The sequence below is a fragment of the Aplidium turbinatum genome, chromosome 1 (genome assembly GCF_918807975.1).
Source record: "Aplidium turbinatum chromosome 1, kaAplTurb1.1, whole genome shotgun sequence".
Classification (NCBI taxonomy): domain Eukaryota; kingdom Metazoa; phylum Chordata; class Ascidiacea; order Aplousobranchia; family Polyclinidae; genus Aplidium; species Aplidium turbinatum.
In genome coordinates, this window is record NC_137472.1 from 21,908,739 (window position 1) to 22,052,917 (window position 144,179).

The following is a 144,179-nucleotide window of genomic DNA, read 5'->3' on the forward strand; positions in this document are numbered from 1 at the left end:
AACCATGGAATATCTCAAAAATTAGAGCCAATGCGTAAAAACTAAGGTCATTTTCGAATTCAGCGGCATCAAAATACCCCAAAACCGTTAAAACTTTCTTGGCACCAAAATGTGTGTTGACCAGTGATCTCAGTAGACCTATTATTAAGGAAGCGGGAGATTGCATTGGAAAGTAGCGTGAAAATTTCCAACGTATGGAGTATGGCTCATAGCTCAGTACTTTTGAAGAAGCCTCAAAGACTATATTTGCGGAACTCTAGTCGACTAAAGCTTCAGTGTTCAGACAAAATTATATTTTGCTCGTTTGCTGAAGTTGCTTTTATTACTTGTTGCAGCAACACGTCAAACGGTAAATAAAGAAATGCACACACGCTATTCTGAGCATTCACCTGCGTTCCAGCAAGCTGGTTACACAATAAACTCTGGGCGCGACACGGCATTTGCAGGTTTTTGCAGAAATCACAGTGGCTGTAAGTGTAAGCAAAGCGGTGGGGATTGAAATGTGTTAGGTACAACTTACTGTAGGCAATAGGACACGGGACGAATGAAACCGTTGGAATGCATCAAGCTGTTTGGACAGTGATTTCAAAATGTTAATCACTGCGTTAAAAATATTTTTTTTCGTAGCATAACGGTTTTGAGACCGGATGCTTGATATGATCAGCAATCACTATCATTCAAGCTTAAAATAATCAGCAACGATGAGGATTAAAAACAGACGATGTGTAAAAATCTCTGTTCACAAGAAATGAGTGGATCTTATGCTACGGCTCATAGTGATTGCTACCTACAGCCTAGCCTACAGGCTACAGCCAAGATTTTCGGCAATCCAAATTTTAAAAAGTTGGCTGACATTCAGTTACTTGGGTTACTTCAAATGCAGATTGCGGATAGCTTCTCAACGTAAAAGCTTTGAAATCAATAAGCTGAAAATGATAGTCACTAATTCCTTTGTATTTTAAGATTTCTAGCAGGCACTCTTTTAGGCGTTTGGCTTTTTTTTCAACTTTTTAGCTGGAGGAAGGGCAGTTAGGATTTTTTATTTTTAAGGTTTGATAGCTTGAATAAAGACAGTTTGGCCCTTGAATGATTTTTTCCCTTCACGTCACTTATGCCTGTTATTCCACTTAAAACATTTCATTCAGAGGTCGCACAGCGCAGCCAGTTCCCATGAGCCTCTACACGTCAACAATAGAATTGCCAGTTCCTCGGTTTTTCCGCAGAATGAGACATGTAACGAACAATTAACAAGATAGAATTTAACATCAGCCCGAGTAGCGATCAAGACTTAGAGCAGGGCTACTCAACTGGCGGACCGCGGTCCGAATCCGGACCTTCTGGGTGTTGGTGGTGGACCTTGAGCTTTTGAAAAAATAATCTCATTGCCACGTTTCAAGGCTTCTTTAAACAGATTTCTACTGTAAAGAAGCAACTTTTACTGTGATTATCCTAGTTGCTGGAGGGCTTCGACTCTCAGACTCACCAACACCTTCTCAAAAAATCCAATTCGAGTTACATTTTACCTAAAAAATGGTGGTGTACAGATAGTTTAACTTTCGTGGTTGCGTGTAAAATAACTTATTAACCTGAACGTTAAAAATATTCAATTTGTCAAACTGGACCTTTGTAGTTGAGTAACCCTGACCTAGAGTCACCCTTGGCATACACAATACATTTAAGTGCTTAAATCGTAACCCAGAAACATTGCTCTATGACAAACTAGCTTCAAAGTACACAATTGTAGTAATATTTTATTGTTTCTTTTATGTTATGAAATGTAATCATTGTCAATAAACTGTCAGCTGTAAACTGTGGAATTTGAATTGTCGGCTGTGAGTTAATGACCACTAAATCAAAAGCCTTCGAAAGTATATTTGCTTCAAAACCGAAAACCGGAACGAATTATTATGCAAACCTGATTGGTGTAAACTTCAAAGAGGCTTTCTTGTCGTATCACACTTATTCGAAACTGTAAATTAATGATATAATTTATCTTTACCAGTTTTGTATGGTGTAACAAATTTGGCTGTGGTTTCTGTTCACGAATATAAAAATACAAGTGCAAGAACACCTACTGCATTTATAATAATGCTTGATAAAGGAGAGCAAGATACCGGTCAAGCCAGCAAATCGGATGACAACATGTCAAAGAAAAAAATGATTACTGAGGCAAGTAGTCTGCATGTGTGATACTGCATGTAGTCAACTGTAGTTATCTGTTTGTGTTCTAACGCAGCCCTGATCCTACTGTATTTGATCTGCAGAGTGCAGACCGATAGGTTTACAATGTGGGCTACTTTAAAAAATAGAGAAAAAATTTAAAATAATTAAAAAAATAATAAAAAATTTAAAAAATAATATATCAATTCACGTTTTTTAAACCCTTTGGCGCCATAAGGCATCTAGCAGAACTCAATGAAAGTCACGGAAACCAACTCATTGCTTTTTTAGAGGGAAGACTGTTCATGAATTACGATAGAAAAGTTTTTTCTTTGATTTCCACAAGCGTTTGCTTCATGGTGCCTGGTTTCATTTTCCCTGTTATTGGAGCCTATTTTTCGCTGATATGTTTCAGGTCACTATTGTTGCCTGTATTACGATGTGTTTAAAGATATTCCTTGTTTAAAGATATCTTTTGTGAAGCGAAGTGACAACACCACTCTTGCTTGGCGATGAATATTCTGATGAAACCGCTCGCTTCGCTCTAACTAAGACTAAGTGCACAAAGCAAGTGGCCTCGTTAGGCATTGTTAAAAAAGTCAAAAGTAGTGTAAAAGGAGCTTGGCCTGGCAGTAACGTTGTTCAATTAATTTTGTTACTGCGGTATTCTAACATAAATATGAACATTGAACAACATGTAACGCTGGATACTGGGTACGAAATGCGTTTTTTTCTATCATAAGAGTCAACCTACCTAACATTTTATTAGTGCTGCCCGCCACAGCTCTCCTTAGTGCCAAAGCGGCCCGCATGCAAAAAAGGTTGGTGACCCCTGATGTAGAGGCACTTGACGCAGGACCGGTTACCGAGATTGGCAGAGTGAAGTTTTTCGATTGTTAAAGTGTTGTTGCCGAGGAATTATTCGATTGATTAAGTGCCGCTGAATGGAGAGCAGTCCTGAAATGCGTTGCTCAAGCGCACACCCCGAGAGCCAAACCAGCGGCGCGTGATCTTGAACAGGGCGCGTAACCACTGAGCTAACGAGGCGGACGGTTTCTTTTCTATACAATGTGTAAGACGGAGTTGACAGTAGGTAATTTTGGTAGTCAATGCCTTGTTATTTTAACAACTTGACATTTAATGAAATTAAGTTGTAAATGAAATTGAAGTTTTAAATTAAATTGCAGCTTTTAAACTCATGTTCAGCAAACGTTTCGAAAACTAGACTGTTATCATCTTCAGTGCTATATTTCATTATTCTTCAGCTTTTCCTTATCTTTACTTCTCAAATGTTTTGCTTCTCCTTCCTACAAAAAAAACATTCCAACCTTGATATTGGCTAAACCTTCGGCTTTTGTGAAATAGACGTATACTAACACAAATTATTATGACCAGATCCTATATTAACTTCTACAACTTTTTTAACAGGCACCCACTCCTGGATGTTATTTGAAAGCACGTTATGTCTTAGCTTTTATGGGATTTTTTGGAATGTTTAACGTTTACTCTCTCCGTACCAACTTAAGTGTTTCTATCGTGGCCATGGTTAATTCGACAAGTGACGTCACAGACAATGCTTCAGATACATGCCCAGATAAAGGAAGCAACCAAGCATCCGATGTCAGCTCGGTAAGTAGGAAAATTGCAAAAGTTGGAATGGACATGACGTTTAGTTTTCTTGCTTGACGTCAAATATCCTATTTCACTGTAACAATCAAATTGTAGCTATTTTTCGTCTGTTCTGTGGTAAAGCACTACTATACCACAGTAAACTAGAGCAGGACTTCTTAAAGAGAAAAGCCGCTTCAAGACAGTAGAAGAGATACGGACCTCGTCCGGTCGGGAACCATCTTCGACAAAAGGTTTTCCGCAGACAATAGTTAAATTTAAAGTTAAATTTTTATACTGTGGTCAATGTTAGTGTTTATACACTGCAATTTAAAAACCTTTACAAGAAAAGTTAAAACTTGTTATCTTAAAACTAACTTAAAACTTAAAACTTAAAACTAATGTAGCGGTTCCTAAATTATCAAGGTGTTGCAAAGGGCGCCAAGTAAATGTGCGAAAGCTGTTGCATTTATGAATTATTATTCGCAAAAACAAGAATGTGTATCTAAATATAATTTGATCACAAGGTTAATTTTTCACAAAACGAGTAATTCAAACAGTGCGTAGAAAAATGCTTTGTAAGAGATTGACGTTCTCCCTTGGTGTTGCAAAAAAAAACGGCTGCACATTCATTAGCCAGATCATAGTTAATAAATATACCTTAAGTATATTTATTAACTATGGCCAGATGTATGCTTATTTCGTAACATACACAACAGGTCAACAGCTATGTTTTCAAAATATAATTTCAGAGTTGCTGGTTTCACGATTTAACCGCAGAATTAGGCTAGTTTTGTTTCCAAATCAAGGGAAAATTTTAGCAATCACGATTTATTGGTCGGTTGATTTGTTTTGGTTTTATTTAATTTTGAACTAACTTTCATAAAAAAGGCCAAAAAACATCATTTGTAAGAAGAAATTTTCCCTTTCGATAACTTAACTTTGCCAATGGATCAGTTATAATAGAATTTTATCCCGTCATGCCAGAACTGCTACCACTCATCATCGATGGGGCTATCAAAACACACTAATTTTACCAAATAGCGAAAAAGTCAGGCAAACTGTTGATGATTGGATTTATAGACTGTCCAATATCCATCCAGGGCTTCTCAAACTTTTTTGTTCTGCGACCCCATTTTGAAAAATATATTTCTATGCGACCCCGTTATGGGAACATCCACGTTAATGACATTAAAACGGGGTTAGTTCTTTTGTCTCAATTTGTTTCGGTTCTTTTTGGCTTACTTTATAATTCTCTTACTGAAGTAGTAAAACAATATCGAAAGGAGCATGAAAACAACAATGAAACATGAAAAAAAGCAACGAATGAAAACAAGAAATAACAAACGAATAATCCGACCCTAATTAAGACTATAACAAAACAATACAAATGCACCCAATTCACGAATCACAAAAAAATCCGCTAACATGATGAAAAGTGAACAAAAACAAATCATTTAATGGGATGGATGCGCTTGATGTTTCTTGCACAAGTGATCCATTCGTGGAATGATACAAGACAAAGCAGAGCGAAGAGCATCTTCAACAGTTTCCAGAGAGGATCGGTTTTTACACTTCATGGTGGTGAGTTTTGAGAATACTGCTTCACATAGCCTAAATATGTTGTGCAAAAGAGCAAGAGTTTGTCAAGGGCTAGGTCAGAAAGGTTTGGGTATTCATTCCTTGTGCTTATCCAAATACCACATGAAGTATGTTTTGAAAATATATATTAAGACTACAACCTACCGGCACTAGACTAAATTAAATTATTTCATTACGACCCCAAAATTTCATTACTCGACCCCATTTGAGGTCGCGACCCATAGTTTGAGAAGCCCTGGATTCTACCCTGTGGTTTCAACAAGTTTCAATCCACACGGTTTACCGATGCGGAAGTATAATTAAAATCTAGTTTAAAGACAATGAGCTTGAAGAGTGAAAACGCCAAACGAAACTATTACTAACTTTGCTCGAAAGTTCCAATGGTGGGTTTGTTTCAATTTGTAACAATAGGCCTACTTTTGAGCGGATGTTTGATGAAATGTATTTGGTGGAGCAAGCTCATAGTTCGCATTAAATATATTTAATGACTTCAAATTTCAAAACTCTGCCATTATTTTGTGCATTGAACATAATTTCTTGTTTAATTGAAATACTTGCAAATTTTTGGCTTAACTAGGGCGCCCAAGAGTGTTTATGTTACGGGGCCGTCAGCATTAAAAGTTTGAGAACGACCGATCTAACGAAAATTTGACGATGACAGTTCCTATTGGCTTAATATTGACGGATGTTTTGCAAATTGTTGAAATTGAACAGTGTTCTTGCTTAAACGTCTAAAACGTTCAGTGTGAAGTCTGAACCTTCGTCAGGCGCGGATTTATGGGGGGCTTAGAGGGCCCGCCCCCCCCCTCCCCCGAAATTTTGTGAGGAATTGTTAAAATTGTATGTTTCCGCATCAAATGGTTTGATATGCTTCTAAACAGCTGATATTAGTCTCACGGCGGACTTAAATTATCCCAGGAGGGGGGGAATTTTTTTGGTATTATTGTGGTTGAAATTATCCATCGATCAGACTCCGTTATTTTCTTTCATACAACTTCAAATACATTTTAATAGCATCATTTGTTGGAGCTGACTCAGCTGAAGCCAACGCTGAACCAAATGACGTCAGTTGAAACAATCTGAAACCTTGAATAGATGTTTTATAGTTTTTAGTCTTCATTATAATTTCAATCAACTACCGTATATGCCTGCAAACATGCAAATATTCAATTGGTCATGGACACTACATACAGGGTTTTAAACCAGATTTCAAGCTTAATTTGCATGCTTAGTAATTTTTATTCAAGCAAAATTTAGTTTCATTTACAATTGATGAAAATGGCTGTTTTAGTGGTTTTCAACCGGGAGTCCGCGAAGCGATTTCAGGGGGTCCGTGAAAGTTTCCGAGTTTGCAGCATGATTGATAAATTACAAAATTTAAAAATTGGTTGGTTGTGCTTTATTTGTGTATTACCGTGATTTTCAAACTGTACTTCCCAACGAACTGGTGCGATGTCCTTTGCAAGTTCAAAGGTTTGGTTTCTTAACTAAAAAAATATCATATATTTGAATTAATTTTTTAATAAGACTTTGTTCAAATTAATTCTTGAGACAGCAGGTTGTTGATCAATGTTCAACTTAGACTGCTGACTAACGTTTGCATTTCTATCGCCACTCACAGTTAGTCAGCAGTCAATAACCACTCACAGTTTTGCAATGACAAAAATTATAACGAATTAATATTGATTAGAAATGAAAAGGGGAGAAAGGGATTGTAACGGTCAGGCCCGGATTTAGGGGGGGCAGAGGGTGCAGGTGCCCCGAGCCCCCGACTTTTGAAGGGCCCCCTACGTGGAAAAAATGGGATTTTGTGTTATTAAGCTATTATTTTTTCAGCCTTTGAAGTTTCTGCAAAAGCTGTTGCAGTGCTGGATTAATGCTATTGTAGACGTAGAGGTGGTTTTTGAGCGCCTTAAGCGCGAAAGATTTTTTGCACGGGGGCCCCCCATCTAAAAGTGCCCCGGGCCCCCCATCAGCTAAATACGGCCCTGGCAACGGTCGCAAAATTCTATTCATTTTTGATAAAAATTATTGAAAAACAACAAATCAACGCATAGATTACTTATTTTTGATGCTGTGTGCCAACATAAAGACCATAACATTAACTTTGTCAATGTCATCAGTTGTCATAAGTGCGTTGTGAGTTCAACAAATTTTTCTAAGTGTGTCGCTGCAGAACTTATGAAACATTTGATTCTGTTATAGGAGAAGCGATATACCAAAATTTCAGATAAAATTTTTTTAACTGTCCGCGACTGCTTCAAAGGGATTAAAGGGGTCCGCCAAAACAAAAAGGTTGAGAACCACTGGACTCTATTTTATGGCATATCGTATATGTCGTAGTATCATTGTTCATATCTGTTATCTTTTTCTTTCTTTTTAATTGATTTTCAAATTTTCTGGCCCCCCAAGAAAAAAACTCCTAGATCCGCGCCTGTCCGGCGGCATAGGTACAATTGTAAATTTTGCGTTTTTAGATTGTGATAAATTTTTTACCGGAAGCCATATTGACCTGAAATTTCTTGGCATCTCTATATTTTTGAGTTCCTGACGTCATCTGCCTCGGGGTGACATTAGACAGATCGCTTCCGTATTGCCACTTGATGTCGCTGCACAAGAAACTGTCATCGCGGGCTAAGCTACTCAAGCTTTTGGCAGGCCCCAGCTAGGAAGCGAAGGCTGACACTTGGCATATCGCAGCCCTAGCCCCTGTTTATTTCTCAGCAGAGTACTGTGCACTTGTTTGGCGGCGCAGTGCTCACTGCCATCAACAGCTCTATGCGCACAGTGACCCGATGCCTGTGTCCCACACCATTGGATATAATCTTCCCATTCTTGCTGGCATCCAACCTGCTGAGTTTCGTCTCGAAGAAGCCACTCTGTCTCTCAGTCGACGGGCATTGGAGCTCAACTATCTTCTCCGCTCCAAAATCTCTGCTTCTCCAAACGAGCACCTCCATCGACTGACATCAAAACACCCATTCGTGAGTCAACTTCTGATCAACGAATCTGATGAACAAGACATCTTTATGGCTAATTGGGCAGACAATAAAGGAAACCCTCAATGGAAGTCATCAAGCACCACCAGGTGTAGTAGAGTTTTAGAAATTACCGGGGAGCAGTTATATCAAAATATCACACACATAACCATCAAATACCGTATATAGTATTATCAGTGGCGTATTTAGAAAGTTTGTTAGGGGGGGGGGCCAAGACATTGTGTCAGTCAGCCGCGTAGCGGCTGACTCGGCGGTGGAGGCCAATGGGGGTCTGGGGGTAGTACACACCGGGTAGTCTCAACGGTAGTATACACAGAAAGCTCAAATTTGGTGAAAAGGGCTGTTGATTGGTTCAAATGTTTTCTACTTGGGTTAAAAGTAGACTTGTTTGACCCTTTAAAAAGAATGGGGTATACTAAAATGTCATATAATGCGTCAGAACGGAGGGATGGGGTTAGCTGAAACAGTCAGATAAAGGGAGGGGGTCCAAAATTAAGAGCGAATCCAGAGAAGTAAGTTACTGTTCCAATTAATGAACCAACAAAAGATATCAAACACTTCAGAATATAAACAATAAGTTAGTCTTTCCAACCTCGAATACCTTTTGAACATTCTCGGCGATTCACAATGACAATTTACAGTTTAGTGCGATGGCTGTGCTTGGCAAATATATCAATGACTGCGTCATACTCGAGTACAATATCCTTGCTTAAATACATCTGAGCTAGACCATCCAAACGTGGCTCGGTCATGGTCGTGCGGTAATAATTTTTCAGGTAGCCTGATTTTTCAAATTAGTGAACTGAAACATCGCTCATTGGAGGCAGTTGTAACTGGAAGCGTAGCAAAGATTCGAAGTAGCCTAATTTATGGTTGATCGGATAAGTGCGGAGTTGTTCAGGAAGTTGACACGCATCCACAAGAGTTGCAGGTCGTTTATCCGCAGAAACTGCAAGCCAATTCGCTCTCCATCTTTGCAATTCAACAGTGGCTGCAAAGTAATTGCTTGGTTCAACATCCAGCATTTCATGGTAGAAGTCGAAAATCTCGTCGATCAGGCAGTCCATATCTTCATGAATCAATTAAGGCAGAAATGTGCTGACTTTAAAAACTAGCGAGCAGTACTCATTGAATCTCTTGTGAATTTGTGCCATGCAATTGTCTAGAAAAGGAAGAAAAACTGTTCGTTTGAAATAGACCTCCGCAGTTTCAGCTGAAATTTTAGGTCGGTGTTGTGGTTAAGATTCTCTCCGGGGCATTCGGATTTCTTCGCCAAAAACTGAGCAAGCCTTTGCTAAAACGTTGGTGAAAAAGCCTATTATCGCCCCTTAGGTCTTGCAACACAGTTGCGCAGCTTCTAACATTCATCATTGCAGAATTCAACGTATGTGTAGGTCCTTGTAGGAGCTTAGAAAGAGGCTTAGTAACCTAGAAGAATATTATTTAGAAAATTTTGTGGTGCTGCAGCACCACAGCACCATTAGACGAGCCGCCACTCTATATGCAGTGTATACTAGTGATTGCTTGCTTAATTAAATATTTTTAACTTACTGTACAACTGACGTACAACAACGTACAACTGACGCCATCTTCATCATCCGTCAACTTCAAGAAAAACACCTTGCCGTAAACAAGACTCTCTATATGGCCTTTGTAGACCTAGAAAAAGCCTTTGATCGAGTGCCAAGGAAGGTGATCTGGTGGGCCATGCGAAAGCTGAGTGTTGAGGAATGGCTAGTACGGATAGTACAATCAATGTACCTGAATGCTAGGAGCTGTGTGCGTGTAGGGGATGGGCACAGTAACACTTTCAAAGTAGGCGTAGGTGTGCATCAGGGTTCTGTATTGAGCCCACTGCTCTTCATCATTGTCCTGGAGGCCCTGTCACTCGAACTGCGCACAGGCTGCCCTTGGGAGCTGTTGTATGCGGATGACCTTGCCATTATCGACACCTCATTGGAGTCACTAGTTGACAGAATCGCCGCCTGGAAGAAGGGAATGGAAGCAAAGGGCCTAAGAGTGAACATGGGTAAGACCAAAATAATGATCTCTGGCATCAACCAGAACTCCCTAAGAAGATCAGGAAAGCACCCTTGCCCGGTATGCCTAAGTGGAACCGGTAGCAACTCTATCTTCTGCACCAATTGCTCCCACTGGGTCCACAAAAAGTGTAGTGGAATTAAAGGGTCACTCAGACCGGACCCACACTACTCATGCCCACGCTGTCAGGGCACAGCAAGACCAATAGATGGCAGGCCGGTAAGCGAGGTTGAGATTGAAGGTGGCACACTTGACGTGGTAGCTGACTTTTGCTACCTTGGTGATACCATGTCTTCTGGAGGGGGGTGTGAGCATGCGGCTATAACTCGGTGCAAGTCAGCCTGGAAAAAGTTTAGAGAATTTCTCCCTATCCTCACAAGCAAGCAACTTCCTGCTGCAACCAGAGGACAAGTTTACTCCAGTTGTGTGAGGAGTGTCATGCTCTATGGCTCTGAAACGTGGGCTACTTTAGCAAGCACCGTCAAGCGCCTACAACGTAATGACAGAGCGATGGTAAGATGGACCTGCCTGGTCGGGCCTGAGGACAACATCCGGTTTGAGACTCTGCTATCAAAGCTCAAATTAAAAGACATCGGTGAAGTTCTCCAATTAGGCAGACTGAGATGGCTTGGTCACGTTGAGCGCAGCTCAAGCTGGATCTCACAGGTCAGATGTGTCAACATCGCAGCACAGCGGGGTCAAGGTAGACCAAAACTTTCTTGGGAAGAACTTGTAAAACGTGACCTTGTAGCCCTGAACATGGACTCTGCCAACCCAATAAATCGCGAAGTGTGGAGGGGAAGACTTCGTTCTCGACAGACAGACAGGCCACACCCTCGACATGAGGATTAATTCATGGCCTGTATAATCTAAATTGGTTGATGATGATGATGATGATGTAATCAAGATTAAAGTAGAACTTGATTTGGAAACTCAGAATATTATTGAAAAATTACATTGCAAAAAGTATACCCCCGGCGCTAGGGTGAATCATTCAAGCAATTATGTCTTGCGCTAGCCTAGAACTTTTTTCTTTGCAAAATTTTTTTTTTTTTGAAAACAAAATTTTATCTGATCATTAGGGGGAGGCCATCGCCCCTTATCCTCCCCCCTAAATACGCTATTATATATCCGAGTAAAGGTCGAGATTTTCGCAAGTGATTTTCACCTTAAAAAAATAGGTTTGACTTACACACAGGACAAGCCGTTGTCTCCAGCTTGGCAGCCTTCAAAATTAACGCATTTTTGCTGCAGCAAAATCATTGCCAACGTAGATTACGGATTGTGGTATGGCGTCGTCGAAGTAAAAGTTTTGCATACGTTTATTTGCAGTGACTCAAACTTTAATGTATTTTCAAATTTAATGATTTCTTGTCAATTCTAAACTTTAGCCTATACACTTGTTAATCGATCAATTTTTTATTTTTGCGTGTAGGATATAATTGTTCTTATTACGTAACAGTCCATGATCGTTGAAGTCGATGTCAAACCTTAGCGGCCGCATAAAACAATTAGGCATATGTCAGGTTGGCTAGGTGATAATGGCGGTAAGAGACGTCGGCAGGCAATATCTGCGACCAAGACCATTTAACATCGTTACTTTTATCGGTTTTCGATTTAATTCTCACACATTGCGAACTATCTTTGCTTCAAGAACATCGTGGGGAGTCATAATAGCACATTTTCCTGGCCTAGTTTTGTTTGAGTTCAACCGCTCAGGTCAGAAGTTACAGTTTTTCCATTGCACTACTGAATAAGCTTTTTCGTCCTAGATAAACAATTGGTGGCGCTGGCGGGCATTAGCCATTTTTTTCATTGATTCAATGTCTGCCAGTGTTGAATATTCATGTGTTAATGAGCGGATTTCGATTCTGTGCGTCTGATAACAAAACAATGCGTTCTGTTGAATCATAATTGATTTCACAGCGGGAAGACCTTGTTGAAAATAGCGCGTCTAATTTAGCTGGTTTACTTATTATTGCCGTGAATATTGTTACGTGACTATGTTACAGCAGCGTAAGTTACTCTACGCTCTACTTTGAAATTTCCTCACCGATGTCAATAATGATAAGAGCAGGGGGTGCGCCGTACCCCCTTAATCTACGCCATAGCCGTACGAGCCAGGGGGGCAGCTGCCCCCCTGTTGTTTCAAAACGTCGCAAATTCGGGCAAAATCTTGCAATTATTAGGGCAAAAATTGCTATATGAAAAGCTACAAAAGTGCATAAATTAAGAAAAACTATAAATTAATATATTTTACCTATCAAACTAAGTACAGCCTCTTATTTGCACAAGAAATGTGCCGCAAAATTTTCATTTGGCACACCCGTATTGATGTATTGTAAGCGTATTGCATGGTGATCAATCTGTAGTACGAAATGCATTTAACCAACTGCATCATGCCAATTTGGGCAGCCACCAAAATATCTCTCTAATACTTCTGTGAAACTGCCCAAATCAAAACGCAAAATTTGCTATATAGTTAATTTTATTAATTTTCATAAATACATCGTGTTGATTTGGGCAGCTGAAAACATGAAATTATCTGATGAAACTGATTAGTCTGTTTATGCATTATGCAACTGCCCAAATTAGCGTGAGGCAGTTTCCCCAAAATGAACAAATTCATTAATTTTTCCCATTTACATAACTGAATCGTTTAGATTTGGGCAACAAAAAAATATGAAATTATCTGATCATAGTCTATTTATAAAACTGCCCAAATTGGCATGATGCAGTTGCCTCGGCATCAAAATTTACAAAGTCTTTAATTTTTTCATAATATCCATAAATGCATCATCTTGATTTGGGCAACTACAAAATATGAATTTATATAAATCTGGTGAATACTTTTATAAAACAGTTCGGGTGGAGAGGTTACAGTACTTTTTCAACCATAAACGGACATAGCTAACAACACCACAACATTTAACAAAAAAATGTTATACCTGATGTAATGTTGTGGTGTTGCTTATTAGCTTTGTTAGGTCACTTTTATAAAACTACCCAAAATAAAAGATGCAGTTCCGCCCCAAAATAAAAATAAAATATTTAGTTTGTTTATGCAACTGTGTCATGTTAATTTCACCAACATTTAAAATGCTACTGCTGAAATATACAATCTCAAACCAATCATAATATTCATTTATTTCAAAGCTTTCCAAACTCAAAACCTGCCATGCAAGCTGGCAAAATATTTGCTTTGCAAGATCTTGTGTGAAACATGGCAGCTTCACATTTTTCATTAATATCTTGAATCTTGACTTCTGTTCTGTGGAGACAGATCCAGTTGTTTGCATTAACTTGACCTGCTTTTTCTAGTTGCAAAAAAAATGTTGGCAAGCTGCATGCATAGAAAGTGTTTCTTGTGATGTAGAAAGCATATTTTTATAGTTTTTAGCTCAAGCATTCAACAGTTACTGCTGCACGACGGCATGCATTGGTTATGTGTACCGTACTACAGTATAGTTTACTGCAGATGTATAGCCCTTGGTTTTGATGTCAGCAGTTAGCAAGCGCTTGCAATACTGCAGAAATTTGACTATGAGAGCAACATATCTAAAACATTATATCTGGATGTGCAATGTGCTGTGCATGTCTATCTTAATTTTGATATTACTTCATTGGTATAGATATTATACAATAGAGAATTAATTAAAGCACTTGAATGCATACTCAATGAGGTGTTTTAACACAGATAAGTTATTTTTAAGATAAGCAATGGATTCTAGAAAAACATTGTACAGATATAAGGTAGATTGTAGAATGTAGGCTACAGTGTGCAAAAAAAGGTTTTACTCTGATTACAAAAAATAACACCTGAAGAGGATACACAGTGAGGATAGTAACATTAAATTTATAAAAGTCAATGAAGATCCAAATACTTTTTATACAAAATATTTAAGTGGACGTCGTTTTTTTAGTTGTGGGGTGTAAAACAATATTTGTTACTGCTACCTCCCATGCAGAAGCACGAAAGATAAATTCAGTTGTTCTATCTTGATTTCTTTAGTAAGAAATTCCAGCTAGCTGGTGATCTTGTTATGTTAGTTTTTCACTGTTATCATGCACCGCATATATTATATTTGGGCAATTTCTATAAAAGCGTGCAGATTTGAGCAAATTTAAGTTCTGCCCCCCCAAAATGGTTTGGTCTCGTACGGCTATGCTCTACGCCTATGACCCCACCAGATTCCATTCATTCATCCCCGACACCGATACCCGTTCCATCGGCTTAAACTACAGAGACGAGCGAAGGTGAGCCTCAACCATCTCCGTACTCGCGTCGGGCTTTTCCGCTTAACCATGCACCCATGGGGAATGGCCTCTTCCTACTCTTGTGAATGCGGTGCTGAGGAACAAACTGCAGACCCCATCATCAACGGTTGTACCACCTTCAAGCCACCTAATGGCATGGAAGGTCTTGGATGATGAAACCAAAGACTGGCTGCTTTCTAGTAGCCTTCCATCACAGTTCGGGAACATCGTGAATCTGAGGTGGTAAAAGAATAAACTTTTAGCCCCAGAGGCTCACATGACGACGACGACGATCATCATGTGCCATCCGAGCTGAAGGTTGGCTGTCATTTGCTACCACACGTCATGTTCCTATCATAGCAAAAAGTAAACAGGAACTCGATTGAAAAAAAATTAACCTACCCCCTTACTATCTTACAAAAATCTTTACCTTTGCTGCTTATTATGAACTACTAAAGCGATACCCAACACTAAACATTTAACATTTAAAGGCTTGCATACAGGCACCAGAAAAAAGTTTCCAAATTCACACTGTTACCGATTTTGAATATAAAGTAACAACCCCTAATAGTAAAAATTATCAATTCATAATCAAATTTATTCAAAAATTTTTTTTTTGTTTCATCAGAATGGAATATTTGCCTGGAACTCCGCTCAGCAAGGACTTGCGCTCGGGTGTTACTTTTATGGATACATATTCAGCAATATACCGGGAGCATGGTTGGCTAAAAAATATGGGTTCAAAATTGTTCTTGCCACTTCAATGATATTTTCTTCAATCATTACACTCTGCTCTCCCGTAGCTGCTTACAGTAGTTTTGCACTGTTTGTCACCTTGAGGATAATTCTTGGATTTTTTCAGGTAAATAATTGTATGAGTGTAAGGTAGCTATTACTGACAAAAAATTGTACCAAAAACGCAAGAATTAAAAGCTGTTTTAGATAATGAGTTGTAAGGTTGTATTTTGAAGAAAAGTATTCAAATTTGCTGATTTAAGTGTTTCTGATACACTTCTTTTTAAATGTTTTATTGCTAATGGGTTAATTTGTTAAATTGGTGTCGTTTTAATTACATTCGAAGCTGTCTAGATCAACCCATGGCCACCTGGAGATGCGGCCTGATTTGTCACATTTTGCAGATTTTGATTACAGCTACTGTTAGTGCATGACAGACATTTTTTGAGATGTTTTTACTTTTTGCGGTTTTCTAATGACATAAAACTTTTTGTTGCCTTGGGGAAGCAGTAGCAAATGAGAAAAAGTAAGTTGAAAAACGCAAAATCAGACTGTTATTGAAAATTAACACTCTAATCCAGTACTTCTCAAACTGTGCGTCGCGACGCCCTGGTGCGTCGTTTCACTTTTCCAAGGGTGTCGCAGAATAGTTCCGTTTCTTGGCTGAACTCAGTTTAAGATTATAAAAATGAGGTTAACCCTTTGAGGACCGCTGGGATTGGACCACATGTGTCCCATGCACTTAACCGATTACACCGCAATTAACTAAAAAATTTGCCACTGCTAATACCCCCACTGCTAACCCCCTAATACCTAGTACTGGATGTTTATCCTTCCAAAAAAAAATTGGAAACTCTGAATCATTTTTCTTGGTGTTATTTCAGTTTGAAAACAGTGAAGAGTTGAGGTTACAAGTGCGTTTTTTCCCTTCAAGCTTGCAAAGCATATTTATTTACATTTGTCCAAGCTCGAGTCGAAATTTGCAAAATACTTTCCGGAAAATTTTTCAAACTACGAATGGATTCGTGATCCTTTCATAGTAGCAAATCCGGCAAAATTTTGGATTCAATGAATGACGATTATCCAGGTTTGGTGAAGAAAGCACTACGAATTATTATCCCATTCGCTACGTCGTATTTATGTGAAGCAAAATTTTCTGCCTTGGCTGTGATAAAACCAAATATCGATCACGAATAAACAGTGAAAGAAAAATGCGGGTTGCAATTTCAAAAATTTTCCCAAGATTCAATAAACTTTGTGAAAACAAACAAGCCCACACGTCACATTAAATAATATGCATCGCTTTTTGTTGTTGTATCAATAAACAAAACTTTAATCATAAGTTTCTTCATTTACTTTTATTTGCTGGTGCGTCGCAAGTCCAGAAAACTTTTCCAGAGGCGTCGCAACAAAAAAAAGTTTGAGAACCACTGAATTTAGTAATCAGACTGTTATTGAAAATTAACAATTTGACTAAAATCTTCGAAATCAAATTTTCTTTGTTTTTCAACATGTGAGGATGTTGTAAAGAAAAGAGTAAAAGAAAAGTAGAAGAAAGAGTAAAAATCTAATGTTTAGAAAAATTTATTCAAACGTTCGCCTAAAGTTAGAAAAACCTGGAAATTTCTGCAAAATGTGACAAATCAGGCCGTATCTTTAGGTGGCCATGATCTACCAATTGCTAAATTTTTATATTTTTAGTTGCCTAAAGCGGTTTCAAATGAAAATGGGCGATTATTTTCACTGGTACCAGTAATATAAAAGTTCGCTTTGTACGCAATAACCTTGATGACATGCCACGATTTCACGGTTGACATTGATGCAGAAAAACCTATGATGTGAGATAACAGACCAGTGCCAACACTGCTGTTGCTGTTATGCTCAATTAGCGGCTAATTACCAGCCGACTGGATGAAACAATTAAACTTATAGCGAGATGCCTTCCATTGTGTTGCAATAGTAGGCCTACGTGCAGTTATATATTAATGTTAAATACTGGTAGGCTACTTGTGAATTCATAGCATCTTTTCACAAATTGGGACTAGATGAGCAAATTTTCAAAAAAGGGCACTTTTAGCGCGCGAATAATGTTAAAAAGGACAATTTTCGAGTAAATGATGGGAAAAAAAGCATTTTTTTTAGCGTAAAAATGTAGACTTCGCAGGAAAAATGTGGGTAAAAAGACATATTATACTTAGGCTAAACTTTTGAGACCTAGGCTATATTTGATTCCTATATTCACCTCCGCCCACAATATTTTATAAATAATAATGTAGCCGAATAAAATTTAGTCTAGTAACATTTAGTTGCAGAGGTCTCTTATATTAAAGTAAAAAGAAACAACTATGATAATAATTTATGCAGCTTGTCCTGTCACTCTTTTCTTGTTCTTTTGTCATTGATGACTAAGGTTTGGGTACCTGGCTGTTGTTTAGTCTTGCAAATCATTTTCCATGTCTTTTGGAAATTTAGAAGATCATGCTGCAGTTTTGTCAAACTGCAGAGCAGTTCGCACATGTTATACAATAACGATAATGAATAACTAGCAGCGAGACATCAACAAGCTGATAAAACATTATTGCTCAGTCCGGCATAACCTGCTAATTCTAATGCATCATTTCTAGGGCCCGCAAATGTCAATAAAACCAACAATTTTGAAGGACCTCGTCTGTCTACGAATCAAAAAATAAAGTTATTTTCAGCACGTAGGGGACTGGTTCTAAGAAGTTTAGGCTATAGGATAAAATAAAGTCAAAGTTGACAATTAAGTCAAAATTTGTCAAATTATGGCTTTTGACAAACTTTTTTGTGTTTCTTGAAAGTAATTTTTGTCAAAATTCTCGGAGAAGTATTGTAACTCAGAAACTGCGACACAATTAAACCATATTAACCCATAAAAGCAGAAAATATGTCACAATGCCCACTTGGGTAACTTTTATCGCAAATTGTCCACTGTTTATTCGTTGTTACGTATTTAATTATTCTTATGAAACACTTCCTCTTCACAAACGTGGTCCTTTCGAAGATCAACAGTTTAAATTTTGGGAATAGCCTACTGACATTCTGTAATACAAAAATGCCTAAGCAAGCTAAATCGTGTTCAGCAAAAGTTAGACAGATTTGTCGAGATTTTCCTGATGAATTTAATGCAATCCCGGGGGTGATTTACAGGGTGCAATTTTTGCGAGTGTATGGTGAAGTGCGATAAAAAGTATTTTGTTGAAAGCTACAGGAAAAGTAAACGCCATCAAGCTGGATTGGAGCGACAACAAGCATGGCAATCAAGGCAAACTTTTATTGAACAAGCCCCTTTTATTGATCACGTTTGGGTTGAAAAAAAAATTTTTTTTTAGGTCAAAATAAAAATAGCCCTAATCATTACACATACCGTACCCAGAAAGAACAAGAAAATTCAGTTTCTTTAAGCCAGAAAGAAGTAAATGAACAGAGTTACAAAACGAAATAAATCTACTTAAAGGGAAACTGTAGGCCTAAGCTTACTCAATTTTAGCCCTAGCCAGTTAAAATATAAAAATACGATGATTCCTGGGTCTATGAGTCATTAATGGTAAAAGCTGTGAGAATCTCGAAGTAGTTGCGTTGGCAGGCAGGTTTCGTTCCTAAGAAATGATTTAGGCATCTACTGTAGTGATGCCACCCTATGTTGTTATAATTTTAGCATAAACATATAAAAATAACTGCAATGAAATACAACAAATTCCCACGTACGTTCGGTAGCGCTGATAGATCGCAAAAGTTACGTGTTCCACGAGAATGTAGAAAAACTACAAATTTGCTGTTTTAAGATAAAACTAAGATCAAACTTAAACAAAAATTAAAGCTTAAAAATTGCCCACCTAGTTTCAAACTGGGGGGGGGGGGGGGGCAAAGAAAGAGCTAGGGGGCAAGCGAAGGGACTAGGTGGGCAATTGCCCACCTAGCTTATATGTGAAAAGATGCTATGGTGAATTTATCTTTTCGTTTTACAAAGTATTGCCCATTCACTGAAATTACTGTATATCAGTTGCACAAGTTGATAATTTGGCGACCCATATATTTTCCAGTTGGATGTAACTTTTGGAACGTTATGACGTTTTTTATGCTTGCGGTCAACCTCGTGCCCAATAAGCTACTGAGACAAAAAAACTCTCTCGACCATTGAAGCAGTTTTACGATGTAGCTTTGTACCAAAGGAAAATTTCATAAACCATCCTACGCTTTGCAATGGTTCATTTCCAATTAATACAAATAGAATTTCAAGAAATACCGTCCTATGCGTAACGATACTTTTGTAAAATAGATCAAATCATACACAAAACTTTATTTTTCATAGGGTGTTTCTTTTCCAGCCATGCAAGGTGCTTGGTCAAAATGGGCTCCTCCGATGGAGCGTAGTATTTTGGTATCAATTCATATATCTGGTGCAAGTTTTGGAACATGTGTGACATTGCCTTTGGCTGGCCTAATTGCTGATGAGTTGGGTTGGGAAGCTGTATTTTACTTTACAGGTAGGCTATGCTTGAAGCATACAAAATTCGTATTATGGTACTTTTTGATGTATTTGTAAAGCATGATCGTGGTCAAAACAAATAAATACCGTCGATGCGTCTGTTAATGCTTTGAAATTTAAATGTCCAAAAGAAATAGCCTTTTGTTAATTTGTGTGGGCCAACACAGACTGCACAACAAGGACAGTTGGAAAGCCAAGTATGTTTCTTTGCTTATAGCACCTGAACTTTCCTGCCCGACAACGTCATGTATTCAATTTTAGTGAATTTTAACAGTAAACAACAAACTTTATTTTATACGAAAAATTATTGTAGCCTGTAACAACATGGAATGTTGTGACACCAAAATAAATAAGCGTCAAGGCTGGCCTTATTGGTTTCATAGGGCTGTTGATGCAGCGCCAAATACCTCTGCAATCAGGGCATGGGATGAAGTGGAAGACGTTTTTTCCTACTTTCATGCAGAAATTTTCTTTAATTCTGTCATAGAATTTCTCCATTTCATCACAAAAATTTCTTTCATCTTCCATCTGCAAATTTTGTAGCTGAATTTAAGCTAAACATCCAACGTATCGTTTGGTGTCAAAAGTTAGAACTATCAAACTTTAGAAGAAAGCCTGTATCTGTGACTTTGTTTCGATGCAACTCAATGTTGTTACACGTTGGGATTTATTCTTACGGTAGGGATTTTGGAACATCTGTAAGGAGTAGGGAATCCCTACGGGATTTTTCACAATTGCTGCGCTTTACATCGTGACACACACAATTAGCAAATCAAAAATTAACATTAAAAAAATAATCACAATTATTCACCATTTTCCTCTTTAAATCTATAGGCCTACATACAATAGACGTAGGGGCGTAGTTTGGGAGAGCAAAGGTGAGAAATTGCTTCACCCGCCTCCCGGTAACATTTTGATTCGAAATTTAACACTCTGTTATAGCAGCATTTAACAAAGTTTTATTATTGATTTAGGCTGAAAATACTGTTAGAATGCGCAATTTTGTGGTATTTTTTTGTAAAATTTTCTGGGGAAGGGCACCCAGATTCCTCTGTGGGTGTTCCGCCTTTGGTAACGCGTTTTCTAGGCTCACTTACATGTGCAAAAACACTCATTTGACTCCACATCGAATTTTTTTGCCGAATTTGATTTCCACTTTATAGCTGTAATCTACTGCTCTCTGTTTTATTACTTATGTCGACTCGTAAATATTGTTTTTTGTCGTTTAAGTAGGTGGTACTATTAAACGTGGCCGATTATGCGGAGTTAACTAATCACTGCCAAGTTTGCATAGGGACATGTAAGGATTTTTGAATGGCGCTTGTTGAGATTTAGCGATTTTTTGCATGGCAACATTGGACTGCAACCACTTATCAAGAAAGCGCAGCAAGGTGTAATGCATTAAAGTGGCTGTATTTCGTGTAGGCCTACTGTCAATTCATGTGAAACATTAGGGGCCTGACTAGATAACTGTTTTTTTTCGACTGCTCAAAGTGTATCGTCAACAAGCTTTTGCGGGTTGTGGAAGCGTCGGAGTGGCTGGTTTAGTTTGTTTTGCTTTCGCGGCGACTTTTGTCTGGTGTGTGTTTCGAGGTTGTAGTGGGACGCGAATTTTTTTCCACGAACTTTCTGTCTCATTTGCATATTTCTGTAAATGTAGCTATTACTGGTTCTGTTACTTCGCATAGAGTTTGTGTTAACACCGTGGGAAAGCAAACATGTTTTCGTTTGCGTGTTTAGATCAGTGGTTTCATTTTGTGCCTTATGTTCGTAAGGTCAACGGTTCGATGCCCAATTTTTTTTCTTTAAATTAATTTTTGCGGGGCACAAAAGCTTTTCAAAAAAAGTAGGGTTAGGGTCAGGGATGGAGGAACCATTTTAAAAGTAGCTGGGCCCAGAGGCGCAGCAGTCAAAGTCAATCCAACTTCTGGGGGGCGAAGCCTCCCAGACCCCCCATAGCAATGCTGATTCCTAATATTTGATATCGTTTACACCAGGGATCACCAAACTTTTTTCTTTGAGGGCCGGATTACTGCGAGATTAACAGCTGCAGGCCGGATGCAAATTGCGAAAAGATAAGCTATTTAGAATCTCCATTGACTTGAATTGAGCACAATAAATAACAAAGTCAGCGGTGGAACAGCAAAGTTCTGATGGAAATCGAAAGGTTGCTGGAAAAGTTATCCCCTGCTGTGATACCCTACAGGGCATCGTGCTCTTGAAAAAACATTAGGCCCTACATCTTTCCAAATTTGGCCTAGGTTGTTCCGTGTTCCCATTTGTGGTGGCCTAATGATAAACAGCAACGTCAGTCCTTTACAAAAAGTTTGGTAACTTTTTTCCTTAACAGTTGTAGTGAAGCTGTTATTTCCGCAGCACGTGGCGGGCCCGATGAAATCAGTTCGCGGGCCGGTTCTGGCTCGCGGGCCGTAGTTTGGTGACCCCTGGTTTACACCAGGAGTCGGCATCTACGGCCCGCCAAGAAAAATCATCCGGCCCGCTGTTCCTTTACAAATTATAATATGTGGCCAGGCCAGTGGTTTATTACAGTATAATCGAATGGAAGAACAAGTACTTTTCATTAATCATTTTAGTTGGCTCACGTCTTTGATTTGCAGCATTTCTGTTTGTTTAAACAAAGAACTCAACATAAAGCACCATTATGATACAAAACATATTATTTTTTCCAAGTTACTGTAATGGGTCAAACAAGGAACGGCGAAGTTAATCTACTCAAAAATAGCTTTAAAACAGCAAATTTCTCTGTTACAAAGGAAAGGAAAACCAATGAATCAGAAAATTATTTTGCTAGCTATAAGGTATCACAATCAATTGAAAAAGACAAGAAATCGTATAGTGATGGAGAATTTGGGAAAAGGTGTGAGATAGATGTTATTGAAAACATTTGTCCAGAGAAAAAAAAACAAACTAAGTTACTTTTCAGATATAAGCCTAAGTCTTTCAACAAGAACCGTAACTAGACGAAAAAAAAGAGATATCGGAGAACGTAACATCTAGCAAAAAGTTATTGTAATGTTGTATATCTACAGTTCTTTGCAATGGCAATAGATGAAAGCACAGACGCGACAGATAAGCCTACAGCTGAGCTGGCAGTATTTGTGCGTGCAGTAAATAAAGATTTTGATGTTTAAGAACTTGTTCAGCTGATTCCCGTCAAGGATATTACTAGCCGATACTCTGAAGGCATCAGGCTGCTTCAACGCCTTGAAATGATGCCCCTGAATCTATCAAAACTGGTATTAATAGGCTACGGCCCGCCAAGACCATGTAAAGTTTGGCTTTGGCCCGCTGTTAGAAAAAGTTCCGACCCCTGGTTTACACATTGCGTTTTCATAATTGCCTTTCGTGCCAACAGGCAAAATGTTCCATTTCTGGGCCGGATTTGGTTAAAAAAATTACAAAATTGTTGAATTGCTCGTTGTACAAAATGTGGCGATGTAGGCTACAAATAAAAAGGCAACAATACACACACAGTTAGAATACCACCTGGGAGTAATAATATGCAGCATTATACAGTAGGCTACGTGCATATGTAATGATATCACTGTTCAGACCATAGAGAGCATAGAGAATAATTATATTGATTGATAGATTGCTCCACCAGTCACACGCAACCACATCCATACGTGCTGCACATCAATAATGGACTCAACAGAAGTTTGAAGATTGGATTTCATCATTGAGCTATCAAAGATAATCAAACTAGTGTGTATCAAATGAGTGAAGAACTTTTTTTGGAACTCCCTCTCTGATTTTCCGTTTTCGCTAAGGGAAATTTGGCTTTCAAAAGTGGGTGGGCCAGGCCCACCCAGAAAATAAAGTAGGTGGGCCCAGGCCCACGTGGTTCCTCCATCCCTGGTTAGGGTTAATTCTTAATCTACGTAGTCGGCAGCAGTGGCCGAGTGGTTAGCGCGTTGGGCTCGCAGTCGAGAGCCTGCATGTTTGACTCCAGCCACCCGCACTTGCTGTTGTTTCTCTGGGCAAGAAACTTTACGATAATTGCCTCATCTACCCAGTGATCGATTTCGAGTAATGGGTAGTACCAAATTTAAGTCATAAGTAGAGTAGACAACCGGAAACAGACATTGCCGTCGGCTGCAGCGTGGGTCAGGTGTACGTCGGAAGGCGTACACCGATGCATAGCGCTCAAGTCCGCTTTCCCGCAATGCAGGATAAAGATAAACCAAACCAATTCGGAAAATCTTACTTTTTAGAGTAACCAGAACCCAATTTCTTTTCTCAACTTTTTTAAACTTGGCTAGACTAGGTGCTGTGTCTCCAGGCTACGTTTTTTTTTTCAATGCATTTATAGTGCATCATAGTCAGATTTTTCTTATAATTTTCATTTTATGTGTATTGCGGATTTAAGTAATTTTTGATGAGGACACACGCACGTGTCGAAAACGTTTGAGTTGATTTTTTTTACTTCTGTTATATCTCTTTGCACTAAAACATGTTACACCCGCTAAAGTTACTTTGTTTTGTCTGTCAATTATTTATTTGAATACAACCTACATCAAGACCACACGTAACACGTTGCCAAACGCACTTTGAGCGAATTATAAACAGAATACATCTTTGAGCGAATTAACATAATCAGAAAAACTATCGCCCCCGCCGCTCTTCTCTCTACCAAGAGACTTGGTCTTGGTCCAAGACTAAAACGAAGAAGAAAGTCTCCTGATGCGACAGGCCAAAGTCAAAAATTTATATTGTGACATAATCTTCTGTTTGGCAATGGGTTGCTTTGACACTAATAGCCATGCAAGATGGCTGAGTACACAAATGACACGATACCATGCACGATACATATTGCTGAAACTACACATCACTAAAGAACACAATGTAACAGGGAGAACAAACCATTACAGTGCGATAAAAAGACTATAATTTATCTTTACCGAGATGATTTATATGAAGAAAAAGTTTAATTAAGTCATTGCGGTAATTAAAATTTTCATGCAATTCTATTATTACAGTAGCCTATTATTATTATATAATTGCTTCAGGCTTTCGCGGCCGCACAGAAAATTGTCTCGGGCCGTATTTTTCCCACCTTTAAACTACACAATATGCAGCTTTATAAAATCTTTTTTTTTTGCATATGAGCAGGGTTGCCATACCGTCCTTATTTCTAAGATTTGTCCTTATTTTAAAGGGCAATATCTTCGAAAAATTAATTGTGCTCATTTCTAAGAAATGTCCTTGTTTTTGACTTGAGTCCTTATTTTGTTTTATATTCAACAATTACAAATCTTCTATCTTTTTTTGAGAATATATCAATGAGTGGTATCGATTTGAGAAGCATCCAACATTCCAACACACATCAACTGGACCCCGCTAAGAGATCAAACAATTGAGTATGAGAAAGTTAAGGGGTTAGCGAAACAAATTGATCCGCCAATGGCAATGAAGCATGAGTTCTTCGATGAGGTCTCAGCTTTCATTGCTCTGCTCAAGAAGGTTTCAGATGTTGTGTTCCGCAAGGATGAAGATCTTTACTAGAGACGATTTTTTTCTGTTGCTCTACAAGCTGGTTAGTGTCATCGTCTCTCTTTCGGTCAGTAATGCGTTTGTGGAGCAGGTGTTCTTTCTTGTTTCGGCTCAGTGAACCAAGAAAAGAAACAGACGTAGTGAAATAACAATTAAATCTTCCTTGCATGTAAAAGTATCCTAATCCTAGACTTGAGCTGTCATGAGATGCAGAAAGCATTTTCTACGAACAAAGAGTTGCTGAAACAGATCGTTTCTGGCAAAAACTATCGCCTTGGATATATCATAGCTCGTATAAGTGCAAAAATTTGCTCAAAAACGTTTGTTTTGTTTCGTATGAAAATTTAATTTTAGGTTGTCCTTATTTTGGGGTCTATGTCGATGGCAACTCTGCATATGAGACATCTAATCCTTATTGCAAGCGATGTGCAATGTGCATATATCAGCGACGTCGTTTCAGTGTCGTCTGTAGTGTGAATGCACGCATCATAGTATTTATCAAGTTGAATTAAGAACAGCCTAAATTGCAATTTTTATGTTTAAAACTACCTGTTGTTTCTCACGGCCATCCAAATGAGCACTTTATTCTTCATTTTATAATATCTTTTGAAATATCTATACAGTTGTTTTAGTTTGCTTTCACTTTCATAACTAAATTTAGTTTTAGCCATTTGTGCACAGGGTTTAACTTGTCTAATCGTGTTTTGTCTATTGTCTACGATTTGCGTTACATTGAGATCATAAATTTATGATTTCCATAGCAATTGTCTTGGATTTGATCATTCGGGTGAGATATACATTTCATTGGAACCAGTTAAACGTGCTGCTATGTTTCAATATATTTTTCATAGCCGTATCTCTGTCGTTCACTTGCAAATTCGCTATGGTTCACCAGTGAACCATGGCCCGTGCTACAGGTTGAAAAACCGTGGTCTAGTGCAGTGCTACTCAGAGGTAGAGGTATTGTCATTCGGGTATCACATTTCAAAAAAAAAAAAAAAAATACAATAATGAGTCCAATTTGGTTTTGCAACTTTACACGGTGCAAATCGAACATTTGGTGAGCGCACTCAGTAGGCTACGTTCGCAATGTAAATTCACAAACAGTCTTTCAATAAAGGTGTGTGGTTTTCGAGCTTTTGCAATCCTTTACATTACTTCATGTAGAATGCACGTGAAGCTTTTATATCGGTGTAGATTGAATCACTATAAATCATCAAAGTAAACTTTACTGTTTGAATAAGCACCTTCTGACGATCCCGCAAAGGGTAAAACAGGTTGTAAAGGTTACTTTGATAATAGTGATTCAATCTATTTGAATTAGCTCTGCTTAAAGTGCCCCTGACAGGTTGGACCCAAGTATAGTAACTTTTCTAAGCATTTCTTAGCGCAGAATTATGCTTAGCGAACTTTTTAATCTTAACCTCGAAGCTTGACTGGTTAAGGCGAAATTTATACAAAACGACAGTTCCGCAGCGCCACCACAGGCGAAACTCCATATTTCACTGCTCTGGGACGACTTTGGTGGTGTTACGTCATCCTGGGTGGGCGTCGTTAGCGACGGATGAAACAAATGCTTTTGAGATGTAATCGGTGGATCACGGTTTGGTTGGAGTTGGTACAAGCGGTTGCTTTTTTCAAAGATTTATTGTTTTTTGCAGTTTAATAAAACTGTACTGGATACGTTCTTACAAAACCTAAAATATGCTTGAAGTAAAAAATGAAGAAATCGTACGAATCATCATTCATATTTAATTCATCATCATTCATCACTATTCATAAATAAATAAAAGTTCTCTCCCTTTCTCTCTCATAATGTGCCTTCAGTTGGCCATTGAAATCCGGTGTAACAGCCATCTGGACTTGAAAATTGTTTCGGATTCGCCAAACAATGCATGACGGCAGCATAATCCGATTGTTGCTTCCGAGAGCACCACCTTGTAGTATCCACTCCAAGTCCAATACATGCCTGTAAGCGACTAATTACCGATACTGCCTGCAAGGAAATAAAATCACTTCGTTTAGTGTGCATTCTTTAGCGTTTAGGGTATTTTTAGCCTAATGTAGCATCCTTACTTTTTTGATAGGTCTCCGTTTTCTCCTTTCGGTTTATTGCTTTTTCTCCAGTTCTTCCTGCTCCTGATAAAAAAGGTCCTCAGAACCGCAGGATGTAAGTGTGCCTCAAAATCGGTCAAATTAGTAAAACAAATAGATGCGTCTTTCTTCAAAAGTTCTTTCGTCTGTGGCACTTCATGGCAACATACACATTCATTGGGCTGGGCCATAGACTCGCACTTGTGGCAAACGCACCACATACAGCAGTTCCCAGCACGCCACTCATTGCTGAGATTTGAGAAGATCCAAACCGGGTTGGTGGTGTTAACAAAATCATCTCCAGTGAAGTGAAGAGAACATATACAACTAGTTTTGTATGGTCCATCCCACTTTCGAACACTTGAAGAAAACTTTGACTATTTTCATCTCAGCACCTTGTTTTGTTTGACAGCATGAAAAGATAGCACACGTCTTTGTCACTTACTCTGTCACATAAACAGCAATTTCCAGGCATTACCTCAACCATAAATTAAGGGTACTGTTTGTGAGATACTGCTGTTACACTGCAAATGGCAATAGCCAGATTAGGACAAATAAAAAATTATCCAAATTGTAGCCCTACAAGAGTTTAGAAAAACTGCAATTTTAATTGAATTGAGATGCTGTTTGATAAAAATAAACTCAATCTATTTGATCTAAACCTGATAGTAATAATAAGTTGACTTTTTCATTTCGGTAATTCTCATTTTGCACATGCTTTAAACCAATAGACAGTGTTGTACGCGTCATGGAAATAAATTGACGGCGTCAGCGTCAGCGCGAATTGCCTAAAAACTTTACGGCGTAAAGTACTGCGTAAGCTCTTAAAGAAATTGACGGCGTCAGCGTCAGCGCTAATTTCTAGCGCTATTTTTTGCCAGCGTCTCATAAAACGGAAATATTTCAACCAAGTTTAGGCTAACAATAGCTAAAAATAAAGAGCAGATATTATGTTTTGAGACTGTATTGTAATTAGCTGCTTAGCCTATTAGTTATTTCCTTACAGAAAAAGCAAGCATTTCAAAACGTTTGTCTGACAATTTGCTGCGTTTGGGACGCATAGCCTAGGCTATTGTCCTTTCCAAGTGAAAACATGCGTTCCACAGCAGCGCTGGTTGGTATTGGTGTGTTGTATTTCAAAAATAAATTGAAAACGTTTACTCGGAAAGGTATCACTGTTCCTAACGTGCTGTGATAGTTTAGCATGTATAAATCTTTTAACCAGGTTCACTGCACCAACATCGCTCTTTTCAGAGGCATAAAGCTCTTGAAATAAAGTATCTTCAACGTTCCGCGAAGCCGATCATGGATTTTTCGCTTTCTGTCTCTGATCTCTCGTTCTCAATACATGTGGGTGATCACTAGGGCCCGCAAAAGTCAATAAAGTCAAAAATTTTTAAGGACCTCGTCTATCCACGAATCCAAGAATAAAGTTATTTTTAGCACCTAGGGGACTGTTTCTAAGAAGTTTATAGGTCAAAATAAAGTCAAAATTGACAATAAAGTCAAAATTTTCAATAAAGTCAAAGTTTGTCAAATTATGGCTTTTGACAAACTTTTTGTGTTTCTTGATAGTAATTGTTGTCAAAATCCTCGTGGAAGCATTGCAAATCAGGAACTGCGACACAATTAAACCATATTAACCCATGAAAGCAGGAAATATGTCACAATGCTGACGGATCAGCAGTACCTTTTATCGCAAATTGCCCATTGTTTATTCATTGTTACGTATTTAAATATTTTTTATAAAAAGCTCCATCTTCACAAACGTAGTCTTTTCGAAAATCAACAGTTTGGATTTTAGGAATAGCCAAGCTAAATCGTCTTCAGCAAAAGTTAGACAGATTTGTGGAGATTTTCCTATCGCCGAAAAACACGACGCACTTTTTATAATCCATAAAAACCTTGACTTTTCGACAAAATATTACGTTTGGGTCTGAAATCGACAAAATATTATGTTTGAGTAACTGGTATCAATTCAAGGAAGAAATGTGACCTTTACAAATAAGCAATTTCGTTAAGTCAAAATAAAGTCAAAATTTGATAAAAATAAAGTCAAAAAATTTTTTTTTAGGTTAAAATAAAAATGGCCCTAGACTGATCACCATTTGGCGAACTTCTTCCGCGTGTATTCCAGGGAGCCATTCCAACCAACGCAAAAGCCGGTAATTCGGATGAGTCGCGCTGGCCAGAATACATTGTGAAACCATAGGTGAAACTCTAATTGTGAAACAAGATTTTTCATTTTTTTCCCATGAAAATAAAAAATGACGCATAGCGCTTGACGCTTAAAATCGGCAAAATAGTTGACGGCGCTATCACTTCCGTCAACTGAAAAATAAATTGACGGCGCTAGCCTCAGCGTCAATAAAAAGTTGTCGCCGTCAAATGACGCCGTCAAATTGACGGCGTCAACGTACAACACTGCCAATAGAGCCCCAAACATTGACGTTTTGAAGCAGTCGTACCATACCTTACCAACTCACCACAGAGAAAGAATGTATCCCTCCCACCCATGGTGACGTCATAGCGGTGTTGCCGTTTTTATTTTCGCAATTGAATGAGTGCCAGATTCGCCGAAAGTGAACGAAAGTTTGCAAGCGTGTAACTTAGTAGCCAGTTGATATTTTTTACGATTTGCTGGTCAGAGAAGTTTATTAGTGTCATCTCTTCGGTATGTTAGGTAAATTTAGCAAATTTATTTTCCTGTCAGAGGCACTTTAATATTGCGCTTGGCATTGAGTAATAAGCATGATTCTGCTGGTTGAAAATTCACCAAAAGATGTCCTTCCTAGCTGCTTGTTCGTAAATCCCATACGCTGAGCAACTCGTGATGATTTTGAAAAATTGATTGGTGGTCCAAAACTTACAAATAGCTAGTACGTACCTGGTAGAGATGCAGCAAACCCAAAATTTTTATCCGCACACCGCACCGCAACTGACTCATCTATCCGCGCACCGCACCGCACACCGCAATTTATCTGGAACTTTGACACTGCACCGCACACCGCAAATTACAAAATTTTCAAAAAATATTTTAACGCGTTATTTTTTAGAAAGTCAATTGTGGCAAAAAGCACCCAAGGCATATAACTGGTAACCTACCAGTACAGTTGTGCACTAATTGACTAGGCTAACCAGATCATATTCTCTTATCAGCAATGCATCTAAGTTCTAAGACATAATACAAACTAAGACAAATAGAATGTTCCTGGATCCAGTATCAGGACTTTTGAACACTTTTTGTAAGCAATAATGCAATTTTAATGTCAGTGGCTATATGAACTACACACACAAGAGTAAAACTTATAGCCTGAACTCACTGGGCTAACTGTTATAGTAACTAATGCGGTAGTTGCGTTAGGCCTATAGCCTGGTAACTGGAAGCTGAGCTTATCAGCTAGGCTATTAACCAAAAACATTCGTACAGCTTCCCTCACAAGCCAGCCCCAAAACCCTGTCAACTGCACGCCATTTGCAATTTGCATAGCTTTCCAGCTTAGGGTTTCCGAAGGAAAAAAAACTGATCCGTGTTTCCAATTTAAATTTGAAGTTTCATAACTGATTTTCTTGAAAAGTTGAAAGTTTGCGTTTACGAAAGTTTAATTTCTTGAAAGTTTACGTTTACGAAAGTTTAATTTTTTGAAAGTTTACGCGGCAAGCGGCGCGGCGCGGCTTTGTCATTTCAACCTTCCACGCGGCGCGGCGCGTCACGCGGCGAAAAAGTCAAAAGCGGCCGCGTACGCGGCGCGGCTTACATCACTAGTACCTGGAAGGTTGGTCAAAGCTCGAAGCTGCAGGCTTTTTTTTAACTTTCTTCAGGAGCTGTAGTCAGAATAAAATAAACCGAATGTGGTGAAATATTCGTGGTGGATAGAAAAAGAAAAACGAAATGTAAATTTGGCTGATCAAAGTAATTCGAATTAACGAAGGAGCTTTAGGGTATACCATGCCTTGAAGCTCCTTTGTTTGATTTGAATTACTTTAGTGCAATGCAGCCTACTAATTTTTCCGTCTTGTCTGACAGAATAATGAGCTAATCTCTTGCCCTTTAAGTAATCATTATAGCGTCACTTTGACGTGATCGTCAAAATTAAATCTGAGGTCTGTTTTCTGTCAGACTAGAGTCCCATTGAGAAATTTCAAAAAGAGGTGTGTCTTTTAACCACTAGTGGCGCTAAGAGTAATCTTCTTATTTCCCCCCACACTTCTCAAAATGATGCCAAATATCCAAAACTTGATTTTCACTTGTGAGCTATCAGTAAGGCATTATATGAAAGTGTTTTCGGTTGAAATAAATACTTCCACCTTCAGAATCATGGCTTAACCGGTCAAAAATGGGTGATTTTGGCAATACTGATAATATTTGGGCTTCTTGAGTTAGGGTATTCCATTATCTTGGAGTAGAAGGGTTGTCATTTTCGGATTTGAGACTTCGGATTTTGAAAAATCATGGGAAACACTGCAAGAAGCTTAAAAATTTGAAATTTTTTGATTTTTGAACAGGTCTATATATGGTCTAACCATTCATCCACTTTTCTAAAAGCTGCTTGTACCTTGAATTTGATAATTTCGTTGCAACTTAAATGTTTAAATATTACTATCAAATTAAAAAAATGTTCACAGGAGGATTAGCGCTTTTGTGGTCATTCGCTTGGATAGCTATCATTTATAATTCACCAGAAGAACACCCAAGGATATCTGAGCAGGAAAAAACATACATTGTCAATAGTATTGGTTTGAACAGGGAAAAACACAAGGTAATGTGGAAAAGCTTTATTTGAAGTTGCTTGATTATTTACCAACAAATGTTTCACCTATACTATGGTTTAACCCAATGTTTCTCAACCTTTTTTGAGTCGTTACCCAAATAAACATAGCGATTACAGCAGATTACCTTATTTCGCTTCGTAAAAGAACTTAACGATTATGCTTATAGTTATATCGTTTTATTCAGCACTTTTCAGTAAGTTTTTAGAAAAAAAATATCGTTTTTAGTGTGTTCTACTAGCCCAATTCCGCAGGAAAACCGCAGAACTGGCAGCTTTGGTAACTAGGCACTAGCCTAGCCCTAGTGGAATTCAATATGCCCCAAAAATGCATTGCGATGTCACAAACAAAAGCCTTTGCAGCCTTTTGTATGAGCTGCCACTGGTGGCAACCATTGTTTGTTGAGCTTAAGCTGAAAAAAAATTTGCAGTGATAGCTTGTAACGGAGAACAACATCTATTTTTAGCATGATAGTGGTGCCACGTTACTCTTCAAAGTATTGCATATTACCCCCCGAAGATAATTACCCCTAGGTTGGGAACCACTGACCTAAGCATAACATATAAACCAGGGGTTCCCAATCTTTTTTACACTGTGGCCCCCTTTAAAAATTTTGAAAAATCAATGGCCCTCTATTTTTTTCAACTTTATGAAAAAATGAAGAAACATCATCTTATATTATTTTTGAACAACCGGAAATTAAAGACCATTTCATGAAGATTTGGGCAAAACTTACTAGCGTTTTTATGAAGTTTTAATTTATTTTTTTGTTATATAGTGTTGGAGTGGACTTAGAGATGATAAATTTAAAAAAAAATATTATTTTTCAAATTTTCCATGGCCCTCTTGAAAAAGGCTCATGGCCCACTAGGAAGCCATGGCCCCCAGGTTGGGAACCCCTGATATAAACTAACAAATCTCATGTCAAACTTCACAATGCAACAATACAACAGGTTTAATTTGAGAAATTGTGTTATTGCGTTCTACCTGTACCTGCTCCGAGGATTGGCAACTGACTGTAGTAAAATAAAAACTTTTGTACTCTATCTTTAATTTATGTTTCATATGCAATTGTTGCAATAAGATATTTTTCAGTTGCATGAAGGACTTTTTCGATTTTATTCTTATTTATTGTTGTTAATTTTTAGTACAGTGCAAACAAACTTCTTTTGAGATTAGTTTGGGTTAATAATTGCGATAGCTGTGAACTCGTAATTTAAAGGGATCAAATAATTAGCTAATCTTTTTATCGAGTTTATCAGATTAACCCAAAAACTGGATTCCTATTGGCATCAGCATGCTTGGAACTCTTCTTTATGCAGTTTAATCTGACGATAGGAAGAAGATGGGTTAAGCAAAATCGTTGTTTCCACATTTAAATAAGCTTTACTGTAGAAGTGGGCTTGCTTATGCTGTTGTGATAAAATATTTTGGACCACAGATTTCCTCAATCTGTTTGTTAAACTAATTTATTTTCAGTTAACTCAATCAGATTTAGCTTAAAATCCATTTGGATTTATGACTCCATCTCCGTCCAACTGAAAACAAATATGTTTTTTCTGAGTTGTCAAATAACTATGATAACAAGACAGATTTTTTTCAATTGCTTACATCTACTTTTTACAATTTATTTCATTCAGTAATTTACCGCTGTCAAATAAACAAATGATTTGTCTGAATTAGAGCTTACTCTCATGAACTGAACTCTTGAGAGGACCCAACAGACTGTACAAAACAAACTCTCGCCTTAAACTTTTCCACTTTCGATAAAAGCAGAGCCGCGTTTTCAGTCCATCTCTATGAAGCAGTCTATGACCCAACTTTAGAGCATGCTAGTTTATTGGTTGATGCTGATTTATACACCATTTGTTATTGTCAACCAAATGCCTCGTGATCATTTTGCGCTTTTGCTTTCAACCTGGGTATCTCGCTATTTTATTTGATGTGATGCTTTGCAACTACAGGTAGATTTCATACGTTCTAGAATTTTTGCTATGTCAGTCTTGTTGATTGACAAAAGTAAAGCTGATTATATCATCATCAACATTTCGCAGAAATTAGCCTGCAATCATTGGAAGAATACAGGAAATTTTGTTACTATGTAATTGCTAGCAATCCTCATTTACGAAATTCTTAGGTTTACCGTACTGATAAAGTTAATATTTCATAATAATTACATTTTTAATAAACATTAAACGTTACTGAAGAAAAAGAAACCGAAAAAAATAGCTTTTGTTATCAATTTGTTTTTAACCACTTTCGATATTTTAGAAGTGGTATTCATAAAACTTTAACTAGGGTAATTACCCAAAACAAAAATCCGATTTCGCTGAACATAAAACAGGTTTTCATAAATTCGGTTTTCGTCTGACTCTCTTCAGGAGCTGTGGTCAGAATAAAATTAGCCCAAAAATTGGTGAAGTAAAGAAAAACGAAATGGAAGTTTGGCAGATTAGAATAATTCAAAATTAACAAAGAAACTTTAAAGCATAACCGAATTCTTTTTTGGTGGTATAAGATTGGATTGAGAGTTTTTATGAAGATTGCTTCCAGTGCTGCGAGGTGGAACGAAGAACGGCCTTTAGCAAGAATTGAAAACATTTCTAGAAAATTCAGATAATATGAAACCAAGGAACTTTCAGAAATAATTAATTAAACTACCATTCAACGTTTTATAGGCAGAGAAAACTTTTTCTCGAACCGTAGAAAATTTCATTATCAGATCACCGCTTCAATGCGTGATGGAAATCTACAGATAAATCTGCATCAGGCATTGCAGAGTGCAAAAAACAGTGTTGCAGAACGCGTTTTCGAATATTAAATTCTCATCAGTGCAACTACGTTTATGAACGCAATAACAACGGTTAAATTTAAACTCAATACAATACATTGCAAACATTATAAGGACATATTCTCAGTGTTCAATTGAATATTAATAAATCCAGAGACTCTGTCAAGGAAACAAGCAAAGATGGTCCTGTAACCGGTGGTGAAATCTTCTAAAATGACTGAGACTTTTGATAAATTCTTATTTCTGTTCAAATTAACGTGTACTTTAAAAGGTCGTCGCTAATTAATTGGATACGCTACTGTATTACATTGTATTATAATCACTGAAATCATATTGAATTGATATTAATAACAATACCGTCTATTAATTTTCAGTGCTTATCTAAGTACTGTAAATTAGTATACTTCGGTAGATGTTCATTGCGATGGCTTTTTTGCTTTGAACATTAAGTTTGTTTTAACGGGAAGTGATTTTCTGATGTCTCTGGATTTATTAATATTCAATTGAACACTGAGAATATGTCCTTATAATGTTTGTAATGTATTGTATTGAGTTTAAATTTAACCGTTGTTATTGCGTTCATAAACGTAGTTGCACTGATGAGAATTTAATATTCGAAAACGCGTTCTGCAACACTGTTTTTTGCACTCTGCAATGCCTGATGCAGATTTATCTGTAGATTTCCATCACGCATTGAAGCGGTGATCTGATAATGAAATTTTCTACGGTTCGAGAAAAAGTTTTCTCTGCCTATAAAACGTTGAATGGTAGTTTAATTAATTATTTCTAGAAAACACAAAGAAGGCAAAAAGCCCAGCATTTTATCAAATTGATTACCTCCGCAGAGAGAACAAAACTTGCACGACGAAACAATCTCACGTGACTGCCTTTGAACATAATAAAACGAAACGGCAATAACACATTTATTTTCTTCGTAATTTGTTCATAAAAAACTTGTATGCAATATTTAACTTAACTTGTTGAAAAGGGCGCACATTTAAACTTTGCCATGGGCGCCATTTTGCATAGGCACCCCACTGCAACCATAACTTGTTTTGTTTTAGTGCTCACTCTTCAATTTGTTTCACTGTAGGCATGGAACTTGTGTTGTGGTTTAAACATACAGTAGGTTGTGAATTGAATTAAAATCATCCTAGTTTGATCCCACAACCTTTTAGGACTCCACACCGTCTTTGACCCCACAACAATGAAAATTGTAAAAAGGTATGCAATTTAACTAAAAAAAAAAAAAAACACACTTATGTTTAGAATTTTCCAAAAATCTTTTCGATAATCGATTCAACAGCCTTTGCAGTGCGGGTCTACAACAAAAAGTTAAACACGCACAATTATTGAGTTTGTATTTTCAAATACCCGAAACTCAATTTTAAAATTTTGTCCCAATATTTTACTGTTATTTTACATTGAAGTGTGTTGCCCTGTCTACGTCTTTCATAAAAATACATTATTATTACAGTATTATTTAAGAAAAGTATGGAACTACCAACGAGTCTCAGCTGACGTGGAATGATTTATCGTAGTCTATGTTCAAGACCAGGGGTCACCAAACTACGCGCCAGAACCGGCCAGTAGTTTGGTGACCCCTGGTCTTGAACATAGACTACATAGACTTAAACATAGTTGTAGCCCGCGGGCCAGAACCGGCCCGCGAACTGATTTCATCCGGCCCGCCACGTGCTGCGGAAATAACAGCTGTAGCCTACTGCAACTGGGAAAAAAGTTTGCTTTGCCTTTTTGTGTAATAGAGACTTCTTTGTTAAAATTGTTGGTTATTAGGCTATTATAGTTCGTTGTTGTATGTTGAATTTGTACATTTTTTCACCAGGCAGCCTACATGTTGGTGTTCTGTTTTTATCATTAAGCCACCACAAATGGGGACACGGGACAGCCTAGGCCAAATTTGGAAAGATGTAATATTTTGTCAAGAGCACGATGCCCTGTAGTGTATCACAGCAGGGGATAACTTTTCCAGCAACCTTTCGATTTTGGTTTGGTTTTGAATCTTTATCCTAGGACTGACAAAGCCTTGATAGAATTCCTGGTAGTTTCGCATTCTTGTAGAGGCTCTTGACGCAGGGCCGATCTCCGAGATTGACAGAGTGAAGTTTTCCGACTGTTGAAGTAGGAAAATTGTTGCCTGGTATTGTTGCCGTTTCATCACAACTTTGCTATTCCACCGCTGACTTTGTTATTTATTGTGCTCAATTCAAGTCAATGGAGATTCTAAATAGTTGTATATCTTTTCGCAATTTGCATCCGGCCCGCAGCTGTTAATCTCGCAGCAATCCGGCCCTCAGAGAAAAAAGTTTGGTGACCCCTGTTCAAGACTAACCAGCATTCGAACAACTGGTACCGAAAACATTTATTAATTAACTATTTTCAGTGAAATACGTTTCAGACGGAAAAAGTTCGGACTCCATGGAAGTCTATGTTCACTTCGTTGCCATTGCTCAGTATTATGTTTGGTCACTTTGCAAGTAACTGGGGAAACTACACTCTACTTACGATGTTACCAACTTACTTATCAACCATCCTGAAATTTGATCTATCCGCAGTAAGTATAGTCGAACTGATATATAATATATATGAGTATATTTAAAGAAGACTCTGCTTTCTTGTATTTATATGTAATATAATGTTAAATATAGAGTATTGCTAAACTAAACAAAAAATTACTTTTGCTCATGAATATAAGGCATTTTTGAGCGTTTTTACATTTCAAAGTAATTGCACTAACATTAACATATATGGCTCGATGGCGATGGCGATGGCTCGCCTGTGGCTCATCGTTCCTCTTGTGTGTGTTGTAATTGTTTGTCAAATGCCTGTAGTTTACACCTCATGTGATCTGTTTCCACCGTATAATTTACTTGTAATCATTCCTGTGTCACTCGTTCAGTTTGTGCTTTTCAGTCTGGAGTGTCGTTAGTATACAGTTACAGTTAGGCTATAATGCAGTCAAATTTACCTTACAATTTTTCATTTTATTTATATTGCAGATATGTAATTCCTGATGAGGACACATGTACGTGTCGAAAACGTTTGAGTTTGTTTTAATTATGTTATATTTGTGTATGTAATACATCATGTTAAACCCGCTGAAGCTACTTTGTTTTATTTCTCTATGGTTCAACAAAGCAAACTCTCTACCAAAGCTTTATAATGTTAAATATAGAGCATTGCTAAACTAAACAAAAAATTACTTTTGCTCATGAATATAAGGCATTTTTAAGCGTTTTTACATTTCAAAGTAATTGCACTAACATTAACATATATATAACTAGCATTGCACGAAAATGTCTAGCCGCCTAAGACGAAATGCTTATTGTGAAGGACAGGAAGGTAGAAAAATGAATAGTATAGGTTTAGAAAATCATTATCAGGAATCTTTTTGAGCAGAGCATTGAGCGTCAAAATCTCATTAAATAACTCATCTCTCATTGTCTACCGCTATTTCTCCCGCTACTTTTGTCTGAACTTAAATTGACACAAGAAACACCATATAACGTCAAAATAACCTTGAAATCGAGTAAAATCATTTGTTTGCACTGCAACTTCAACGTCGTCATAGTAAACACGTTCTACAGTAGGTGAAATTTATTGTTACGCATCTTTCAATAACACGAGCATTTTAAAACGCGAGTCGCTAAGTTCTGCCCGTTTAGTGTAGTCATATTAGGGTTTGACCCGGAAAAAATTCGTAACTTAACAAATTTGGTACCAAAAGAAGCGAAATTTTATGTAGGTCATCATATCCAAAATCCTCTTCAATCGGCTTTGAGCAAATGGAATGGGGGGCATTTGAAATTTGCGTCTAACGCCCCATAACGGAAATGAACTATAATCATCTTTTCTAATACTTCCATACTGATTTCTGATTTGTTTTTTCAAATATCGCAATCTGTAGCTTTGTGAGAACATTTTGGTAAAAAATTCTGGATGTGACGTCATGATGACGTCACAAGAATAATTGGAATATCGTAATTACTCTTCAATACTAGGGGATGAATGGAATGCAAGAATACTCCCAGTAAAGCCACTTTTTCTTTTCGTTTTTTACTTTGTTGATACAATAAGTTTAATGGGGAGTGATGGGCTACTTAAAACACATGTTGCGCCATCTAGTGCAGAAAATGTAAATGTTGAGAATCGAGAATTTCCAGTGAATGCAATCGTTGGTTTGTGCATATTGTTTTGTGTTCACTTACTTGAGTAAACCTTTCAAAGCATTTAGAAAATCAATGAAAAATTGTAATACTTGCAGTAGCAATGGCGTCATAATGCACTGGTTAAAAGGAATGTTTTATGAACGATCACGAATATCACAGTTATAAGGTAAATAGTAAAATTCAATATCAATCTTTGCAAATACTTATGAACAATAATCTACATGTCAAACCAAACATATCATATCAGTAAAAGGCGTTTGAAATTAATTAAAACTGTTTCAAAAGTTTTGTTTTCATGATTTTTTTTCCTGACTTGTAAATCGCTTTTTTTTTTGCAACTAACACTTCAAAAAAGCTAGATTTTGAATAATTTTGACTAAATTTTAATCTGATCCTTGTCATAATTTTCACAATCCACTCCATTGCAATTACCACACGCAGAAACACATGGTAGCCTGTGCCGCCTGCAGCTGCAAACGTTGGTACTGCAAGGATTTTTCTTAGTGACATTACAGTTACATCGTACAAAGCGAAGAATGTTATCAGGAGCCGCACACAAATCTGTCAGAATAGGATCGTAACTCCCATTGGATAATTTCCAGCCCCAATCGAGCGGATTTAGTTCAACGCTCATCGGTGTTTTCCATTCAATCACCTGCAGATGGATTCGAAGAAAATGATACTTTGCAGCATTTTTGGTTGGAGCGAGAGACTGTGGCTTGATTGTCGTTTTAGATGTTGCTGCTGCCTTCATAAACTGATGGTAGCGCAAATCTTCCATCGCCCAGTTTTCTTTCCCACTATAGCTAAAGATAAAAATTGTATATTAAAACTGAACACACTTCTTAAACTTTTATTGATGATTTGGTGGTAGGAACTTGACATTATCGTTATAATACTAATGTAACTTTTTAAGTTACCTAAACATTAACAATTTAAGTCCTTTTTGTTCTACTTCCTCTGCAGTGGCTGTTTCGTCTTCGAATACTTTAGCAGTTTCTTGGAACACCTCCCTTGTCCCAAACTTCTTCAGGGTACTCGTTTTTCCTGACATAAAAGATTATAGATATAAGTAGCCTGTGCAGTGTGCATAGCTTAACCGAAAAATTAGTAAAGAACGAAGGCAATTCCGAATATGTTCATCGTGTACAATTATATTAAAAAGAATACGATAAGGCTTATCTAAATACAATATTTCGTAAAGTAACATTTACATCATTCAAACAAGTAAAACCAAGTTTATCATGAAAATTCCTAGTTGCCAAAAACAAATTGTAGGTTACCTTGTCCAAACAATGCACACGTAGTATCGCAACCCGACCAAGCATGGATGAACAAAATATGACTTGTAATGACATCTCCAGTTGATTTGACCAAATCTTCAATTTTCCAGATTTCTATGTCACCTTTGTTGCTAGCATCAGAAAGCATGTAGAGATGCATACCATTTTTCCAGTGAAACATCAACAACACTAGAATATCAGTGTCAGCCGCTACTACAACCACATCTTTGTTGTTATCTTCTGCATACTCCAATGCTGCTGAAACGATTTGAGTGTCCGCATCTCCCAAACTGTTTCGAACATCATGACCTTCTCTTCGCAGCTCGTCTGATAGGAAAGATATGAACTGTGACTTATTCTGCTCGTTCTTCAAAAATACTTCTTGGTTGAATGTTGGGATCATTTCTAAGTTATCCAAACTTACAAAGGCACTCATTTTCCCTGTTCTTCGTTTGTGTTTATGATCTTTTAAGTAGGGACCATTATCATATCCATCAAAAACTATACACGATCGTCCATACTTCTTGTTTACATACTTTGTGTATTGATCCAAAATTGATCGATATGGACGATTTTTGAGCCACTTTACTTTATGCAGCAGAGCACCTCCATCCAGTATATGAAATGATTGATCCCATATGTAGGTGGAGGATGTGACATCTTTCTTTAAAGCCTGTCCCAGTTTTGCTTTGCTTGATTTTCGCATCATCGAATTCTGAAACAGCGAGGTAGGAACGGCTGTCAGCTCATACTGGAAATAGCTGTGTATATCCTCTTCTCTCTCAATCAACACAAGCAACCTGGAAAATAGGAGCAATGGGTCGACATGCACTTTCTCCTTGTCGATTCTTACACCAATCTCTAGTGCTTCCAGCGTCTTGATCTGATCTCTCTTCTTAATTTTTGCTTCTGAATACGAAACACCGTCTAGTTGATGCTGGATTGCTTCACCAACACTTTCTGCATCATCACAATTGATTCCATCTCCTTCTGTTGCTAACAATGCTAAAGTAACCCAGTTTTACATAGAAAAGAGATTTCTGGTCGTTACAATTATATAAGAAGACTTTGCATTGCATTACACATACAAATTGCTGTTTATTAATTTTATTTTTTTCTGTCGTCACTACAGTAGGCTATATAAATCCGAAATTTTGTTTTTGTACATCATTCGCTCTGAAGATCCGCATTGCCATGATGCGCGAAACGTCAGTGAAGCAATAAACAACGTATCTGTTTCTGCTTTTCCTTTCGCATTCATCAGATGAACGCTGCAATTATTGCTAGAAAAGATACGTAATATTCCTGGTAAATATCCAAACTTCTCAGTATTTACTTTATTTGAAAATCGAAAAAGTGAGTTTTGACAAAACTAGATAGAAATACCTACCTTTACTAAATTTGCTATCAAATTCTTTGCTCAAAGCCGATTAAGGAGGATTTTGGATATGTTAATCTACATAAAATTACGCTTCTTTTGGTACCAAATTTGTTAAGTTACGAATTTTTTCCGGGTTGGCCCTTTTTTTGAGCTTAGATGACTACACTAGTTTTGGCTTCAGCACGTCTTTTACAAGAAAAATATCTCTCCACGTTCGTACTGCATGAAAAGGGGATGTATTTAATGAAGAGACGTTTTAAATCGGCATTAGGAAAGTTGAAGAACTTGCTTCTGTCTGTAAAAAGTTCTCCACAATTGACTTTTCTTTCCGTACCGATGTTTGATGCGGTGGCGCCAACACATCAAAAAATCATCCTCAGAATTGTGACTGGTGTTAGTGTCACTCTTGTCGGTATCAACGTGGCTTGATGTTTCCCGCAACAATCGAATGATTTCTGCCTTGATTTTTTCACGCAGTGTTTCCATAAAAATCTCCAAAACGAGTTGCGGGACATTGGTAATGGTAGGCTACATTGGAACGATAAAAAGCATTGATTTGTTTCCTCTGATCTGCGCCTCCAAAATTCACCAGCATATTGCCGGCGGAAAACGATTTCGACTGCTGAAGGTCCAAATCGCTTCTTCTATTCACGAGAAAATACAGCTCATAATCTGTTGTGGGGTCTCCATTGGCATCGATCGCTGGTCTAGATTCTCGAACACGCAAAATCCAATATTACTGACGGTGTCCTATACAGTAGTGATAACTTTGGTTATAGAAAATCTTAATGTTATTAATGTATTACTGTATTTGTTGGTAAGCTATTTTCCTTTGAACTAACTTCAAGATTTGGTTTGTAACAATTTGTAAAGAGTTTTTTTTATTGACAGAGTGGCGTCATTTCCTCTATTCCATACATATTGCAGTGGTGCTTCACTGTTGGCGGCGGTTTGGTTACAGACTTTATCAGAAAGCGAGCTCTTGTCTCGACAACGGCTATTCGGAAAATTAACACCACTCTTGGATTGGCTGTACCTGGATTGTTCATAATTTTGGCCGGATACATTGGTTGTGACGCAACTGCAGCCATTTCGTTTTTCACTTTATCTGTCGCGTTTAATGCTCTGACAGGTAAGCGGTTTTCACGTAAAACAAATTGATCTTTTAGCGCTCAAAATCGCAAGTCAGCTAATGGAAAAATTGGATTAAAATATCTTGATGGTAAAAGTATCAAGGGAATCAGGCCTGAGAACTAAATACGGTACCAAACCTTTAGATTTGGAAGCATCTGAACCAGAAGGCATAAGTTCGATCCTCTGTTTGGTTATAGGCTACCAAAGACTTTTTAAAAACGGCACTGAAACTTACAAGAACAATGAGATTGTCGAATGCAGTGGAACATAAGAATCTGGTCATGTGCATGGCACCGTTAATGATGTTTTTGATATCATACTGAAATAATGTAGTAACCATAATATACCAACTCATATGAGACATTAGTCTAGTTTCAAAAACATAAAAAACGCCAGACAGCAATGGCACTATTAAGGCAGATTTTTTGGCTTTTTTTGTTGTTTCTTTTTCAAACTTAAAATTAAAAAATCTTTTAGTTTTTATGTCAATCGTATTCTTATTGTAAATTTGAGAAGTATTTGCTTGGAAAGCACACAAAATTGGGGTATTCTGCATTGATAGACCCTTTTCATCCCGTAGCCTACTGGAGTTACTGCTTGGCTCCAGCGGCTACACAAAAAAAAATTTGTATTATGTTTTTGGCTGTCTCCTGTATTGGTTTCTTGATATTGCTTTGTCCGTAAAAATGTACATTGTGGACATAATGCAAAAATGTCAATTGTAGGTCAGTCTGTTCATCCTTCACTGGCCCTACTACATATATCTAAAAACTTTGTAGATTTTACCAATCTCACTTACTTACCTCATAGGCTACTTACTTACCTGAAATTAATACTTATGCAATTTGTGATGACAAACTTGTGGCTGGTCAATGGAAATTTGTGTAATTAACCTATAAGTTGTAGCTTTTTAAAGATGAAAGATTTTATTTAGTTCCTGGATGTAAATCCAACACACTGGATATTGCACCTAAGTATGGAGGAATAATTTACGGAATATCGAATACTTTTGCAAACGTTTCGGGCTTTCTGGCACCACAAGTTGTTGGTTTGCTATTACTGGATGGTGTAAGTCAAAAATTTGTAATAATTTATAAGAAAAATTCATCGCATATCTAGTGGCATATCGAGGGGTAGCCCTTGTTATATTACGTTGATGTTGCCGGTCAACGAAAACAGTAAATTAAGTAGGTTACAACGCCTTAAAATGGCGTCTCAAATATCTGTCTTGGCTCTTCTGCTGTTGAACAAATACACCCACTACACCCTACATTCCTGACAATTGCGCCGATGACTTGTCGAATGATTGCGAATCATTAGAAGGGACCTAAAACATGGAAAAATCAATGTCAACTCAACAATTGGTTTAAAGTTCAAGATACAACCTAACTGTTAGTACTGTTGCCGAATCCGTTTTAGTTTTAGTGCAGTTAGCTAAATGTAGCCCAGTTCTTGCGTGCTAAAATTACAAAATATGAGCATAAAAACCAAACTTGCACAAAATATAACTAACGATTATCCGCTATAGCCAACATATCCCTTTATACTAGTCAGATAAACAATCCATACTAGCATTTCTGTCAAATTTCAGTAAGTCCGCCTCTACTGAAATTCGAAACCTTGCGCGACATCTTGGCCTGCCAATAGAGTTCATAGCGTACAGGGCCAAAACATGTTGAGAGGTGGAACAAAAATGTTCCAAAATCAAAATCCAAAATTTACTGCAGAAACACTCACTGATGTTTATTTTTTAACATTTATTTTCAGTTTATCAAAAAACTAAAAATCACACCAAATGTGATCAATTGAGAGTGGATGTTTGATATAAATTCATGTTTAGTGGCTTGCTAGAGCAACATTGTACACTGTACAGTGGTATAAATAGGCTAAACGACATTAATAAGATTTAGTTGCTTATTTTAAAAGACCCCAATAAATAACAAAATCATGTTGATTGGGGCAATTTAAAAAAAGAATAAATCAGATTCAAATCGTTTCGTGTTTAGTAGCTTCGCAAATCAACATCGTACGGTATAGCGGTACAAATAGGCTAAACAAAATCTTTTTGGTTTTGTTTTAAAAGATTTCAAATTAATAACAAGATTTTGAGGCAACTGTATGATGTTCATCAGGATTGTTTCAAAAAAGGTTCAGATTCAAGTTTTTTCATATTTTAAAGATTCCCAAATCAACATGGTATTATAGTAGCCTACTTTATATGAATAAACACAGCTAATTAGATTTTGTTAGTTTTGGGGCAACTGCATGAGCATTTAATTAAAAAATTTATTCAGATTCAAATAAATTTATACAGGGTGTTTCAAAAAGTTTAATAGCATTGTACAATGTACAGTCTTGTAACTTTATGTACAGAACTACAAATACAGTACAACATAAAATTTTATCATTTAACTTTCAGACGTTTTCTCTTTTAGATGTAGAAATGCCATACAATAGCGTAGAAAAAGCATTTTGTGTACTGGAGTATGCTAGACTGTGCGCAAACGGGCTACTTCTTTTCTTTGTTCTAAGTTTTGACGCTATAAAATATTTAGAAACAATCGTACAACTTTTGTTTTATTTCTTCCTGTTCTCATAAAAAACTCTATTGACCAGCAAACAAATGACCAACCTTTTCTCAACCAAACTAAAAACTATTGATTGATTGATTGATTGATTGTTATGATTTGTTTTATGTCACTTTACAACATCTAAGGTCTTTTAGCGACAGTCATTTTTAAAATAGCCATTTAGCAGTTAGAACACAACAGGGCATAGTGAAGGGTGCAATACGACACAACACAACATAATACGATACAGTAGTTTAAACACATCATTAGTGGAAACGAAAGTCTTGTGCGAGGTTAGGCCTACTACGAAAGTCAGATAGGTACTTCTTTGGAATTGCACGTTTGGTGTAGTAGTCAGGTAGTGCTGACGCCAGGAAGATCGCTCCTTTTCAAAAGGAAACAAAATAAGGAAAGCCCAGCCAGCAAATCAATCACCTTCCACACCGAATCAATGTCTGTAGACGTTGAATCAATGCAAAAGGCGATCGATCTCTGGCTGGGAGCAGACAAGACGCGGGTGCACTACAGTATAACATGGTTGATTACAGTGATTAGAATAATAATTTAAATGAGCTTATTGCAGGAGTTTATAAAAGTCAGCAGATGTTTAATAGTTGGACGATTTACAGCAAAATTTTTCAACGATATATTTATTCCATACGTGCTAAGATTTTGTTCAAGACACTTTCTTTGAGTTGTATATTTACTGCAATGAAATAGAAAATGATTCACAGTCTCAGGGGTCATACATGTATCGCATAGTCCAGAAGTATGGCATCCGATCTTGAATAGGTGTTGGTTTAAACGGCAGTGGCCGGTGATGAGTTTAAAGACGGTTGGATGGTCAGGTACTTTGTTGGTTCCTGCACTTTTGGTGTCAGGATATATAGCTTTGTACAGTTGGCTTGTGGTACTGTTTATATAATGATTATTCCATTTTTGCGGAGCTAGATCTTTGGTGAGGTTTTTGACTTCACTTAGGCTGAGTTTTGTGTTTGCGGAGATGGGGGTAATGGCTGATGTTGGTATTGCTGGTATGGCTCCTGAAGCAAGTTTTGCTAAGAAATCAGCAGTTTCATTTCCAGGAATGCCTACATGACTAGGAACCCATAGAAACTTTACTTTTGTTGTATTTGATATGATGCTGGAGTGAAGCAGAAGTATGTCATTGATTAAGCTGTGTTTTGTCCAAGTTGGATTTGAAATCGTTCGTAGTGCACTTAAGCAGTCGCTAATGATGACAGACTTACTTGGTTTGGTCTCTTTTATCCATATAAGTGCAGCTTTTATTGCAAACAGTTCGGCACTGAACAGTGAACACAGATGCGGATCTATTAATGGTGAAACAGCGTTTTATTGCATGGCGGCTTACAAAAAAATAAGATCCGGTTTTCGTGTTGGTCTTGGATCCGTCTGTATATATGTTGAGAAATTCTGAGTAATTTGTTGTGAGGTGCTCAGCGACTATTCCAGAGATGGCATTTGGATGGTCAAGCCGGGAGGTTTCAGTTACAAGGGTGTAGTCAGTTATGGGTATATAGACTTCACAGGGTGGGATAATTCGTTCTTGGATGAGGTTTACGGTAATATTCTTATCTATTGTCTCGGTGAGGCAATGGAATGGTTGGTAGTTACTTGTGTTGATCAAATTTCTTGGCAAACTTTCCTCAAGGATGTCATGTGCTGGGTGGCGTAAAAATGTCAGAATGTGGGTTTTGTAGTTTAGACAAAGTTGCTCGTATCTAAGTGACAAGGGTAATTCATTGCAATAGTGTTGTAGGTTTGAAGTTGGGGTGCTTTTCATTGCTCTGGAGCATATTCTTAGAGCTTCATTTTGTAATGTCAGAATCGGTTGGAGTGTGGTTTTGTTTGTGGCAAAATATGCTTCCATACCATATTCAATAACCGATCGTATTATGACTCTGTACATGCAAAGCATTGCTGATTTTCCTGCTCCCCAGTTTGTACCCTTCAGTACACGAAGAACGTTTAGTCTTGATTTGGATTTTTCTGCAACATGTTTAGCATGGATGCTATACTTTCCATTTGACTGAAATGTGATTCCAAGGTATTTGTAGTCTTTATTGATGGGGATTAACGAATTTTTTGTTTCGAGTGTACACGGATCATGTTCTCTTTACAAACAAACGTAAATATGTTCTCTTTACAAACAAACGTAAATAACTGCTGATTTGTTTGCGGAGATCTTGAAGCCACATTTATCACACCAGTCTTTGGTTTTTGAAAAGTCAGATTTGATTATATTAGACAGAGTTGAGATGTCTTTTCCTGTTTTCCAAAAACAGAAGTCATCTGCAAAAAGTGCTGTAGAAGAGGCAATTGAGTTTGGTAAATCGTTAATCGCTACGTTGAATAGTAATGGACTAATAACGCTGCCTTGAGGAATTCCGTTTTTTAGTTTTCTTGTGGTAGATAAAGCTTTAACAACTTTGACTTGAAAAGTACGATTTGACGGGAAAGATTTGATCCAAGATAACATGGCTCCTTTGATCCCTAAGTCATATAGTTTTAGGAGGACTGTGTCGTGATAGACCATATCATAAGCTTTCTTAAGGTCAAGAAATACTGTTTGTACTGATTCGCCGCAAGATAAGGATTTTTGGATGGTGTCGTGGAGTCTGATAATATGGTCTGTCGTTCGACGTCTTTTTCTGAATCCAGACTGTTGCAGATGAAGTAGATTCTTCTGTTCAAGATACCATCTGAGGCGATTAGTTACTATTTTCTCCATAGTTTTGCAAAGGGTGCTGGTTAAAGAAATTGGTCTGTAGGAGGAGGGTATACCCGTTGGTTTGTTTGGCTTATGAATTGGGATGATGATTGAATGTTTTCATTTGAGTGGCAGTGTACCACCTGTTGACCAGACATAGTTAAAGAAGTCGAGGAGGATATTCAGACTGCAAGGGGGTAGATGACATAACATTTGGTAATAATTATGCCATCCGCTCCGGCGGCAGTGTTTTTATTACCTTTAAGGGCCGTCTTCAACTCGTTGATTTGCAGGGGTGAATTGTATGATTTATTGTAGAAATGGGTTGCAAGTTTTGATTGAAGATTATTTGAAATTGAAAGACTGGCAATTTCACGGAATGTTTTTGAATAGTTAGTTGAGCTGCTAACTGAGAGAAATTGATCTGCAAGGATGTTGGCTTTGTTGGTATCACTTTCTGCTTTAGTGGCAAGAGTGGGAATTCTTTTGGTTTCCTTTATACCTGAAATTTTTTTAATAATTTTCCAAACTTTATCAAGCTTTGTTTTACTATCGAGGGAACAGCAGAAATTGTTCCAGCTTTCTTTTTTTGCTTGGATGATGGTTTTTCTGGCAATTGCCCGGAGGCGTTTAAAGGCTTGGATGTCTGTTGGGTGTCTGGTATGATGAAGGCGTTGTAGTGCTATTTTTTTGTTCCTTACTGCTCGTTTACAATCGTCATTCCACCATGGTACACCATTTAATTTGGAAGGTTTAGTTTTAGGAATTGCTATAGACGCGCAGAGTTGGATAGTTTCGGAGAGGTTTTGGTTAAATGTGTTTATATCATTTGAGACAATAGAAGAATTTACATTTTCTTGGCATAATTTGGAATACTTTGCCCAATCGGCTCTTTGGAATGCCCATGATGGTACAAACTCTGCAGTATCTGGGGAAGAAACATTGACTGTAGTAGCAACTATGCAATGGTCACTACCCAAAAATTCATTGGTGACGTTGGTGATGCATTTGTGACCAAGGGAAGTGGAAGTAATAGTGAGGTCTAAAGTGTTCCATCGGTTTTCCGGTTTATTTAAAGACATGTGGGTGGGAACAGTGGTGTTGAGGATCACTGCGTCATGATTTTCAACTATTTCAAGTAGAGCATACTCTCTATTGTTATTGTAGTTGCACCCCCACATGACATGGTGGGCATTAAAATCACCGCAAATTAATACTTTATCATGGTTAGAGAAGATACAGTTTATTTGGTCTCCTTCAAATGAGTTTGTGGTTGGGTTATATATACTGCATACCGTCAGGTGTTCGATTTTAATTCCAATGATTTCCAGCCTTTGGTCTGCATCCGGGATGAGTAGCTGTGTAAAGGAGATATTTCTTTTAATGCAGATTCCGACACCACCTCCTTTTCCAAAAGTAAGCACAGGTCTGTCTTTTCTGTAGAAATGATATCCAGTAATATTAGGGGAGTATTTAGGAGTTAGGTGTGTTTCTTGTAAGCAAATGATATCCGGTGGGGTTTGTGAACTTGCTATTAGTTGATTCAATTCCGGGATTTTCCTATAAATTGGCCGACAGTTCCACTGCCACACCGTGAGGAACATTATATTATCAGTGATTTTAACATTTCCGAGTTTGTTAGAAATCCCATTCTAGAACCTGCTGCATCGGCAATAATTTGAAAAATATCAATTTCTTTGTTTTGGCTTTGAGCAAATGTTGTTTTATTGATCACTTCTGCTAAAAAGGCAAGAAATAGGATTGGGTTGTTTATAAAGTGGCCGGACTCGTCTCCTACATCGGTTGGTTTAGAGAGTCCGGGTGTTTTCATTGTGACTGGGGTTATATGTATACTGTCATTAGTTTGGTTAGAGGATAGATTTTTATTCAATTGACTTGTTTGGGTTGTGCTTGCTACAAGAGGAGGAAAATCCAGATCATAACTTGGCATTTCTGTATTTACAGCTCTTTGCTGCTTGCAGGCTTGAGCATATGTTAGATTCTTAGTAGTTTTCATTTTCTGAATGGCTTTTTCTTTCAGGTACTTGGGGCAGTTTTTAGAAATAGCGACGTGATTTCCACCACAATTTGAGCATTTCACTGTTATACTTGGGCATTCGTCATGCTTGTGTTGTTCACCGCATCGGAGACATTTGGTTTTAGATCTACAGAGTTTTGCTATATGTCCAAAGCGATTGCAGCTGTAACATCTTAAGAATTTTGGAATGTATTGCGAGACTCTAAATCGTTGATAACCTATTTTTATTGAGTCTGGTGGTGATTTGCTATTGAAGATTAATAATACAGTAGTAGATGCAATTAGTTCAGACGAGTCAGAATTTATTTTATTAATTTGTGTTTCTTTTTTACTCTCAGCAGAGGATAAAATCAGGTTTATTTTATTAAACCTGTTAACCGACCTTATGTTCGCATCCTCCAGCGCCGCAAGAATATCTCCATCCTCCATGCCGAGAGGAACATTATAAATTACTCCACTTGCTCCAGGTGGTCTTTTAACGTAGGCGGTGATCGGAATGTTGATGGTGTTTCCATCCGTCAGTGTCTTTGTTTTGAGGATAATCTCTACCTGGCTTGGGTTTGCATTTATTTGAAGCCCTCCATCTTGTCTTGCTGAGCAGGATTTGTATTCGCCTATTAGATATTGCAAACATCAGTCGATCAGTATCGGCGAATACATTTTTAATGTTTTTTTTGCTCTCCCGGCTGGTTCGATTTCAGTATGACTGTAGTAGTATTGTTGCCATTTTCGTCTGGGTTGTTTTCCGTTTGGTAATCCTCTTCGGAATCCATTCGTTTTCTTTTTAGAGACTGCGTCTCCTTTTTGTTTTCTGGGTCGTCTGTCTCCAGTTTGGTTGAGTTGATTTAAAAATTAAGAGTTCAAATTTGTATTACAAACTGCACCTTTTTTCTTGTTCTGCACCGCGCAAAACACTTGCTTCTCCAGCAACTCGCAAGCAAAAAATCGGCTATCAAAACTTGCAACTTTAAAACTACAAGTTGTTCAGTTCCACAACCTAACCTTTCAGCTGGTTGCAATGCACCAGTTTATTTACAAATCAAACTAAAAACTAATGAATTTTTGCTCAACGTAGTCAAAAAATGAAACGTGTAACTTACAAAAAATGTGAGACATCTGAAGGCAAGCGCGAGACTAATTTAGTTTCTCGCGCGGGCTTGCGGTGATCGAAGCCAAACGTCACAAGACAACAATCGAATAAGATTGTGCAGCGTGCATTTGCGCAACATTATGAAAGAAAAGGGCCAGATGGAAAGCAGATTAGGACACGGCATAAAAGTTCGAACAAAAAGGTTGCTTGTGCAGAGTAAAAGGATCTGGGCGGAAGTCAACGCCAGTACAGAAGGTAGAAAAGATTCGCAGAAAAGTTATGAACAGTCCTACAAAGTCCATTAGAAGAGCGAGTTTTGAAGTTCAAATTTCTGCAACAATATTTTGGCGTGGTATAAGAAAACGAAACAGGTCAAACTGTTGTTGCTTTTCCACGACTTTGTAGAGGAGAATTGCCAGGTCCTCCGCATATCTGTATTTTGCGAAGACCGTGCTCTGAAAGTCGTGGGTGAAGATGTTAAAAGGAAGTGGAACCAGGACCGATCCTTGTGGGACGCCATTTTTTTAGGTGTCTCAATCTTTTTCGCCCTGAGTTGCCGGTGGTCTTTCTCGTTTTGTTATCCATTGAATTGTTTTTATCTGGTGTTGTTTCCACTCGCCACGGGCAGACACTTTCTTTGCAACAAAATGGGAGGATGCCTTGCGGTTCTTTGTGTTGTACACCTGTTCTGCACTAGCTGAGAAGCGACGGCCCTTACAGAAACGGGGAACTGGTGAGGGGAGTTTGCTGAGCTGTCAGTGAAGTTGTTAATCATGCTCCATGCTTTGCGGCTGGAATGAGAAGTCGATGGTTTGGATGGCTTCGTTTCACCGCTCAAGCTTCTTTGCATCCAGCCGATCTTCTGTCGCTGGTTGTGTTGTTGTATCCCCAGTAGGTGTGCTGGAAGCTGAAATCACCAACCTAGAGACTGGGGGAAGGGAATGTTGGAAGGGATGATGGCAACATTCGCGAGAGTAGAGGCTTGTACGATGTTGTAGTCTGAGATCATGGTGTCTGAGATATACATGCAGAGTGCACACTCACTCAACCTCGGCATCAATTGGAGATTATATAGTTTCGGGAGAGAGTTTGCTTTCTTGTACCAAAGACAGGCAAGACACAACAATACAACAGGGTTGAGCATTAGCAACAACAATATATTTTACATACTTATTTACAAATAGTTTAACAGTCAAACGTTTTCGGCTTAACTTAAGCCCTCATCAGGAATCTGAAAATGTATATAAAAATGCAATAAATTTCCACTTTTTGAAGGTAACTAACTACAGTAACTGACTGTAAGCATCAAGAAACACGTAGCAAATACAAGCAGTAGTGTGGAAAACATACAGACAGACGAAAAACAAATTACATTAGGAAAAGGCAACTGCATGACTACAAAATAATTTGCACCACGTGGTACGTGATACATCTAGTAAATGTTGAGAAGAATGGACGCGACTGCCGCAAATAATTATTTGTTTAAATTTGGATTGTAGCGTTTGATTAACAGCGCTTCTTGAATTTTTGTGTCAAATTGGGATTTACCTTTGCGTAAAATTTTAAATGAGTCAGTAGAGAATTTTCGATCTGTGCAAAAAGAACACTCCATAATATAAGTCTCTAAAGTTCAGATGCTCCCGTACTCTTGTGGTCAAATTTCTGGTGGACATACCGATGTACGTCAATGCCGAATCACACCTACATGTAAAACTATATACGACATTTGAGCAGAGAGATGAAGGCGTCTGGGACTTCAGTTGAAAATACGAACTACTTTTAAATGTTTTGTAAGTAGGAAAAACGTCCACATCAAATGAAGCTTAGGGTAGACCCGGCTGTGTAGTATGTAGTCGGGAATAGCTAAGTTTCTGTTAACATTTCCATTGTTTTATCGAAACATTTCAGAACAATCTGGGTCAATGGCAGCTCGTGTTTTGGATTTCAGCTGGAGTTTATTTCTTTGGAGCGCTTGTTTATTTGATGTTTGGAACAGGACAAGAGCAGGTCTGGGCTAAAGGAAAAATCTCTAAAAAGAAGTTCTACACAGGTAAACGTTATTCCAGCTACGTAGTTTTAGACAACTGAATAGCAGAGATCGTGGCCTACGAGAATATACACGGCCCTACAGTTTGCCTTGAATGGCAAAAATTAGTAGGGTAACTTTTGTCATGAAGTAGCTGACTTTCTAGCGCTGTATCAAGTGATAACATGATAGTTGTATTTCTACAGCACACCAGCCAACAAATCAGTCCTTTTAGCATTAATTTAACATTCACAGACGTTGAATCAACGTAAAAAAGAAGTGCTTTGCTCAACAGCAGAGGTTTTTGTAGCTATTGACTGCAATCCGAATATAGTTCAAAGTGATCCTTTGAGTAAAACCAAGTAAAGCATAAAAGCAACTTTAATTCGGCGTTTCAAATGCATAGTCAAACTAAACACAAAACATTAAGCAACAATTGCAGTAGAGTGACGTAAACCTCAGACGAGAATAATGATAGGACGTCATTGTTGTCAGACATTAATCAACCACGAATAAAAGTGAGCACAGTAAACAATTGGTATGCACGCGTCAAGAAACATTGTCCTCACGTAATTAATTCTATTTCAACTGCTGTACAATACTGACCTAAAAAAGATACAATACTATACGTAGATATCACAACAGCCAGGATTAAATGTCGCGCTTTCGCCGTTTATGTTTGAAATGCAATATTGCGTCTTTTCGCACTGAATCACTGCACATTTTTCGATTATTATTAAAATACACATTAGTTATAATTGCATTCACAAACTTGATGTTTGCAAAATGCTTTTGACACAAAAAGCTCAATGGCATATCATTTAAGAGCAAAACATTTTCTGCAGCAGTTCTTTCACTCAGTTCGCTTTGCCTCATCACGCTGAGAGCAGTATCTAGCATGGCAAAACATTTCGATGTGTACTGAGCAAGATCAACAGAAGGCAACGTTAAACCACCTCGTGACAGTTTCAAAAGATAGTCATATTCATTGACAAAAGGTTCACTACTAGAAGAAATTAACAATGCATTGCGTTCAGCACACTGTGAACGTTTAACGATTTTTTTTTGCACAGTACCCTGCCACGACCGCTGCAACTTCAACAGCGTTTTTATCCAAGCAACAGTTTTTAAGTTCTTCAGAAATATTGTTTAGTTTGTTTCTTAATGTTAGCAAAGCAGTATCGTTGATATCAGGCCGAATGTCCGCATTCCATATGGAAACCGATTCTTTTAAAAGAGTCTTAATAGCTAAAATTCGTTGGGAAGTTTCAACTTCACGCAACCCTACTAAAAACCGTCCACCACTCATTTGTCTATATTTTGAAAATGTAAGTTCCAGCGGATCTGTTTGGAAACGAGATGTTAAAACGTATCCAAAACCATCTTCCAACAAATCTTCTATAAGTGAAGCTGTACATTTCAATGTAGAGATCATAGCAGAGCTGGTTTGTTTACTTAAAGTGAATTTCTTGGCGTTTGGACACTGCATATCCGCCCACATCTGAAACCATTCAGCTAACTGTCTGAAAAACTTTGGTTTGTTGTCATTTTGCACAGCAGCATTTCCAAGGCGGTAATTTGAGTTAAATCGTTGCTTGCTGTTGCTTATCGTCCACCATATGTTAATTAGCTTTAAAAAGTTAGATGCATCTGGTCTGTCACCATAGTAACTTTCAACAGCAGCTGATGTGGTCGGATCAAAAATTGCAAGTGCAAGTGGAGCACTTTGCTTGTTGTCACCAGGATGTAAAGATTTGTATGACAACTTGAATGCTTTACGTAGATTGCCTTGTAACTTTTGGTCTTTATCATAAACATTATGAAGTAATCGCCATGAAATTTCTCCTCCGGGTAAGCAAATATCATCAAAAAAAACATCAAATTGAAACGCGGGAAATATAAAGCTACCAGAGTTTAATAGGTTGTTTCTTATATTTTTCATGAGGTGAACAGAATCAAAAAACATATATATATGAAATAAGTTCTGGTTTGCTGGGATGATTAATTGCATTTACATGTGATGCAACGCCATACTTACGATATAAATCTGCAAATGCAGCAACATTTGAGGAGTGATTGTCTGATATGATGGCACGTACCTTAAACCCAACTTCATGAAGACATTTTATACTTTCATCAATATGAGATGCTATCCATTTTCCTTCAACTGTTATTTCAGGAACAGCCTTAATTACAAACGGTATATTTTTTCTGAGACCTACAATCATAAAAGTCATAATTCCTTTGTATAGATTTCCATTTGGATCACTTCCAACAAGCTGCCCACTGTGATACTGAACACCTTTTTGAAGATACATTTCGTCAATTAAAAGCACAACTTCTTTGTCAAGTTTTTCTTGCTGAAGTAATAATTTTGCTGTCTTCAAAGGTTCAATCCCTCCCTTACTCAGTTTACTTAATAAACTCAGTGATGGCAAAGGAAAGTTTTTCAGCAACAGTTCGTATGCTGGGAGTAAAGTGTACCTCAAAATAAGTGCAAACTGCAAAAGATCAGCAGAATACTTTGGACCATCAGTGGTTTTCTTGTATCTTGATCTGGTCAGTTCATCAAGAAGAGGATGCAATTGATCTTTATCTTCTGCAGTGTTGTGTATATATGATGGAAAGTTTTCTAAAGCAGACTTGCTTTTTAGCTTACAGTCACCACCTTTTCTAAACCAATCAGGCAGTGGTATAGGTGATGACTTGTAAAATAGCTTAACATGCATTGATCGATCAACAACAATAGTCATGTTACAACAGGTATATATGTCATAAATTTTGCAGTTTTCAAGTTTGTAAAAGGTAGCCTTACTTTCTTCCAGATTTAAGTTGTAATGTTTGGTTTTTTTGTTTTTTTTTACGTTTTTGTAATCTTTGGGACAGAGACTTGTGTCGATATTGGTAAAATCTCTTATTTCATCACAAACTTTAAAGTCAATTATTTGATCTGGTAATGTGGTTTGCCTTGAAGGTGGTTTTCTGGAGGTTGAAGGTGAAGGCAATACCGAGGAGGGAATGTTTTGTACTTCACCATAAATTGATGGAATAGGGTCCAATTCCCATCGCAATGTTGTGCGGTTGCCAATCTTAAGATATTTAGACTCAAAATGCTTTGCACATATCCCACAACTTTTGCTTGGCTTCCAATTTTTTCTATTGACAAATCGAATCCACTTTTGACACAAAGCAACTTTGGTTTGAGGAAAGTTAAAAACTGGATGCTTTTCTGGAACCACAACAATATCATTCAGTCGTTTTCGATATCCAGTTTTGCATAACACAACAGAACACGTTTTTACCATGATAAGTCTACTGAGTGATTGTCTTGAATGTGAATTATGTAACCTATTAAAAAAGTATTTATAAATGGTTAGTTGGTTTTAAATCTTTATCTTTTGCTATTTCTACATTTAAAATTACCGAGACAGAAAATCAGACGTTTTTTCGTTGATTCAACGTCTTCAGACGTTGAATCGAAGTAAAGAAACTCTGAGTGATTTGCTGTCTGGGTACACTCTTCGATTTATAAAAACTGAAAGCACAGTAGTTTCACATAGCTTCCTAGTTCACATGTCAAAGTAACTTTTCAGCTAGTACCTACCTTACTTTACCAGTAAATGATCCTAGCGGTATAAAGCTACAAATTAAGACAAGAGAACATGTTTTTGCAAGCTCATTTATTTGCTGACAGTTCCCTAGTTAGCTCATTGACCGTACAACTAGCCCAATGAACAGATTAATTTAAACTGAGCTGAAGTTCATTGATTTGCTGACAGTAGGCTACCCTAGTTCATAAAGACTGAGTGAACGTACAACTAGCCTAATGAACATTTTCTTGGTAATAAAAAATCTTACAAATCTACCAACAGCACCTACCAGTGCAAACCTCTCACCTCTGTAACCATGAAAGCGACTGAGCCAGAGTTGCCAGATTTTGAAAAAAAAAGTAGCCAAAAAAGTAGCAAATTTGCTCCCAAAGTAGCCCAATTTATAGCAGGGGGCGCGGGAATTATGTTTTCCAACTTCTGGGGGGCTTCGCCCCCCAGACCCCCGTGAGGCGTTCTAACACTGACACACCCACAATCTTTTGGATGTCTCTGTTAGGCATACTTCAGAACTGCTTAGCCTCAGTTTTGTCATGTGTTGGTTTTTTTTTCACTGAAGGACAAGGTGTACAATCATCATTACACAAATTCAACAAACATACATTTTCATCAAGCCATTCATTCTTATTCCAATTATTACTACATTGATTAGTAAACTATGTAAAAACTGCATGCCAGTCAGTGGAAGAACATGAAAAAAAATGTTAATTAATAACATACAAGCCGTCAAATGCTCTTGAATGTACAGCTAAAAAACACACATATGAAAAATCAACTTAACAAACCCAGTGAAATTGCACAAATTATTCTGGTAAATAGCAACAGAGTTACCTTACAGTAAGGCACGTTCACATCAGGCTCTATCGGGTACAGATTATATTCTCACTACTTTTTCAGCACACTACTTTTCAAGCACTTACATAGAACGGTGATAACGTAACGCTAGAATAGACTATAAACTCACTCAACCATGTCCCTTGCTACGTCTTGGAAACATGAGAATGCGCTGTAAAATTTGTAAACTACAAATAAACTGTCAGTAGACTGCAAGCGAAACTTACTTTAGTAAGAAATTTCCGATGTAAAAAAGTCGCAATCTTGTTATATTGTCGCCAATCTAAATTTAAAAGGAGCCCAAAAAGTCGCAAGTCGCCAAGCTCAATTTTTTGTCGCAAGTCACATATGGAAAGTAGCCCAATTTGCGATAAGTAGCCCAATCTGGCAACACAGGACTGAGCGAGTGCGAGCTTGAACTTCGCAAGAGACAAATTGAAAAAGCGCGCGGCAAAAGCGCACCAATCGAGAGTTACCCCACTAATTTGATTTATGAAGGCAGCTTGTTGTGCCGTGTAGTATTCTCGTATGCCACGCAGAGATGAGCGGATTTTAAAATTTAAATCTAAATCCACTTCCAGACTTCAAGTTAAAATTTAAATCCAAATGCAAAGCATTGTAAAATTCACGTTCTGTTATAATTCTTATAGTAAAATAACGTTATAAATCTAAAAGTAAGAAACTTTCTTTTTTTGTAGACAGAAACTCGTTTGAAAACTATTTATTGCAAATCAATTTCATCAAACCCCGTAGTATAATCGGGAAAGAAACAAACTGTTAGCCTTTAGGCCTAATCAAACAAACACAATTTGTTTAATGGCAATCAGTAATTCAAATCCGGTTGTTAAACTAGCTTAATTCCAAATTTGATCCAAATGCGGTCGCTGATTTCAAATTCGGCGCAGGGTCTTAATACAAATTCGAGTCCCTGTTCATATCTGCTAAGCAGCCATCACAAGCAATTATTTTTATATTGCGTTTGGTCAATGGCAATTTTTAAAAGAAGATCACTGACATGTTTATCATTTTGTCACTTACGTTTCCTCTCAACACTACGACCAGATAGCCCAGTGAAGCATCAGGCTCTGCAAAAATTGTTGAAGCTGTTGAATATCTATCTGATGTTAGAATCTTAGCTCCGCTGCTATTCTGCTTAATTTAACACTGACCTCAACCAGTGGTCCTTAAAGGTTTATTTAGTGTTGCCCCCATACAACAATCTTGCACTGTCATTGCCCCTGGCAATGCGGAAAGACTTAAAGTTACAAGCAGATGTATTACAAATAAATAATAAACAAGTAGACTAACCATAGTAAACGATGTTTTTGCAATGAGATGGATGAGCTTGGTGATCTTCAGGGGCTAAATTTGTGCTATATTTATGACCTAAGTCCTAAACTATTCCATTGGTTTTAAGAAAGTGAATGGCAAGGGGCGATGATTAATTTTTGTACTGTTTGTCAGTGAGAACAAAACTTAATGTTTTCTCTCACAGAGATACTTGTTTTTGAAATATTTAATGTTGTTTTTATCCTATTGGTTACGACAAAGTGTAGACCTTATACTTGTATTATTATTGTGTTATTTCAGATTCAACGTGTAACTCTGACAAAAATAAAGCGACCCGGCTTTAACGTCGAACGAAAGCTTTGAAAAGCTTGTCATTCCTATTCGACTTTTAATTGTCTTCCTTACAGATCTTTTACTATTATATTTCTTAAAACTTTCCTGACGTCAATCAGTCGTATTTAAATTTCAAATTTGGCTGTCCCGTATCATTTCAGAATATTAAGTACGACGACAGTTTGATTTATTAAGTTTCTAGTTTCTATTAGGTTGCTGTTTGTAGTCAAATTTATTAAACTTTGTTGATCAATTTTTAGTTTTACAAATAATACATTTTTCCACAGCATTTAGCGAGGTCTCTTTTTTAAGCAGCTTTATGATATCTTTCACAATAAATCTTACGTAGCTTTGGAACTGTTACGAAGTTCTTGTTTTAAATGATTTTTACAGTGTATTCTACAGGTCAATTAATATGTTTTCATTTGTTTGTGTTCTTCCAGATATTGAATAAGCCGCCTTGACGGCTGCCAGACGTTTATCAATAAATTTTACAAGTTTCCATGCCTGGCAGATTTTATTTAATAATTGTGTTTAATCGTTCGGTTCTACCCTAAACGAAGGATCTTTGCGTAACTTTACAATACATTGCCTCTACCCAGTGATCGATTTCGAGTAATGGGTAGTACCAAATTTAAGTCATAAGTAGAGTAGACAACCGGAAACAGACATTGCAGTCGTCTGCAGCGTGGGTCAGGTGTACGTCGGAAGGCGTACACCGATGCATAGCGCTCAAGTCCGCTTCCCGCAACGCAGGATAAAGATATGAAAACAAAAATAAAACAAAAAAACAAACATTCTCATTAACACCGAGAAACCTCACGTTTTCCGAAATCCGGTTCTTAAGAGCAAAAACAAAACCGGAACAGAGATTAAGGGAAACCAGCGTCTACTTATTCACTTAGTTTAATGTTCTACTGTATAATATGTTGTTTCTATTTCAACTAATACATACTGAAAAATAATGTTAACAATTGTTTCATATTGACGTTGTTAAGGTAAATTTCTTCTCTGCAAACCTTGACTTTCTGTTATACATTTTTGTAGTGTTTGAATTTGAACACAACCAATCTTTATGAATTTGCAGCATGTGTTAAAGGAAATATATTTTTCGCAATGACGTTATGGTCTGGTGAATTCAAATAAAGTGGAATAATAATTTCAATTCTTATTGATGCTCAGTATAATCTAATCATGGATAAATCACTGTCAATAACGTACCATTGCGTCACTATTAACACTTTGCTCCTCAAAGGAAGGCCAGATTTGCCCCCCCCCCCCTCTCATATTTCCTTTGATTACTTGAAACACAGTAACGCCATGCACTTGGTTTTTCTTGACTTTTCTTAAAATTGCCAAGCGGATCTGATGGTATTAAATTTGATGCTGAAAGTTGTGTAGTTTTCTTGTAAATTCAAGATTTTGTTGATTTTTTGCTATTTCTAGCTAACTTCCAGCAAAGCGTGAAATGGATTACATTGCGATAACAAGCCATAAGCTCATAATTGCTTCGTGCATCGATATGCGCGAGCAGAGAGAAACATCCTCTTGTTTTCCATTGTTCGGTTTGACCTCAATAACACCAAGCGCGTATTTCTTATGCTACAAAAGAAACGCCAGTGATCACAAAGTTGTTAATTAGAAACAATAATAGCAAACGTTTTTTGCGTTATCAGCTCTACGAAGAATAGCAATCCACGATCAAAATAGTATGCTATGTAGGCCACAAACTATTCAAAACAGATGTTTCAACCAGCAAATATCCATTGACGAATAAAAAACGTTACAATAAGAAATCTTCCCTTAGGTAATGACACGAAAAACCTAGTTTCGAAATAAACGTTCTATGGAAATGCTCTCATTGACAAAACTTGCAATTGAGGAAATGTATCACTGCAAATGCTTTTAGAAGAAGTTGAAGATATGGCGTTTTTGCAAACAGTAATTGTGAGATTCTGTATACTCAAAATTATGAGATCACGTAGCAGCTTACTCGATGACTACATGTCCCTTAGCGGCTTTATGTCGCCTGCTTGTTGTTATGTGTTGCATTTTTGTTTCACGGTGCACTGTGTGTTGTTTCAAAGAGCGCAAAATAAAGATGATAATGCCTAGTCTTCACTACAAAATATTTTGTAATGTAGATGAGGCATAATGCTCGGCGTCACATAAAACAACCAACAAATCAGCTTTCTTGATCATTGATTCAACATCTGAATACGTTGAGCCAATGTATAAGAGGCCGGCAATTGTGAAGACCCGCCATTTATAAACGATCCGATTATACCAAAAGTGGGATAAACTAATGGATCAAAGAATGAATAAACAATGCTGAGAAAACTAAATCTAAGTGACAAACAATACCGATGTCTTCATTTATCTTGGAAAAATGCTGCCTAAACTTATCAACAAAAAATACCGTAAATAACCGCAGGGATCCCGAAAGCAGAATTTGCTCGACTTTGGCATGAATTTAGTCAGACATCTAATAAATCCACACATACAATAACGGCCACTCAACGGCTATAATATTCATAATCAACCTGGTTCTGGGCGGTTTGTGTAACAGTTCAGGGGAAGATACTACTTGAAATGATGCACCACACAAAAGATTTTCAATGAACACTGAGTCTAAAAAGCGATGTGGATTGTAGAGCACAGTGACTTTAAGTTTAGGACAGAAAAGGCACAAAAATATCACGATAAAAACAAAGACCTTGTGGGAAATTTGCGGGAATCATAACACGATGCAAATGCCATAAACGCGTAGTTTGCATGCTGCTCTAAGCTGGCCGGCAACCACAAAGGTAGACAACAAAGGCAGTTTATAACTCGATAACAGCGCAATAAACATTATAAATACGTAACCCGACAGTTTTCTTTTATAAACGTTTTACGTCTAACAGTAAAGTCTATGCAACAATTTTTGTGAAGCGTTTACAAACCATGGTTATGTGAAATTATTCATCATTATTATTTTTTACTTTTCGGATGTTGTAAAACGTCATCAGAAAAAATCAAAAAAAAAACATTTCATTACTTCAATGTAGTAGGCCTAAGAATTATTTATAGAATTGTAGCCACGTTTTTTCAACCAAGAAGCCATTTTTTGGCAATATAAAGTTATAGAAAATAATTTGCACTCCTGCAAATGTTTGAAAAGAATCTAGGAAGTCTTCTCACAATCTGGCACAAAATGATTATGTTTATTCTGTATCTCTGCAATATTTTTACGACAAATTTTGAAGCTTTGTTATAATCATTTTTATCTTTGAAGTGAAAAGTTAATTTTTTTTTGGCCAGAAACATAATCGCTGCCTTGCTCTTGTATCGTTTTGTCGCCTTTACGCCTTTTTTTGTCTTTCAAACAATAACGACCCAGTCAGCAATTCAGTCCTTTTACATTGATTCAACATTTGTAAACGTTAAATTAATGTAGGTTTGCTGACTGCGGGTTTATTTCACATTTCTTTTGTTTACCCATGTTTCTTACTTTGCTGTTGCATTGTTTCGACGCTGGCGGACTAAAAATGCGTTTTCAAATTGATTGACACAATCTTCAGTAAAAAGTGAGCTTCGAGTTTAGCTTTGTTGATGTAAATGCTGTTTTTTAGTGGATGTAATTCATGAGTCATGTTTATAAACACCGGTAAGCAAAATGACTTATGATGTGGCCTGCATGATATTTGTGATGCGACTTGACACAAATCCACAATTCCAAAAGCGCCTAATTTGAACTTAGAAATTTCAGATAATTTCTACAGCTTGTTCAATTGTCTTCTCTCTACTAAAAATGTTCATACTACAAAATCAATATTGTAGAGTGTAAACCTAAAATACACAAACGAAGATGTAAACAGCTATTCAAGTAGGCTAAGGTGTTACTTATGAGAAGTTTGGTTCCATAAAACTAGAAGCTGGCCATGAGTTTCGGAAAGCATTAGTTTAGGACAAAAATATAAAACAACAAACGCAGTTTTGTTTTTTTCAAATTCGTGTAACAATATTACTCTGATTGTAACTATTTTAGAATTAATGAGTAGCCTACAATAAGATTTGCTCGCAAGTCGTAAATCTTTATCAATGCAATGAGTATGCACACCGCACACACACTTCGTGCGGCCGATCAAGCTCTTTGTTCTACAAAACTTTGCATGAAATCGGATTAGCACGGTAATTACACAGCGGCAAGATAAGTCAAAATTGTCGTTTTTGGGTACCTTTGGAAAAGTTGAAATATCAAGTTTAACATATAAAATTTTAGAATAATGACTTTTCGAACTTATAGACAAATGATTTTTTTTCACACCAGTGCAACTTCTGTTGAAATAGCACCAGCGGATCACACGTAACAGCTGATTGAATTTGATCCAAAAACGGCCCCCCCTTGAGTAGTTAACTTAAAAAAAAACGTTGAAAAGCAAAGGGTTAAAATAATCAGGGCTGCTTTCCTGTGGTGGAGTCAGTTGTCGAGTTGTAATTAATGTACATCTGTGACGTTCTGGCTTGATTTGATGATAGCTGCGTTTCTGATTGGGAGCTGAGAACAGCCGTTGATGTCAGAAAGTACATTTTTGTATTGCGCCAGGTGTTGAAGCGGTAGGCACTTTAACATGCAGATATCCAATCCAGCCACAAACCAATCAGATGCTACGTTTTCTGTCCAATTGTGACCATTCCAGCATTCAGCCAGAGAATTAATTATTACTTTGAACTCTGTTTGGTAATTACAGAAGAAAAAAGAGCTTTATAGCTATATAGCCGTGGTGGGAATCAAACCCATGTCAATGAAATGACTAGCCTACCACCGCCGTAACCTTCTGCGCCAAGCCAACCGATGGCAAAGCGATGACTTATTTAGCTAGAATTTGCGTTTTTCCTTTGTTCTTTTTAAACGCAACCTTGATGACGTCATGAACAGCGTAGCTTCTGATTGGTTTGTGGTTTATTAGAAATCTGCTTGTTAAAGTGCCTACCTGTTGAAGCGATCAGAGCAGATAGAAACGTCACACCCTTCCGCCAGAAGTATGTAACAGTATGTTGATCTAAAAAGGAACGATCCAGCACACGCGTCGGTGTGAGGGCACCGGACTGCATTGAATAATAACATAAAAGTGTACAAATGCAAAGCTGCAGTCGGTACACATCTACACTGGAGCTCGTTTACAACAAAAGCTTTACTCTCATTAACTTACTGGAAGTGGTAAACTAAGCATGTACGACGCCTTAAAAATAGCGTCTCTCAATAAAGATCTGTTCTGGCTCCCATTCTGTTCAACATTTACACCCACGACCTGCCAAACACGATATCCGCAAAGTACGCCTTTGCCGGTGACTTGGCTATTCTACACTTGTCAAATGATTGGGAAACATTAGAAGGCACCCTAAACCAGGACATGTCGGCACTTTCGACATACCTCCAGATATGGAGATTGAAGCTCAACGAAACCAAAACAGTGACAACAGCCTTCCACTTAAACAACTGGGAAGCGAAGCGTGAGTTCAAAATCAACACCTATGGGAAAACTCTGTCGTTCTGGCCAAACCCTAAATATCTAGGTTCTAGGGGTTGTCCTGGACAGGTCTCTCACTAACCGTCAACGTTTGGAGTAACCACGCTAAAGATTTTAACACGCACAGCTTTGCTAAGGCGTCTGGCCGGCTCAGGCTGGGGAGCTGGAGTTGACACCCTGCGTATTGCCAACATTGCGCTAGTTCATGCCCCAGCAAAATATTGTGCACTTGTTTGGAGATGCAGTGTCCACTGCCATCAATGACGCCTTGCGTATCGTTACTGGATACCTACGACTTACACCATCAGACAACCTCCCTGTCTTTACAGGGATCGAGCCAGCTGAGCTTCGTCGCAAAGAAGCCATCCTGTCGCTTTCTCGAACCCCAACCACTTGCTCCAGTCTCTACGAGTTTGTATGAAAGCAACTCAGGGCGGACCACCAATGGATGGAGCTCACAGTGGAAGAAGAACTCAAGACTTCAAAGTTTCATCTCCGACACCGTCCCTATCCAACCGAAATGCTTTTGTCAAGGAATGCCTGGATGCGGCTTAACTACCTGCGCACTGGCGTCGGACTATTCTGCTCCAACATGCACAAATGAGGAATGGCTCCATCTGTGAGTGTTGCAGGGAGAAACAAATCGCAGACTACACCATCTGCAACTGCGCCATTTAGGCTACCATGCGCCAAATGGTGCGCGAGGTTTGCGTGAGCTGGATGACGAATCTATTCAGTGGCTCCTCGACACCTGCCCAAACATTTAGACTGAGTCGCCACCACTACCCAAGGGTGATAAAATTCAGAGCTCTTCGACCCCTGGAGAGTGGAGTGGCGAAGAAGGTTACACAAAGAAGAAGATACTGTTGTATTTCGACAAAGCAAACAAGTTCAATTCAAAGACATATTATAGAACTGCACTGGCCTTACTGTTTTAATATTCGTTTCACCGACATAATTTGAAACAAGGTAAAGAAAAGGTCACTGTGCACTTTCCTGAAACTCAAACCTTTGTTACCAGTCGACTTATTTACAAAATAGAAAAAAAAAAAAATGAAAAGAGAATTTAAATTGCTACTTCTAATGGAACAAACAAGGTAGACAGTGCATTCTTACGAATAAAACAAGCACACCACACCTTGTTTACCATCATAACCGATTTGCAAGCATGTTTTACAAACTGTGACGCCTCATGTTTGACAACCTTATGTTTCCATGTGCAGCTCAACAATGCGCCAGAGTAGAATCTTACCCGGTGCAAGGCACCAAGAAAAGCGGAAGCTGGTTTACATGATGGCACCAGTGTTATCAGTGGTGCGCAGCCAGGAACACAGAGGAGGTTTCTGCTAGTTTTATTTCAAACTTTTGTTAAGAGGTTTGTTGGTGTACGTCACGATGTGGTGTGCACGTCGACAACTAACATATTTGCTTCACTCGTTATTTCAATGCATTTGTTTTGAAAACACAGGTCGAATGTTTTGAAATAAAATGAAATAAAATGAAATAAAACAACAAGTTAGTCTGTTAGTCAGTACATTTCAAAAAAATAACAAAAACTGCTTCCCAACAATGAGTCAGGCACAAGAAAACCTACGTATAGCTTTTTCAAGTGGGTTAAAAGCTTTTAATTGTTTTTTGTAAAACCTTATTGCAGAGGTGCACAAACCGTGGCCCGCAAGATTAAACTTCTGGACAGCGCAAAGGACCAGATTTTAATTAATGTGTGGCCTGGTAGACGATTTCATTTATGTTTCAAGTTTGCAACGTTTAGTAAACATGCCTTTTTGTTGGACAAACGACTAGTTCAATCGCGTGAAATTAGGCTAGCTAGCTGAGGTAGCTGCGTGGTCATTTATTACATGCACATTCGTCATAATATAGTGAACAGTAGCGTTTGAGGGACACGTGCCCCCTAATCCTTTTGACAGTATTTTTGTAAATATTAAAAAAAAAAAAAATTCTAAGGTTGTTTTGAAAATTCTATGGATTTTGAACTATCAAGGGTGTGGAGGTCACCGGTCACTTAAATTGCGCAATTGATGCATTTAACAGTAGAAGCCCTGAAATATTTCCCTACCTATAAGGACGATTGAGGTCATTTTTGACCGGTTGTATGAAACGAGTTTTTTACCGTTTTTTCTTTATTTTAGTTCAAACATTGATATGAAACAACCAGGCAATAATTTTTTCGTGTTTTCTAAACGGACAAATGCAAAGAAAACAATATATTAACGAATGCGAAAACAAACGAAAATTGCCGAAAACAGTTAATTAACAATCAATCAGCACAGTTTTTGCATTTTACTATTGTTACTTTTTCGGATATGTGTTTGCCACAGCAGACTTTTCCGCAGTTTTGGCAGAAGGAGCTAGATTTGTTTCTGCATGACACAAATTGGCACTCCCTTCTTTTCCGAGCTTGATGTGCTTCAACACTGGTTGGTAGCAATATAGTGCTGGAAACTTGACCCACTGCTGGGTAGGAAGTTGCTGAGCCCATACTCCATCTTTTGGCTTGCAAAGCTCTTTTATGAGCTCCAGAAATTGTCTCTTTGACAACTTCAATTTTGTTGTTAGACTGTTGTAAATGATGTAAGCATTTATGCCGGCACAGTCGATTATGTTGAAAAACACAGCAACCGGCCACCGCCTAGTGGCACTTTTGCTGGTATGGTATCCAGCCATCTGGTCCAGCACGCCCACCTAGGATTTGTTGTAATACTGTATTGTTTCTGGAAGTTTCTTTTCGTGGCCTTGATCGATAGCTACGTTTTTGTGCATTGAACTCAGGATGCACACAACTTTCTTTTTCTTAGCTTTGTATATTGTCAAGCTGCAATCGGATGGTGAAGAATAAATCTCAGAAGCATGTAATGACTTGTCTTTCATTACCAGCTCAGCGTTTGGCACCTCTCGTCGTTGTTTTCGTATAGTACCAAGAACTGTTGCTTTTTGTTGCTTGAGTTCTTCTGCTAGGTTGAGACTGGTAAAGTAATTGTCGGTTGTGACATTGTAACTCTTCTTGTTATAAGGCTGCAAAAGTGTCAAGCACACATCACCCGGATCATCTGCTTCGGCTGGAATCTTTTCCTAAATACGATTTTCCGTTGCACAGGTATTTTGACTGAGCATCAGCCAAAACTTTATTCCAAATTTGTCGGGCTTCTTAGCTATGTATTGTGTGAAAGGGCATCTGGTTTTGCATGGGAAAAGTTGTTCATCAATAGTCAAATCGAAGTTTGACACATAATATTTCTTACAAGTTTCTATGAAACAATTCAACACCTCGGAAATCAAGTAAAACTTGTCAGTTTGTCTTCTTTGTCTCCTAGGCTACTGAAAAAAATCATCAAATCTCAAGTGTTTCATAATTTTTTGGTACCTATTGTAATGCACTCTTAATTTGTGTGGGAATTTGCCCTTACCAGTGTCTCGCATTTTGCTTTAGGCTACTCGCTTTTCATGGCGTCGTAATTGGTCGCCTTTAAATAGGCTTCCTTGAAACCTTGACAGTGTTGTGGCAGTTTTCTTACATTCACATTTATTTATTATAAGTTCAATCGACTTAGTGTCGGAGTCATGTTGTAGTTGTCGAAGTCTGTACAACCTTACATGGTGTCAGAGATGGATTCGATGCAAGCAAGCAACAAAGTCAGAGATGAATTTCCAACAAGAAAATGTTGTAGAAAATTTGAAAAAGTGGAGGCAGATGGTCGAGTTAACGTTCGAATTTGCGAATTTTTGTGATAGTAGGAAAACTTATCACCGAACGTCTATCCCAGTGGTTCTCAACCTTTTTGTCTTGGTGGACCCCTTTTGGTGCTTTCGAAGCGGTCGCGGACCGCTAAAAAAAATTATTTGAAATTTTGGTATATCGCGTCTCCTTATGGAATCATGTGTTACATAAGTTTCGAAGTAACACACTAGGAGGAATTTGCTAAATTCGCAACGCACTTGACGATTGATGAGATTGACGAAATTATGTTACGAGCTAGGCCTATATGTTGGCACACAGGATCAAACATCAGTAATCTACATGCTTATTTGATGTTTTTCTATAAATTTTATCAAAAGTAAATAAGGTAGAAATTTTGCGACCGTTACAAAGAACTCTCATTTTCATTTGTAATCAATATTAATTTTTTATAATCACAGTCATTGCAAAACTGTGAGTGGTAATGGACTGCTGACTAACGTTTGCATTTCCAAGTAAATCATTATGTGTTAAAAATATGTGTTTCTTATGTCTTATGTGTTAAAAATTTCTTATGTGTTAAAAATAAAAATGTAGTGTGTAATTCACCCACCAAAAAAATTCGTAGCTTAAAAAAACTTTTGTCTTGACAGCTTCTTATGCGATTTAGAGTCTAATTTGAATGAAGTAAATGCTGATTGTGATGATGCAGACAACTTGATGCACTCTTTTATTATGCGATTTCAAGTAACACTAGATAAACATGCACCACTTAAAAACATGTCGAGAACTGAAATTAAGCTCTCTAACAAACCATGGATAACAAAAGGCATTCATAAATCTATTAAAACAAAAAACAGACTATTTAGATATTAGATACAAAATAAAAATGAATCAGCAAAAAGGAAATACAAAGCATATTGCAATAAGCTGAATCATTTGAAACAATCACTGAAACAAAGATAAGAGTTAAACTGACTGGTAAAGCGGTGGTCGAATACCTTTGTGGCAGAATTAGTGGTGCGATACTGACGAGCCCAGCCTCATGGGCGAAACACGGTGTCTATCGCTGTCAATTCTTGCTACAAATCGGCTGCCGAGAAACATTATAAAAAAAAGTTTAAAGAAACAAAAAGTGACTCCAAGAAAACATGGAAGATCATTCATTAGATGATAGAGGGGAAAAGAAATTCGAATAATAAAAAGCTTCCTTCAACTATGACTATAAATGATAAAACCTATAAAACAGATTCTATTGAATTCATTAATTTATTAAATAATTACTTCACAATTATTGGAACTTCAATGGCAGCTAAAATTCCAAATTCAAATGTAAATTTTGAATCATTCATGTTAAACAGAAAATGTTCTTCTTTTGGCTTTCCTGATATAAATGAGATAGAAGTATCTGATGCTATAAGGAGCCTCAAAGCAAATAAAGCTTCAGGCATTTTTGAAATACCTTCTAAATTTATCAAAATGGCTAATGTAATTATATGCCCTTTTTTAACAAAAGTACCGAATAAATGTGTTTTGCAAGAAATCTTTCCTGATGTACTCAAAAAGAGTCTGATACTACCTGTACCAAAAGTTAGTTCACCTTTACACTTTACAGATTTGCGACTAATTTCTTTATTGCCAACTTTTGCCAAAATCTTCGAAAATTTTTTATATAAACGGATGATGAATTTTATTGACAAATATAATATTTTAACCCCAGCTCAACATGGTTTTCGTGAAAATGATTCAACAAGCTTAGCATTGACAAAAATTTATGATGAATTACTTTCTAACTTGAATGAGCACAAATACACATGCTCGGTTTTTGTTGATTTAAGTCAGGGGTGACGAACCTTTTTGCGGTCGCGGGCCACTTTGTCAATTACACATGAGTTATCGGGCCACACAACTTTTTAATCGTAACCTACTATGAAATCTTTTAGAAGCGACTCAAAATATTATTCATGAAAAGTAACAAACGGCAGATGAAAGTAATAAAACTCACACCGTTGAAATTATCTTACGCAGAATCGAAACATACAACAGTAAAAAATCGACCAAAAATACAAGGTGAAGTTGGAGAATAGTGTTTTCACAACTTTACCTTATAGCTTTCCTATTTTCTAAATTTAAACCCTGAAAGTTAGTGTTTAGGGCAGGGCTACTCAACTAATGTTAGCAAAGGACCATTTTGACAAGTTGAATATTTTTGCCGTCCGGTGAATATTTCATATGCAACCACGAAAATTAAACAACCAGTAGCCTACGAGCACCGAAACACTTTTCAGGTAGTATGTAACACGACTTGGATTTTTGTCAGACACAAACAAAGAAATAAAAAAGGAAAAATGTATTGTGTTTCTTTGTAAGTTAGTGTAGCTGTATGGATCTCACATCAGAGAAGACAGCAAAGCGTTGGGGGGTCTGGGGGCGAAGCCCCCAGCTCCTTGGATAATCACAAAATTGCTTTTCCCTAATAGAAATCTGTTTAAAGAGGCCCTAAAATGTGGCAATGAGGTTATTCTTCCAGAAGCTCGAGGTCTACCTTCCACACCCAAAAGGTCCGGATTCGGACCGCGGTCCGCCAGTTGAATAGCCCTGGTTTAGGGCAAGAAAATAGCAAAGGAAAGGTGTACCAGTGAAAGCATAAAACAGCTTTGAGATGTCTTTTGCCTTTAATGCATGAGCGATTGTCAAATTGTTTTGCGGGCCGTACAAAGTTTTTTGACGGGCCGCATGCGGCCCGTGGGCCGCAGGTTCGTCACCTCTGATTTAAGTAAAGCTTTTGATACAGTTGATCATGGCATACTTTAAAAAAAAAACTTCACCATTATGGCTTTCGTGGCAAGTTTTTAAACGTTTTAACATCTTATCTAACAAATAGAATGCAAAGTACAAAAATTAACGGTAAGAACTCTGATTTCAATGTTGTTAAATGTGGTGTCCCACAGGGGTCAATCCTTGGTCCCTTGCTTTTTCTTCTTTATGTGAATGATCTTCCAAATGCATCTTCTTTTTCAACTACACTTTTTGCTGATGACTCAAACTTTCATATGTCAGATAAATATCTGTCATCTCTCCAAAAAAATGTCAATAGAGAAATAGGAAAAATTGATGTGTGAATGAAATCCAATAAACTTTCATTAAATTATAGTAAAACTACTTATATGATCTTCTGCAACAAAAAAAGTGCAGCAGAAAATTTTAGTCTGTCCATCAGTGGCCGATCTATCGAAAGGAAGAAATGTATAAACTATCTAGGTGTAACTTTGGATGAGCGATTGACATGGGATAGTCATATTATTAATCTTAGAAAGCAGCTTGCAAAGGTCTGCGGCATAGCATTTAAGCTGAGATACATTGCCCCTTTAACAATATTACAAACTTTATATTATGCTTTGTTTCAATCCAAGATCCAATACTCGATTATAAATTGGGGAAGAGCAAACTCTACATTGCTTGCTCCACTACAAGTGTTACAAAACAAGTTCATTCGATCCTGCTTATTTTTGCCGAGGTCAACAAATACAACTGTTCTTTATCACCAATTTAATGTGCTCAGAATTGACGATATTATTAAATTAGCGACTGCAAAATTTATGTACAAATATGTGCACAAAATGCTGCCCCGGGCCTTTGCTGGCTGCTTTATTTTTGTAAACGAAATTCATCATCATAAAACCCGTCAGAACCAAAAGAATGATTTATATTTGCCTTCTGCAACGTCAAACTCTGGTAAGAAGATGTTATGTTTTAATGGAGTGAAACTATGGAATCAAGTACCAAAAGAAATAAAAGAAAAGTCTTATAATGTTTTTAAATTTAAATATAAATGTTTATTAAAGAATTTGTATAATGATCACTCCTGAAACGTATCATCCGCTTATTTCTCTACACAGTTTTTTTTATGTTGCCCTGTGTTATTCCATTGTTAATGTATTATGTAAAGTGCTGGTATTGTGCTACTGCTATATATTATATATGTGTTAATGTTCTTAATTTTGGGTCTTTTGTTTAAATGTTTGGGTGGCAGCTGACTTTGATGACCTTTTGGTCTTTCGCTGCCATCCTTGTTGTGCGAATTATTTGTGTGTATTGTGTTTTTGCTTTTTGTGTCTTTCTTTTTCGCCAACAAAACAAAAAAATAAACTGAACTGAACATTAATCAACAATTTACTGTCTCAAAAGAATTAAGTTGAACATAGCTAACATAGCCTTATTAAAAGGTTTAAGTCATTTAAATGATATTTTTTTGTTTAAGAAACCAAACCTTTGTGCAATGTCCTTTGCAATTTAAAACGACGCACCAGTGCGTTACGACTTACAGTTTGAGAATCACTGTAGGCTAATACATAAACAAAGCACAAACAATTTTTAAATTTTGCATTTTATCTATCATGCTGAAAACTCGGAAACTTTCACGGACCCCCTGAAATCGCTTCACGGACCCCTTGGGGTCCGCGGAATCCTGGTTGAGAACCATTGGTCTAGACTCTAGCGGTCTAGCACATTATACCCGCAGTCAAATGTCGAGAAATGCCAATTACTTGTTGCTGATGAAAGCGTTGCTGCTGATGAAATCGTTGCTATTGATGATTTTAATGACGAGTCCAATGTGGCATGTAAAAATAATATTCCAGCACTGTGTATGATTCGCTTTGGTCGGATAGTGAAACCATATGATAGATAAGGTGTTTGTGTAACTTGAATCGTGTTGTAGTGATACGTGGAGATTTTGTGCTGTGTGGTGCTATTGGAGTTTGCACAACGAAAGTATACGAACTATAAGTTTAATGCTTGGTGTACACTTTGAGTCACTGGAAAATTGTGTAGTAAACGTGACATCGTTATTGCATCTGCATTTGATAGTGTAGCCTACACCCCTCCATAATTTTAATCTGTTTGTGTAGCGTTAGATAGTTCTTTTCCTTCTTCAGACAAAGGAGGGTGTAATGTATTGGAACCGCACCGTTGCACTCGTAATTTTGTGTGGGAATTTGCCCTCACCAGTGCCTCGCATTTTGCTTTACGCACTTTTCATGACGTCGTAATTGGTCGCCTTTAAATAGGCTTCCTTGACAATGTTGCGGCAGTTTTCTTACATTCTTACATTTATTGCGTTATTACAATTATAAGTTCAATCGACTTAGTGTCGAAGTCATGTTGTAGTTGTCGAAGTCTGTGCAACATTACACCTATTAGGCTACGGCTCATAGTATTTCCAAAGATTGGTTGTCCTCATTTCTTGCTCCAAAGTTGCTTTATTGGCGTATTCTTCCCAACCAACACGCCCCGAGCGACTTGAAGACCTATAAAACTTTCAAGCTCATCGAGGGGTAAATCAAAATTGTTATCATCCTTATTTCCGTGGTTGATAGTGTGCTTCTGAACACACCTGAGCATATGTTCATTTATAAACACATGAAAAGCACTGTAGGGACTACCGTACATAACAGATCTGTGACAATAAGACGTTGGGCCAGGACGCTTTGAAAATAGATTAGCCGCAGAAGCTCTTCCCACACGTGGAGCACCCGTTATGTTCTCCCAAACAGTTCCGTTTCGTACTTTCAACTGCCCGGAAGTATTTTGAGATGCTACATTATCACTTCCAGAAGGAATATCTTCAGAAATAGTAGCAGAGCTTTGCTCACCTTCATCACTGTCAATATCACTGTCAGAACTTTTTACTTCAGCATTGAGAGTAGGATTATGATTAACCCTACTCTTCTTGCAGTTCAGTTTCTTCATCCTCATCACAAGAGTCGTCGAGCTGATTGGTTTGCAACCGCTGAAGTACTTGTTCAACACTAGCCTATAATTGTTGCTACGAGCCATGACAGAAGACAGTTTGTCAACATCGATGAAAAAAAGCTAACAAATATGCCAAAGAGATTTATTTATACATAACGTAGACTTCAAGTCTGTAAGAAAAACCTGAGAGATTTTGAAGGCATATCAATAGGCCTATTCTGCAATAAACCACATATTCCAGCTTCATTTACGCAACAACTAGGCCTAAATGCCAGGCTTTAGAACTATCAGTTGAAAGGCTGGTTGCGAGCCAGGTCTTGTTAGTTACGTTTGTACAGTTGTATTTGCTACAGCTTGCTACTTGCTACAGCTAAATAGGTTTTTCGTAAGCATAACGCCTTTCATAGTCTGATGAATTGCTAACATTTGAACCAGTGGCGTAGCCAAGGGGGGGTTTTGGGGGTTACAACCCCCCTTTGGCACGTGTGTGTGTTTTGGGGGTTACAACCCCCCTTTGGCACAGCTACTTGCTACAGCTAAATAGGTTTTTCGTAAGCATAACGCCTTTCATAGTCTGATGAATTGCTAACATTTGAACCAGTGGCGTAGCCAAGGGGGGGTTTTGGGGGTTACAACCCCCCTTTGGCACGTGTGTGACGTCACGATATTAAGAATGATGCTTTCAGTCTACAAAAGATTTGCCTAATTTTAAACAAATCTGCATTAAAAGAGCGAGTTTTGCCAATACCAAACATCTCAGCCAGGAATTAGCAACAAGAAAACATAGAGACTTAGCTTTATTTCCGAAAAATGCCGAAGAAAACATGATTTTATCCTTTTGCTATGCCACCGGACAGTACCATTTTTCAGGAATATTCATACCCACATTTTTGTTGAAAATGCTCTCAGAATGCACCAAATTCAATGTAATTTTTCAAAATTTTCTGGGGGAGGCCCCCCGCCGTTGGCTGTCGTCTTAGGCGAAAACCCCCCCTTTCAAAATTCCTGGCTACGCTACTGAATTTTGAACTATCAACTATCAGCTACCGTGTGAGACAAAAAACAAAATCCAGCTCTTTTTCGGTGAAGCCATCAGTAAGACATGTAAATATCGTTTAGAGCAGTGCTTCCCAACCGGTGGGTCGCGACCCACTGGTGGGTGGCGAAGCTATTTCAGGTTGGTCGCAAAGCATTTCCAAATGTCATTGAATGTTAAAATTTTCTAAAAAATACAGACATTAATACTATGGATCTCACAAGCCGCAGTTTGGTCTTGAACAGTACTGCGCCTTGGCCATCGCTACTCTTATCTTCACTTCATTTGTTAACTTTCCATTTTCATGAATTGTGCATCTTGTTTTCTATTAGATCGGGAAATTATTGCATTATCATTACGTAACAATTATGCAATAATGTAACAAATATGTAACAATTAGATGTGTTGTGTCGCATTAACTATTTCAGTACGTACGCCAGTAGTAAAGATGCCATAATAAAGATGTCATATCTCATTGTGGGTCGCACAATAAAACTTGCATTAAAAGTGGGTCGCGAGTTGAAAAAGGTTGGGAAGCACTGGTTTAGAGTTAGACAAATGGCTCGTAATTCTCTCAGAAATCATTTGCAAATCAGGTCAATTGTCCCTTCATTGTTTCGTAAATGCTTTGTTAGTAAACAAACAGAAGTTTTCTCACACTTCTATCCACCTCTTGAAAGATTAGAAATCTTCTTATCACGCACCGGTCATTTTTGACCGGTCACGCACCGATCATTTTTGACCGGTCAGGCCGTCAGGGCTTATAGGTAGATGTGTGAAATGCTCTGTTTGCGAAAGTTCTAGTGAAAAATTATTACAGCTACTAAAACTTTATCAAAAGTTAAGAAAACTCAAGGAGTATGACCAAGCAAATCTGAAGAACGCCAAAAATATAAAGCGCCAAAACTCAAAACCGGTCAAAAATGACCGGTCAGGGCTTCTAGTGTTAGGGGGCACGTGCCCCTTAATCATTTTGACAGTATTTTTGTAAATATTAAAAAAAAAAAAATTCTAATTTTGATTTGAAAATTCTATGGATTTTGAACTATCAAGGGTGTGGGATATGGAGGTCACCGGTCACTTAAATTGGGCAATTTATGCATTTAAAACTTTGCTGTTTTGAAAACTCGAATGCAAGGCGAGAAGTAGTAGTGACAGTCCAAGAATACGTCACCAATGAAGTCGGTGTTTTTCAAAATAAGGTGACCAACAAGTATTTACAAACGCGTTTATGACATATACCGTATATCGTCTTTCGGTCGCATCAAAGTAGCCTAAGGCTCGGTTTTCAACATTCAGTTGTCAGCAAAAGTCAGAAGGTTTAAAATCAGTTTGCTGCTTTGCGACGTGGAGACCACTAATTTTAAGGATAAACGTGTTTTTATGAGTTTTTGGATTAGGCCTACTACCGTTTCTGCATTACTATTTAAGTAGTCAACCGCACTCATGAGTGAAATATCTGAATTTTTATTGTTTTGTTATTGCCTTTCTGGCATTTTTGCATTATTTATTATTCTTTATTCAGCGCTAACTCAATTAATTAATTATTAGACCTAATTATTTTTGTCTGCATTGAGGTTTAAAAGACAGAAATCTTATTTCAATAACAGCAACAGCAATTATATCCAACAATTTTGAGTGAGGGAACAAAAAGTGAAAAAACGTTTTGCTGATATCAAAACTTTTAGTTTTTCGTCGACTAGTAAATTTTTTGTTCATAAGCCTATAGTTGGGCTGTATGAAGCAATATTAGACTACTACAGACTAGAGTCAGGTAAACCACCCACTTCATAAGCCTATAGTTGGGCTGTATGAAGCAATATTAGACTACTACAGACTAGAGTCAGGTAAACCACCCACGGTAAACCACCCAGTCAGGTAAACCAATCAAGATCGTGATCTTGATCTTCAAGATCACTTTTTTTTTGGTGATCTTGATTTTGATCTAAGATCACTTTTTTTTGTGTCATTTTGATCTTGAAGAACAGTAAGATCAAGATCACTTTAAAATTGAAGTTTACTGTACAAAGTAGTTAGTGGCAACTATTAACATTAACCCACTGTTAATATGATATGTGTGCTTAAGGTCTGAGTATGGAGCGGTTTGTCTGACCGCAAACCCCTGAACTTTTTTGATAGCAGACAACAGTATCAAGGTTGCTAGATAGATAAATGGTGCACAGTGAAAGTTAAAACTACTTAGTAACACGTATAAAAACTCCCACATGAACCAGACAAAAATTTGGAAAAAAATGATGCAGTTGAAAGTTTAGTTTTATTTATTTATTATAAATAAAAAGTTTAAAATTAATTGCAAATTTTGCGACTTTTTCAGTACTACTGTAATTAACCTCGGCCTTGGGTGTGACGTTGCGATTCTACGCAAACTACGTCAAAAATCGATAGGCCTAATAGCAACAGTCACTAACTTATTACAATTCTTAGGCCAGTGATCGAGTAGTTAAAAGTAAAAGTTAGCAATACCAACTACTCTATATACATTTAACCAGGTTGCTTACAGTAGCTTAATTATTTTTTGCAACATCATTGATCAAAAACTTTTTCAAGTACACAAAAAGTGATCTTGAAAGTGATCTTGATCTTCAAGATCACGATCTTGATCTTCAAGATCACATAGTTTGGTGATCTTGATCTTCAAGATCACCTATTCTTGGTGATCTTGATCTTCAAGATCACCAATACTGGTGATCTTGCCCAGTGGCGGCTCGTGGTCTCAAAACATGGGGGACTGCATCAGCCATAGTAGGCTAACCTAATGTAATTATAAACCTGTACCGGACTGAGTTATGAATGCACTGAGTTAAGGTTAGGGGTTAGGGTTTGTAACACAGTAACATGCAGTGTTGGGCGCGATAACTCATTTTTCAGTTAAGCGATAACGATAATCGATAAACGAAAAATGCCTAAAGCGATAACGATAAACGATAAATCAAAAAAAAGTTAAGCGATAACGATAAACGATAAATTATCGCCGATAATGTCCGATAACGATACTTTTTTTTTCTTGATTAGCGCTGCCCCATCCCATGCAGCACGAACTGTTTTCATCAACATGCCGAAAAATCGAACATAATATACTGTAAAGGGACAAAACTTTTTGTAAGTTATGCATAAATAGAATCGCAATAGCGGCAGTGGGCATCGAATCTTCAACCTCTTGATCCAGAATCAAACCACTGAGGTAACCGTCGTGCTTATAATTATACCTTCAGATGACAATTGGATGCTTTTATCAATTGAGTTACACTGCCGCTTACGTGCAGTAGGCAAAATAATTAAATCAAATGAAAATACCATAAAAAATTCCAAACTTTGTATTTTGTTTTCTGCTTAAAGGGCTGTTTACAGCAAAGTCAGCAATAATTGAAAAAATTCCCAAAAACGCAAAATGCTTGAAAATTTATCAGTAATCATAAGCGTTATTGGTAGTAAAAATGTGCATACTGTGAAATCCATCAAGCTTGTCAAATTAGTCGTGTTTGTTTAAGAACAATAACATAATTATCGTAATTTACTGATAATTTCAGATAATTTTTTTTTGTTTTCTTTGTGAACACCATCATTAAAGCAATGGCAGAACGCTGAGTTGTTGAGATAAGAATTACAATGTAGGCACTGTATTAGTGGGAATAAAAATATTTGATTGAGGTAGGCTATGTCGCATAGGTAGGCTACAGTAAATGAGAAAGGTTATACTGTATTTAGCATAATTTTACCACGCAACTCCATCCGCCTATTGTCATGCAAAAACTATTACAAGATGCCAAAAAATGTGATGTCGGTCTGCATGTTAAATGCTTCAAGCAATATCATATTCCGCAATGACTTGTTTCAGTGATGTTGTGTTACTTTGCTAATTTTCATCTTCATATTTTTTGAACTTTCATTTCAATAAAATGCTCGATGACAATAATGACATGACAAGACATGAACAAGACATTTCCCATTTATCACTTTGAGCGATAAGTAAAATGTAATAACGCGCATTGCGCACAAGAAACTTGTGAAATTTGATAACGGATTTGCCTAGCGTCTTATATATAGGACGGCTTTTTTCTCAAAAAGTACAAACACAATTAGGAAAAAAATAATTGTGATATGTTTTTTAAGTCATAGTTATGCAATATTTAAATTTTCCGAAAATTTTTTTAAGTACTTTCACTTTCGGCACAAATGGGTTAACTTTTTAAGTTAAATGGCACTTATGCATTCGGTTATTATTTTTGGATTAAAGTTATATCGCCAAGCTAGAAAAAAATCGATCTTACAGTCTATAACCGATCTTGTGTTGTTATTGTGTGTGAATTTTGTCTTTTAATCTAAGTTTGTGACGTAACCGCACGTCTCAAGGCAAGTTCTTGCAATTTTAGTTAATCTAATCATCTAAAGATTTAATGCGCTTAAAACAGTAAGTTTCATGTTTTGACGAGAGAGATTTTATTTTTTTACCACAATTACTAAAAACTAACACTTCCAACGAAAAAAGAAAACACAAGAATAAAATAGTTGATCGTGAGGTGGCGTGAAAGACCATGTTTCCGATGTAAACGCGGCCTTGTATTGCGACACTTTCACAAACCACTTGCCAATTTCTTTCGCTTCGCTTCAAAGGAAGTTGTACCGCCTGTGCGCTTACATTTTAATTTTAAAATTCACTCGCGATTGCCCATTGCAGCAAACCAACAAGAAACTTGTTGCATGCATTTCATTGCATTGCAATTTGCAACTCTAAAAATTATTGTGTTGTCAAGGCCGTCGCTGCAGGGGGGCGTGCCCCCTATCCTGATAACGACCTGTGCACACACACTTCAGGCACTGAAGAAGAACTGGTTTTAATTTTAGTTTCATTAACTAGGTGGCTAGTAAAAATATTACTTTTCATGATCTTTCCACTTGTGTGTTGATCCAAAATAAAATTTATCGGCGATTAATTATCGGCGATAATCAAATATTGCCTTTGGCGATAACGATAAACGATAACCGAAAAAATAATTGAGCGATAACGATAAGCGATAAAAATTTATCGCCGATAATTATCGCCGATAATGCCCATCACTGGAACATGTGCTTTTAATTGGCTGTCGTTTAATGTTTTTATCATTTAAAGTAAACTTTTGATAATGGCTTGAATTTGGTCAAGTTTAGGTGGCCACCAGATAGAGCTAATACTATTATGGGACTTGGTATTAACTTAGTTGGTTAGATCTATGCTTGTGCTTTCCAACGATGGCAAATCTGTTGAAATTGAACAAAAAATGAATAAATGGGAGACAATTTCCTTCAGGTGTTTTTCAGTGCATTTCCACCCCGTACTTCTTCCTTCATAATAGTCCATTCCAACCTGTGTGACGTATTAAGACGTCATCATTCAGTTGTTGACCAACAGTGCAAATTGTGAAAGAGCACCAATAATTACAGTAATTGGCTTTACTTCACATCAAAACTAGTCTGTTTGAGTGACTTCTCAAAACACAGATCAAGTAAAGTAACCTGCGATCCCTTCACCTAACCACCTATAGCTTCCACATGCTTACCCTAAAGATTTACGAGAACCAAAGTTGGAATCCCTGACCAGGGTCTGTTCTATTTGCAGTCCCTACTGCGCTTGTTCAGTGATGCCAGAAAACTTTTTTCTGAAAAACCTACGTTATAAAAAAAAGAACAAGCAACACCGGACCTGCAAAATTTGCAGACCCAGAGTTGCCAATTAAATTTTGTAATACAAATTTTTTTTGATTACAAAAAAATTCTTCAAGCGAAATAAATTTAAAAAAAAGCATGGCAAAACTATCTATATGTAACATAATTCACATATGCACAAAAATGTTGGGGGGGCTGCAGTCCCGCAGTCCCTTATGACGAGCCGCCACTGATCTTGCCCATCTCTGACTGTAGTCCGTCTTGTTTCAGACCTACCACAAAGTTCTAGACCTTTTGCATAACAAACCAACAGAGCGTGACGTTGGAGTCGTGAACGACTAGCCGCTGTTTGCAATGCTGTGCAATAGAGTTAGTGGCGTAGTTTGCAGGCGAATAAATTGTTTAACGTTTGCTTAAGCTGTTGTTTTGTGGTCTTTACAGGCGTGTATCAGTGTTTCAGTATAATTTTCCAGAAAATAAAACTCTTTTAAGTTGTAAACTTAGGCTACAGAAGTGTTAACCTTCGACCCGTTCTTTACTGTACCGTATTGGAAGTGATCTTGCCCGGCAAAGATAGAAAGAATTTCCTGCATTACACAGCTTCAAAAGCTAAGCATGCAAATCAAAATGTTGATGCAGAACTTGATGACGATGCTACTTTCGAAATACCTCAAAATGATACAGGAGCACTGCATCTAGGCTACATAGACTAGCGGTGGAAGATGAATTTTTCTTGGTGTTGATGAAGCTTCGCCTGGGTTTGTTTTATACAGACTTAGGCACAAGGTTTGGTATTACTTCTGCATTCGTACTGTACACCGTATTTTTTATTCATGAATGCATCTCATCTCATGTATTCAAGGTTGATTAGTTTGAACATATTCCGTCATCGTGATGTTATCATAGCAGCCATGAAGCTAGACTTCAAAAAGGACTAGCCTACTCAAGCACCATGATCGCCATCGACTGCACTGAAGTACGTCTCGAAACACCATCCTCACTTCACCGTCAGTCGCAAACGTACTCGAACTATAAAAGTACGAACACTGCAAAGGCATTAGATTAGTGGGAGTTGATCTAAGAAATGGGGCTATTATGTTTGTATCTCAGTTGTAGGCTACACTGGTAATGTGAGTGACAAAGAAATATGTCAGAGGAGTGGATGTTTCACCTTTTGAAGCAGAAAATAGCTGCTAATGCACTGCACTTCAATGATGCTGTTATGGCCGAAAAAGGGTTTCTTATAGAAAAAGATTTAGCCTACATGGTATTGGTCTACATTTGAATATCTCTCCTTTCCTAGGTAGGCCTCAAATGAGTGAAGACGATGTGTTGAATACTTGAATACACGAAGTATTGCACGCCATCGCATTCATGATTTGTAGAGAGTGGGCCATAAAAAAAATTCGTCAATTTCACATCTTCGACAGGAAAATACCAGTGACTATGCTTGGCATCACCAATGAAGTGTGGTTGGTTTGTTGCATATGTTATGCAGAATGAAAAGAAAATGTTGCAAGACAAGTTAGGCTACCACTAACGTGATCCATAATTCCCGGTCAAAATGCACACGCTCCACAGTGGCCGTCCTAAATTGCCTTTCCTAGTCTGTTAGCCAACATTATGATTAAAACGAACAAGAACTGAAGTGTACCGATAACCTACAACAATTCATAAACACAAAAAATTTACTTTCACCTGCCAGCGACCTCACGCTTGCTTGCAATAACAAGAAACGCCTTCATAAACCGTAGAAAACAAGCGATTCTTAACCCTCAGACTCCGCGTAACTCAAACGTCACGCTCTGGTGATTTTGAATGTGCAAAAGGTCCACGTGGCAGTTTGGTTTCGTAATGTGCTTGAAAAAACTGCAGGAAATTGTTACAAAGCAGAAAGCGTCGAGGTACACAATAAACAAGCCTGCATGCAAAGAGCTCAGCCAAGATATATAAACTGTAGTTTCGCGTAAGAATTTTTCATGCAAAATGCTGTGTATTCAAAAACTTTGCTTGTTTTTGTTGCACACCGTAATTCCTTTGTCTTGATTTTTTTTTAGAGTTAAAGGTCTTAAAACAAAAAAATTCCTTTGCTTAATTTGTTTCAATCATCCCTGGTTGAAAGTGATTTGATCATGTTTCAGCAAAAGCAATCAAAATTTGTTTTTAACAAAATAAGCCAATCTCAAAATTGTAAATCAGTATGATCTAACTTAGCCTAATTTTGACCTTGGTTATTCGAAGATATGTTTGCAAGCCAATGACGATGTTGGCTCATATTACTGATGTTAAAACCATAATTGTTTAAAAGAACATTTCGTAATGTTGATAATATGACTTGCAGGGTCGAAGCACTGTATCGACAAGGGTTTAAAATTGTAAGATATTTGCATAATTTGATTTGTAAAGGTTTTTATCACCATTGATCCACTTTTTTTGACGAAGAGTAAAAATAAATCACTACCACAACATAGGCGTAGCCAGAAAAATTTTTTTGGGGGGGCAAATATTTAGTTAAATGATGAGAACGACAAAGTGTTTGCTTAAGCCATCGCCACCTGATGTGCAGTGGTGGGAGGTTGGAGAGTGCCGAAGGCACGCGTATTCTAGGGGGGTCCGGGGGCATGCTTCCCCGGAAATTTTTGCAAATTTACACTCAAATAATGGATTATAGCGCTTTCTGGAAACACTTTTAAGGTAATATTTGTATGAAATTTATTAGCAGATAAACAGCTATTAACTTATTAAAGGTAGCTCTTACACACAAACGGGCAAAAGTGCGTCTAAAATTAGAGAACACCAAAAACTCAACTACACAAAAACTCAATAACTACACAAAAACCCAACAGAGTAAGCCATTCTGAAATTGCTCCACAAATTAGATAAAAGAATCATAAATTGCGTAAATTTTGCGCGATTTACGATTTGCAAAATTTATTGGTGTCTAAAACAAGTCCTGGGGGGTGTTAATAGCCAGATGTCTTGGAAAACGTTATAATGTTCTAGAAATTTTATTATAATTTCAATAAAGGGCTCAACTTCGGAATCCAAAATTAAAAAATTTGGGGGGGCCGTGGCCCCCCCAGATTTCCAAAGTTTGGATTCCGAAGTTGAGCCCTTTGTTGAAAATGTAATAAAATTTGCAGAAATTTATAACGTTTTCCAAGACATCTGGCTATTAACACCCCCCAGGACTTGTTTTAGACACACAGAAAGGCACCAATAAATTTTGCAAATCGTAAATCGCGCAAACTTTACGCGATTTACGTTTCTTTGAACTAATTTGTGGAAGCAATTCCAGAATGGCTTACTCTCTTGGTTTTTGTGTAGTTTTTGAGTTTTTGTGTAGCTGAGTTTTTGGTGTTCTCTAATTTTAGCCGCAGTTTTTGCCCGTTCGTGTGTAAGAGCTACCTTTAATAAGTTAATAGCTGTTTATCTGCTTATAAACTTCATACAAATATTACCCTAAAAGTGTTTCCAGAAAGTGCTATAATCCATTATTTGAGTGCAATTTTTCAAAAAATTTCCGGGGGAGCATGCCCTCGGACCCCCCTAGAATACGCGTGCCTTCGTCACGCTCTAACCCCACCACTTTCATTGCTTCCCTTGCTCAACCCACCAAGATATGCCACGGCACATCAAGTGGCGATGGCTTAAATCAAATACTTGTTCTCTTCAATTCATCAAATATTTGGCCCCCCCCCCCAAATTTTTTTCTGGCTACGCCACTGTACCACAACTAACAAGTTTCTGATGCAATTGTAATGTTTCCCAATCATTCGACAAGTGTAGAATAGCCAAGTCATCGGCATAGGCGTACTTTGCGAATATCGTGTTTGGCAGGTCGTGGGTGTAAATGTTGAACAGAAGGGGAGCCAGGACAGATCTTTGAGGGACGCTATTTTTAAGGTGTCGTAACATGCTTAGTTTACCACTTCCAGTAGTGAGAGTAAAGCTTCTGTTGTAAACGAGCTCCATGATCACGCGGATCATGTGCCTGTCCTGCAGCAGGCGCAACAACAGTTTTTAGGTGAGGCTTTGGTGCCATTCGTTGTCGTAGGCGACTGTGAGGTCAAGAAGCGCAGCGCCGCCGCTGGCCTTCTTCGTTGCCTCAAAGCGGTCTTCGATGTCTTGAGTCATGAAAGTGATTTGGTCCACAGGAAATCTTTCCACATCGGAAACCAGCTTGCTCCCGGGGCAAGAATGGATTTATAATTGATTCGACTCAAGTGCAGATGAGACGTTTGAAGATGTTAAAAGGGATGCAGAAAAGAGATTGGATAGCTCTTTGGATCCTCTTGTGGCTTATGAGACTTAGGATTTCGACCACTTTGACTCATCTCTAGATTTTGGGGATTTAAAGTTGGCATAAGTAGGAAGACAAGAATTTGCGAAGCCAAGACTTGCCATGGAGTACAAGTTTAGGGGAGATGTTGTCAAGGCCAGGAGCCTTACGTGTCAATTGAATGGAGGGCAGCAGTGAACTCATCACTGCAAAATGCGGTGACTAAACTCATTTCGCAGTTCAAAATGCAAGATTGACTTGCATTTAAATACTTTTTAAATACTTTTAATTTTTACTAAATTGTGTATTTTACTAATTACTAAAAAATTTAAATACTTTAAAATATTGAGACCCGAAAGTGCAATGCGCCAAATTTTGCAAACGCACAGAGTAGCACCAAAATTGCCAGAATAGTACCAAAATGATCTTCTGATTGGCTGTCCCACAATATTGCAAAATGAGTTCATTAAGCTTTCATTTTTTTTGAAACTTTTTCCTGAGTGATCCACTTTTTACTCAATCTGAAACACTTGTTTTTAAGAAAAGCTGCAGCAAAATGTTGGATTTATGCACGCGCAGTTTAAATAACAGCACATATTTATTGAAGTGATCGTGGCTCCCTTTTCACATACAGTGCCAAACCTTCTCTGTGGAAAATTGACAATTTATGACAGTGATTTTCAATCTGGAGATGGGGTTTTTAACCAGTGATGCACACATCACTTTTTTCCTTCATGCCTTGTAATAATGTCGTACTTTTTTGTAACATTTTAGCTTTAAAGATTTTCCTAAAATTGTTGAAAACCACAATTTTGTCACCTTATACGTTGCAAAAGTGTACAATGACTTTTCATAAAGAAACGAACTAAAAGTTGCAATCTGATAGCCTGGAAGCGTAAACGTAGACTAACTGTGTGAAAACAAACTATTTAGAATCGCCTTAAATCTATCACCATCTTGGAAAAGTGCATAGTGACGTTCAGTCAAACACTGAAATGCTTCACTCAAACGGAATTTATTTAGTCAAGACCGTAAAAATTGTATCGAGTGAGGCAAAATATTGAGTTAGCGGTGTCAAGTTAGGTGGACTCCATTGTATTTACATTGCAGACAATGGAACATGCAATTGAAAAAGTGTTGTTCCATTGTGCACCCTTGTTTATGTGATTGTCAGTAGGTTAAATTGAATGACTCTCACAATTACCATCATTTAAAACCGCACATTTAGAGCAAACTTTGTGTCATGAATGGTTTATGTGTGCACTGTAGGCATTGCCGGTCGTTGGGGTGTGCAATCCGTGCGATCGCACAGGGCCCGCAATTTACTCAGAAAATGCAGTATTTTGCTATACCACCGGATATCACCATTTTACAGTAATATTCATATTTCATACCCAAATTTTTGTTGAACATGCTCTCATAATGCACCAAATTCAAAGTAATTTTTCAAAATTTTCTGAAGGAGCCCCAGACCCCCCGCCGCTGGATGTCGCCTTCATCCGCCGGGCGCCAAAAACCCCCCTTCCCTTTCTAAATACTTAGCTACTCTCCTCAATCGGATCATTGTCATTGGGGCCCGCAAAGCATATTCCGCACAGGGCCCGAAATACCCTAAGACCAGCACTGCTATAGGCTACAGCTCATACGCAAAGTATTTGCATGCTGATCGTTACAAACCGCACACGGTACGATGCTGCCATTCACATAGTTAACAGAGCGTGTTTGATCAGCATGGAGCATTGGAGCAGCTATCAGCTTATTTCATGGCTCGTTAAGCTTCAAAACGTTTGCATGGCAGCATAAGTGAAGGATAGAACATTGTATGTAATAAAGAGAAACCTACTCACAAAGGACAGCAAGTAAAGCAGTAAGAAAGTCGTATTACAAAGCATAATTATAGTCTTAACAGGAAATTTTGAATATCCGTTTGCGGTAGACCACATGGCACTTTTTACCTCATATTTTTGTAAACACTGAAATAGGTTGGGTGAGCAATGTGTTTGATTTCAATTTTGTATTTTTTTTCCAGTTTTTGAGAGGCAGAAAAATTCACACCTTTTATATTTGCAGTAGGCTATATTGCTAAAACACGCGATTCTCATGCCGCTAGTTAGGTCAATAAAATGGAAATGAGCGAGCAAGCGAGTTGAGACAATTTTGTGAAAATTTAGAAAAAGTACATTTTTTTTTGATTTTGGGAAAGGTGATTCATCAAGCAAACTGAACAAATGAAGCCGACATTTTGGAGGATCGGCAAAAAAATTACCGCGGACCAGGGACTCCAGACACTTCCCGAGAGTGGGGGGGGGGTAATTTAAGCAGGGGCGGGAACGATATTTTGACATCGACAGGGGCTTATTGGATTATCGCATCAGATCTACTTCTGGAAGGTCGCTCCCCGGACCCCGTTCGCACTACTGAAAGCTTCAGTTTCTTATATAGCGCCTTAGGCGGCATGTTTCGCGCGAAGGCGCAAAATTTTTGGATTTAAAAGGCCAAAAGCGTTAAGGTCAAAACTATAATCTATAAATCTTAATTTACAATTACATGAATACAGCACGACAACCTGTGCCATAACATCCATAGTGAAATGAAACGTTCCAGCATCTAGGGTTAGGCCTATATTCAACTCAGAAAAAAAAAGAAGCTAAAATGCATTAACTTTTACAAGAACTGAAAATAAGGAGACATCTTGATCGATATTACAGGAAGAAGGCCTACCATCTGCGCCGTTATGACAAATAACACCAAACAAAAAATGCCATAACACCCAGGTAATAGGCCTACCTTGTGCCAAAGCAAAATCTCACAAAAACTACAAAGAAATAACATTATAAACGAACACCTCAACTCAAACAAAACACTATGTGCACTCTGCTTCTATTCTAAGCAGAACAGTCAGAAGTCGCCAAAGACTTTAAATCTTTGTGCATTGTTGAAAAAAAATTCTTTGCAGATTTCATCTACACTTAGTTCATCCAAATACACTTAATGGGCATGGCACATGGCAATGAAATTGAGTCTTGAAGCAGTCATTGTGCTTCGGAGCCATGTTTTTAAGCGGCGTAGCGAGCTAAACTATCTTTCAGCTTCTGCAGAAGAAGAGCCATTGACCAATAGCAATTTTACAAGTTTTTTCACACTGGCATAAAACTCTTTGACAATAATAGGCCTAACTCCCATTAACTTGTTTCGAACATCACACCCATACGTGATCGGTCCAAATTTCTGACGGAAGTGGCTTAAATCTTGGCCCAAAATTTTCACGTCGAAGCCATATCGTTCCAACGCTGTAACAGCACTGTCGTTGATTGTGCCAGATACTAAAACTTCAAGCATTTGGTGAGTTTTAATTTCTTCACCATTGAAGCGGTGGGTGAGGCCTTGCACTATGCTGCCAATAGATGCATAGAACTTCCTTCTGTAATGAGAAGCGAGGTTATGGGAAGCACTTTGCTCACACCGCTTTTTTCAAATTGGACTTTAGCTAAGCCTAAGCTATCCACTTGCTACTGAGATTCCTTGTATAACTGCATAAATTGTTCTTCATTTCTATGACTCTGGTAATTAACTTTTGAGTTTTCAACCAGCTCCATCATGTCGCTGATGGTATAAGACTTGATCTGCAACAGGCCAGTTATCTTTTCAAGTGGTTTGAATAAAACTTGGCAAAACTGCAATGCAAAGTATGTGTTGCCTTGCAATAATTGGGAATAAAGGCCTAATGATTTCGCGTTGTTGAAATTTTGATGTGTGTTTAGCAAGGCTTCGTAGTTTGACAACACTGAAGAAATGGCCTGTACATGTGTCAGCCATCTTGTTTGGCACAAAGTGTGCAAGCCATGGTGGGATTCCTCCTGCAGGGCGATTTTGAACTTGCCAGACTGATTTTGCAAACTACTTAGCTCCTGAACAATTCCCATAGTATTATGCAGGTCTCTATTGCATATTTGCGTTGTCTTGCGAGTCGGAGTTTCCAAGCAAACAACTAAAAAGTTGTGCAACAAAATAAAAAATTGAAAATAAAACACAAAAGTAAAAAAAATATAAAAATTAAATTTTAATCTCTACATTAGTGGGGGGTAATTTTGCATTAGTTACCCTTCCACTTCAATTGGTGGGGGGTAATCACTCCCGCGGCCCCCCCCCCTCTAACGGAGCCCATGCCGCGGACCATCGGTTACACTATTAAACTAGGCCTACAGTTCTAGACCAACATAATTTTGCTTACACACCAACAGTCCAACACACTACCGGTACCAGTGTAACAACTCCATATCATCAGCTACCGTACTCATTGTATCTTCATAAACACAAACTAATGTGTTAACATAAACTAATGGCTGAACATAAACAGATGTGTTTCATAAACAAATGGTGGCTTACTGAAAATATTGTCGATGCTCCGGAAAAACATGTCGAAGCTTCCGTAAACACATTGGACCATACACGATTCACCACAGGATGTTATGACAGTCGGATAAAAATGCTTAGTTTCAGAATGATAAAATATATAAACTGTAGCAGCTGCAATTATCTGATTGGTTGAAAAAGTGTCTATGTGGACAAAATCGAGTGTTTTCATTGGCTGAACCAGACATATAAGGACTATAAGCAGGTGTTTGCTTGCCAGAAGTTAGTTGGATCTTAGTTGGGTTGTGTGCGATTAAGTTGGATTTTCATCTAGATTCTAGACCAACTCAGATGCGCGGCAGGCATCGACACATGCTTTTATGGCTGGTCCTAACTACTTTGTGTCAGACTATTTCAATGTATTAAAGTAATTATAACCAAAAACCAATGTATAATATAGCCTAATATGTGTTGTAGTCTTGTCCAGAAAAGTTTAGCCAGGGCAATAATCAGGACTCACGAACAATTTGAATAAAGAACTCAAACCCCGATTAAGTCAACTTCAGTAAATTACGCTAATCGAACTATACAAGATTCACATGTGCGCTCTAGGCGACATGTGGGCGTCACACCAGCAGTTCTTTCAAGCGGTATCATTCTATCACTTGGCCTATTTTTCTTTATAAGTAACTTGGAATAAAATATAACAGTCAGTTTCTTGTTTCTTTAACGTTGGATACCACGTTTTGACAAAGATGCTACCAGAGATGTACGTATGCGCCGCAAATTCTTCGCCGCATACTTGCGGCGTAGACTTTTTGTTTGCGCTAACGCTTGCGGCCACATTTTTTTGGATAGTTTGCGCTTGAGGCTGCGCCGTAAAGTTTTCGCGGTTTTTTACCGCATAGCATCAACGCATACTTTTTAATGTCTTAGTTGCTGTTTGCATTTTTTTTTTGTCAAACTGCGAAATGTTGACGTCTTGCAATTGCCCATTGTTCTAGTGTTGTGTCACAGTGTCATCTATTGTTCAGTCAGCTGGAGTTTGTTTGTATATCGCACTACTGCCTTTGACGCTAGAGTCCCACGTGGAGACTGAAGTCTTGCAGAAAAAAAGAAAGAATTAGGGGAAGACGGGGCAAAGCGGGACGGGGGGGGCAAAGCGGGACATCGCGATTTCTCACGTTTTGTACTTTTTGGCTCCCTCTAACCGGAAGCACTAGTTAGGCAACTGTAAACTGTATTTGCTGTGGAAAAATGGCGACTGGCAGAGCACAACGCGTGTCGTGAGGAAGTAAAATGTGTTTTAGCATGGTTTGTTATAAGAAAGAGATGGAAAAGTAGCTTCCACATTCGTTAGCATAAGCGAATTTGTTGGTAGCTTTGTTTTTATCTTAGATATTGAGACAGTATTTGTTGGTAGCAAAAGAAAATTTTACCTAAAACTTTACAGGTTTCAGCGGAGATTTTATTTTCTAAAGGCTATACTTTGGGGCAAAGTGGGACAGCTGTATTAGGGGCAAGGTGGGACAGTGCATTAAGGCAACATGAGACTCTAGAAGTCTATAGATTGTATCTGTGGTTTTTTTGTTGATTGAATTTTTGTTTATGACTTTTTTAGCCTTCAAGATTGTAAAATTGATTGATTGGCTTATTTTGTTGTGCAATATTATAACAGCAAAATCATTAAATGATGCAGCACGCTTAACGAACACAATTGAAACAAAGAAAAATAACAAATGTACACTGCATCTTTGAATATCTACATGGTGAAGTAAGAAACGATCATGCTGCTAAAAGCGAAACTCAATCTATTGCTTTGTCAAAGACGTAGCCGTACGAGACCAAACCATTTTGGGGGGGCAGAACGTAAATTTGCCCAAATCTGCACGCTTTTATAGAAATTGCCCAAATATAATGTATGCGGTGCACAGTGTTGTACGCGTCAATAAAATAAATTGACATCGTCAGCGTCAGCGCAAATTGCCTAAAAACTTTACTGCGTAAAGTACTGCGTAAGCTCGTAAAGAAATTGACGGCGTCAGCGTCAGCGCTAATTTCTAGCGCTATTTTAGCTAGTGTCTCACAAAACGGAAGTATTTCAACCAAGTTTAGGCTAACAATAGCTATAAATAAAGAGCAGGTTTTATGTTTTGAGACTGTATTGTAACTAACTGCTTTAGCTTATTAGATATTCCCTTGTAGAAACACAAGCATTTCAAAACGTTTGTCTGACAATCTGCTGCGTTTGAGACGCATAATGTCATTTCCAAGTGAAAACATGCGTTCCACAGCAGCGCTGAATGTGGTATTGGTGTGTTGTATTTCAAAAACAAGTCTTGAAAACGTTTACTTAAAAAGGTATCACTGTTCCAAGCGTGCTGTGATGGCTTAGCATATACTCGTATATATCTTCGAGGTCCACTGCACCAACATCGCTCTTTTCAATGGCAAAGAGCTCTTGAAATAAAGTACCTTCAACCACCACGATGACATTCATTGATTTTTCGCTTTCTCTCTCTGATCCCTCGTTCTCGATACTGATCATACACGATATGAGTGATCACCATTTGGCAAACTTCTTCCGCTTCTATTCCAGGTAGCTATTCCAACCAACGCGAAATCGGGTAATTCGGATGAGTCACGCTGGCCAGAATAGGCTACATTGTGAAACTCTTATTGTGAAACGAGATTTTTCATGAAAATAAAAAATGACGCATAGCGCTTGACGCTTAAAATCTGCAAAATAATTGACGGCGCTATCACTTCCGTCAACTAAAAAATAAACTGACGGCGCTAGCCTCAGCGTCAACAAAAAGTTGACGCCGTCAAATGACGCCGTCAAAATGACGGCATCAACGTACAACACTGGCGGTGCATGATAACAGTGAAAAACTAACATAACAAGATCACTAGCTAGCTAGAATTTCTTACCCAAGTAATGGTTGAAAAAGTACTGTAATCTCTCCACCCGAATTGTTTTATAAAAGTTTTCACCAGATTTATATAAATTCATATTTTGTACGGTAGTTGCTCAAATCAAGATGGTGCATTTATGGATATAATGAAGAAAATTAAAGACTTTGTAAATTTTGATGCCGAGGCAACTGCCTCACGCTAATTTGGGCAGTTGCATAAACAAACTAATCAGTTTTATCAGATAATGTCATGTTTTCAGCTGCCCAAATCAACACGATGCATTTGTGAAAATTAATAAAATTAGCTATATAGCAAATTTTGTGTTTTGATTTGAGCAGTTTCACAAAGTATTAGAGACATATTTTGGTGGCTGCCCAAATTGGCATGATGCAGTTGGTTAAATGCATTTCGTACTACAGTTTGATCACCATACAATACATCAATACGGGTGTGCCAAATGAAAATTTTGCGACACATTTCTTGTTCAAATAAGAGGTTGTACCGTACTTAGTTTGATAGGTAAAAGATATTAATTTGTAGTTTTTCTTAATTCATGCAATTTTGAAGCTTTTCACATAGCAATTTTTGCCCTAATAATTGCAAGATTTTGCCCGAATTTGCGACGTTTTGAAACAACAGGGGGGCAGCTGCCCCCCTGGCTCGTACGGCTATGGTCAAAGAAATTGACTTTTAAGTTTTAACAGGCGTAAATAGTTTTGAGCTATCTTGTGCAATGCATTTCACTACTTTAGGTAAGTAGCAATTGTGTTTTTAAATGTTTTTAAGTGTGTCCCGCTTTGCCCCACAGCTGGGGCAAAGCGGGACATTTAAAAAAAAATTCTTTTTTCATTTGTACTATAACAGTAGAAAGGTTCCGCTTGATCTTCGAACCAAATATGCTGACCAATTAAGGCTTTCGATTAAAAAAGAAATTAACTCAATCCAACCATTACTGTTGCTGAAATTACGTTTTTACGAAAAGTGTCCCGCTTTGCCCCGTCTTCCCCTAGTTAAAACAACTTGGGCCTACTGAAAAATTAGTAAATTACGGGTCAGAACAGGAATGTAATGTAAGCAAGCAAGTAGGTAGGTTGGTAATGTCGCTCCATGTAAAATGTAAACAATGACTTGGCTTCGTAGTGTGAAGTATTTTTAGTCAAGCAGTGTTGAAGGCGTTTGTAAGCAATTGTGAGCACCTTAATTTATATTAGTTAAGTCTTGCATTTTGGGGCAAATCAGAAACTTCTCAGGCAATGAGCAGTGCAGCCTATGTATCTAAACAAACTCAAATATTTGGTCTCCGACCGTGATTGCTTGCATGATGTTGTACTCTGTATGTTATATGTAGTACATTACTTTGCCTTTGCCGGTTATTCTTGTTGTAGGCTATGTAGCGTAGTAATGTGTAGGCCTACATACAGTAGGCTATCAAGCTAAGGTAATTTTTACTTGACAATTTATACATTCTGTTGCGTAAGTATGTAATTATATATGTTTTGTAACTTGATGAGCAGTTTAGCAAAACATGCATCCAGGGGCCAATTGTGAGAGGCTTTTGAATAGCCTACTGCTAATAACACTAGTAGGCTAATGCTAACTATCCCTGAATGCTAATAACAAAGAGTTGTGCAGTTCAGAATCTAAACTTGCTTGTGTCTGGCAGTTTTGTCTTCCATTAACCCACTTTTTAAAAATCTTATCAGAAAAAGCATAGAGCTTACTGAGAGAATTATGGCATTAAAAGCAACATCAGTCTTATTCAAACGGAATCATTTTAAAAATAGTGTTTTTTATAATGGATTTTTAGGGAGCGACAGTTAGTATATTACTAGGAGCGACAGTTCGTATAATACTAGAATTTTCTTGATAGGCACTGGCCACATATCAAAGTTGTTAAAAAACTCTGAGGCTGAGAGCCACTGCAACCAGACGAAGGAAGCCAGCGACAACGAACCCCGTGGGCTACTCCATGCTCTTTATGAGGACACTGGCGAAGACAGCATAGACGAGGTTGTAAAAGCGTACTTGGAAGAGAGGCCACACAAAGGACCATTAACCGTGGGCGCTTTTCCAACGAAAGATTTTCAAAATACCTTTTTTCGCTACAACACGCCAATGCCTTCCAGTGCTGCGGTTGAAAGAATGTTTTCAATGGCAAAGACATATTGAAACCAAAACGCAGCAAAACGTCAGATGAACACTTTCAGATGCTTGTGTTTCTTCGTGGAAATTCAAAATAAAACTTGTTTGTTTCGAGTGGTTTATACCGTGTGAATGTTTGGCACCTAGCTAACAAAATGAGGTTGCGCTAGTGTATGCGCTGACGCTGACGCCGCCAACTTTTTTTACAAGTTGCGTTGACGCATGCGGCGCATAGTTTTTCAAACGTTTGCGTTTGCGCTGACGGCGTCAATATTTTTTGTATGCGCGTACATCACTGGATGCTACTATCAACTAAACAAGTTATCAAGCATTTACAAGCAATTTGGTGCTTGCTAATGGAGATGTCAGCGTGATTGTTTTTACGTCACGTTTCATTGCGCACAGCTGTCAAAAAGGTGTTTTGGTCAATAATCTTTTCATTCTTTTGTGTGAGACAAAATTGTTCAGGTTTCAGGACAGGTGATGGAGAGCCAGGTGAGTGCAGCTTCGTCCAGTTCTGCTATGCCATGCATTCCGTTTGGCGCCTTGTAAATGTAGCATTCAAGAACACCATGGTCAGCAGTTTTTTTTTCTGCCCCTTACTAGCAGACCGACTATCAAATCACGAATATTTGTGTTCGTACGAATAGCATAATAATGATAATAGTACATGACCCTTAAGGCCTTAACATCAATTTGCCTATAATGTTCATTGTTCACTGCTTTAACCTTTTAAATCTTAGCTTTCACTTCAGCGGCACCTAAAGGATGGAATAATTCCAGGCAACAAGACGACTTCAACAATCGGAAACTTCACTCTGTCAATCTCGGTGACCGGGCCTGCGTCAGTGATTCAAAGCCTCTACAAGTATGCAAAACTGCCAGGATTAAGCTCTCAAAGAAGCTTTCCCAGTCCGAGGATAAAGATTCAATCAATCAATCATAATCCTTGGCCGTCGCATAGCAACTAGCTTGATTTGGTTATTTCAAGTAAGCACACCTCACGCATCCCTTGCACGAAGCGCAACAGAATAAGCTTTTGCAGTTAGTAGAATTGAGGCAATGAGCAAGATGTACTTTTGTTATGTATAAAACGAGCTTCTGTTAACTTACGAATTCTTTATTACCTTCTGCCTTACCTTTATCAAGTTGTAACAAAATGAATTTAAAAATTGAAAGAAATTCTTTTCTTGAATGAATACGAGCCGAGCTTCCCAACAAAATATCAAAAACCTTTACGATTAAAAAACTGTAGAACACGTTTAAAGAAGTGCATTTAAGCTATCATGTCGTATCGTTGATAGCAGAATTATAGGCTGCGATGAGCAAAAACTTGGTCAAATTTATCTTGGCTAAAAACTTTCTTGCAGTTTTATAATAGGCCTAGCCCTAGACCAGGGGTGTGCAACATGCGGCCCGCGGGCCAAATGCGGCCCGCGAAGAAAAATTGTGAGGCCCGCGAAGATGTGCCAATTTTGAATTGTGTGCGGCCCGCGAAACGTGTTTACGATTTAGTTTAGTCTGGTACGTGTGAACAATTCATTGTGGAGTGGATTATTGTAGATTTCGCGCCTTCTGTTAACCATTTTAAAATTCTCCCACCAGCCACTGACAATCCATTGCATTTAATTATTTGGAACGTAAAATGTATGGTCACATAAAATGCATTATGAACAAATTACGACTTTCTTTAGAAAGCTCACGTACAGACAGGAAATCTTTTCCACTTTCCAACTTTGAGAGACTATGGAATGCATCCTGAGAAGAAAACTGAATTTGCAGAGCAATTTGAAAAATTGTTGTATGAATTTTTGGCTCGTTTCAAGGACTTCAATGACTTAAATCTCATGAACATTTGTTTGGTATATTCGCTTCGCCATTCAACACAGACATTAACAAAGCCCCAGCAGATGTAACTTGAACTGATTGATTTTCAAGAGAAAACGGATTTGAAGCAAAGTATTTAGACATGAATGTTGGCGATTTTTACCGAAAACATCTCAACTAAGAGGACTTTCCACGTTTGAAAAAATCCATGGCTTCAAAAATGACTCTTTTTGGCTCAACGTATTTGTGCGAACAATTCTTTTTCTAAAATGGGCGTCATGAAATCCCCCTATCGATCGGTTCTGACAAACGAACACTTGGAAAACGGACTTCGAATTGCGAGCACTTCCATTAAAGTAAATTTAGAAAAATTTGTCGGGAAAAGAAACCAGCTGCAAATTTCTCACTGAACTCGTTTAAAGTCGGTGTGACAATAAATTTGAGTAGCAGTGAAATTTATGTGGCTTAACTTATTATTTTTGCAAGGAGATATAACCCCTAATAATGCCATAAGAATAACATGAATAACAAAAAAATACTTTTTTGTGCCTGCTACTCATCAGCATCATTTTGTTCCTTCCTCGTATTGAGGGTTGGATACAATGCGCCATTGTTCTCGACCATGAGCTGTTCGTACTGCACTTTCATAACTTAATTTTGTCCATTTAGTGATGTTTCATGTCCAAATCATTCTTGGTCTACCTTTATTTCCTTTAACGTTTATCTTCCCTTCTATTAATGATCTTTGTAACGAGTTTTGCCTTATTGTGTGTCCGAAATACTTCAATTTTCTTCTTTTGACTATTTGTCAATAGTTTTTGCCTGCTCTAGCTTTTTGCTAAAGTATTTGCCTGCAACTACTAGAAATCATATGTTAAATAAACATGCGGCCCACGGTTTCACCCAGTTATTAATATCTGGCCCTCCTGTAATAAAGGTGGCACACCCCTGCCCTAGACGACTAGCTAGACTAGACGTTCAAAAATTTTCTCATTATTATACTTGCTCAATTATTGCTTCGAAACAACAATGTTATGATCGATATAATAATACTATGCAACACTGCTTTTTGAGCATTAAGTTTAAGTTGTCCACTGTCCAGGCTATTACCATGATCTGTAAAATAGAAACTGAATGCGCACTTTACTGCTTCGTTTGTTTCGCAGCATTGGTGACATACGATGATCACCTAAAATAGGTAATAATTATAAACTTTTAAGATCTCTGGGATAAATAATACGTCTGTTCATTTTGCTATCGGTGTTTCGGTGTAAGGTTGTGGAGAAAACAACCAAAACAACTATTACACATTAAAAAAACAAATTGGATATTAAAGTTGATTTTGTCAACTCCTTCTGAAAAGATGAGTAAAACAAAAACATGTTTGAAAGAAGACGTTAAACAAGAACGAATTTCTGAGGTAAATTTCGAAAGTAAAGTTTTAAAATTAACTTTTATAAAATTGATTTCATAGATGTTACGTTCTGATATGAAGAGTGTAGTTTTAAAAGTGCCTTAGCAACAATTTGGTAAATTGGAGTTAGCTTTGGAAATGTGCTTTTGGTCACCTATAAATATTGTTGCAAAATTTCAGCAAGAAAAAAGTGTCGAAGTCCACTTTGAAATGTCACAGATTTGACGACACGCAAAATTTTTGTTTTAAAAGTAACTAAATCCTGTTTCAAACTTGGGAAATTATTTTGTAGTTTTGGACTTAGGTACTTTTAAAATTACACTCTTTATACGCATTTTGTTACAGGAACCCACTCCTGGATGTTACGTGAAAGCAAGATACGTTCTGGCGATGATGGGATTTTTTGCTATGTTTAACTTGTATTCTCTTCGCACTAACTTAAGTGTTGCAATAGTGGCCATGGTTAATTCGACAAACGATGTAGAAAACAGTTCAAATACATGTTCAAACCAGGGAGAAGGAACGACTTCTCAAACAAACAAGGTGAGATTGTAATCAGGCAGCTACTGTAAGCCAGTTGCTTCGTTGTCTTTAATATTTAGGATCAAGCACTGCTGAGTTATGTCACGTAAAACTGTTTTTCAATTGTTTTTAGTTTAAACATACTTGGTGGCACCCTTGTGCAGCAGCGGACGCAAGATTTTCTAGAGTGAAAGTGGTATTCACTGTATATGCAAAGCTTGAGTAAAGTTTAATAAAAAGATATATATACTTTATCCTTTTCCATTAAATATTACAACCACAATTACCCTTGCCAAATAGTAGAAATAACATTAACTAAATGAGCATTTCATACGATCAAGAAAAGGGAAGAAATTTCTTTAAAAAAAATAAAAAACGCTGAAAAAAAATGTTTTCATCTGTTCAAACTATAGAAGCAAACAAACTACACAAAAAAGCTCAAGACTGTGTCTCAGATGCAGTGTTTTTTACAAAGATTTTGACTTATTAGGCTACTTATGCAACAATGTAAAATTTTGAACAAACAACTCACGGTACTTGAAGTCAATCAAAACTACTTCAGTCGACTTGAGAAATGGAAGCCGTTCCAGTGCTTCGCAACCTTTTTGATGCCATTGAAGCGGTCGCAAACCCTTTAAAAATTTATCTGAAATTTTAGTATATCTTGTCTCCTAACGGAAATAAATGTTTCATAAGTTTCGAGTCAGCTGAACTCGCAATGCACTTGTGACGATTGACGACATTGGCAAAGTTAAGAGCTAGGCCTATATCAACGTGGTCTAAACTCTCGCATGCAACCCGCAATAGATGCCAAATTTTCCAGTAAAAAATCCACAAGCGTTAAAATACACCTACGTTTTTCATAAAATAGGGCTACCATGATATGTCCTCTTTTTGAAGGATTTGTCTTTTGTTCTCATAAAAAATGAACTGTCCTCCGAGAACACTGAACAATGCTGAAATGTCCTCGTTTTTGCATTTTAAGTTTCTTATATTTTGAACAGGATTTTACTTTTATGTGACTTTTTGGCAAAAGCTAAATAAGGCTAAGCTATACCTAATTGGAAAAGTTTGTTTTCTGTGGACTGTGACAGAAGTAGGGTCAGACAAGGCTGTGTGATGTCACCAGATCTATTTAACTTGTATAGTGAAATGATTTTCAGAGAAATAGAAGGCATTGAGAAGGGAGTTTTAGTGAACGGTATCTCATAGAACAATATGCGCTATGCTGATGAGTGATGACATTGTGCTCATAGCGACATCCCGGACGGTCTACAAACACTAATTAACAAAACTTCAGACATCAGCGCAAAATATGGAGTCCAAATTAATGACAAAAAAGCAAAATCCATGTCTATCTCTAAACAAATTCCTGAACCCCACTTTGCACTTCACCAGAGAGGCAGCACAATTGAACAAGTGTCTTCTTTTAACTATTTTAGTTCTCTCCTAACAGCGGACGCACGATGTAAGAAAGAGATACGAAGAATAATGGGCTAAAGACGCTTTTAATAGACTACGGCCTTTTCTATTGGATTGCAAGCTTTTTATTCCTGAAGGTGCGACTCCTCAAAGTGTTGGTGTGATCTGTTATTCAGTATGGTTGTGAAACATTGACCTTCAACACAGAAACTAGGCGTAACATTGAAGCAGCTGAAATGTGGTTTTACAGAAGGATGCTTCGGATTTCATATAGCCTACTGATCACGTCTCAAATGCAGAAGATTTAAACCAGGTACATCAAGATAAGCAACTATTGAGCAACATAACTCAAAGGCAACTCGGATTTCTTGGTCACATCATCATAAAAGAAGAATTCGAAAATCTCTGTCTGAGCGGTCGCCTTCTCGGGAGACGTGCTCGTGGCAGACAACGAATAACATTTGTATCTAATTTTCAACGAAATACATCAATCAGCCAACCAAGAACACTTTGGGACACTGCACGACAAGGGGAACATTGAAAAAAATTACGAACTGAGCATTAGTTTTAAATTATAAATTAAGACAGCTTTAAGATTACATTGGCAGTAAACATTCAAGTGGCCCTCGCAATCATTCGTAAACCGCATGTGGCCCTTAGTCAAAAGATTGGACACCTCTGTGGTAGAAATATCAAAATAATGTTATTTGGCAACATTGCATGCAGAATTCGATCTGCATGTCCTGTTGCCTGTTTCTAACACGTTTCAATCACAATTTTTTGATGTTTTTGTAACAGTAGCATTGAAGTCCGTTTTGGGCTTTTCGACGAGTAAAATTGCATGCAGTTACACAAAAAATATGTCACCCTCAAAATATTACCACATTTGCCCAAATTAGAAAGATTCATATGGTTAAATCATCGGAAAGTGAGACAACAACGTAATAAACTAGCCCTGCTTAATATCGATAAATTGCTGGAGAATACACAGTATGCTATGCATGAAGGAGTTATAAGTTTTCAACTGCGGCTATTCAAATACAAATAAATTTTTCGGTGCAAAATTGAAACACTTGTGAATTTTTTTTAATTGGTGGGGTGAAGGCTTCTTGCGTTGACTTTAAGTAAGCTCAATATTTGTGTTTTAAACCATGTGATATTTAACTTCATGTATTGTTACGACAGAATGGAGTTTTCAACTGGAATTCGGCTGAGCAAGGTCTTGCGTTGGGTTGTTACTTTTACGGTTATATTTTGAGCTGCATACCTGGTGCTTGGCTAGCAACAAGAATTGGAATTAGACCCGTACTTGGCTTTACCATGACCATGTCTGGAATTTTGACTTTGTGTGCCCCTGTTGCTGCTTATACCAATTTTAAGCTGTTTGTAGCTTTGAGAATATTGGTTGGTTTTTTTCAGGTAATTTGAAAAAAATTTGTGAGATATGATTTAAAAAATAAAAACATTAAACATTATAAAAAAAGTAATGAAATGAATCTCACCTGGATTGTCCTTTCTTCCACAATATACTAATGCAACTTTTTGAACGCAAATTGAAGCATAGTAATCAAATAAGATATATTTATATCAAAACAAAAGTAGAATTTTATACTATAGGCCAAATTTATGAGATAAAATATCTTTGGGGTGAGCAACGTTTTGTTTTTGATGTTTTCTTCCAACATATGATTTTTAGGGGACAACTTCCGCAACAATGCAAGGAGCCTGGGCAAAATGGGCTCCACCACTTGAGCGGAGTGTGCTGATATCTGCTCACATTTCTGGATCGAGTTTTGGAACGTTTGTCACACTCCCGCTTGCTGGATTGATTGCAGATACAATTGGCTGGGAAGCTGTATTTTACTTCACTGGTATTTACATAGCTTGCATATATTTGTCAGAAAAAATAATGCGGATTTGTTGGTAAAAACAGCAAATATGTGTTCACTTACTTCAATAAAGCTTTGGTAGAGAGTTTGCTTTGTTGAACCATAGAGAAAACCATTTTATGTATTGCAGATTTAATTCCTGATGAGGACACACGTACGTGTCGAAAACGTTTGAGTTTATTTTATTTAATTATGTTATATTTTGTGTGAAATAAAGTATGCTAAACCCGCTAAAGTTACTATGTTTTATTACTTCAATAAGTAGGCCTATAGATCTTGTTTTCAGACACGAATAATACAATTTACAATATTTGATTGGTCAGCAATTATTTGCACATTATTATTATTATTTAGTGCATCAGACCGATAAGTTCATACTGTATTTACAACCGTGACGCGACAATTTATCGAAAGACAATTTATCGAACGACAGTTAATCGAACGACAGTTTATCGAAAGACAGTTTATCTAACGACAGTTCATTGAACCGACTGTTTATCGAAACGACAGTTCATCGACCGACTGTTTATCGAAACGACAGTTTATCGAACGACGAATGTCCCGAAACAAATTTTATCTAAAATTTTAATGCACATATGCAATGGAATACTCAAGGGTTAGGGATAGGGTTAGGTTTTAAGTTAGGGTTAGGTTTTCGATTAACTGTCGTTCGATTAATTGTCGTTCGGTGAACAGTCGTTTCGATAAACAGTCGTTTCGATTAACTGTCGTTCGATCAATAGTCGTTCGATAAACTGTCGTAGTACCATTCACAACAAAACATGCAAAACAAAAACAATACATTTAAAAATATAATAATCACAATCACGCAGTTCATAGACAATGCTGTTGTGGAGAAATGTCAATGAGTAAACTTCGAAAGGCACCATTGAAATACGACGATTTAACAAGAGCGTCAGAATTGCAGAGAGCATTCATGTAACAAATTTTTGAAGATTGAAATCTACAATAGCACAATAGATTCTGTTACGTCAAACACATTTGTTCACTCATCAAAAAACTAGCAATCGATGTATCAGCAAATACATTTTTTTAGGTGGTTTTGCTTTATTGTGGTCAGTTGTATGGGTTGCCATAATTCATAATTCTCCGGAAGAACATCCTAGAATATCTATCCAAGAAAAAACCTTTATCGTCGGAAGTATCGGAACAATCAAACGTGAAGACAAAGTAAGTTAATAAAAACGAAACAAAACCATCCATTTAATTTAGCACAAAACCAGTTTAAAAATTTATTGATCCATTACAATTTTACTTTTTCATCAACGTAACGTTTATTTTGCTCAAAAATATTAAACGATAAAACTTGAAGAATGGTAAAAAACAGATCCACAATAAGAACCGCAGCTTTTTCATTGTTTCTGCTGGTCTTATTGTGGACAGAGTAAATGATATCTTCAATGTTTATCTAAGTTATTACCGATTTAATATTTTGTAAGTTTTGCAAAACCTTCTGATGATCCTAATAAGGTTGAAACCGCCAAGGTTTTTAAACAATTAGATTAAAATTAAAATATCTGATTTATCAAAAGTAACCAACATGCTGTTAACACTTTTGACTTATAAATCAGTAACTTACTGGTCAAATAAAACAAGGGTCTTTAACTATCACTTATTATAAAAAATAAAAACTTTACTACCGGTATCCTCCTATTTTTTTACTTTTGGTTTATAGTCAGAGATCTTTCCAAGGATCCCCTTATACTGTCTAATGTACTTATTATCACGAATTAGTCAGAAAAAATTAAGTGATAAAAACAATGCTGCAATGAGGATGATGGTGTAAAAGAATGTCCACAATATAAAAAAAAATCTTGAGCACGAATTCTCAAACAGATGAGTTAGTGAGCCACTGAAGTCAGATAATCAAACGAAAAAGTATTTTAATCTAGAGGAAGAAAAAGGCTTGATAAAGTCAAAAAGATGACACAGGACTGCAGCTAGATTCATCCAAAGCCAACTCACTGAGTTGCAATCTTACCAAAGAAGCAAACATATCTGGCAAGACAAAACCATGGACCAAATTTTACAGCTCAAGACGACCTAGAAAAGGAAACAACATTCTCCAGACCTGTCAGTATGCTTACTGCAAGCTTGCAGAATTACCAAAACCGAGTGGAAGAGTAACAACAATATTGAAAAAAAAGAGTTGTCCTAAAAGACTCTTGTTTTTTGTGTCATTCACAAGTTTTCATCGTTATAAGCTTTAGTAGATGAAGTTCTACACTTGCACCACCACATAAGAGGCAACTGGAAAGCAACCAAACTGAGGTCTCGTCATCGAAAACCTGCAAACTTTTTGCTCAATTGAATGAACAAAAGATGGTATAATCGTTGGTGGTACAGGTTTGGGTCTGGTCCTCAGTTGCATGATGATACCACTCCCATACAAGTAAATGCAAAAACCTCATTGCATGGGAAGGTTTTTGACACACACCTAGACTTGTCGTGCCAGTAAGGGTCTTCTAATGGGGTGACCGTCACCGTCTAGTATGAATCAATAAAGCCTGATTGTATTTTGTCTTTGCAACAGCGTACCTTGAAAATGATGAAACCATTGTTGTGTGGAAACATTCCTTATCTATAATGTGCCACATCTCCCCTTGTGGCCAAGAATCGATTAGGAAAATGTGTCTGGTTGGTGACATTTCTTCAAATTGTAATTTTTAGTGCTACTTATAGCACAATAGCACATGCCATCTAGTATCTTCACATAGAAATGCAATAGTCATTTTCAAATGTTTACACACTTTCGTGATACAAACAAAAAAGTTGGTGTAAATAAGCCATACCTGCTGAAAGTTTACGAGGATAACAAATGGAGCGGAATTGTTGGATTATCTACTCAGTTTCTAAATGTGAACACGTTGCAAAGTGGGCAGATGTACAAGAAGACAAAGACTATCATGTATATTATAGAAAAATCAACTTCTTTTTCTTTTCCAGTTATGTGTCAAAATGAAGATTACGCCCTATGCCTAAAACATAACTTTTTACGAGCATCAGTCCATGTACTTTCGACAAAGAAATGTACGTAAATCATAAATGTACGATCGTCAAAACGGACACAAATAGAATTGCTAAGATTGTCACAAACTCCACCTCCTAAAGATGCCGTTCGTGTGGCGTTAGACTTTTATATCTTTGTTTCGAAGTACTGCCGTACACTCTTTATGAATACTCTGTTGAAGACTTCGCCAATGTCCGGTCAATAACATCGCATCACAACTTGTTAAAAACGAGGTCAATATAACAAGCGACCGCAAGTTCTCCAAACTTGTAAAGGGGAAACGTTGGATCTCTGGAAAGTTCCAACACCAGAAGAGGAAAGCATCTCCGGTAAATTCACACCGGATGAGCTCACTGCTGCTCTCCACTCAATTGATACGTGAGGCTCCTGGCCCTGACAACATCTGCCCCGAACTTGTACTCCATACTCGAAAAGTAGTCACGATTTGAAGCCTCACAAACCAAGAGGATCCGAAGAGCTATCAACCTATATCCCTTCTCTGCATCACTTTTAAAATCTTTAAGCGTCTCATCTACACTCTAGTCGAATCAATTGTAGATACAGTCTTGCCTCGGGAGCAAGCCGGTTTTCAACGTGGCAGATCTACTGCAGACCAAGTCACTCTTATAACTCAAGATATCAAAGACTGCTTTGAGGCAAAAAAGAAGGCCGGCGTTGTGTTTCTTGACCTAACAGCCGCCTCCGACACCGTATGGCACCAAGGCCTCATCTAAAAACTGCTCTATCTGCTCCCGGACAGGCACATGGTCCGCATGATCATGGAGCTCCTTTACAACAAAAGTTTTACCTTCACTACCGCAAGTGGTAAATCAAGCAGGTTACCACATCGAGACACATATTTGTACAGACCGCACAAATCTTGATGAAAACTGCTGAAGAGCAATCCATCAGTGCGGCCACTTGAGCAGACCACCAATGGAGCTTGGAGTGAAAAAAACTCCTCAAGACTCCAAAATATCATATCCGTCACTGCCCCCCACCCAACCGGAATGTTTTTACCAAGGAATGCGGAATGTTTTTACGGCCTTGATGCGGCTCAGCCGCTTGCGCACTGGCGGACTATTCTCCTCCAACATGCACAAATGAGGGATGGCTCCATCCTCGATCTATGAGTGTGGCAAGGAAGAACAAATTGCAGACCACACCATCCGCAACTGCGTCATTTACCATGCGCCAAATGGTGTGTGTCGTCTGCATGACGAATCTGGATGACGAATCTATTCAGTGGCTGCTTGACAACTGCCTCAACGTCTAGACCGAGTGGCCACCACTGCTTTAGGGTGGTGACTGGTGAAAGGTAGAGCCTCTCGACCCTGAGATTGGCGAAAGTTCAAACAAAGAAGAAAAATGAAGACTGCTTTAAAATCTACCTTGACTGCTTAAAAATCTAGTTGCAACAAAGGTTTTTAAATATTCTTTTTTTTGTTTATCGTTGTTGATGTGTTTCTCGATACAAATAATGAAAATAAGCAATTTTTTAATTAAAGGATATTTTTCTTGCTTTTCAGTCATGTGTTAATTCTTTACATCTTTCGCTTCTAAAAAGGCAGTTTGTTTTAAATTTTTGAAATGAACATCAGCTTGCGTAGTCACGACTCATGAGTGCTCAAACGTCCCTACATGGACGTACCATTTGGTCAAGATATCACAGAAATGTTTTTTGAACATGCATATTCAACCCACCGAACCTAATATAACATAATTTGTAAAAGTATCTCAATTAGATCAATGACCGAGCACTAATGGATTAGTTCTCGGAAATTACATGGCAGGTGATCAAATGTTGCCTTTTCTAATCACACTTGGGTTCGTCGGTCAGAATAGATTAATTCAATTTAGTTGAGCAAATATTACAGTTTTAAGATCCAGCTTGCAAATCAGTCTTTTGTTGCATTGAGTCAACGTCTCCAGACTCCCGAGAAGGGGAAAGTAAGGAAATAAAATAAAGAAAAAACTTGTGATGAACGATTATTGGAAAGGATAAATGTATTTTTCCTTACTGATTGGGGTCAGATGATAAATTGCTTTCTAGGATCCACTACTGAATTGACTACTTTTGACCACTCCCATTTAAAACCCTTTTTTGAGACGATTGCTTCGCGCATGATGACGTGACTATTTTTTGTCTGGGCAGGATTCAAAAGTTCGAACTCCATGGAAGTCCATGTTTACTTCGTTGCCTTTGCTCAGTATCATTGCCGGTCACTTTGCAAACAACTGGGGAAACTACACTTTACTTACGATGCTACCAACGTATTTATCAACCATACTAAACTTTAATATAAAGACAGTAAGTTCAAGAAAGGAATCAAGTGACTTTTCTTTTATGTAATGAGATAAATATTTTTTTTTGTAATTTGTTGAAATTATTTTTTAACAAAATTTATTATGACACTTTTGTTTGTTTTCAAACAATTTTCGTTGAACTTTAACAAATCAATAACAATTTATAAACACTACAATGATTAGACAAATGCATAAAAAATTTTAATAGTCTATTTCAAAGTAAAATCATAAGCCAATTAAAAACTTCACTTTTCAGTTGTAGCTTGTTCATTGAGAAAGGTTGTGAAATATGTTTGTTTTGTATGTTCAGAGTGGTTTCATTTCTTCTTTGCCGTACATTTTGCAATGGTTCGTTGTTCTATCTGGAGGATTTGTCACTGATTTTGTTCGATCTCGTGAAATCACTTCCACAACCGTCATACGAAAAATCAACACAACATTGGGATTAGTAATTCCAGCTGTATTTATAGTGCTAGCTGGCTATGTAGGTTGCAATTCAACGGCAGCTATAGCATTTTTTTCTTTATCCGTCGGATTAACTGCTCTGACAGGTGAGTTCTAAAAAATAATTGATAAATAACAAGTAGGCTACTGAAGCAGGATTTCATAAAATTACGGGATAGCCAACTCGGCTGCGATATCCAAAAAGTGAAGTTAAAAGTGCTGCCAGATAGTTTTAATAAATTTGGAAAAAAGAGATTTTGCCTTATTTAAAGTAGTGGTCCCCCAAAGCTTGTCCGTTTAAAACTAATCTGAAATTTAAATTGGCACAAGATTGAATTAAAGCAATATTGTAGTTGTGTTACTTTGCAATAAGAATATAAATTTATGTGGACTTAAAAAATTTAAATTTGAATAAAACTTACCGGTTTAAAAATATATATTACTAAGCATTTAAGAATAAGAAAAACTTGAGAAACTTAAAATACACCTCAGGAATATAAAGCTTTATGTTTAACTGTGGAAGTCGGTAATTAATTTAGAGTATTATGGTATTATGTTTTATTCGTAGGAAAGGTTAAATTTGCAAAATTATGATAGTTTGATAAGTAAACATTAAAATTGATTTAAAATATTTGTTTACGGGCAAGTTTTGAACTACCAATTATGTCAAATAGATAGTTTTTCTAAAAAAATTAAAAATATCTAGCAACACTTTTACTTTCACTTGTTGGGTATTGCAGTCGAGTTGGCGATTGTCTACTTTTTTGTACCCCTGCACTGGAGAGCTATAAGACATGTTTTTAAGACAGGTGGATCATTGTGTTAGTAAAAATATTTTGTTTCTTCAATTACAATGGTGTGAAAGGTTGGCCATAAAGTCGGTAAATGTTGAGTTGGCGCAATAAGGTCTATGGAGATGCACGGAAGTACTGCAATCATTGTAAACTTAGTTAGTGGGGTGCAAAATAAGCAAATATACTAAGCACGTAAACAATCACATTCACAAAGCACACATCAACATTGTACTGTACTGGCATTGCTGATGTTCATTAAGTGGTATATGCTATCTAATTTCAAGGACCGTTGGATAGACGAAATAACTGTTGAGAATGATGGCTGGCCAAGGACGAAGCCAGGAAAGAAGGTGACGGAAATTAAGTTGCATGTGGAAAAACAATGCTGAATGATCGATTGCCTACAATGCTTGAGAAGCTTAGAAATAAGGAGAGGTGCAATTTGGATACTTCTCATTCTTATGGCAAGGCTGGTCCCTTTGCTCGAAGTTGTTTTAAAAGAGATTATTTGCATCAGTGTCGACTTTTTGGAAGCGGATTCTACTGACTTTCAGGAGGCAAGGAATTGTAGGTTGGAAGAGGATACGGGAAAATATCATCTGATGATTGCAGTTGCTGCATGATCTTTTTGTCAGAGAATATGAAGGCAAATCTTCTGAAGGAAAGCAGTATCCTAAAAACTACTAACGATATCAGGAGATTTGGCATATAGTAAGAGCTAGTCGTTCATTGAGTATGCTTGCTGCAACTTCCCCAGGGAAAGCTACCTTGCCATAACCTTCCCGTAGGAAGATTAACGGAAACCTGCTCATCTACCACTCTACTGAAGATGCTGAAAACAGCGTGGAATATCGCTACCAACGTCAGGGTAGCCTACTAGTTGCAAATATTGCTTGTATTGGCATAGAATAGACCGCAGCAACGTAATTTAAATCAAGCTCGTTAGTTCAGTTTGTTTATTTCTGACTACCACAACGAAAAATTGACGGCTATAAAAAAATATACGTCACCTAATCTTTTGATCAATTGATTTGACAAATTTTACAGCAATAAGGCTAGATAACGCATTAACTCAACAGACAGCATTCGAGACAGCAGCCTCAAACTAAACAAAAGAACCGCGTAAAACAAGACACACTGACCTCAACACCATTCGTCATAGCACATGATCAGGGAACTGTGTTCCGAAAGCTGGTGCATATCGCTTTTACCACAGCGAACTCGCAGCATCAGGCTAAAACAGATCATTAATATCTACATATTTATGATTGAACTGACTCGTGTGAAAATAAATTCCTTTGTATTAATATCTACATTGTGAAGTATAAAAAACATACATAGTCCTCATATGGAGTAACGTTATCTACAGTACATTACCATTGTATGCACTGTATTTTTACCATTCTTTTTTCCACATAAAAGTTTTAATTTTACTCTATAATTAATTCAAAACTAAAAGTAGAGTTAAGTTCACAAGCAGGACGAGCACGATAAGATATTTAAATAGGTTTTTCTAAAAGCAAATATTTCAGAAGTATTTTGAAATATAGACATATTTTGTTTCGTTTTGAACCAAATTTTTTTGTCTTTGTTTAGCTTCGAAATATATCAATTTGTGATGAATTTCAAATGAACATTTAATGAGCTTCGTTTCGGTCAGATATCCCTGGTTTCGTTACATGCCCACGAAACTAAATGTTAAAGACTCTCAGAATGCACATCAACAGTACATACTTACAAGCGATCCTCTGCCATGCTTTTAAAAGATTTTATAATCATTAAACGATGAAAGGATATTCGATTACTCCAGTGGTTTTGGACCTTTTTTCCTTGTTGCTTCCACTTTGAAATCACTAGCCATTTGTTGCACTCCCAACAAGAATGATAGAAAAGTGATTGAACATTGAACAACAATTAAAAATATGATGAAACCCGGTATACAAGTCGCAGCTTCTGAAGTCATATTACAACTAACCCTATAATGATTTAGCACCATCTAAGAACAGGTCGAGTACCCCTGGTGAAAAATCTCTGACTTGCCTGGTGCTCGCTTTTTTGATTTGGCCAATAATAAATAATTCTCTCCAGATTTTTATATTTCACCACAAAAATAACAAATAGGTACACGCGCAGAGACGTCCAACTAGCCTATGGTACCTGGGATGTGATAGAAAAACATGATGCCAAGGCAGCATAAAAAATGTCGTCCCTTACTTAAAGAATCGTAGGCTTAATGCATTTCTGTTTACCATCTTTAATCAAGATCATCCGCACACCGTTTCCATGAAGTACGCCTACGCAGATGTATTCACAAGATCTTCTTACATTAGTCGAAACCTGTTAGAAAACCATAGGAAGAGTTTTTTCATGTAACATCGTAATTTGAGATATTCCATAAAAGATAATGATCTCCCACAATAACGGATCTGTGGGAGGCACTTGGTCACGTGCCTCCCTCCTCCTCTAAAGCCGAAAAAAACATGCAAATTTTCTCAGATTTCTCAAAATTTTCTTGCTCGCTTCGGTTGCTCAAGCATACTTTGTTGACCTATCCACTACATTTAAATTGCACTGCACTCGTGTTTCAATTTAGCAAAAGATAGAATAGAAATTTGGACCGAAAAAATGCAGTGTTTCAAAGTTAAAACATTGCTCATTGAAGCTACATTCAACAATTAAATGGTTCTATTTCAGTGGTAATATAGATGTAAGGTAATCTAAGCTTTCTATGTTAAAGCAGTGGTTCTCAAACGAAGGAATTATAGGAGAATGAGAGTAAGGCTAAATTACAAGTGGGCAGCCAAAAATCATTTCAATAAACAAATAAACAATTTAGAACAGTATGAAAATGGGATTAACCCTTTGAGGACCATAAATTTTTGAGACATGTTTTATTTAAATATTGATGATTTTTACTACAAGTGTATCACTTTAAAGAGGTATTTGAAAAAAAATTAGTTTTTATTTTTATTTCAAATAGAAGTTACGCTGTGGTACATATGTGTACCATTGGTCCAAGGGTAATGTGTTTAGTATCATTGCTGGTATGGTTTTACACAGTGGCGGCTGGTGGTGGAAGCTCGCCGCTGAGTTCGCCGAAGGCGAACGACTTCGCGGGGGGTCTGGGGTCTCCTCTCAGAAAAATTTGAAAAATCGCTATAAATTTGGTGCGTTCTGAGCATGTTTTTACCCCAAATTTTGAAAAAATGCATTCAAACTTTGTTGAAAAGTTGATATTCCTAAGCTGTATTTAAAAAAAACCTAATAGTATTGCTTTGGAGAGAGACTTTACTAGTATTGAGCTTAGTCTTGACTAGCCCAGCCGTTGCATACAAGGTTCAAGTGATTTTGAGATGCCCTAGGCTGGACTAGCACTTTCTATAACCTGTTGAATACCCTAACTCTACAGCTAACACTTGTACATTCATGGCTCATCGCTACTCTGCGAAATAAAAACTAGCTTCAAAAAATCTGTAAAGTTATTCGGTTAGGAGGAGCTGTTTTCAGAGGCTCACACGGCGACGACGACGAAAATCATAATTGCTTGTACAGTATTGACATAATTCGCGCCAAATTATAGAAAATTTTTCAACCGGAAGTAATGCTATCAGTTAAATTTACCTGTGCACGTAGATCTAAAATACATTCCTAAAATATTACGTGTTATTTCTATTAAAATTTCACAACAACAGTCTTAATTTTTAAGTTTTCCCCACATCACTATATCCCTCCATTAGACTACTAGAATTTACGCTTTAGGACCTTTGGTACATATGTGTACCACAAAAGTTTAGCATTGTCTAGCAACATGTTTTTTAATTTTTTTTATGGTTTTATTGATGGAATAAGTCAGATTAATCACTAAACATTGATGTAGAATAAAAATTATATTTATTTTTTATTTTTTATTTGTCTTGTTGATCTTTCAAAGTTTACCGCTTCAAACCCTGACTAATTCACCAAACAAAACCAGTTGAAGCAAAGCTAAAACAAAATACAATTTCCAATTTTTTTTTTTTTTTATAAATAGATTATCTATTTAAGAAACGTTTAGAGACAAATGCTTTTTGATAACTACAAGAAAATGATTAGACATCGTGGAAAAAGTTCATGGTACACATATGTACCAACGGTCCTCAAAGGGAAACACAATCATAGACAGTGATGTACGCGCATACAAAAAATATTGACGCCGTCAGCGTAAACGCAAACGTTTGAAAAACCATACACCATTTGCGTCAACGTAACTTGTAAAAAAAGTTAGCGGCGTCAGCGTCAGCGCATACACTAGCGTAAACTCATTTTGTTTGCTAGGTGCCAAACATTCACAAGGTATAAACCACTCGAAACAAACAAGTTTTATTTTGAATTTCCATGAAGAAACAGATGAAAGTGTTCATCTGACATTTTGCTGCGTTTTGGTTTCAATATGTCTTTGCCCATTGAAAACATTCTTTCAACTTCAGCGCTGGAAGGTATTGGCGTGTTGTAGCGAAAAAAAAACATTAAAAAGTATGCGTTGACGCTATGCGCTAAAAAACCGCGAAAACTTTACGGCGTAGCCTCAAGCGACAAATATCAAAAAAATGTAGCCGTAAGCGTTAGCGTAAACAAAAAGTCTACGCCGCAAGTCTACGGCGTAGAATTTGCGGCGTATACGTACATCTTTGATCATAGACATCCAGCGGATCTTTGTTACGGAACCAGTCTTGCCACGACTACCCTGTGCTGGTTTAGATAGGCTACCTTGTAGCCTACAATGTGAGTTGCTGCAATCTCGCTGGTTTACTTTGCCACAAAATAATGATCTGCGGTTGTATAGAGGCGCAATATTTCCTGTCACTAAATTGATGGTGCCACAGAAACGATTTATGAACTTAAAGTTTTTTAATACTCAAATTTTTTAAAAAAGTTTTCAAGATTAAGAGATATTATCAATACGGTAGCTTAATATTTTGACAACTTTTATATTGATAAGACCGACCATTATTGCACTATCTAGAGTAGACTAAACTTTTTAAGAATAGTTTCATTTCTGTAGTATCTGGATGTAAAGCTAATACATTGGACATTGCACCGAAGTACGGAGGGATAAGTTACGGAATATCAAACACTATCGCCAACTTTTCGGGGTTCCTGGCGCCACAAGTGGTTGGCTTGCTCTTACTGGATGGGGTAAGTTCAAAAAACAGGGCAGTTTTGAGGTTTCAAAAGATATTAGCTTGCGGGGATGGAATTTTCAGATTGAATTGGAAATAAAGTGGAATGGATTGAGTTTCGTTTTTAGCAGCATGATCGTTGCTTGGACGTTTTTTTTGTTGATAATGCAAAAGTAAACGAAAAATAAAAGCAAACAGAATGGCAACGTTCAAAACATACAATAATTCCACTTTAAGTCAAAGCGTGATCTCAGTTGAGTGTGATCTTGCAGATTCGATCAATTTTGATTTGGTAATTGACGACTTTGCACAGCGCAAGAGCAGAAAAATTGACTTTTGAAGTGACTCATGCACAATCTCACTTATGTTTCAGAAACTGCTTTAAAATGTAAAACAATTACAGTTGCAACATACTATTTGACTCTTTAAATAAGCTACTCCACAGTAATAACTATTAACCAACGTTTGCGTTTACAAAATATTTTACCAGAAACATTGACCAAGGATGTAGAATGAATTAATTTTGATATGAGAAAATAAATAAGGCGGCCGTGCATTTTCGTTACAGCTATAGAGGGAAAACACTTGCAACAAAATATTAGAGCCGAAGGGATATGTAGCTGTTGTTGAATGAATAAGTGAATGAAGCTTACTGTAATCGCACATTATGTTTAGAAAGTTGTTCATTGGTAATTGATAATGGAATGTTGCCAACAATTTAGGTGAAATCGATTTACTCTAGTAATTTAATAAAATATAAAGCTGATTTTGATTATAATCTTGATGTTGCCATTATTTGGGTATCACTAATATTAGCTGATAATATTTCTTGAGTTTAAGTGAAATAGGGAGTTAGGCTACCTTGTTTTTACTCATCGTTGCTGAATACTGATTAACCATAGTAATCTACTGCTGCTGCACTATACAGTACAAACATTTCAGTAAATAATTTTACCGTATAACGCTATAAGGCAGTGTCTATGGAGTCTACAGACGCTTCATGTTTGAAATCGATTTCACACGATCCACGCTTAACCTCCCACAAAAACAAGTCAGAAAATCTTAGAATTCTACTTACACGAAACTATAATCCTATCGCTGTGTAAGTTAGACTGGTTTTGCAGAGCTCCCCAGTGCATTTTTAGATTTTTTATTAATTGCTGTAACAACCTACTGTACTATTGTTGCTGATGCCATGCCGCACTGGATTTCACTTTTGGCCACATAAACCGGCCTCCGGGCCTTGTATCTTGAATTATATATTTTAAATACAGGGAGAGGGGGAGCACAACACTATGTTTATTAACTGTTGTAATAAATAACTTTGCTACCGTCACTAGAATGTGGCTGTTAGATTGCGAAAAGTGAAAACATTGCGCAATAGCATGGCCAAAGTCTACTTAAAGATGATTTTGCTGCATTTGCAACCTTGTAATTTGTGCGCTTGCTCATTTTGTATTCGTTTTACAGTTGATAGGAATAAGCTTCTTTATGATTTTATCCATATTTAATTTTAAAGTATTGTAAGTATATAAAGATTAATGAAAAAATGATAAAAATTACGTTGCGAATAAGTAAAGAAACTTCAATGAGCAAAAGAAGAAAACGTCTATATCATTACATTGCTAAACAACTATTCATATTACACTATATTACACAGTCTAGTGGAAATAAATTAAATGAATTTTTCCTGCCGTTATGTTTTTAATACGTTACAAAATTCCTATTAGCCTTTGTTAAGCAGAGGCGGAAACATGCTCTTCAAATTTGGGTAGCCTTGTAAAAGGTTACAAATTGATTATTTTAATTCTGCAGCAGTTTTTGTGCTTTTGCATTTAATATAATTCTAATTTATAATGGTACGATCGTCTGACTTTACACCGCAAATTGAAAAAAGCATGCTGCGTATTGCAGTGCTGATAAAAAAACGCATTTAATTTTCACATGCTTTTTCTTCAAGAGGCAGCAAAATCTGAATCCGCCCCGGGCGGCACATTCCCTAGCTACGCCACTGAGCTTACAACTTTATCAATCCTGTGATTAGCATTAAATAAGTATATACTTAAACACAATCATTAACTTGACCAACAAAATAGCATAGCAAAACGTGTGCTAAATGCAAGGGTGTGGGTTTGAGTAGCTAATGTACATGTTCTAGGCCGGTGTTACTCATACTTTTTAATAGGCTGCAGTGTACTTGTAATCTGTAGGTCGCTGCAGCAGATGGGGTGGTTTGATCGGTAGACACTTTAACATAGGACATTTTTTCCTATGAACCAACTGATGGTTTTGGCACTCAACGAGAGAGTTGATTCTTGCTTTGAACTTTGGTAATTACAGAAGAAAAAAGAGCAATGGCAGAGGTGGGATGGATTTCACAAAAGTGTGTTATTTCCCAGCTTTTGCAATCCTTAGCGCTACTTTATAGAAAGTACGTAAAGTTTATATATGAGAGCGTCTATATTGCAGCGTTTAATAATTATGTTTTTACGCAGCGTTTTTGCACAGCGTTTTTACGCAGCTTTGAATATATTGCGCTTTCTTTTAAAATTTATTTAGTTTAGTTTTAAATTTTTGATATTTTTAATATAGCCTACCGTACTATAAGTGTTGATGTTGTTTGATACTAAAGATGATGATGCAGTGAGGTCCCGATCGAACGAAAATGGAGGATGCCATACTTGAGTTTTACCCTTCTTTGAAGTCATCAGTTTTACAGATCCATGTGTCATGCTTCATTGTCTTAAGACGTGGACGAGTGGTTAAGTACGACATACTGGACAGCGTAATAGGTACTCCTGGTACTGTACAATCTCGACGGAGGTACCACTCAAGTCGGAGACCTCAACAATTTCCATTTAAGTTGGAAGTTTGATTCCCGCTCAAGACACATGGATATGCAACACTTATGATTCCAAACAGGGTGAAATTCGAGTATGGCATTTCCATTTTCGTTCGATCGGAGCCTTTATATTGATAAATTAACAAATCCCCACATTTCACATCCCCTTAATAATGATGCATCGTATTGTCGAACAAAACTTGAACTATTTTTTACCGCCAACACTAACTTGACACTTCCAATATCATTTTTGTCCGAATCGAATCAATTTTGGGTCTGAAAGCGATTGTCTCTTATTTATGTACATGCCAAAACGATCACTAGAGGTCGCCACGGTACATTCATACACACACTCGTTGCTATTTGAAAAATTAAGCTGTAAATTGCTGTCGCTCAGCATAAGAAAGTACGAAAATTATACATAAAAAGAAAAACAACCTGAGCATGGTGAAAAACACATTGCAATCAAAACAAAACTCAATAAATTGCTTTTAAACTAATCTAGTACCGGCATTTAAGTACTTTCGAAAGGACAACGGTGCGCGTACCAGGGTGAACAAAGAAGCTTCAAGATCAAGCGGCGCTGGTTCGATTCACGGGGTGTGCGCTTGAGCAACGCATTCTACAGACTGCTCTCCATTCAGTGGCAACTAATAGATGGAATAGTTCCTGGCAACAACACTTCAACAATTTGAAAATTCACTCTATCAATCTCGGTAATCGGCCCAGCGTCAAAAGCCTTTACAAATATGCGAAACGACCAGGAATAACCTTTCAAGGTTTGTTAGTCCGAGGATAAAGATTCAAAACAAAACTAAAACGTAAAAAAGCAGTAAGGACAAAGAGATAGAAAAACTCTATACGAACGCAAAAAAACACAAATAAAAAAAAAAAACAAAAAAAAAAACGCAAACGAACCGAAGGACTTGGAGAGTAAAAATCTTGCAATTAACTTTCAGGAGCTCTGAAAAAATTAAACGCTTGTAAAACGTGTTCAGCAAATTTCAAGGTTACTATTGCCATAACGATATAATAAGTGAATATGCAATGCGATGTAACAACATGAGTTTCTCGCAGGCAATAAAATAGCACGACAGTAGCACCAGAAAGTCGTGTGAAGTTTGATGGGCATTTTCAGATTTTTTGAGCTACTTTAGAGTGCGATTTATGTTTCTAAATCTATATAAAATACTGTAGGCTATATGTATTGTAATTGTTAATTATTTTAAAAAAAGTGTTAAATTATAGTTGCTAAATTAGTTCATAATTATAAATTAGTTTTAATCCAGTTTTGACTGTTATGTAAGTTAGAAGTGTGGTCGCATGCTTATCAAGTGGTACCAATAAACCATCCAACTTTAAGTGCAACCAAAGATGAGGATGAGAACTTTTCGGTCCCAGTGGTGACCATGTTAACAGTCAACCTCATTTGTTGTTTGTCTTAATTTATTTTATTAATTTGTTTATATATTTCATTCCTTGCATATAGCCTATTATGATGAGTATTTTGGTGTTGTTTCAAAATCTAATTGGTGAATCTGCGGTCTAGTCGACTGATACACGTTAACTTATCGATAAAAAAGAAGTAGAAAGTACCAATACCATACTAAATTGGAAAATTCAAGTTTTTTAAATTTAAATTTAACAAACTTAAATTTACTGAAAAGTTGTTCACACATGTTAGAAGAGAATCACAAAATTAACTGGTCAGAAACAAAAATTTTGAAAACTGAAAGTAATTATTATCAACGCACCACCGCAGAAAGTTGCTTCATCAACATCACATCCAAATATTGCAATGTACTCAACCGGAACGACGAAACCTTTTACCAAAACCTTATAAATCATTATTGTCTCGACATGCGGGCTTTAAGCCTACTTAAACACAATTTAATTTTGTCTCGAATTTCTAGTGGTCATCAGTGCTTCGAATTTATGTTCATTGTTGGAATTTTTTTACGTAATTTAACGTCAAAAGTAACCCCACATCATTAGCCAATCTTTAAAACATTGTGTTCTATTTCTCTTGCCTTCAATCGCACTTTTTTTCTGTTGGTCGTCACTGCTTCGAATTTTTATGTTTATTGTTGGAAGTTTTTACGTAATTTAACGTGGAAAGTAACCGCTCACACATCATTGGCCAATTTTTTTAAATATTGCGTGTTTTATTTGTTTTCTTCCCTTCAATCGCACTGCAGTAGTATATAACGTGGTGAAATTTTATTTTGTATGTTATTCGCTCTGAGGATGCGCATTGTCATGGTGCGCGAAACGTCAGTGAAGCAATAAACCATCTTGTTTGTTGCTAATTTTACTTTCAATTTCATCAGATGAAAGTAGCAACTAGTGCTAGAAACGAAACTTAAATTTGCCAATTTAGCTTGGTACTTTAGATTTAGCTTACCTGCTACCACCATTCACTGAATATTTCTTACCAAAATAAGCATTGCTTAAAAAAATAAGTTAAGTTAGCTGTTAATTACATCAAAACATCTAAAGCTTTCAGAAAATCATAATATCTTTCAGAACAATCTGGGTCAATGGCAGCTCGTGTTTTGGATTTCAGCTGGAGTTTATTTATTTGGAGCGTTTGTTTATCTGGTGTTTGGAACAGCAGAAGAGCAGTCCTGGGCCCAAGGAGAAGTTGTTGAAAAAAAGAAAGGTAACTATCACGACACTGCGTAGCGTAGACAAAGGGTGGGGACCATGAATCCCTGTGGTGTAGCCTACGTGACATCAAAAGCCACTTACCATCGACTTTAATTCAACTCATCATAACTTTTAAATAACAGAGCGCAAAGTAAACCACGGGTACGTAACTACAGTGATTTCTAGAAGTAAGGGATGCGAAACTATGCAGCATTTTCTCAGATTAGCGAGGGTGCGTTAAATAATATTCTTACCAGGTGGTTTTTTAGTAAAAATGCTATTCTTGACTTGCACAAAAATAAATTAATAGTTGTTTGGTGAACCAATTTCAAAAATTTGCAAACAACAAAATTCCAATAAAAGTTACAACTTCAATTGTTACAACTAACTCTCATAGCAATAAAGTTTAAAATTTTAAGCTATTAGTAGCAATTTGGCTGCAACTTTATCATCATTATCCATTCTTCTTCAAAGAAGCCTGGTCTTCATCCCGAAACATAGGGGTCGACCAGTTGTCTGCAGCGACTCTTCCATCCAGGGGCGCGGGAAGTAGGGGTGCTCAAGAGGCTGCAGCCCCCCCTAGAGAAAATTCAGCCCCCCCTGGAATTTTCAATAATTTCTTCAGCCCCCCCTACAAAATTCTTACAATTTAAGGTACATAACATATTTTCAGAAAAATTTTGAACAATAATTGCTACGATGAATCGAGTTCCTGTTACGTGTGGTCACGCTCATCATTCGCAATAATGAGTCGTCAATCACAAGGAGCTATACCTCGCAGTATCAGTACTAGCCACCCTCCCTACTAACACGGCGGTCCATCGTTTATTGGACATCATTCTGCAATATCTACATTTCATGCTTTGCTTCTGAACATTGCAGTAATACATGATATTTCTTTGTCATATCTGACCGACATGACAGAAGATAATGCAATAAGAGGAAACGCACGTGCAAACATATTCGGCTTAGTAAAATAAGCAATGCGGCTTTATTTTGCGATTACCTGCAGCGGCGAAGTTTTTCAGCCTGCAGAAGCCGTCGCAAGACAGCTCCAAAACAAGAAGATCTCTAGAATCTTCAGCTTTAGAATCAATCACCATTCTCCGCGAATGAGTCAAAAATCTCAGAAAAGATGAATCCGTTTCTAAGCTTATGGAAGCAGCGAACGTCTTTGCGTCTGTCAATAACCTAAAGACGCCAAAGGATCCCCAAGTGAACAAAACTCGATTTTGAAACACAGAGGAATCGGATGCTTTGTCGTTTGCGGGAGAAGGAGCGTGGAAACGGCAATAAGGCCTACATCGAAGCCCTTGATTTGGTTCAAATTGAGCTTGATTGAAGATCGACCAGGCGGATCTGCTTACAGCAGCCAACAGAGAGAAGGTCCTTCTGAGCTGTGCAAACGGTGAGGAAAGATCTGATACTGAGATCAGCTTACCCGATGCCATCAGAAAAGATAGCCTACAAACGGAACTTACTTTGCTCAGCGATGTTATGTGGAAAATCCGCGAACTCCGTTCAAAAAGTTGCTGAGATACTATCGCAACTACACCCTCAAACACGAGACCTTTTCAAAGAAACGCGAAAATTCGTGGAGCTCTGCCTTTGCCTCCCGTTTTGAGCTGCATCATCAGAACGTTCTTTTTCTGCTCTAGACGCCTGAAAACGTGGTTGAGAAGCTCAATGACACAAAAAAGACTTACTCATTTTGCGTTGATGCATGTCCACCAATACACTGTCGATGTCAAAGAACTCATGACACAGTTCATAGAGAAAACACTTGAGCGAAAATCAATCTTCGGAAGCTTGTGAAAGCTCATTTCCACAAACCGTTCTTTCCATATCACTTTCTAATTTGTTCGTTTTCATTTTAATTTCCTGAACAGCAGCTTTATTGTTGCCGCTTTTCATTTGTTGGCAATTCCACATAAGGGGGGTCTGGGGGGCGAAGCCCCCCAGAAGCTGACAGCACTACGACAGCTTCAGCCCCCCCTAGAGAAAAATAGTTCCCGCGCCACTGCTTCCATCTCTCCGTGTTGTTGGCATCTTCAATTCTCTGGGTTTTTTTTGTCTTATCATATCACGTTTTCTTTGGTCATACTTTTTTCATTTTTTCTGTGACTATACCTTATTACAAATTTGCTTTATCGAGTTGTTCTTATCCATTTGTTCAAGATGTCCAACTCAGCTGAGATGATGACCACGCAAGTACTCCTCAATATCCTCAACATCAGTCCACTCTCTCAAGCCATCATTTTTAATTTTGTCGAGAAGTGTTTTGTCACACATCATACAAACCATTCTCATTTTCCTAATATCCGTCCTCTTTATCGCCCAGCATTCACTTCTATAAAACATTACGCTTCTTGCACAAGCTTTATACAACCTTCCTTTCAATCTGCGCAATTGTATTTTGCCAGAAAGTGTCCTTGACAATTTTTGATTTTTTTCCAATCCTCACGTATCTTAGCCGTCACTACTCTGCTGGTGCAATTATCCATTTGTTTGTTTGTTATATCTTTATCCTGCATTGCGGGAAAGCGGACTTGAGCGCTATGCATCGGTGTACGCCTTCCGACGTACACCTGACCCACGCTGCAGCCGACGGCAATGTCTGTTTCCGGTTGTCTACTCTACTTATGACTTAAATTTGGTACTACCCATTACTCGAAATCGATCACTGGGTAGAGGCAATTATCGTAAAGTTTCTTGCCCAGAGAAACAACAGCAAGTGCATATCTCCGAGATGGCGAAACTCCGTAACAACTTTTATCTCATTGCATGCCAACTTCACATATTTCTTGTACGTTTCATCTGCTACAATACCCTTGTACCGACTTCGCCATTCTTACATATTTGTATTGCATTGAGACGAAATCGATAATTAATCTTTCGCTTTTCTTTGATCTCTGGACTTCGTCATTTGATATCACTACTCTCGTTTAGTACCGTATACAAGCGATTGTAAACTCCATATCGCTCGCTTTGAAATTGACCAATGTCAGTTATTGTCGCAGTCGCTTGGATATCTGAGTAAATCACCATGTGCGTTGGGTTTTCAATAAATGGACATGTCTGAAATTCATCTAGAACAGTCATGGGCTCCGTTAGAGGGGAGGCCGCGGGGGTGATTACTCCTCCACTAATTGGAGTGGGGGGGTAACCAATGCAAAATTACCCCCCCCCCCACTAATGCAGAGATGGAAATTTCATTCTTAATATTTTTTACTTTTGTGTTTTATTTTCATTTTTTTATTTTGTTGCACAACTTTTGAGTTTTTTGCTTGGTAACTCCGACTCGCAAGACAACGCCAAACTATGTATCCTGTCAAAAATATACGCATCAGAATGTGCTATGTGTGACGTTATAATTTCTCACTACTACAAACTGTTTAATTTCGCTTTTTTACCTCTCACAAACGAATTCTACTACAGTTGCACTGTTTCAATGTCTTTCGGCGTTGAATCGTTGTAACTCGGCGGCTTTTTTCGTGGAGAAAGCTTCTCTTCGCCTTTGTTTGAACCATGCGGGGTTTGATGGTTTTGCCATGCCATGCGATTTTGCTGATGGCGAGACGATGGGTAGCTTTTAAAATTGATTGCAAGGAATAGCTGAGCCAAGGGACAGCTATTTGCTGACTCAAGTAAAATTCCTATTTATTTTTAAATAATAGTATTGTTTGGAAAATTCCATTTTTTGTTTAATGTTATTTCTTACACGGCGCAGATGGTAGGGCTTCATGTAGTATCGAATCGATCAAGATGTCTCTCTATTTTCAGTTGTTGTAAAAGTTAATGCTTTTTAGCTTTAATTTTATTTATTTCTGAGTTGAATATAGGCCTAGCTTTGACCTTAACGCTTTTGACCTTTTATCGTCTGAAGTGCAAAATTTGGAGGACTTGAGTCAAGGAAGAATGCTGAGATGGATTTTTGCGTACGTCCCCTCTTCCTGTCGAAATTGTCTCAAATCTTCAAAAAATGTTGAAATAATTTTTTGATTTTAAATCAAGCTGAAAAGCAAAAATTTTTGCCCTTTCGGCGCGAAACATGTCACCTAGGACGCTGTATAAGAAACTAAAGCTTTCAGTAATGCGAAAAAGGTCTGCGGGCGACCTCCCAGAAGTATATGTAATTCGATAATGCAATAAGCCCCCTGTCGGTGTCAAAAACATCATTTCCGCCCCTGCTAAAATTACCCCCCCCCCACTCTCAGGAAGTGTCCGGAGCCCCTGAGAACAGTGCTACTCAAACGCTGGTACGCGTAACGGTGCCGGTACGCGAGCACTTGGCTGCTGGTACGCGGTCAGTTAGGAGAAATTGTAAATTGAGTAATTTGTTTTAGGTTGATCAGAACGTCTATGTAATAATTTTTAGGCAACGATAATGTTCAATCTGCTTTCCCAGCTATAGACTGTTTGGTGGCCCGCTACTACGACGACTTCCAGTTACGTCACAAAGAAATGTTATTTTGTAATTGTTATCCATTATTTCAACAAAGTATCGCAATGTTCGATGCGAGATGATCATCCTTTTTGTGTGTTTGTGGCGTGCTGTGTCCACGTGCTTGACTATAGGCTACCTGCAGCGTCCAGTAACGAGTAGAGAAGTGAACCTGGACGCTAACGGCAAAAACACGAAAAAAGCTTGAAGCTGCAGAAATGTGGTTTTACCGAAGAATTCTCAAAATTCCATGGACAGCTTTTCGAACCAACAGAGCAGTTCTCCAACAGATGGGCCAGGAGCAGCAGATAATGAGATCTATAGAAATGCGGCAACTGAAGTTCTTGGGTCACATCATAAGGAAAGGCGAACTTGAAGATTTATCTTTAAGACTTTAAAATATCAGATGATTGTAGTGAGTTAAGCATGTTTTTACATAGATTTGTTAAAAGCTATAAACCTTGTTCTTTTTTAGAAAGTGAGTTAGCTGTTAGCCCATATTAGCCTATAAAAAGTATAGTTTCAGCCATGGGCGTCCGTACATAGGGTCAAATGGGGTCAGCTGACCCCCCTGGAAAATTGTTAAAAAGCGAGAACATGCAAAAATAGGCATGAATTCAATGAAGCTGTTCGTAACATTGAATCATACAGAAATGAACAATCAGCCACCAATTTAGTTAATTAGTTCTTGAATAAAAAGTGAAGTCGACATGGGTCTTTGCTGAATTTTTCGATGACTTTTTGGATGAGCGAATTTTTGTCCGAGTTTATTCGGCTTCTGTGGACACTCATCATACACAGCCCAGATAGCCTGTCGTCAGACATGGTTGATCTGAGCCATGTTTTGACCCGCCTCATTGTGCTGAATGATCTTTCTACCGTCCAAGTAGTGGCGGGGAGGGCAGTGATGTTATCATCGCTTGACGTAGGGGAGACTCAGGTAAGTTGGCCCAGCAAAATGTAAAATTGAATTTGTGAGCTAATAACAAAACATATGTTAAAGCGAATGCTATTGAAGAGTAGAGAATTTATCACTCTAGAAGTGGACATATTCTTGCATCAAACCAACATTCTTAGTTATATAATTTTTCAAGTTTTCCGAAAAAATTAAAATGGGCCATCTTGCCTTCCTGTGCGGGTAATTTGGCCCACCATGGAAGGTAAGTTGGCCACGTGGCCAACATGTCCATCTATGGTATATTAAACAGTGGAAAAGTTCTCTTTCTCCTAAATTTTATTTTCTTTCTAATTATTTCTTGGTTTTATAGAGTCATAGGCTACATACATAATTGTATGGTTTATAATATAATCTACTATTATAATGCTGTATTTTACCTCAGTAAACTTTTTTTTACATGAGTACACCAAATAAGCTTTCGAAAATAACGAAGGCTGTATCGAATATCATGTAGTTGGAGCGGCATGCCTATATTCCTAACGATCTGGTCACCTTAACGATACTGATAGGTAGGACCTTGCTTGCAGTACAATGTACAAACCCCATTTTTGCATGGGTAGGCTACCAACATCGGAACATTTTTTAATGTATCTCCGAAACGGGGTAGGCTATACGTTTTAAACCGTCGCTTGAGAAGTGGTTGCATATTTTTCTTTGACTCACACCATTTTTCAACATCTTTAGCCCCTCTTGATACACCTGCTGAGACACATTTCCGCGATTGGTTTTCTTGATATAATTACTTACCATTATTCTATGATTACCATATGGGTTAGGAATAAGTTGTCGCAATTTGTGGCATAAAAACGATGTTAGGAAGTGTATTATTGTTATTGACCGTTTAATGCCGATGTAAAGCCGCGATTTAGCCTACTTACTTGGATACTTGATGATAGGCTACTTCAATCTTGCAAAAATAAGTCATCGTATTAATTAGTCAATTATTATCGTTCCATATAATACCTCATGAAGGCAAATTGGCAATGGTGGCCAACGTACCCACTCACGAAATGGGCCAACTTCCCTGCATGGCAACCATTTTGTAAAAACTAAAATTTATGTCAAACTATCGAGCTTCTAACAACGATTTCACTGTCAAAGTGAGCCTTAATTACTACCCCAGCGCTGCACTTACTAAATAATAACCTTTCTTATATAGTACGAAAAAACTCACTCGACATCTAAAAAATTCTAAAATCTAAAATTTTTAAAAATCATAATTTTTCATACAAAAATCGTGCTTACATGTTTATCCTGCTTGCTAGAGCCTCCCAACCTGGTGATAAGGTAGTTTCAACAACACTTTCTCAGTATGCGTATCATACGCAGCGTATGATACGTAACAATAACTATTTTACTTAAAAAATTATTTAGAGTGGGCCAACTTGGCTAGTGGGCCAACTTACCTGAGTCTCCCCTACTGCTGGAAAAAGTTCCATATTTTTCACCAAGTCCACAAATTCTAATTCTTCCTGATCTTCGGACTGAGGAAATTTTCCTTTTATGGTTATGTCATACCACGACATGGCGTCCTGCTGAAAATTGTCAAAGTTGTAGAATTGGTGTATGGTTTTGACCACGGCTTTGTAGTCTGAACGGTCAAATTCGTCCATCTGCGCTGGATGCAGTCGGTATAACATGAATGCCGGCATGTTCGTCTCTGAGAAGCGGCTTTTCAGAGACTGGATTAAGGGGGTAATGTGCCTTAATTTTGACATATTTCAATGGCATGATTTTGAGACTATAAGAAAATGGACATTCGTTTGCTATGCATATTATTATAACACAAGGTAAGTACATTTGAAAAATATCGTTCATAATCATTTGGTTGCCATGGTAACCAACGGGGGGGCCTTAGTAACAAAAAACAATAACAAGCTTAACTCAAAAACCAATTAAGCTACAGACACCAAACTTGCAGAATATGTTCTAATGTTAATTGCGCACAAAACTATGTTTTTGTATTTAATTTTGGTTGCCATGGCAACTTAGCAACAGCCAATCAAATTAGTTTTAGCAATATCTCCATTTTGCCTAAATAATATAAAAAACGCTTTCATGATTTTGTAGATATAGTTGTTCTTAATATATATTCCAAATTTCACACGAATGTGATGTTTGGTCATGGAGTTATGCTTGTTCCCGTGGGGCCACATGCACCAAAACACTAATTGGAGATCTTGCCCTCCAAAGTTTACGATTCAAAATAGCCAAAAGATTAACACTTTTGAGAAATTATGTAAAGTATATACGACTGGAAGTACATAACAAGTGAACATGCACAGTCAGCTTTTTTGTATAAACACATTCAGTGCATTATGGGAAATTTTATTAAACTTTATTCTTTTTGAAAGGGGACAAATAACGATAAAACAACATGCAAAGTTAGCAATAAAATTCTAACCAAACGCAATAAATCGGTTGTCAAAAATAAGAGTGGCCTTCGCAAAAATTGAATTTCAGTGTCTTATAGGCCACATATTCCAAGTTTTATGGGTTTATTTTATAGAAGACTTAACCTATCCAAAACCAACAAAAACACAAAATGGAAAAAAACATATTTTTTTTAAATATTTGATCACACATTACCCCCTTAAAGAGTCCATGTAAGGAACGTAAATGGAGCGGCGATAGTATTCCTCACTGGTGCCACCAGTATTTGCTCTGAATGCTTGACGTACACATTGCCGTGGGACAGATATGGTGACGCCGATTTCTTCGGCTGACTTCAATGCCGCTGTATAAATGTTTTCTGCAAAAAGTGTTTCTGCATTTTGCCGATGATCACAAAACATTGATACGAGTTTGTCAATGTGCTTCTTGACACCTAACATATTCAGTTAGACTGCCTGAAGAGCTTGGGTGACAGGCTCCAAAACCTATAGCGTTACTACAAAAGTAGCGGTTCCAGAAGCGGTCCGCAGCTGGTGTGCGGTCTGCCGTTCCTTTGCATTCGATTCGTGCTGCACTAAATTCTCCAACTGCCTGTGAATTTCGGTGAAATTTTCTGCGAAGAGTCTTATACTTTTATATTTCGCGCTCCACCTCGTTTCACATAACAATGGCGTGTTTGGTATTAGGCATCTTCGTTTCGGGCTCTCTCTAAAAAAAATTATTATAGCCTTCACTGTTCCAATAGTGTTCCGTACATCCAAAACTGCATTCAGATTGTTGACCACGAGGTTAAGGCGATGGGCTGAACAGTGGACAAATACTGCCAACGGATAGGCCTACTCGCTTCTAATACGTGCCTGCGTACTCCATTTTCTTTGCCTGCCATAGTGGAGCATCCATCGTATCCTTGACCACATAGTTTATTTAAATTTAGACCGTACTTATTACACTGATTTATTATTGTCCCTGCAATTGTTTCTGCGTCCATTTTGTTCAGTGACGCAAAACCAAGAAACTCTTCTCGAATCACGAGATTTTTTTCGTCGAAAAACCTCACTCCAATAGCCAGTTGCTCTTTTCCTGAAATGTCAGCGGTCTCATCCGCTAAGATTGAGAAGCCAATGGAATTGTTTGCTTCAGTAACAATTTCATCTCTAAACGTTTCTTCACACAAACTTATCATCTCGCTTTGTATACGAGCCGATGTATACTAAGCATTGTCACTTGCGTGCTTCATGTGATCTTTCAAAATTTGATCACCAGCTTCAATTCTAAAACTTAATAAATCATTCAGATTACCGGACTTGGAATCCTTGACGGTGAAAGGGAACCCACCTTGACCCCCCCTAACCAAAAACCTGCGGACGCCCATGGTTTCAGCTAAGTTTTACAAATGGCAAAGCTTAACGTGGTCCTATGGACAAATATATGAAACAGAGACAATCAGTTTCAGACCTACATGATGATTCTGATTCAAACAAAAGTAATGCTGGAAGCACTGAGGTGACTGAGGTGTTGACTGTAAAAAGAAGTCGTTCAACATCTGTTCGAAAATATGATCCATTGTATTTAAAATTTGGCTTCATTGGCGCAGATGAGGCAGGTGTACGGTACAGAAACCGCAATTTGTTGTTTGTGGAGTTGTACTTAGCAATGACTCAATGAAACCTTCAAATTTAAAGAGACGCTTACATTCAAAACATAAAGATTATAGTTCTAAGCCGAAAGAGTTTTTTGAAAGGAAACGAAATGAATTAAAAAGTGCACAAAAACAGATGTACGGCGTGACTCATGTAAATACTAAAACGTTACGTTCATCTTATAAAGTGGCGCTAAGAATTGCAAAAGCTCAAAAACCGTACAGTGTTGGTGAGACATTAGTACAAGGCTGCATGCAAGACGTTTGTTTAGAAGTACTTGGTGAGGCAGCAGCTGCAAAGGCTGCAAAAGTTCCTCTTTCAAACGACACTATTGCTCGACGAACTGCTGATTTGGCTGATAATATGGAAATTCAACTAGCTGATCAAATTAAACTGGCCAAGTACTATTCTTTACAGCTGGATGAAAGCACAGACATTGGAAACATGGCAATTTTGATGGTGTATGTACGTTATGAATATGAAGGCAAATTAAAAGAAGGTTTTTTTTTCTCTGCAGCTCTTCCACGTGGAACAACTGGTGCAGAAATATCAAAGACTATTATTGATTACATTGAAAACAAAGGATTAGATATGAAGAATTGCGTTGGCGTATGTTCCGATGGTGCTGCTGCAATGATAGGAGAAAAATCGGGAGTAGTTACACGAATTAAGCAGTTGGCTCCAAAATGTGCTTCAACGCATTGCTTTATTCATAGGGAAAGTCTTGCAACCAAGAAATTGTCAAGTTAAATGATGTGCTTTGCGAGGTCGTAAAAATTGTTAATTACAGGGTGGTCCACAAAAATGTGACATATTTTGTTTATCAGTTATTTCCATAAAAATTAATTTTACCTCTTGATTTTCAGGTTAGTTATAGAGTACAGCTATAAGTTTTATGTCTAGCAGTATGAAGCCGGGATATCAATTTTCAGTGGCTGAGCGGACAAAAATCATTGAACATTACTTTTCGACAAAATCTGTAATTTTGACCCAGAGACATTTTCGTCATGACTTTCCTGGAAGGAAAACACCGTCTCGGAATTCTATCAAACGCTTGTTGGAGAAGTTCAGAGACACTGGCAGTGTGACTAACAACAATAAGAACCATAGTGGTCCACCTTCCACCGCAAAAACCCCCGAAAAAGTTCACGATGTTCGAATTCGTGTGGAGAAGTCTCCACAGAAATCCACCAGAAGACTTTCTCAGGAAGTGGGGATTTCAAGATCTTCTGTCAATAAAATTATTCATGCTGACTTGCAACTTTTCCCATACAAAATTCAGCTTCTTCAGACTCAAAGTCAAGCCAACAAGGATGAACGATTTGAATTTGGTCAGCAAATCAGTGAACGGATTGAGAACAATCCCGGTCTTTTGGATGTGCTTCTCTTTAGCGACGAGGCCCACTTCCATTTGAGTGGCCATGTGAACAAAAAAATATGAGATTTTGGGCAGAAGCACAGCCTCATGTGCATGTGCAAGCACCCTTGAGTGTAACAAAAGTCACAGTTTGGTGTGCAATAGGACGTAATGGCATTTTTGGTCTCTACTTTTTTGAGGACGACGAGGGATGCCAGGTGACTGTTAACACTGAACGTTACATCAAATTGCTCAGACGACAATTCATTCCAGCAGTAAGGAGGAGAAGGGGGACCGACTTGAATACAGCTGTATTCCAGCAAGATGGTGCCCCACCACATTGTTCCAATCGTACCCTTGAGTATCAGCATCAATACTTTCCTGGGGATCGATTGATTTCAAGGAGGACCAACAACCCCTGACCGCCATATTCACCTGATCTTAACCCTCCTGACTACTTCTTCTGGGGATATCTGAAGGATAGAGTCTACCAGGACAATCCTGATACCATTGACAGACTGAAGGAAAACATTAGAAGAGAAATTAGAAGAATTCCAAGGGACATGTTAGGGAGAGTAATAGACAATTTCAATGTGAGAATGGCAGCGATGATTCAGCAGCGATCGAACATATTATCAAATATTAAAATAACTCAGAAACCGGTTCGTTTTTACAAAAGCGCTTTTGAGGGCAAAAACTTATAGCTATGACCCATCTCCGGCTGAAAGGATTTTGAAAAAACTTCAGATTTGTAGAAATTATGAACAAACGAAATGTGTCACATTTTTGTGGACCACCCTGTATATCAAAGGAAGTGCAGTTAATTCAAGACTATTTGCCCTTTTATGCGACTATATGCAAGCAGATCACAGGCAACTATTATTTCATTCTAGTGTGCGTTGGCTGTCGAGGGGAAAAGTTTTATCACGCGTATATGAGCTCCGAAACGAACTGGCAGTATTTTTGCGTGACAGAAAGCCAAATTGGGCGAAGCTATTTCTAGATGAACAATGGCTTACTTTGCTAGCTTACATAACTGACACTTTCGTTATTATGAATGGCGTTAACACTTCAATGCAAGGAAAAAATGCTTCACTTTTTGCAACAGCAGATAAAATTGACGGCATGCAACGAAAGCTGAAAGCATGAAAGATTCGAGTCTCGAACAATTGTTACGACATGTTTCCTAAGTTAGCTACTGTTATTGACGATGCTGGAGATAATTTGGACGTAAAATGTGTTCATGATACTGCCACAGAACATTTGTCAAATTTGGTGGAACGTATTCAACATTATTTTCCGGAACAAAAAGATCCACGAAGAGGAAATGAATGGATTCGAAACCCCAGTTGCACCAACTGTAAACGTAGAAGAGTTAAATATAAGTGTCGATTTAAAAGATAAATTATTGGGTCTATCTGCTGATGAAGGTTTGCGAAAATCTTTTGAATCAAACTCCCTTGCAAGCTTCTGGGTCAAAAAGCAAAATATCCGAGACTGTGTACCGTGGCTATTAAAACACTGCTTCCATTCCCTTCTACATATCTATGTGAAGCCGGCTTTTCTACCATGAGCTGTTTAAAGGGAAAACACAGAAACGCGTTGGATATCCATGCTCCTCTTCGAGTAGCATTGTCTTCCATTGAACCGCAATTGGATAAGCTGGTTGCAAATAAGCAAGCGCACACTTCCCATCAAAATTCGAAAGACCATTAATAAAAGTGTTTTTTTACTTGTTTTTTTTGTGTATTTGTTGCAAAAGTAATAATGACTTTGCTCTTGTCCTTTTTCGCAAATTGACCGGGACGCCAAGTGATGGAAGGTGCTCAGCCGGTACACGGCATAAAAAAGTTTGAGTAGCACTGATCTAAAACATCTAGTCATTGTAATCAGTTGTTTAGGATGAGTCTTGACCTCCACCATCCCCAGTAGTTAGACAGCAGAAGACAGTAGGCCTATCAAGTTTAATCATCTTCCTCTACCAATCGTTAACAATAGCACCATCTGCAGTTTCGACTACCGTGATTCCATCTTGCCACTATGGTACACCACTACCATCCATCACAACCACGAACTTAGTTATTGTTACACCCTCGCATCTTCTACATTCCAAGCGCATTCCACTCATCAATCTTTCATGAATGCCTGAACATCTCTTGTGCACGCAATACTTGCATTTAATACACTGGATAGAATTATTCATTCTCTTGCCACATAGCTTATTGAGCATGGATGCATAACATTGACTACGCTTTCGACACAAGTACGCATCAAAAACTTTTGAGTTTATTTTAGTTATGTTGTATTTCGTAGTGTAATAAAAATGATAAACCTGTTGAACTTTCTATGTTTTGTATGTCTGTTATATGCGTAATATTGCACAAACGAAATTCTTCAATAAGTATGCCACTTGGACCAGCTTCTTTACCTGTTTTCATTCTGGATATAGCTTTCTATATCCTCTACTGTAATTTCTTTCAGGTGTTCTATATTTTGCTTTATTTCGATTGTGTTATCAATCGATTCTCTTTATTAAAAAAACTCCACAGTATACCTTCTACAATTTCAATTTATCTACCAACTCCACTGCCCATCTTTACTTCTCATGCAAGGGCTGTCAGCAACACTCCTTTTACTTTTTGTTTGCCACTTCGCTCAGTGGTGCCGAAGTTAGTTGAGGATTGGGAGGGATAAATAAATATTTTATCAAATTTTAGACGATTTTGAACATTGGGGTGGATGCATATTTTTATACACAATTTTAGTGGTACCTGTATTAAGTTCATTAAACAATCACCGGACCTCGGTCAATTAGCTGCTCACGGCATAATAAACAGATAAGAAGTCATGGAGATAAAAGTGCTACCAGTGCCCTTGTGAATGACTGCTGCAAGATTAAGAAACAAGCAAAGAAAAATTGGTACCTCCAGCGGCATTCGAACCTATATGACCTTCCAATGAATAGCCTGCTTAGTTTTTCAAAAAAAAAAAGAATTTATACTTTTCTTCTTGTCCTCTCCTTCACTAGAATCACTACACTTAGTGCACTATAGGACAAACTCACTAGTCAGGAGACTGAAGACAATCGAAGCTACAGAAGAACATATGCAAACTTATGACAAAAATAACAACTTTCAAACACATCACAAGAACTTGTTACAACCAAACATATTGCGTTTTACGGTAGTGCGCATTGAAAACTCATTAGCAATGTCATTTATGCTGATGTCATTAAGAATATTTTGGTGTATGTTGCAAACAATGCTTGCATTAAACCTTTCCTGTCCCAAAGTATTTCTCAGCCAGGTTTTCAATCTACGAAGATTGGAAAAAGACCTCTCACAAACAGCAGAGCTTACCGGGTAAACTACGAGGATCTTAATCAGCTGGTGTATTTGAGCATAGAGAGGTTTTTCCAACTCGGACAATGCTTGGTAAGCTCTTTTAGTGCAGAGATTTTGCTTCTGTTGCCTGTCTGACTGAATCAATTTGATAACTCATCAATTGTTTATTCAGCTCTGGATAATTTTTGAGCATTTCAGGAACTAAGCCGGTCTTGGAAGTTTGTGCAAGTTCTTTATACTTTGCCGAATCGAAATTCAGGCTACTTTCAAACCATTCTGTCAGTTCAGAGATTACTCTGTCCATGAACTGATTGTAAAGTAGTTTATAATGCAGTTGAGTGTCTGCAGTAGCTGTCGTCGAGCCTCCACCCAATCTTTTTGGGACTCTTCTTTGCCGTGGTGCTTGCAGAGGCGTGAAAAAATTAGCAGCAAATTTTTTTTTCCGGAAGTGAAACTGCATTTTTGTAATTGTTCTCAAACTCCAAATCACAATATTTCTCTAGAGTGATTTTCAGGGTCAGAAACAGCTCTTCACAAGAGTCAATGTCAAGCTTTTCTCCTTGTAACGTGATACTAAATTTCTCCATAAGTGCCAAAGGCTTCAAAACCAGAGACACAAGGCCTGCACAGGAGATTAATACAGTGAGTCCTCTCATAGCATTACTGCAGTGCCGTGGCCAGTGGCTTGGTCCAACTGGTTCTTAATACCTTCAATAAAGGTCCTTCATTGTCTCGCGTCAAATCCAAGACAATTTAGAACTGTGATCAAACATCAATAAAAGAATAACAGCAATTCGAGATTGCAAACAACTAAATCGAAGTAAAATTTCATAGCAAATAATTTTTTCTAAATTATTGGTGGGGATGCTGCCAAAATATTGGGGGGGGGGTATATCCCATCCTCCCCTACTTCGGCACCACTGACTTCTCTCTCTTCTCCATTTACGGTATTTTGCTACTACGCACTCCAACCGTGTCATACAAAATTTATACTTTTTCGAGACCACGTTACAATGTCAACATTTCATTTTTTTTTTAACTTTTGGCTGTAACCTGAAAAATTATAACTTTACCTAATAAGCTACTGTTGTGCAACATCATACAACAACTTCATACAAGCTTTTGTAATTTGTTGAAACATATTGAGTAATAGTGTCGAATTTTCATCAAATCCGTAAATAAAATTAATGCAGTTTTTATATTGAAATTGCCAGACTCATAATTGCTCAAATCTGACAACATTTGCCCTCAAAAGCTTTTCCAGCCTAAGTTTATAGAAACAATAGATTTTTCAAAAAATAACATACATTCTTGGAGTAACTCTGCTGCGCACTCTAGCGGTGGTTTTGAGACTACATTACAAAGTCAAAATTTCGTGTTTTTTAAATTTTGGCAGCGGATAAGGCGCTCGCTTTCCGATCATGCAATCCTGATTTGATTCCTGCTCAAACTGGTTGTTGAAAACCCCTGCTTACCTCTACTCGGGATGTAATAAGTTGGGTGGGCGTAGTTGCCGAAGGAAAGGCAACCGAGTGAATATAATAAGTCACACTTGAATCCAAGCATAGGGAGATGAGAAGATAAGGTTCTCATTGTATGAAGCCTTCGGCCCTCACCAGAGTGAGGTGGCTTGTTCTTTTCTTTTGGACAATGAGAACATTATCTTCTCATCCCCCGATGTTTGGATTTAAGTGTGGGACTCAGCTATTACCATACTGTCATCGGATAATTATATTGCTTTACCGTTTTGCACATTTCATCATTTTTCCGACAAACAGCAAAGATGTTTAAAATTGATAAGTGACCTTCTGTAGAGGCATATAAATATAGTAGGCTTTTAAAACAAATTAGCTTGATAAAATCAATAGCTTAAGCCGTTGCAAAAAGATACATTCGTCATTGCTGCATTGCTGAGAGCCCTGGAACGACACTCCAAGAGTCGCCGGTCGGACACCGCTTAAGAGCATGTGACTGTGTCTTTGGCAGGACACTTGAAGGCATGTATGAAGGTGAACACAAAGATTGGCTTACCATCCTCTTAACCTAAATCTTCAACTACTTAGCGTAAGCCTGGTTACGATAAAAAAAGAATACACTGCTTGCAACTGCTTTCAAACAGTTTTCTTTCAGATTCCTCTTGCCTACCCAAAGATACTGCTTGCAATGGAACAGGATTATAGAAAAACTGCATTGAAAAACACCGATTTGGACAAGTATCACTTATGTTGTTGAAAAGTAAAAGCAATCAAACTGATGAACAATTTTACTTTTACAGCTCATACCGAAGAATGAAATTCTTTTCAATTGCTTTCTTCATCAATATGTGTGATTAAATTTATCTTTAGAGATTTGGTTTTACATTTAAACAAAAAAACCTTTTCAGTAAAAATACGTTGTTGGCGTTTAAATAAGTATGGAGGTTGCCTTCTTCTGCTCTGCTTTCATATTCGGTTACATTTAGCATGTGCATCCAACTGTCAGCGTAGGCTACGATGTTTTTTAAATAAAATTTTTGTGCCAAATCCAATTTGGTATCAATTAAATCTTCGATTTCTGTGGAAAGCCTATTGTGATATTTGTAAATGAAAGATAGTAATATTCAAGAATTGGCATTAAGTGTAGCATTCTGTTTCGTATTGAACGACTTCTCGAATTTAACGATTTCTCGAATTTTTCTCGCAGCAAGTTGAGATGAGCATCAATAAATGGAAATGGAAGCAGCAACAATTTAAAATTGCTTCCACGTTTTTTTATGAAATAGCAGAAAATAAAAAAATAATTTGATGTGACTCTTTTGTGTCCACTTTGACAGCTTTGATAAATCAAATAGTTTATGCCTAGGCTACAACTCCTGCGAATTTGAGACCGACAGTAGCCTAGATTGCTTTTTTGATACTATAGTGCCAAATACATTTATTTATAACTGGTATATAAAATAGTTGTGAAGCCACTGTCCTAATGCAGTCACTCAGCAACAAATTCAATTGGTGATGGCTCATTATCTATTGCTTTTGGTCTGATTCTTGACCAACGACCAACACACATCAAAATTTTAGTCAAATTGTGAAAATCATTGATTGGTTGATGGCTCTTTTTTGCTGACAGAAAGTGTTTGTGAACAGAATCTATTTAGTGTGACGAGTTTTTGATGTACCTTTTCGTACTGGTCCACTCCATGCAGATTTTGGTGCACAACGGTAGAAGAACATCATAACAACTCACTACACTTCAGCGCCGGGATTTCTGAAATAAGCTACTTTTTAATGAAATTTATAGAATGTGAAACTATCTGTTGAAGAAAAAGTTATGATAGGCCTAAATCTAAGTGTTGTCAGATGTTCCTTCAGATCAGAAACTTATCTTAGTTAGCTCAGCAGATCAATGCTTGTATATTAAATCTATTACGCAAATTGCCAAAGCATATAAAATGTGATTAGGCCTACATTAAGTTTCTGGGCAGCCGATTTGTAGCAAGAATTGACAGCGATAGACACGTGTTTAGCCCATGAGGCTGGGCTCATCAGTATCGCACCGTAGTTGTTCAACTGTTTTATTCGCATCAACAACGCACAGGTACAAAGGATTGACACGGCGAGAGAGCTCAAACAAACATAGCCAGGTCGAAGACTTTACGAAACCGGCCTGCCACACCCCGCGGCGTGATTTAGGGGTGACGATGCACCCGGAGGAGTAAGTCCACCAGCTTAGGTCGCAGGGGCCAGGCTGGGGAGTCGAGGTACCTGTGGCGGGAGAGTGTGGATCGAAAACGTCCCATGACCCGTCCGCAAATTTAGAATGGCGGGCCAGGGAGACAGGCTCTTTCTGCATAGCCCAGAAAGATGGCCTGCGACGGGCCGGGCGACCCGTCGCGTGTGGACGCTGAAACCGGCAGTAATTGACCGCCGGGCGGCGCCCACGTCTCCTTCACGCGACCTCGGCGCAGGTACTTGACTCTTATACCCGGTCTGCCAGTAGGCAGAGCGGATAAAATTGGGGTCTACCACAAGGAAGAGAGTCAACTATTTAAGGATAATTTCGCTCTCGTAGCAGACGAAATTCAAATAAAAATGTGGAGCAGAGGCTCGATTAATCAATAGAAACAAAAAATATAGGTGGGAATGTAATATACATACTCACTGGAGAAGAGTAAGCTTTGATTCGGCGAGCACGGATGTGCACTGGCCAGACGTTGAGGCAGGTTCGCCCAGCTGGGTCGGGGAGGCTAGCGATCGAAACCAGAGGCACTGATAGGCTACAATACCAGGAAAAAGTAGAAAATTGGGGTGGAAATTTTGAGGCTGCATCGAGTTGATCAGGGGATCGTGTTGACCAATGCGTTGAAAGCAGAGCGAGGTTGATCCGAGCGGGCAAGAACAGCGTTACAAGGCGAAGGCAGCGTAAGATAATTCGAAACAAACTGATTGATTAATACATAGAGATCTAGTGATGATTGAAGTTACTTAATTGCTGTTAAACCAGTCTCGATTCACAATGTAGGCTACATGAGACATTTTATTCCTTTCCTTTGTTCATTTTTGAATGCTTGGGTTTGATGAGACTGGAACATTATAAAAAAAGATGACACTGGTTTATAGACATAAGGTGATGAATTTTAAGACAATTGATATGAAGTTATGACTAGAGATGTAAAAAAACGGTTTTTTTGTTTTAAAAAAAGCGAGCTTGTTTTTTATCGTTTTTTTTGTTTTTTATTCGTTTTTTTTTGTTTTTTTTTACCTATTTTGACATTAAATGTCACAATATGTAGCAATTAGGGTAAACTCATTGCAATAGCGTCTCTTTCAACAAAGAAACAGTCTCATAACTCGTATAACTTATTTCAAATCAGACTATATGTCTGGTATAGGCCTATTTTTTCATTGCAATTTTGTAGATCCCAAGTCTCAACACACGAGCCATAAAGATTTCTCATCGTCTCAAATAGTAGTAACAGTGTCCTATGGTTGGCACATCTCAAGTATTATCTGTAATTTGGTCGAGCCAGTTGTTAAATGCAGTACCACACTCGTGTACAGTTTCGAAGCCACCTGGAATTTTGGTTAATGAGCATGTTAGGACCAGGTGGTTATGCAGTGTCCTGTTTCTCTACTTAACAAAGGCACTTTTGACCAGCACTCCACACCTTTTCCAGTAGCCTACAACGTCAAGAGGTTGTTCCAGTTGATGTGCATTTGGTGCAAACTTGATGAAAATTACACTAGCGGTTCTCGAGTTATAATAAGTGAAGTAACCTTAGCCACTAGGTGGCTTCATAGATAGTAATAGGAGTAATAGAAAAATGGCAATATCTCAAGAACCGCTCAACATATTTGGATAATTTTTAGCTCTACCCCATGTTTTCTGGGGTGGGCTATCTGTTTATGAACATTAAAACAAGTTTTGGCGACTACCTTTTCAGATAAAAAGAAATTAACCTCTTGTCGTTACGCACCAATAAAACCATGATGCGTAACTTTAAAAAAAAAAATTTTTTTAATCGGGTAGAGGAAAGATTGATGAAAAGTTTGGCAAAAGCAGTGTAGTGCTAAAGTCCCAACTTTTAGCCCAAATCACATTTAAATGTAGTGAAAGATGGAAACATTTTGATGTTTTTTATTTTCCCTGAAGAGGTTCAATACTCCTTTGTGATGTCATAGACATGTTTAAAAGAAGTATGGTTGCACTTAATCCATCCAATTTAAACTAGTTTGCAGGACTTTGAGACTTTAGCACTTTTCTGTTTTTGCCGAACTTTTCGTCAATCTTTCCTCTACCCAATAAAAATAAAATTTAAAGTTATGCATCATGGTTTTATTGGTGCGTAACGACAAGAGGTCAATTCTCATTTCTTTTTACTCCAGCGTAGATCCCAAATAAAATAAGTTTTCATCTTTGATGTTTGTTTTGTATTTTTATCCTGCATTGCGGGAATATCGGTAAAACTTTATTCTTGTCAGGAAAAGTATTATGAAGCAGTTATTCACTATGAGAACACTAAGCAGTGCTGAAAAACTCCACTTTAAAGGAAAAATTTCTTCATTCATGGTTGGTAGTTACTAGCAATAGTCAACATGGATGGTGGGCATTTGAAAGGAACACCTAAACCTTTTCTGACAAATGCACTTACTTTTGACAGCTAAAAATATCAGTGATAAGATCTCTTGCATTATGTCACAAATGATCTGCAAGAAGCATCAATGACAAAGTGTCCAAGACCTTACAAGTTACAACACACGAAAAGAATACTTCTGTTTCAACATTTATAAAGCATATACATCGTTGTTAAGCTATCAGTTAAAAAACATAAACATGTTTAAACAAGCTATTGGCAATAGCTTGTATTAGTGAATTACCACAAACAAGGTAATGTGTTCTGAATACTGCCATCTTGTTTTTGCCAAAATTTCATCAACCCATTGAGTGTGTACAAGAATAACCAGTACCAGCCCAGCCAGCAAGTGGGGTCCATATGTGCTTGCTGGCTGGGAGTGTACTAACATCGTAGGCTAACTTCCATAAAAGGAAAAAGAAATTAACTCATTTACATTATGTCATGTATCAAATTGCATTAATTCGATGTTTGTCAGGTTTACTGCCACAAACATGCCTGAGAATGAAGAAGAAAGCGAAACAACATAGGGTACCGTTCAAATATTACGTAACGCTATCGAGGGGGAAGGGGGGGGCTATGAAAAGCGTTACGTTAGCGTCACATCGGGGGGGAGGGGGTTCAAGCAAAACGTTACGTAACGCTTACGAGTACGGTATGGTAGTTTATTTGTGCATACTTTCCTAGTCAAGCAGCAAAAAAGCGACACATGGTGATACATGAACAGGCATGGGCTCCGTTAGAGGGGGGCCGCGGGGGTGATTGCCCCTCCTCACTAATGTAGAGATAAAAATTTAATTTTTAATATTTTTTTACATCTGTGTTTTATTTTCATTTTTTATTTTGTTGCACAACTTTTGAGTTTTTTGCTTGGAAACTCCGACTCGCAAGACAACGCCAAACTATGTATCCTGTCAAAAATATACGCATCACAATGCGCTATGTGTGACGTCATAATTTCTCACTGCTACAAACTGTTTAATTTCGCTTTTTTACCACTTACAAATGAAATCTACTACTGTTGCACTGTTTCAATGTCTTTCGGCGTTGAATCGTTGTAACTCGGCGGCTTTTTTCGCGGAGATAGCTTCTCTTCGTCTTTGTTTGAACCAGCGGGTCTTGATGGTTTTGCCAAGCCATGCGATTGAGAGACGGAGAGACGATGGGTGGCTTTTAAAATTGATTGCAAGGGATAGCTGAGGCAAAGGACAGCTATTTGCTGAGTCAAGTAAAATTCCTATGTATTTTTAAATAATATTATTATTTGTAAAATTCCATTTTTTGTTTCTTACACGGCGCAGATGGTAGGCTTTCCTGTAGTATCGATCAAGATGTCTCTCTATTTTCAGTTGTTGTAAAAGTTAATGCATTTTAGCTTTAATTTATTTTTTTTCAGAGTTGAATGTAGGCCTAGCTTTGACCTTAACGCTTTTGACCTTTTCAATCTAACCTTTTATTTGCAAAATTTGGAGGACTTGAGTCAAGGAAGAAAACTGAGAGGGATTTTTGCGTACATCCCCTCTTCCAGTCAAAATTGTCTCAAAACTTCAATAAATTTGGCAAATGTTAAAGCGCTTTTGCTCACGACTTCAGATTCGTTGAAATATTTTTTTGATTTTAACTCGTGCTGGAAAGCAAAAATTTTGCACCTTCGGCGCAAAACATGTCGCCTAAAACGCTGTACGTATAAGAAACTAAAGCTTTCAGTAATGCAAAGGGGGTCTGGGGGCGACCTCCCAGAAGTATATGTAATGGGATAATCCAATAAGCCCCCTGTCGATGTCAAAACATCATTCAAAACAAACATCAAAACAAACATCACCATTCCATCAATCTATCAGTGATGAGGACCTTGCAAAAGATGAGTTTATTGAACTAAGGGCAATGGAATCATTAAGAATGTCCTTCAATTTGAAAAGTATTGGCGATTTTTGGAGTTCGTTGACGCAAGCATATGCTGTTTTGGTAGAGAGCCATGGCTGCTTTAATCCCTTTTGCAACCACATATTTATGTTAGTCAGGATTTTCTTCCTTGGTAACTATCAAAACAAAGAGCCGAAACCGGTTGGATGCAAAGGATGACATGCATGTTGCCTATCAAAGACGAAGCCACAATGTTCTTGTTGAAGACAAACAGCAGCATCCTTCACATTGATGAAATTAAATCGAAGATATTAAAAAACAATCTGCATTCGCTATTTAATAAAACATAAATTTTGTTACCAATTCATTTTAATTTTATTGCGTTATGTCCAATTCATGCTGATCAGAAAAGTTTCTCGGACTAGGCCACAAAGGGGGTCCACGCAAACCAAATTTTTTTTAAGGGGTCCGCGATCAAAACAGTTTAAGAACCCCTGCCCTAGGCCTATATATGTTCATTAAGAACCAAACGACTTTGACACAAACCTCTCAACAGGTAGAAGACATTCAATGGTGCGAGTCTGAAGAAGACAATTATGCATCAAGTTCGAACCACACAAGCAAGAGTACTGCTCCAATATATAGAAACATTTTTGAAGCATTGATGACCCCATTCGAAGATGCTTAGCTTTCCTTGCGGTTTCTTTTGCGCTTTTGTGATGCTTCTTTCAATACATAACCAAACAATGAAAGGTTTGGATCAAAACATTTGGGACGGTGGGCTACTAAACGTTTTCAGTACGTACATAACGTTTTAATCCAAAAAAGAATATAGCTAAAATTTCATGTCTCAAACGTAAGCTTTAGGTGCATACAAACCAAGATATTTTATCAGCACGTGTTTCCACGTCATAATTTTGAAATAAACGGGTTTTGTAATGGAAAAGCGTCACGTGGGGGAGGGGGGGGTTGACAAAAACGTTACGTTGGTGTCACATGGGGGAGGGGGAGTCTAAAATTCAGAAAAACAGCGTTACGTAATATTTGAACGCTCCCTAGGACTATGCAAAAAACATATGCTGCCAACTGCCAAGCACTTAGGAATTTCAGCTCACCAATAAAGCCATTTTTACTAGTTTAATGTTTTCCAAGAGCACTATAATGAAACTAAGCTGCAAATTGTAATAAAATTGCAACTTTTCCAGAAAAACATGGAAAAAAAAACAAAAAATACATGTTTTTTTTTGCATTTACATCTCTAGTTATGACGTCTAAACGGTTTGCTGTCTTGCACGCTCGCATACTTACTGCAACGTTTCTGTTATTGGGGAATAAGTTTCTGATCGCTGATGTCGTCTTTTCTATGACGTAGCCCTCCACAAGTGAGCCCGGCGTTCCAAGCTTTCCAGACGCGGAAGAATCTTTCGATTGAGAGGGAAGCCACTTTTCTAGCCACCTCTGCAACCCCACGACTCGAGAGCTCGTCGGTTTAACGCCGCTTTATAAGTCCAAAAAGCGTAATTAAGATAAGGCCTAAACTGACTGGTAAACCGCCGCTTTACCAGTCAGTTTAACTCTTATCTTTGTGGAAAGAAAAGAGCCAACAGAACCAGCAGGTGCCAGGGGTAGGATATGTGAAGAAGAAGCGTTCTTCCCGGCCGTCAGCACAAGGCTGAGCACTCACTAGTACAGCGAGCAGCAGTTGCGTTTCGCTAACCACAACGGTGTAGCTTCCACGCTAGCCATTAGACCTCCTTGTTTCAAGAACCTAGGGCCCTAGACAAAAATATGAAAGATTATCAAATATTGTACATTGGCGTAGCCAAGGGAGAGGGGTTGGGGGTTTCAACCATGGGCTCTATCCAAGGGGGGGTGAGGGGGGTGATCACCCCCCCACTCATTGGAGTGGGGGGGTGATAAATGCAAAATCACCCCCCCACTCATTTGGCTTTTAAAAGATTTTGTGATATTTTATTGATCAAATTTTGAAAAAAATATTACCGCTGTTATCACTTTTTTGAATTTTTTCAATATGAATTTTTGATTTGGCAATCCTGAACTACGAGCCAGGTCCCAGATAACAAAATCCGTCAATTTGACATTGATTTAACGTCTGCAGATATTAAATCAATGTAAAAATGTCTGATTTTGCTGCTTGGAGTATTAACCCCTGCCTGCTCATGCATTCGATGACTACAGTCATTGCTTGGAAAAAGCTCATGTCTTCACTGTACGAAACATCCGTGCTGTTTGAGTTCCGATCAGAATGAAGTTGATGCTGCAATGGGGGGTCTGGGGGGCGTAGCCCCCCAGAAGTTGATATGACTTTTATCCCACTGTCCAAAAATCACCCCCCCAAATTTTAAAAGTGGATAGAGCCCCTGGTTTCAACCCCTCCTTTGGCATGCGTGTGACGTCACGATATTGAGAATGATGCTTTCAGTCTCTTTATGTCTCTAAAACAAAGTTTGCCTAATTTTAAACAAAACTGCATTAAAAGAGTGAAAAGACATTCACAGTCACACATGTAGGTCGTGGCAAAAGGTAATAAAATTTTAGTTGCCTTTTGCGATAGCAATGGGTATTCCTCCACAACACTCAACCAGAAAGATGCAATAGCTGTTTGATTGAAACTAAGCATTAAAGTTCGATCAGACGATAATTCGGCTGATTCTTCTTCTTCGCGTTCTGACAAATCAGTCTTTGTAAAAACAAAAGGGTTTAAAAACCAGCCAAAATTCTCATATGTCTCTTTTAAAAAGTACTACTTCTTAAAGTGTGCAGAAAGCAATTTCAAATGTTGTGTAACGTCAGAGAAAATCAACTCT

The 144,179-nt window shown here is 37.7% G+C and overlaps 2 protein-coding genes across 3 annotated transcripts; both read left to right on the top strand.

The window, feature by feature from the left end:
- The first annotated feature begins 2,012 nt into the window (after positions 1-2,012).
- LOC145770181 (sialin-like) lies at positions 2,013-66,685 on the top strand. 2 transcript variants are annotated; one of them, XM_082581770.1, is made up of 10 exons: positions 2,013-2,169; positions 3,589-3,789; positions 15,295-15,528; positions 19,735-19,909; positions 32,146-32,279; positions 37,500-37,655; positions 42,826-43,066; positions 44,003-44,136; positions 53,406-53,547; positions 66,325-66,685. In XM_082581770.1, exons 1-10 carry the CDS (start codon positions 2,089-2,091, stop codon positions 66,393-66,395), a joined length of 1,569 nt encoding a protein of 522 aa, XP_082437896.1. In that variant the 5' UTR covers positions 2,013-2,088; the 3' UTR covers positions 66,396-66,685. The 2 variants fall into 2 exon arrangements, with proteins under 2 accessions (XP_082437896.1, XP_082437901.1); XM_082581775.1 differs by lacking the exon at positions 66,325-66,685 and adding an exon at positions 59,556-60,108.
- Positions 66,686-97,945: 31,260 nt separating this feature from the next.
- On the top strand, positions 97,946-136,610 carry LOC145770461 (sialin-like). Its single transcript, XM_082582121.1, has 10 exons — positions 97,946-98,189; positions 98,529-98,726; positions 101,313-101,546; positions 101,824-101,998; positions 103,074-103,207; positions 107,203-107,358; positions 107,665-107,905; positions 113,634-113,767; positions 119,120-119,255; positions 135,510-136,610. The coding sequence occupies exons 1-10, from the start codon at positions 98,133-98,135 to the stop codon at positions 135,557-135,559; spliced, it is 1,515 nt and encodes a 504-aa protein (XP_082438247.1). The 5' UTR covers positions 97,946-98,132; the 3' UTR covers positions 135,560-136,610.
- Positions 136,611-144,179: the final 7,569 nt, after the last annotated feature.

Bases quoted from the DNA above. Each gene is read 5' to 3' on its own strand.
- LOC145770181 (XM_082581770.1), top strand. From the start codon at position 2,089: ATGCTTGATAAAGGAGAGCAAGATACCGGTCAAGCCAGCAAATCGGAT. The intron at 19,910-32,145 runs GTAGGCTATGCT...AAATGTTCACAG, and splicing joins AGCTGTATTTTACTTTACAG to GAGGATTAGCGCTTTTGTGG. The intron at 43,067-44,002 runs GTAAGCGGTTTT...GATTTTATTTAG, and splicing joins CGCGTTTAATGCTCTGACAG to TTCCTGGATGTAAATCCAAC.
- LOC145770461 (XM_082582121.1), top strand. From the start codon at position 98,133: ATGAGTAAAACAAAAACATGTTTGAAAGAAGACGTTAAACAAGAACGA. The intron at 101,547-101,823 runs GTAATTTGAAAA...TATGATTTTTAG, and splicing joins TATTGGTTGGTTTTTTTCAG to GGGACAACTTCCGCAACAAT. The intron at 119,256-135,509 runs GTAACTATCACG...GTTTTCTTTCAG, and splicing joins AGTTGTTGAAAAAAAGAAAG to ATTCCTCTTGCCTACCCAAA.